Source organism: Acinonyx jubatus, chromosome A1 (genome assembly GCF_027475565.1).
Source record: "Acinonyx jubatus isolate Ajub_Pintada_27869175 chromosome A1, VMU_Ajub_asm_v1.0, whole genome shotgun sequence".
NCBI classification, from domain to species: Eukaryota; Metazoa; Chordata; class Mammalia; order Carnivora; family Felidae; genus Acinonyx; species Acinonyx jubatus.
In genome coordinates this window covers 1948976-2092014 of record NC_069380.1, presented here as the reverse complement: position 1 = coordinate 2092014, position 143039 = coordinate 1948976, and the positions used below count along the sequence as shown (strand labels likewise).

Genomic DNA, 143039 nt, shown 5'->3' with positions numbered 1-143039 from the left:
TCATAAAGGGCTAATATCTGAGCTATGTGAAGAATTCATAAGAAAAAAGATGAAAATTCTTACAGAAAAATAAAATGAAAATTTAGTGCATCTATTCAATAAATATTAATGAACATTTACTGTATTTGCGGATCTGTACAGCTGAGGCTGTTCAATAAACCAGAAAAAAAAAAATCTGACCCAGTGAAGTTTATAGTCTTTTGAAAAAAGAAACGGTGATGAACAAGTAAATATACAGGCATACCTCAGATATTACAGGTTCAGTTCCAGACCACTAAAATAAAGTGAATATCACAACAAAGCAAGTCAAATTATTTTTTGGTTTCTCAGTGTATATACAAGTCATGTTTACTGTAGTCTTAACTGTTATAGCATTATGTCTAAAAAAACAGTATACGTACCTTAATTTAATTTTTTTAATGCTTATTTGTTTTTGAGAGAGACAGAGAAAGACAGAGTGCAAGCAGGGGAAGGGCAGAGAGAGAGGGAGACACAGAGTCCGAAGCAGGCTCCAGAGTCCGAAGCAGGCTCCAGGCTCCGAGCTGTCAGCACAGAGCCCGATGTGGGGCTCGAACCCACAAACTGTGAGATCATGACCTGAGCCGAAGTCAGACACTTAACCGACTGAGCCACGCAGGCGCCCCAATTCAAGTTTTAAATTTATTTATCTAAGTAATCTCCACCCCCAGCGTGGGGCTTGAACTCACGGCCCTGAGACCAACAGACACGGATTCTTCCGACTGATCCAGCCAGGCTCCCTGTACCTTAACCTAAAATTACTGTATCGCTAAGAAGTGCTAATAATCATCGTGAGCTTTCAGCAAGTGACATTTTTTGTGTGCTGGAGGGTCCGGCCTCGATGTTGATGGCTGCTGACCGATCAGGGTGGTGGGTGTTGAGGGCTGGGGTGGCCGCGGCAATTTCTTGAAATAACACAACAGTGAAGTTTGCCGCATCGACCGACTTCCTTTCGTGAACGACTTCCCCATGCACGCGACACTGTTTGAGAGCGTTTCACCCACAGTAGAACTGCTTTCAAACTCGGAGTCCATTCTTTCAAACCCTGCCCCTTCTTTAACTACTAAGTGTGTGCAATATTCCAAATCCCATGTGGTCACTTCAACAACCTTCACAGCATCGTCAGCGGGAGTGGATTCCAGCTCGAGAAACCACGTTCTCTGCTCAGCCGTGAGAAGCAGTCCTCGCCCGTTCGCGTCCTGTCACGAGATCCCGGCAACGCCGTCCACCTTCAGGCTCCACTTCTGGTCCTGGTTCTCTCGCTGTTCCCACCACATCGGCAGCGACTGCCTCCACTAACGTCCCGAACCCCCGCCCCCCAAAGTCATCCCCGAGGGTGGGAATCAACTTCTGCCAAACGCCTGCTAACATGAATCATGTAAGTACATTAACCACTCAAGAAATAAAGAAATTTTTAGATAAACAAGCAAAACAAGGCTAACTGAGTAAACTGAGACTCTACTTGGGAGTTAGGTCAATTGTTTATCGTCTGTGCTAACAGTTCCCTCACGCCCAAGAGATGCCTGTGTGGCGGAGGAAAGAACAGTATCGGAACACACGGAAGAAGAACAGAGTTAGAAAAGATAACGTGTTGCCTACATTTGCAGGTGCCAGCTGGCCACCTCCATCGGAAGGACTCCTCGTTTCCCCTTCCCATGCACCCATAGGATCTTGAGTGACCACTCTCCAAAATTCTATTCTATTCTACTCTATTCTATTCTATTCTATTCTATTCACTCAATTTCAGGGGCACCTGGGTGACTCAGTTGGTTAAGCCTCTGACTTTGGCTCAGGTCATGATCTCACGGTTCATGGGTTCGAGTCCCTTGTCGGGCTCTGTGCTGACAGCTCAGAGCCTGGAGCCCGTTTCAGATTCTGTGTCTCCTTCTCTCTCTGCCCTCTCCCACTCGTGCTCTGTCTCTCTCTGCCTCTTAAAAATGAATAAATGCTAAAAAAATTTTTTTAATTCTATTTCCATTATTTGTTACCACATCTGTCATTGTAACTCAGTGCACAGAGTTGACTCGCACTTAACCAGTGTTATTTCTTTTCTTTCTTTCTTCCAGACAGTAGGGTGTGTGTTTTTTCCCTTGTGTCTCAAGGCCCAGCTTGTGCCTGAGTTTAACACTCAACAAGCGTTGGCTGAAACCGTATGAATGAATGAATGACAACAAATTGGCCCTGACCAATACATTTTAGAACATATGGGAAAATAAATATAAAGCTAAGGTGGTTATTTCAGGTACATCTTGAGTTAGTCTTGTACTGGGAGCAGCGTAGAAAATCCCCAAAACTTGGTCCACGTTCCAAATTTCATGTGCACAGGACCTGTCATTGCTGAGGCCATGATGTCATCAGAACCTTATAAATAGAATGGCCTCCAATGGGAATTTCCAAGAGGTTATGTTTTAGTTTTGAATTCACTACAAAAGATGTCCTAGTTTCTTGGACCGTGCTTAAAAGGGCAGGTAAAACGGACAAGCAGTAATTACAGAGGTTTGGCATCATTAGGCTGTCTTGACTCCAGTCCAGGTGGCTCCGGGTGGCCTGCCACAGAGTCAAGGCGAAGCTGAGAACGGAGGGAGGGCTCGGCCCCCAGGGAGTGGCTCTGGGTCCCGGGCACCGCTTCCCAGAGAGGAAGCTGAGCGAGTCATCCCCCTTCCCGGGGTGGGGGTCAGTCCCAGCGGGTCAGGGCTGAGTTGAGTGACACGGCAGTGACAGGCAATGCCGAGTGTGGCACTTTTCAGACCCTTAGTCTGAATAAAGCCCATGCCGAATCCCCAGACTTTCGCTCTCCAATCCAGATGATACCGACACATTTCCAGTCATTTAAATTTTGCTCCCACTCTTCATTCTGCCAACACCATTTGCGTCGACTTGAATAAGCTCGAAAAAACATACCTGCTTACGATTCCTATAGAGAGGTCATTCGAGACTGGTGGTTACGTCGGTCGTGTGAAAAGGAAAAGCCGTTCAACAATGCGTGGAGTGGAAGAAAGAAAGCGGTGGCCTTGGTTAGGAAACTCCCCGGTTTCTGAGCTAGTGTAGACAGCAGGTCCCGCCTCCATCCACACTCACCTGGACAGGAGGACACAACGGGAAGGTTTGTGTGTGGCCTTCAGCGTCCTGGCTTTCAAGGGCAGCTGCAGCACTCCCCGCTTGTGCCAATTTGGGCCCATTACCCGCCCTCTTTGAAACGCAGTTTTTCCAAGCGTGTGCTGGAATGCCCACGACTCACACCGTCACCGGGGAGACGGAAGGGAACGACATTTCGGACAAGAGCTGCCACAGACCATGTGACAGAGGTTGCCCGCCTCCTTCCCCGGGGGCTGCTGCAGGCGCCCCGGCCCGGTCCCCCCAGTCCCCGGCTCCCGCTCGCCTCCTCTAGGTGTCCAGCCGGGATCGGGCACCGCGGGAGAATCCGCTGAGGGTTTACGTGCCGGCGGAGGCCCGAGCAGGGCCCGAGGGTCCTGGGGCCTCGGGGCGGTGGTGCCGCGGCCGCTGCCCCTCGTGGGTGGCAAGGCTCCTTCGACCCGCGCTCGGGATCCGACGCACGTTTCCCCCCCGGCCTGGGGGCTCTGGCTCCCGCGCCCGGTCCCGCGACATCCAAGGGCAAGATCCAACGTGCCCTTGCCGCGCGGGGGCCCGGAACAGCTGCGTCTCGCCTCGGGCTCCGGCTGCGGTGCCTCCCCGCTTCCCCGCGGTCTCAACCGTGGCTCTTGCTGACAACGAATTTGGTGTCACGCGCGACCCACCCGGGGCCACTATCCCCGACCCCTACACCAGCGGGCAGTGGGCGTTTTCGGAAGAACGGGGTCAACCGCTTCCAACCACAGTGTGGGCTGCTGGCTGCTCTTCCATGTAACTGATCTTTTTTTTTTTTTTAATTAAAAAAAATTTTTAATGTTCATTTATTTTTGAGAGAGAGAGAGAGAGGGGGGCGCCTGGGGGGCTCAGTCGGTTGAGCCTCCGACTTCGGCTCGGGTCATGATCTCGCGGTCAGTGAATTCGAGCCCCTGGTCAGGCTCTTTGCTGACAGCTCGGAGCCTGGAGCCCGTTTCAGATTCTGTGTCTCCCTCTCTCTCTGCCCCTCCCCTGTTCATGCTCTGTCTCTCTCTGTCTCAAAAAGAAATACATGTTAAAAAAAAAAAAAAAGAAAGAAAAGAAAAAGAGAGAGAGAGAGCATGGGGGAGGGGCAGAGACAGAAGAAGACCCAGAATCCGAAGCAGGCTCCAGGCTCCGAGCCGTCAGCACAGAGCCCCACGCGGGGCTCGAACTCACGAACCGTGAGGTCACGACCGGAGCCGAAGTCAGACGCTCAACCGACTGAGCCCCCCAGGCGCCCCTCTATGTAAACCGTTCTGATTGTATCCGGACAGTGACCCGTCCCCATCCAGTGCTGCTATGCAAGTTGCTCAGGATGTGCTGAGGATTCACTTTGCAGCCCAGAGGGATGATGCATTGTTTGGTTTTAAGTACATCCCTACCTGGTGACATTTTTTCCCTTTTACTTTTGGATAAAAGGAAGTATCCTGTAGTGATTAAGAGCAGAGACTCCGAGGCCCACGGCCTGGATTTGCTCATGGTTCAGTCACCTGCCGGTGTGTGACCTTGGGGGAAGCTAGTGAGCCCCTCCCAGCCTCGTCCTCATCTGTGACAGAGGGGGAATCACAGCAGCCTTGCGAGGTTGCCCAGAGGCCTGAATGGGACCACCTGGTATTGGTGACGCATGTGCCACAGGGCCTGGCACTTAGCGAGTGTGTGTAAGTGATGTGTGTTTGCCATGAGGGTCGTGGGGGAGCTGCTTTTCGTATTTGTGTGAGAGCAGTTTTGCGAGATACAGCCTGGGGAGCTTGGTTTTGACCTTTTATTGGCTTTGACATCATGGTGCGGAACAGAAAGATCCGCTGGGGCGCTTGGGTGGCTCAGTTGCTTGAGTGTCCAACTCTTGATTTCAGCTCAGGTCACGATCTCCCGGGTCGAGGGATCGAGCTCTGCGATGGGCTCCATGCTGGCGTGGAGCCTGCTAAGACTTTCTCTCTCTTGGGGCGCCCGGGGGGCTCAGTCGGTTAAGCGTCCGACTTCAGCTCAGGTCATGACCTCACGGTCCGTGAGTTCGAGCCCGGCGTCGGGCTCTGTGCTGACGGCTCGGAGCCTGGAGCCTGCTTCGGATTCTGGGTCTCCCTCTCTCTCTCTGCCCCTCCCTGGTTCACACTGTCTCTCTCTCAAAAATAAATAACCATTAAAAAAAAGTTAAAAAAATTTTTTTTCTCTCTCTCTCCTTCTGCCACTCTCCCTGGCTGGCGCTCTCTCTCTCTCTCTCTCTCTCTCTCTCTCTCTCTCTCTCTCTGAAAACTAAAAAAAAAAAAAAAAAGATCTGGTCACTTGTACAATGTCAGTCTGCCAAGATGGCAGGGTCCGGGGGTCTCGGAAAGATTACTTGCAGACTCAGAAAACGGCACAGACAACATAAGATGCTCACAGGGGCACGAACCCAGCTTCGCGCCACTCCTGGGATCTCCGTAGCTTGTCTGCAAATGGCGCAGGGACTCCTGATGCTTCTCCGGCGAGGGGCGGTGGGGGCGGGGGGCGGTGGAGGAGGGCTCCCTGAGTCTCGTTGGGTAAAGGCGATTGGCTGGTGAGGAGCCTCGGCTGTTGGGGCGGAAGCTTCCGGAAGCGCTGAGGGGCTACAAGGCGGAAGAGCGACGCGGTCGCGGTGCGAGGGCTCTCCGGCTGCTAGTGCGAGTGCGCCTGTTTGCCCGGCCACCTGCACGGGCTGCCCGGCTGCCCCGGCGGGTCCACGACGTCTCCGCAGCCGCCTGCCACGGGCCGCGTGTCGCCGTGCACTTGGAAGAAGTCGGGAAGTTCACGGTATCGCAGTCTCTCAGGTGAGACTAGCCCGTTACAGCCATTGCTGTCGCCAAGTGCAATCTGAGATCTGGTTGGCCTCGCACACTTGGGCCTCATTACTTTTGTCGCTTTCTCTTACAAGGGCCCTTTCTTCGGGAAGCCAGTTAAAATGTATCCTCCTCATTCCCTCCCCTTCTGGGTCTGTAGCCGGTAGATCTGGGGTCTTTTGCTTGTTTACTCTTTGTAACACGTGACCAGAAGAAGTTGTGTCTAAACTGACACTTCTTTATGTTTAAATCAAATTAATAACATCACATTCCATAGTCATGTGATCTTATTAAAGCATCACATTTATTTTCTAGGTAAAACTATATCTCTAGAAATGTCCGGGGGCATCTGGGTGGCTCAGTCGGTTAAGCAACTAACTCTCGATTTGGGCTCAGGTCATGGTCTCATGGTTTGTGGCATTGAGTGGTGATGGCACGGAGCCTGCTTGGGATTCTCTCTCTCCCTCTCTCTCTGCCCTTCCCCACCCCACCCCCTCTCAAAGTACATCAGTAAACTTTAAAAGAAAAAAAATGTGCAGCATTGTATTCAGAAAGAAATTTTCAGCCTTGCTTGCATTAAAAGCATTTTGCTACACTTACGAGATTATCAACAGAGGGAAGATTTCTTATTAATTGAATAAAGTATAGCTATCAGAAACATACAAAAGCATCATACTTAATGGTGAAACAGTGCAAAATTTTCATTATAGTCAGAAACAAGATGAATATGCTTATTATAATTTCTCTATAGTACATTTTACTGGAATAGCTAATGCAATACAATAAGAAAAATAACTGATGTGTGCATATCAGAACGGAGGATCCAAATTGTAATTATTTGCCAATGATATGATGATCTACGTGGAACATTTAAGGAAGTTGATGGACAAAATACTAGTACTTCTAAGAGAGCTCGGCAAGATAAACAGCTCAAACGGAACAAAGGATTTTGCAAAAAAAAACGTGCAAAAAAAGTGTAACCACATGAAGACACTCTGCATTATTATTCTCAGGAAAAAGCAAATAAAAATGACTACACACACACATTAAAATGACTAGAACTGAAAGGACAATACCGAGTAATGGCAATGATGTAGAGCAACTGTAATTTGAATACACTGCCGGTGGGAGTGTAAAAGGGTACAACAACTTCGGAAACCAGTTTGGCAATCTCTTACCAGGTTTGTGTGTCAGAACTCTGCTGCTCAGTATGCCCCCAAGAGAAATGAAAACATTTGTCCACACAAAGACTTGTGCACAGACGTTCACAGCCCCAAATTAGAAAGACCCCAAATATTTATTCACAGGTGAGTAGGTCAACAACTTGTGGTATATTTATACAATGGAATATACTCAGCTACGTGCAACAACATGGACGAATCTCAAAAATATTTTGCAGAATGAAAAAACAGAAACAGAAAAGTACATAGCATTTGATATCATTTTTTTTGTTTTTAAATTTTAAGTTATTTATTTTGAGAGAGAGACACACACGGGGGGGGGGGGGCAGAGAGAGAGAGAATCCCAAGCAGGCTCTATGCTCAGCACGGAGCCGGACACGGGGCTCGATTCCATGACAGCGAGATCACAACCTGAGCTGGAAATCAAGAGATCGACGCTCAACCGACTGAGCCACCCAGGGGTCCCAGCATTTGATTTTATTTGTAAGAAATTCTTCTTTAAAAAGGCATTCTAATCTCTAAGGGACAGAAAACAGATCGGTGGTTGCCTGGGGTTGAGGGTAAGGAGAGGTTTCAACAAAAGATGGGGAATAAGGAACTTTTTTGGGTTCCTTATGGAACCAATGGTGGAAATGTTTCTTATTTTAATTGCGCTTAAATAGGTGCATTTTGTTGTATGTAAATTATATCGTAGAGATGTTGATTTTTTAAAGTGTCAGCCTTTTGAATTGGATTTTTACGTCCTTTGCCTCTTTTTTCTTTGCTTTTTCTTTTACTTTGTTTTTACTCTTTGCTGAAGATGAACTTCTTAAGGATGTCCATTGAATTGTAAGAGAGGTCAGATGGATCCTTATTGATCCGCCTAATTTAGGGACCTCCTCCTCCCCCTCCCACCTTGATTCTGCCCTGCTTCCTTTTCAGTGACATCTAGTCCTGAGTCTTGACTTCATCCCTTGTGTCTGGACGAGACGTTGGTGTGTGCTTGTTTTTGAGTCAACTCGGCACCCCCTTAGCAAATTTATATACTTTGGGCTTTTCTGTGTTTGGCCCAGGTGGATAGGATTCCTTGCTCTCATCTACACGGTAATCCAGCCCGCTTCCAGTTTGTTGACGCCAGCAGGCTTAGCCAGTGGTCCTGTAGGGAATCGGACGTCTGCCAGGTAGGGTGGGCTCTCTGCTTGGTGTGGGAGGAGGAGGGGAGAAGGCCAAGGAGGGTTTCACAGTATGAGAAATGCTTTAAAAATTGTGCTTGGGGCGCCTGGGCGGCTCAGTCGGTTGAACGTCCGACTTCGGCTCAGGTCATGATCTCGCGGTCTGTGAGTTCGAGCCCCGCGTCGGGCTCTGTGCAGACAGCTCAGAGCCCAGAGGCTGTTTCAGATTCTGTGTCTCCCTCTCTCTCTGCCCCTTCCCCATTGACACTCAGTCTCCCTCTCTCTCTCTCAAAAATACATAAACATTAAAAAAAATTTTTTTTAATTGTACTTGAAAGGGATTGGTTATATTCCTGTGTCAGATCCCGGTCCTTTGTGCTCATTACCGCACTTAACACGTCTGAGAGCGGGTTAAAGGTGGAGCCACATTCTGTGTCTGTTTATTCCTGCTCTTTGCACTCTACTCCACAGAATCTGAACCTCAAGCATTACTGGGCTCGCCCACACTCTGCTCTCAGAGGACTGGAGGGTAAACAGTGAGGACTGAAAATCCTGACCTCCTGGTGCCCTTAAATGCAGAGCAAGCAGGAAAACTACATTGGGGATGTCAGGGAGGGGGAGATGGGAGGAACGAGGGAGGTCAGGGAAGGGGAGATGGGAGGAACGAGGGAGGTCAGGGAGGGGGAGATGGGAGGAACGAGGGAGGTCAGGGAGGGGGAGATGGGAGGAACGAGGGAGGTCAGGGAGGGGGAGATGGGAGGACCGTTTGTTGCGGGGCTGTTAGTGACTCCTGTTTGAAGTGATCTGAGTCGTGGAGGGCAGCCAAATCGCATGGACTTACATAGAAGCCTGCACGAGTGACTGGGGCCAGAGGCTGGGAGGTCCAGTGGGTCTCTGGATTCATTACACCATAAGATTTTAGAGCAGGAGAGGACCTTAAGAGATCACATAGTCCCACCCTCCATTTTATAGATGAATCAATGCGACTTAAGGAATTTAAAAGATATCCCCAATGTCTTGCTGGTTGGTAATTGACTTGAAATGAAAATTATAGTCTCCTCACCGTGAGTGGAGTAATTTTTGCCATCAGACAAGGCTGCTGATTTGTGTGGTTTTATCCTTAGCTTCTTGATGGGTTTTAACTGACACATGTGTCCCATCTAGCCTGACTACAAGCTGACCTCCCCAACTCCTTTTTAAATAAATTGTCAAGGAAATCTGTTCCTGTAAACTGCTTGGTCTTAACCAAAGTCTACTTAACTAATAAAAGAAATTGGGAAGAAATGCCTGCAAAGCAATACCGTGAACCAAATATAGCCAGCGTCCCCAGAGAAAAGCATTTCCAGCTATTGAACTGTAACATAAAACAATACAGTCTCTGAAAGTGTAGGACTTCCATGTGCCTCCTACTCAAGAAGGGACGTGGGTGGACGACGTCCTCGTCTTCTTCCTGTCCTCTCAGAATGCTGTTCCCCCTCACCTCCGAGCTCTACCTGTTTAAGCCGGGGACATGGCAGCTGTTATTCACTTGTACTAAGAACCACTGGAATATCTTGCACATTGGCAAACCGGCCTCCATCTACTTCCACCGGCCTCGATGTGCGTGCGTCGGAGCGACACTAATTGAGGACAGTGCTATGACTGAAAGTGAAAGTCTTGAAAAACTAAGAGAAAATTACTATTTTTAATCAAAACTGCTGAAATAGTACATCTCACTGAAATTTGTTATTTTGGTTTTTTTTTTTGTTTTTTTTTTTCAGTGTATGAAGTTTATTGTCAAATTGGTTTCCATACAACACCCAGTGCTCATCCCAGCAGGTGCCCTCCTCAATGCCCATCACCCACTTTCCCCTCTCCCCCACCCCCCATCAACCCTCAGTTTGTTCTCAGTTTTTAAGAGTCTCTTATGCTTTGGCTCTCTTCCACTCTAACTTCTTTTTTTTTTTTTTTTTTTTTTTTGAAATTTGTTATTTTGAATTTCTGTGCTGTGTTTGATTGTTTAAAAACAACACAGGGGCGCCTGGGTGGCGCAGTCGGTTAAGCGTCCGACTTCAGCCAGGTCACGATCTCGCGGTCCGTGAGTTCGAGCCCCGCGTCAGGCTCTGGGCTGATGGCTCAGAGCCTGGAGCCTGCTTCGGATTCTGTGTCTCCTCCCTCTGCCCCTCCCCTGCTCATGCTGTGTCTCTCTCTGTCTTAAAAATGAATAAAAACATTAAAAATTAAAAAAAAAAATAAAAAAATAAAACAACACAAAATTTGAGGGGCACGTGGCTGGCCCAGTCGGTAGAGCTCGCAGCCCTTGCTCTCGAGGTTGTGAGTTCGAGCCTAAAGTTGTGTATAGAGATGACTTAAAAATAAAAATTTTAGGGGCACCTGGGGCTAGCCAGTTGAGCGTCTGACTTTGACTTCAGTCATGGTCTCGAGGTTTGGGAGTTCAAGCCCCACATCGGGCTCTCTGCTGTCCACGCAGAGCCTGCTTCCGATCCTCTGTCCCCCTCTCTCTCTGCTCCTCTCCCACTCACTCTCTCTCTCTCTCTTTCAAAGACAGGTAAACATTAAAAAATAACAATAACAAAATAAAATCTTTAAGAAAATACAAAATTTGAGATTTCATATAACACTGGAGAGAGAGTTTCCAATCCTAAACAACGAGTGAAGCTAACACATGTCTGAACTTCTTTCACTGAGTGCATTGTGATGGTGACTGGATTGTATTTGTCATCTATTTGAAACTCCAAGCAACCCTGGGTATGTAAATCAAGGGTGTGAAACATAGAGGAACTAATAATAGTTCATGTATGATATTAATTAGTTCACAAGGGATCAAAAATTAAAAAATTAGGTATCTGGGTTATTTTTCATCGTGGTAAAAAAAAACACATAACATTTCTCATCTTAACCATGTTTAAGGATACAGTTCAATAGTGTTAAGTATAGTCATATTGTTGTACTACAGATCTCCAGAATTTTTCATCTTTCAAAACAGAAATTCCATATTGCCTCACTCCAGCCCCCAGCAACCACTCTTCTGCTTTCTGTCTCTTATGAATCTGGCTACTCAAGGTGCCTCCTGTAAGTGGAATCAAGCAGTTTTATCTTTCTGTGACTGTTTATTTTCACTTAGCATAATGCTCTCAACATTCATCTGTGCTGTAACCTGTGACAGGATTCCCTTCTTTTTTAAGGCTGAGTAATATTCCATTGTATGTATATATCACGTTGCTTTTCACCTGTTCATCTGTCAGTGGACGCTTGGGTCCTTGGCTGTTGTAAAACATGCTGCTGTGAACATGGATTTGCAAATATATGTTCAAGATTCTGCTTTCCGTTCTTTTGGGTATAGAACTGGAAGTGGGAATACTGGATCATACGGTAATGCCATTTTTACTTTGTGGGGGAGGTCACCACACCATTTTTCATAGTGGCAGCACCACTTTACATCCCCACCAACAGTGCACAGGGTTCCCTTTTCTTGACATCCTCTCCAACGTGTTATTTCTCATCTTTGTGATAATTGCTATTCTAACAGGTGTGAGGTGATAGCTCATTGCAATTTTGATTTGCATTTCCCTGATGATTTATGAAGTTCAACATACTTTAATGTGCCTGTTGTCCATCTGGATGCTTTCTTTGGAAAAATGTCTATTTAATCCTCTCTCTAATTTTTAATCAGATTGTTAGGTGTTGGGTTGTATGAGTTTGTTACATAGTTTGGAAATTAACCCCTTATCAAATATATTATTTGCGAGATCAAATATATCTCCCATTCAATAGGTTGCCTTTTCATTTTGCTGATTATTTCCTTTGCCGTGTGGAAGATTTTTGGTTTGGTATAGTTCTGTTTTTGTTGCTTTTGCTTTTGGTGTCAGATTCAAAAAGCTGTTGCCAAGACCTGTGTCAAGGAGCTCACTGTCTATGTTTTCTTTTATAGTTTCAAGTCTTCCATTCTCTCTTTTTGTAAAATTTTTTTTTTTAACGTTTATTTATTTTTGAGACAGAGAGAGACAGAGCATGAACGGGGGAGGGGCAGAGAGAGAGGGAGACACAGAATTGGAAGCAGGCTCCAGGCTCCGAGCCATCAGCCCAGAGCCCGACACGGGGCTCGAAGTCATGGACCATGAGATCGTGACCTGAGCTGAAGTCGGACGCTTAACTGACTCAGCCACCCAGGCGCCCCTACTCTTTCCTTTCTAATTTAGGTGACTTTTATTTCCCTTTCTTGTCTAATTACTCTGGCTGGGATTTCCATTACTATGTTGAGTAAAAGTAGAGGGAGTATAGCCTTATTTTTTCCCTGATATTAGTAGAAAAGCTTTTCGCTTTTCAGCACTGAGTATGATGCTAGCCATGGGCTTGTCATATATGGCCTTGATTATGTTAAGGTACATTTCCTCTTTACTTGCTTTGAGAATTTTTAATATATAAATGCGTATATGCTCAGTTTTGTCAAATGATTTTTGTCTTTTCGTTTTGATAACGTGGTGTGTCACATTGGTTGATTTGTGAGTGTCAAACCAAACTTGCATCCCTGCAATCAATCCCACTTGATCCTGGTATACGATCCTTTTCCTGCATTATTAAATGTGGTTTGCTAATACTTTGTTGAGGATATTTGCGTCTGCGGTCATCAGGGATAACGGCCTCAAATTTTCTTTTCTTGTGGCATCCTTGTCTGGTTTTAGTATCAGGTAATGCTGGCATCATGAAATGACTTTGGGAGCGTTTCCTCCTCTTCTATTATTTGGAAGAGTTTAAGAAAGATCGGTATCAATTTTTTGAATGTCTGATAGAATTCACCAGTGAAGTCGTCTGGTCCTGGAAGTTTGTCGGTTTGTTTGTTTGTTTGTTGATTACTGACTCAATCTCCTTTCTGATAATCTGTCTATTCAGATTTTCTGTTTCTTCCTAATTCAGTCTTGGTAGGGTATATGTTTCTAGGAATTTATTCATTTTTTCTATGTTGCCCAATTTGTTGGTGTATAATTATTCATAGTAGTCTCTCATGATCCTTTGTATTTCTGTGGCATCAGTTGTAACATCTTTTTCATATCCAATTTTATTTCAGTCCTCTCTATTTCTTGGTGAATCTACTTGGTGGTTTGTCAATTTTGTTTACCTTTTTGAAGAACCTACTCTTAACTTCATTGATCTTTTCTATTACCTTTTTAGTCTCTATTTCACTTATTTCTACACTAATCTGTTATTTTCTTTTTTTCTACTAACCTTGAGCTTCATTTGCTCTTCTTTTACTGGTTCCTTGAAGTGTAAAGTTAGATTGTTTATTTGAGACTTTTCTTGTTTCTTGAAGTAGGCATTTATTGATAGGAACTTCCCTCTTAGAACTGTTTTTGCTGCATCATAAATTTTGATTATGTTATATTTCCACTATCATGTGTCTCGAGGTATTTTTTTTATTTCTCTTTTGTCCTGTAGGTTTTTCAGTACCATATTTTTAAATCTCCACATATCTGTGAATTTTCCAGTTTTCTTTATGTAGTTGTTCTCTACTTTCATATCATTGTGGTTGGAAAACAAGTTTGATATGGTTTCAATCCTCTTAAATCAATTAAGACTTGTTTTGTAACCTACCACATGATCTATCTTGGAGAATGTTCCATGTGTGCCAGAAAAGAATGTGTATTCTGTTGCCTCTTTATAGAGTGTTCTATATATATATACATATGTCTGTTAAGTCCACTTGGTCTAATGTGTTAAGGCCAATGTTTCCTTACTGATGTTCTGTCTGGATAATCTGTCCAGTGTAAGTGGAGTGTTAAAGTCCCCTCTATTATTGTATTGCTGTCAATTTCTCCCTTTAAGTCTGTTAATATTTGCTTTATATATTAGGTTATTCTATGTTGGGTGCATAAATATTTACAAATGTTGTATTCTCTTGTTGTGTTGACCACCTTAGCATTATGTAATGCTTTTCTTTGCCTTGTTGCAGTCTTTGTTTTAAAGTCAGTTTTGTCTGGGGTTACCTGGGTGGCTCAGTTGGTTACGTGTCCAACTTCGGCTCAGGTCATGATCTCACGGTTCATGAGTTTGAGCCCCACATCGGGCTCTGTGATGACAGCTCAGGGTCTAGAGCCGGCTGTGGATTCTGTCTCTCTCTCACTCTCTCTCTCTCTCTCTGCCTTTCCCCCACTTTGTGCCCTCTCTCTCTCTGTCTCTCAAAAATAAATAAACATTAAAAAAATTTTAAGTCAATTTTATCTGATATAACTACCCAGCTTTTCTTTGGTTTCCATTTGCATGGGATATTTGTCTCCATTCCTTCACTTTCAGTCTGCATGTGCATGTGTCCTTACATCTAAAGTGAGTCTTTTGTAGGGACGCCTGGGTGGCTCAGTCAGTTGGGCATCTGACTCTTGATTTTGGCTCAGGTCTCACAGTCGTGGAATCAAGCCCTGCTTGCATCAGGCTCCACACTGTTAATGCTGAGGATTCTCTCTCCCTTTCTCTCTACCCCTCCCCCTGCTTGTACTCTTTCTCTCTTTCTCTCAAAATAAATAAAAACTTTAAAAAAATAAAATGAGTCTTTTGTAAACAACGAGTCTATTTTTTTTTCCATTCAGCCACTGTATGTATTTTGACTGAAGACTTTAGTCCATTTACATATTTTTTTTTTGATAAGTATGTATTTATTGCCACTTTGTTAATTGTTTTCTGGTTGTTTTTGTAGTTTCTCTCTGTTCTTCTTTTGCTCTCTTTCTTTGTGATTTGATGACTTTCTTTAGTGATGTATTTAGATTCCTTTCTCTTTATGTTTTTGTATTTACTATATGTTTTGGACTTGTGGTTACCATGAGGCTTACATACAAGAATTTATATCTATAATAATCTATTTTAAGTTGATAACAACTTAAATTTGATCAAATTCTAAAGCTCAACATTTTTGCTCTCCTTCCCTCCCCACATTTTATGTTTTTAATGTCAGATTTACATCTTTTTATCTTGTATATCCCTTAACTCATTATTATATTCATAGTTATTTTTACTAGTTCATTTTTTGAGCTGCATGCCAGCTTAATAAGTGATTAGTACACTATCTTTACTATATATTTACCTATCCAATGAGATTTATTCTTTTCTATGTTCTCTTATTACTAACGATCATCTTTTCTTTTCAGCTTAAAGAATTCCCTTTAACATTTCTTGTAAGGCTGGTTTAATGGTGAACTCCTCTATCTTTTGCGTCTGGAAAATTATTTATCTCTCCCTCAATTCTGAATGATAACTTTGTCAGGTAGAGTAGGTTGAAGTTTTTTTTGGTTGGAAGTTTTTTCTTTCAGCGCTTAGAATATATAATGCCGCTCACAAGTGCCATCACAGTTTCTGCTGGAAAATCTGCTGAGTGTCTTTTATGGGGATTCCTTTGTATATGTAAGAATTTTTCTTCTCTCCTTGCTTTTAGGATTCTCTGTTTTTGTTTAATTGTTGACATTTTAATTATAATGTGCCTTGATGTGGGTCTCTTTAGATCCTCTTGTTTGGAATACTTTAGGCTTCCTCATTCTGGATGTCTGTTTCCTCTTCTGGGTCAGGGAAGTTTTCAGCCACTATTCAAATAAGATTTCTTCCTCCTTTCCTCTCTCTTCTTCTGGGAGCCCTATAATACAAATTTAATCGGTTTCATGTTGCTCCATAAGTCCCTTGAGCTGTCTTCACTTTTTTTTTCATCCTTTTTTCTATTTGCTGCTCCAATCAGGTGAGTTCCACTGCCTTGCCTTTGAGTTCACTGATCCTTTCTTTGCTTCATCTAGTCTGTTGTTCAACCCCTCTAGTGTACTTTTCATTTCAGTCATTGTGTTCTTCAGCTCTGTGACTTCTATTTTATAGTTTCTTATGTTTTCTGTCTGTTTTGAATTTCTCACATGTTCATCCATTTCCTTTCCCCAGTTTGGTGAGCATCTTTATGACCATGACTTTAAAGTCTTTATCAGGTAAATTACTTATCTCTGTTTAATTAAGGTTTTTCTCTAGGTTTTATCTTGTTTTTTCATTTGGCACATACTCCTCTATTTCTTCATTTGGCTTGACTCTCTGTATTGGTTTCTATGCTGTTGAGACTTCTCTCCCAGTCTTGAAGGAGTGGCCTTGTATAGGAGATATACCTTTTTGTTCAACCCTGTCCCATCTCTTGGTTGTCTCTCAAACCTTTGTGTTTGTCCAAGCAGTCTATTATATTTTTAGTAGCTCCCTATAGTTACATATGTGCCTAGACTTGTCAATATCCCAAAGGGGAGGGTCTTAGCACCTAGATTCAGGCTGATTGGAAGTCAGACCCTCAGTCATCAGCTTTTAATTGTTTGCAAATATATATACAGTCTGTAGTTACCACAATCATAAGCCCCACTGGCCACCAGAGCCAGGAGATCTAGAGGTGCCTTCTGGGTGGCAATTATAAAAATTGGGGCTCCACATGAGAGTATAACCTCTTTTGTGGAGATGCTAGCAAGCTGGAGAAAGAAGAAAAGTGGCAAGATGACATCTACAGCCTATGCTCCTTGAGAGCAGCCCTGTAGGCGATAAGACATCTGCCAAATCTAAAGCCTGCCCCTCAGGCTTTTCTGTTTCTATTTCTGTTTTTTTTTTTTTTGTTTTTATAATAGTGGCCGTCCTAATGGATGTGAAGCGATATCTTGTTGTGGTTTTGGTTTGCATTTTCCTAATGATTAGCTATGTTGAGCATCTTTTCATATGCTTTTTGGCCAGGCATGTGGTTTTAAACTATTATGGAGTGTCAAATTGTAGCTGTTTTCAGCCAATCTGTGTGTCATTTATAAGACTATATAACAAAAAAAATCCCACAAAACAATCTGAAGACGAAAGAGCTTTTGAAGGTGACTCAGAAGTTAAGCACATGTCATTTCAGTTGGGTTCAATTGACTTGGAGATCTTCATTGTGTGCCCAAAGCACACAGCCCTCCTAATTCAATGTTTAAGTAAGCTGATGAATACTAAGTAAAGACCTCTGAAAGGAGAAAGGATGTTTTATTACATATAATAAACTCCAGGTCTACATGGCCTAGATGGTTTCATGGGTGCATTCTTCCATCCATTAAAGAAGAAAAAAAGACCAACTACACACAAACTCTTCTAGGAAATAGAGCACTTTCCAACTCATATTATGAGGCTGGCATTATTCTGATACCAAAGCCAGACTTTATATATAAATACACATCTTATGTATATGTATTTATTTATACGTATGCATTTTATGCACCTGTATGTACAAAATTTTATAGGCATACTCCTTCTTCTTTTTCTTCTTCAGTCATCCATTACAAACCAAGGGAAAAAGAATGGTCTTTTAATGCATTTCACATCTTTTCTTCGTGGCTGGAGATGCCAAGGATAGAAGTATAGCATTAGTGACATAGGCTACTCCTGGGTCGACCCACATAAATTGTACCCAATGCTCAGACCCTAGTCTTTTGAACTGGTTGCCCACCGTCTGAAAAAGGAAAAAGTTCCTAAGGCAACGTAAATTAAGAGGTTGACATGCCTTAAAGGAGGCCTATTAAGGATAAAAATATACCGTTGGAGCTTCTTCTGATAAACAAAGTAAACAAAACCATGGGATAGATCCATTAGGAGGCATTTGTGAGACACGCAGACTCTGAGAATTGGTGCTTTGATGAATGAGAAGGGCAGGGAAAGATTGCAGGGTTAGTTTCCACTTGAGCAGGGTGAGTTTCCACCTGGGTATCTGAAGTCAGAGCCAGCACATCTAACGGTATTGATGGTGTGCAGTGTTTCTCGGAGTTTGAAGGGTGGGCTGCACTATCTCTAAAAGTGGGTTTTTCTTTACAGAGTGCAACAGCGATCTCATCCCTGAGTAGATAGCACTCCAGACAAGGGTGGGATTCCCAGGATGCTTTCCATCAGTGCATCGAGAGGACTGATAGGGCTGTCCACCGATGTGGAATTTCCTTGGGATCACACTATAGTTCTTGGCCTGTTTCCCTGACTCCAGCTTAGCTAATTGATGGTAGGGGAATCATTTTATTCGAATTTGCATTTACTTTTTCATACCTGATCCTTTGGCACCCAGTTAGTGCCCAATACATAGAGTGTGCATAGTTGGAGATCTTAAGAAACTTCTCAATCCCCCGAGGACTTCATCATAGGAGAGACATTCCCCTGTGGGTCCTATGAGTAGATGGGCATCTGTGGTTTTCTCCAGAGCCCCCTGAAGCCCATTCATCATTCATTACTTAGTAATGATTTGTCTCTTGAGCCTAACAGAGCAGTTTTCCACTGTGGGTCCCCATTGTGGCTCAGCACATCCACAGACACTTAGAAGGGAAACTTGGCTCATTCCAACCCTGGGGTCCCCGTCTGATTGGTTCTGGCCTGAAGGCCAGTTCTCAGCATTACGTTCTTCCCTTCTGTTTCCTGGTTTCCCCGAGCCCTCAATGAGGAGCTCATCTTCTGCGCTGTTTGGCCAAAGTCCAGGCTTTCAGCTAAGGGCCCAGGACTTTGGGAACTGAAGAGATTAGAATTATTTAAGGGTAGCATGTCAGTAAATAGCAGGGACTTCTATTTAAAATGTCTAAATAAGTTTATTAACACCTACTGTTTTTTAGTACACAGGTTAGATTTCTGTAACAAAAAGATTTAAAAAACAAAGCCCTGAATGATATAGATGTTCCTTTCTTTTTCATATAAGAGTCCAGATATAGTAGTCTAGGCTTGTGGGACAGTTTGCCATCCCACGTTTGATGAAGGTTCTGGTTGTTGATGTTTTCCTGCTAAAGAAAAGCAGAAAAAAGAGATAGAGGAAGGCTTCACCCAGTGTTTTTTAAGTGTGGGAATCCCAGGGTGAGAACCTAACACAGAGCCACGGTGAGCCACAGGCAAGTCTCAGGCTGCCCATGTAGGACCCTGCTAAAATCCGTACCCCAGGCCCCTGACCATTCCTTCCTCCCCCCTTCACACCAGGACGCTCGCTTCCCCTGTAAAACAAAATACTTGAATTGTCTCTAAAGGTGACATTTTGCTTCCTGCTTCTGTGCCGTTGTACTTGCTCTCCCGGTGGAAAACTCCTCCTCCCCTGCCAAAGCCAAGCCCTACTCATCCCTCCAGGTGGGAGGGCCCCTGAAGTAGCAAACCTACTACACCAGTGCTCCTTATATCCTGAACAGCACCCACTGCTCACACCACAGCCCTGGCAGTCATCCTGCCTCACCCCCACATCTGACCCATCACCGAGCCCTGTCAGTTCCATGTCCCAAAGAGCTCTCGAATGGCTTCTCTCCCCCTCAACTGCCAACCGCTATTGGAGCCTCCAAACTGGGATGTGTTTAAGAGTGAAAGGTGCTCCAACAGATGGCAAGAGAGGACAACAGGCATAAACTTGGTCGGTTCTAGGCAAACCCGGGTCTGGGGAATAGGATGTAGGGTTGCCCTAGTTTCTAGCCCGGTTTGGGTCTCCAGCTCTCTTGCCTGGTCTCATTGTTTCCAGGCTTGCCGCCTCCATTCCTTTCTCCACACAACAGCCCGAATGCTCTTATGTGTTTTTTTTTTAAATACATAAAGCTAGTCATGGCATTCCCTGCTTCAAATCATTTAGTGCCCCTTAGTCGTCTTAAACTCTCAATGATGTTATTGTCATCACATCCTAAGTGGTTGATTGGTTTTGACATTTTAGTTTCAATGATGGGACATTCTTGCCTTAACAATAACTCTGGTGCTGTTAATTCCCGACCTTTTTTGTGATTACTTTATATCTTAGAGTTTTCATTGGCAATTTAGCTGTAGATTTAGTTAATTAATAAAGCAGCGAACTTAAAAAAATAGATGATGGAAGTAGGTCATCTTCCAATGGCTCCCCTGTGCCTTCAGGACAAAATGCAGATCAATTAATGCAGTGTTCTAGGTTCTCTGTGACTGGCTCCTGCCTACCTCGTTAGCCATACCTTGTCTCTCTAGCCAGGCCCCCAAATATTCCATCTCCTGGCCCTGAGCCTTTGTACTATGTTTATTCTGCCTGAAGACTATCCCCATGTACCTGTACCGAGCAGATTTCTATTGCCACTTCAAGTCTCAGTGTAGACATCATTTACTGTCGGAAGCTAGATATGCCAGTATGTTACATCATATTCCCGTGTGATAATTGTCCAACTGTTTGGTGTCATCCGGGGTAGTCTGCAGGTTCTGTGAAGGGAAGGCCTGCATCAGTTTTGTTCACTGCTCTATCCCTAGCCCTTAGCCGGATGGCCCTGGTCCCTCGCGGTCTTTGGTCAAGTGTCTGTGTTTTCTGAGTCCTCCTTGTCCCTTCTCTCAGCCACCTCCACATCCCTTTCATGCTGTGCTGGGAAGGACTGCATGGTGCTGTCCTTAAGCCATCTGCTCAGGAACCTCACCCGGCCAGGCCACTGTACAACTCTGGTGCCTTGAGGGGCCTGGGAGTCCTCAGAGGGCCTTATGGCCTCCCCGAGATGTGGGATCCCCTCGGTCCTTTCCAAGGCTGCCGTCAGCTTTCATCTAGGCTGAGCCAGACTGCTTTTTGGAGACACCATCAAAGGGTGACTCCATGGCTCTTGTCTTCATCTCGGAAGTTCATCCTCTCCCCGGTGACCTTTAATCTCCTCTTAGGTAGAACTTGCTCTTACATCATCACAAAATTTTCCTGAATCCGTTGTTTATGGCATAAACTTGGCGCGTTTGGCCTTCAAACTGGCTTTTGGTAACTCAAAAAATATGCTCTCTCAAAGCTTCTGTCTCTGTCATGAGCGTCAAAAGTCTATTTTGATGACACGTTACTTTGAGTTGTGGCCCTCTCAATGGCAGTAAACATGTCTCATGATCCGGATGTAAAGATGGAAGGGAATGTGGGATAAAAAGGAACTAATGAGAATGAGTTCATAAGTTAAAATACCGCCTGGGTGGCTCAGTCAGTTCAGCATCCGACTTGGGCTCAGGTCATAATCTCACGGTTCATGCGTTTGAGCCCCACGTCAGGCTCTGTGCTGACAGTTCAGAGCTGGGAGTCTGGCTCAGATTCTGTGTCTCCCCCTCTCTCTGCCTCTCCCCCCTCAAAAATAAATAAATATTTTAAAAATTTAATGAAAAAATATTGCCTGTATACAGACACAACAAACACAGACACTTTTAACAATAACATGGGGTTGTATGCACAGGAATTCCCATTTCCAGGAATTTGTCCTACAGAAAATGCTTACAAAATAAGGCAAAAATAAATGGATAAGGATGTTTTACAGCATTTTTAAAGTAATAGTGAAAATCATAAACAAACTAAATGTCCATCAAGAGGGACTGGTTAAAAAAATGTTCCCTCGTGGGAACATAAAATGGAATTTTGTACAGTTGTTTGAAGAAATGAGATAACTTTAACTGACATGGAAAAGCGTCCATGATATGTTAAGTCAAAAGAGAAACTTGCAAGGGTGCCTGGGTGGCTCAGTCAGTTAAACATCGGACTTTGGTTCAGGTCATAATCTCGCAGTTTGTGAGTTCGAGCCCCGCATCGGGCTCTGGGGCTGACAGCTCAGAGCCTGGAGCCTGCCTCAGATTGTGTGCCTCCCTCTTCCTCCTCCTCCCCTGCTAGTGTTCTGTCTCTGTCTCTGTCTCTCTCTCTCTCTCTCTCTCTCTCAAAAATAAATAAACGTTTAAAAGTTTTAAAAAAAGAGAAACTTGCAAGCAGTAATGTCTAAACATTTGTATGTGACCAGAAGATGCCTATTAAGAGAATATACAAGGTATTATGTTAAGTGAAATAAATCAGAGAAAGGCAAATACCATTTGATTTTACTCATATGTGGAATTTAAGAAACAAAACAAGGAAAAAAAAGAGATAAACCAAAAACCAGACTCCTAAATACGGAAAACAAACTGGTGGTTGCCAGAGGGGGACGAGTGGGGCTGAATGAAACAGCACACCCATGTTGATGAGCACTGAGTAATGTATAGAATTGTGGAATCAATATGTTGTATTGCAACTAATCTAATACTGTATGTTAACCATAGTTCAGTAAAAACACAAATAAATAAATAAATACAAATGGGTTGAACTTTCACTCTATATGCGGAAGTTCGGAATATTCTAAGTATTTCAGGAATGAGTAGGGAACCTAAATTTCTCTTGATCATTTCTGTATCCAAATCCCTATATAGCTGCATGCAAGTTACCTGCGTTTTGCTACCTGTACATGTGGACACAATTTGACAGCTACTTGGAGGTGTTCTTGATCCCTGTTCTTTTACTGAACGGACTACAAGGTGATGTGTTTGGACTTTTGTAAAAAGTTGGTAGCCGTGCTGGCGGTGGTAGGAGGGGGTAGAGTGGTTTCACATTGCAGCAGAGCAAATTAAATACACTCTTAGACTCAGCCGTTAGAAACACCCAGGAAGCATCACAGAATCCTATGTTTGGGGCCTTCAAGCAGTGAAATCAGAAGTTCCGGTGGTGGAGCTCAAGCATCAGGTTTCGTTTTTTTTTCATTGACCTAGGTTATGCTAATATGCAACCAGGTTTGAGAACCACTGAATAAGTCCATTAAAGTACTCTAAGCGTGTGGTTTTTCATACGAAGAAAGTTCATCAAGAGATTTTTGGGAGCCCTGGGTGGGTCAGTTGGTTGAGCTACAGACCCTTGATCTCGCCTCAAGTCATGATCTCACGGTTCCTGGGACTGAGCCTCGTATCCGACTCAGTGCTGACAGTGCAGAGCCTGCCTAGGATTCTCTCTCTCTCTCTCTGTCCATCCCCTGCTTGCTCACTCTCTTTTAAAATAAATTAAAAAATAAACATTTTTAAAAAAGATATTTTTGTAAATAAACATAGTTTCTCCCAGAGAAACACCCCCTTGCCTACTTTCCTGGCTTTAATAAAAAGCTTTCTTTCTACCATATTTGATTGACTTATTGTTTCATATGTTTCATATGTATTTCCTTTACTAGTTTCTAAGCTTTGTGGACAAGGTTAAGATATTTGTCTTATTCGTTATGGCTTCTCTCTCTCTCTCTCTCTCTCTCTCTCTCTCTCACAAACACACACACACACTCCACAGTTTCTGAGACATGTAGGTCACCCAATAAACGTTTGTTGAATCAATAAATTTAGAGTTTCAGAAAATTTGTAACAAAAAATAATGCTTTCTCCATGTAAAATTGATGTAGAAAGAGTAAAAAAAAATAACTACTAATTTATATTAGTAGTTAATATTTTTATTAAGTAAAAGGCTTCCATTAGAGTTTAGAAATATACATTTACATTATCAGTAACTTTGAAAAAATCTATACGAGAAAGAGGAATTGAGTGCTATTAGTGGAGATGGAGGCGATGGGAACTTTACTCCCATTGGCATTATCTGAGTTTCTTTTTACAATGGGCATTCAATATCTTTACAATATTTTAATTCAGTTAAAAACTACCTTTACACTGATAAATAACCTGAGGAAAGTCATAGGATACAAATCAATGTACAGAAATCTGTTGCATGCCTATACACCAATAATGAAGCAGCAGAAAGAAAAACTAAGAAAACAATCCCATTTACCATTGCACTGAAACCAACAAAATATCTAGGATTGAACTTAACCAAGGAGGTGAAAGACCTGTACTCTGAAAATTAGAAAATACTGATGAAAGGCATTGAAGACAACACAAAGAAATGGAGATATTCCACGCTGATGGGTTGGAAGAACAAATATTGTTAAAATGTCTATACTCTTCAAAGCCATCTACACATTTAATGGAATCCCTATCAAAATGCCAACAGCATTTTTTTTTTCACAGAACTGGAACAAACAATCCTAAAATTTGTATGGAACCACAAACACACAGACCCCAAATAGCCAAAGCAATCTTGAGAAAGAAAAATGAAACTGGAGGCGTCGCAATTCCAAATTTCAAGTTACGTTATGAAGTGATAGTAATTAAAACAATACGGTACTGGCATAAAAAGAGATACATAGATCAGGGAATAGAACAGAAAACCCAGAAATAAATTCACAATTATATTGTCAATTCATCTTTGACAAAGGAGAAATAAATATAAGATGGGAACAAGACCGTCTCTTCAACAAATGGCATTGGGAAAAATGGACAACTACATGCAAAAGAATGATGCTGGAACACTGTCTTACCCTGTACACAAAAATAAACTCAAAATGGATTAAAGACTAAGTGTAAGACCTGAAACCGTAAAAATCCTAGAAGAGAGAACAGGAAATAATCTCTGACATCGGCTGTAGCAACATTTTTCTAGATGTGTCTCCTGAACAAGGAAAAGAAAAGCAAAAATAAACTCTTGGGACTACATCAAAATAAAAAGTTTCTGCACAGCAAAAGAAACAACCAATAAAACTAAAATGTAATCTATGGAATGGGAGACGGTATTTGCAAGTGACATATCTAATAAGGGTTAATATCCTAAATAGAAAAAGACCTGATACAACTCAACATCCAACAAAACAAATAATCCAATTAAAAAATGGGCAGAAGACAAGAACAGACACTTCTTCAAAGAAGACATCCAGATGGCCAACAGACACATGAAAACATTCTCAACATCATTCATCGTCAGGGAAATATAAATTAAAACCACAATGAGATGTCACCTCACACCTATAACAATGGCCAAAATCCAAAACACAAGACACAATGATTGTTGGTGAGGATGTGGAGAAAAAGGAACCCTCATGCATGCACTATTGGTGGGAATGCAGACTGTTGCAGCCACCATGGGAAACAGTATGGACCTTCCTCAAAAAATTAAAAATAGAACAACCCTACGATCCAGGAATTGCACTACTGGGGATTTACTCAAAAAATACAAAAACACTAATTCAAAGGGATACATGCACCCCGATGTTTATAGCAGCATTATCTACAATAGCCAGATTATGAAGCAGCTCAAGTGTCCATCGATAGATGAATGGATAAAGAAGATGTAGCATGTATACAATGGAATACTACTCAGCCATAAAAAAGAATGAAATCTTGCCATTTGCAATGACATAGATGGAGCTAAAGAGCATAATGCTGAGCAAACTAAGTCAAAGAAAGACAAATACCATATGATTTTACTCACATGTGGAGCTTAAGAAAAAAAAATAAATGAGCAAAGGGAAAAAGAGACAGAAACCAAGAGACTCTTAACTATAGAGAACAGACTGATTTGGGGCAGGAAGGAGCTAGGTGGGGGAATGGGTGAAATAGGTGCTGGGGATTAAAAGGTACACTTATCACGATGAAAAAAATAAAACAAAATAATTTAAATTTTTTTCATAATAAAAATTACCTTTATAAGCTGCTTTTATCATATACAACATATTGGGAACATCTTCATTCGTAACGGAAATATAGTATCCCATCCCAGGTTTGCACCAAAAATATTAACTTTCCTGCGTTTAGGTTTTCTCTAATATTTTAAAACATTAACACATTTTTTTAATATTTATTTATTTTTGAGAAAGAAGGGGTGGTCAGGGGCAGAGAGAGAGGGAGACACAGAATCCAAAGCAGGCTCCAGGCCCCGAGCTGTCAGCACAGAGCCCGATGCGGTGCTTGAACTGATGAACCATGAGATCATGACCTGAGCTGAAGTCAGATGCTTAACTGACCGAGCCACCCAGGCGCCCTTCTTTGCAAATTTCTGATGAAGAAAGTGGGTAACGTTTCTCACTGTAGCCCGATGTAATGTCACTTAGCAAGTTTCCCTGTCCCCTCTATTTCCCAGAAATCGGTAGTTAGATTGAGATGTGGGATCAGGTTTAAGTTTTAAATTTTTGGCAAGAATACTTCACAGGTGGTAGTGTGTCCTTTCACACAAAGGGTCTGCTTGTCTGTCTTTTTTTGTGTGTTTACCAGCCAGTGATGCTTCTTGCCTAGAGCCCATGCAAAGGTCACAGAGTGGTGACACTCGGACTTGTCTTCTCCATTTATTAGCTGGAATACTTTGTCAATAGAAGCCTCCGCTTGTCCCTCTCTGATTAGTCAGTACTACAGTTCATACTGGAATGGCAGAAATAAATACCTAATTCTTTCCTTTTATTTACGAGTCTTGAAAATAAACGTGTCCCTAGAATTCTCTGAAGGTGACCAATGAAGGTGTTACCATTGCCGTTTTTAGTATCCTTTTGAATTCATAGATGTAGACATTTGTAAAGTGTTTCCATCCAATGCAGTAAAAGTCCTCACAGTTGCTCAAACTGTCCTTTTTTTTTTTTTTTTTTTTTTGGTCTATGGGAGCTTTCAATGCTATCCCGGGTTTTCTGGACTGAACCCTTGAAGTCGAGCCAATTCTTCCTGCTTGGCACAGGAAGATATTCCACTCACCCTAAATCCGATTGTGTCACAGACCGAGGAAGGTGGGAGGAAACGAATAAATAAAAAATGAACAAAAGCCCTCAGCTTGACTGGAAGAAGTCCTGGGGTGGGGGGCAGGGGGGAGAGTCAGAATATCTAGGTTTCAGTCCTGGCTCTGTAGCCAGCTGGGTATTTCATTTCAGACAATCGGTGACTCTGATTCTCCGATTCTCTTTTTAATTTCTTCTCATTTGTCCTAGGAGGATAATAATAGCAGGAACCACAATAGTACTGAGAATGATAACAGTGGCGGCTTCAGCGAGTTTCTGAGACGACAGAGCATCTGTGTGAGGCCGCCTTGTCAACTGCACGCAAACAATATGCTGTCCCCGTCGCTCCTTCAGCCTCTTGCCTCCAAAAATGCGCTGCACCAGTGCAGGTGTTCACTGTCTCCCTGAATTGTCTAGCAGTCTCTCGGAAATGCTCTCTCGAGAGGGGTCTCAAGCCGCCTTTCTAAGGTACCGGTGAAAACAAGACTGGCGAGGAGGGGGCTCTGGGCCTCAGTGCCCGGAAGGGCGTGGGGAAGCGGGCACGGGCATGTGATGCTGCTGAGAGGCTCCAGCAGTAGGACTGCTCCGAGAGGTCATTAGCCAGTATGCAGCACACTTTAAAAAAGTTAGCATTCCTTCGATTCAGCAACCCTACCTCCTAGAGGGAATAATTACACAAAGGAGGTACGATGTGTCTGTGAGAATGCCTGTCAGGGCGATTTATAAAGTCTTACAAATTGGAAAGACTCTAAATATACCAGTAGTTAAGTAAATTATGACACGCCCATTAAATAAAATGGAATACGGTACCAAAACTGAAAATAATTTTGTAGGTCTGTATTGACCGACCTGAGACATATTTGTGATCTATTCCTAAATTTAAACAAATGAAGCCTGAGGAGAGGCTCAGGGGAAGCTGCTAGGGTGCCAGCAGCGTTCAATGTCTTGGCCTGGGTGGTGACGACACAGGTGGACCCGTATGTAGGGGTGTATGTATGTATGAAGGAAGGAAGAAGGAAGGAAGGAAGGAAGGAAGGAGAGAGAAGGAGAAGGAGGAAGGAAGGAAGGAAGAAGGGAGGAGGAAGAAAGAAGGAAGGAAGAAGGGAGGAGGAAGAAAGAAGGAAGGAAGAAGGGAGGAAGGAAGAAGGAAGGAAGGAAGGAAGGAAGGAAGGAAAGGAGGGAGGAAGAAGGAAGGAGGAAGGAAGGAAGGAAAGGAGGGAGGAAGGAAAGAAGGAAGGAAGGAAGAAGGAAGGAAGGAAGGAAGGAAGGAAGGAAGGAAAGAGAAGGAGAAGGAGGAAGGAAGGAAGGAAGGAAGAAGGGAGGAGGAAGAAAGAAGGAAGGAAGAAGGGAGGAAGGAAGAAGGAAGGAAGGAAGGAAGGAAAGGAGGGAGGAAGAAGGAAGGAGGAAGGAAGGAAGGAAAGGAGGGAGGAAGGAAAGAAGGAAGGAAGGAAGAAGGAAGGAAGGAAGGAAGGAAGGAGAGAGAAGGAGAAGGAGGAAGGAAGGAAGGAAGAAGGGAGGAAGGAAGGAAGAAAGAAAGAAAGGAGGAAGGAGGAAGGAAGGAAGGAAGAAGGGAGGAAGGAAGGAAGGAAAGGAGGGAGGAGGAAGGAAGGAAGGAAAGAAGGAAGGAAGGAAAGAAGGAAGGAAGGAGGAAGAAGGAAGGAAGGGAGGAAAGAAGGGAGGAAGGAAGGAAGGAGGAAGGAAGGAAGGAAGGGAGGAAGGAAGGAAAGGAGGGAGGAAAGAAGGGAGGAAGGAAGGAAGGAGGAAGGAAGGAAGGAAGGGAGGAAGGAAGGGAGGAAGGGAGGAAGGAAGGGAGGAAGGGAGGAAAGGAGGGAGGAAGGAAGGTGCACCTCTCCTTTTTGTGGGAACAGCGGCCACATGGGACGAGCCCCTCCCCAATGACCTCGGTGCAACCCTGGTTCCAGATAAGGTCACATTCTGAGGTGCTGGGGGTTAGCGTTTCATCATATCTTTTGGGGCTGGGGGGTGGGGACGCACAGCAGAAGTGTTTCCTTAAAACAAGAAAAAACAAGTTCCGAATTTTAAAGGTCAGAAATGTGTGGAAACCTGTGTGCGAGGGGAGGATACTTCCCTGGAAACACGACCTCTTGGATACGTTTTCTCTCGGGTTAATGATTTTAGACATTAGTGTGTCTAAAGCTGCCTAAGACTATTTCAGTCGCAGTATTCTGGATCATGTCAATAGAGCAGGTCTTTCTAGAAGATGCTGTTTCATTTGCTTTCATCCTCCACCACTGAAACGTTTCCGCATTAAGGGACTGGCCTCCTGCCTTCTTGCGGCAAAGGCCTCCCGACTCAGCCAAGAGGAGCCAGTCACCTCCCAGAGGGACCCTCCTCTCCCACGGTGGGGTCTAGATGTCCCCCAGTCTGGGAACCCATCTTGGCCGCCACCGTCTCCCCGCACTGCCCTGAGGAGGCGCTTCCTTTGGAAGTGGGCCTTGACCTCATTCATGCTTTTGGAGGGTCTTTTTTCCTTCCTGAAAGTTCATTTTTGTAACCTGTTGGTAAATGAAACGCAGCCTCCCTCCATGCAGAATGCGAGGAACGGTTACTTTTTTTTTTTCTTCTAATCAGAAACCCTAGAATTTTTCTGGCCATCATGCAGTGACTGACACAGCTTAGCCACTTTCACACAATTCTCTCCTGTTCTCTTCGTGTTTGTTTTGTCCTGAAGTAAGTCCTGTACTCGGCTTTCTGGGGCCCTGCGAGGCTCACAGGGGCCTTGCCCGCTCCCCTCGCCCCCCTCGCAGTGGGAGAAGAGTGGGGGTGCCTTCTCCCCTTCTCCCCAGCTGAGCTTGCCATCCACACGCCACCCACTTTTCCACACGGCCTCTGAACATCAGAGCCCCTCGCCCACCGCCTTGGATCCTGGCCCACAGGCAAGGCCCACCCGGGGGGTGGGGGGCAGGGGGTGACACAAAATAGAAAGAGGAGAAAAGCGAAAATGGGAGTCTGGCAGGCTTTCCAGAATCGGCCCACCGGGTTTGCGGGGAGCCCACGGGCAGGAGACGTGGGCCCGAGACCAGATGCTGTGGGCTCCCGCTGCCCGCAGGCTGTCCCCTCCCGACTCTCCCGGGAGCTAGTGGCGAGGTAACCATGGGGGATCTTCTGGCAAAGGCCTTTGGGCAGATGTTGCCCCCGTTTTATTCATTTATTCACTGATGTTACTGGCGGTGGCAGCAGCATGAGCCACGTTAGGTGGTTCAGCCGTTCACGTGAATTAACTCGTGTCAGGCTTACAAAAACCTTGTGAGATGAATATCACCGTTCTTCCCACTTTTTTTCTTTTTTCTTTTTCAGATGGGGAGACTCGGGGCACGTCAGGGATGCAGACAGAGGTCAGGGTCCTGGCAGCATCGCCCTGCAGCTTGACTAGCGAGCGCTTCACCGAGGGTCTCAAGAGGGCACAAAGTGGCCCGAGACCACACAAGCCAGGTTCAAATCCAGCCCTCACGCGGTGTTCCCGGGGTACCAGGAACTTACCCAGTGAGGCAGCCGGAGGGGACCCTCACCACCTGAAGGCTGTATTAGCCTGAAGGCCGGCCAGAAGCCGGACATGCTGCCCGAAAACAGTTTTCTGGGGGGTCTTTAAGAGATGCTTTCACTTTCTAGAAAATATACTTACACGTATTTTAAATATAAAAATAGAAATGTATAACACACACATACTCAGTACATGCACGTTAATGTTATCCTGAACCAACAACCGTTGTTTTTTTTTAATATTTTTTAATATTTATTTATTTTTGAGAGACAGAGAGAGACAGAGAATGAGCAGGGCACGGGGAGAGAGAGAGGGAGACACAGAATCTGAAGCAGGCTCCAGGCTCTGAGCTGTCAGCACAGAGCCGCATGCGGGGCTCGAACCCACAAACCATGAGATCATGACCTGAACTGAAGTCAGTTGCTTAACCGACTGAGCCACCCAGATGCCCCAACCGTTCTTTTATACCACCTCTTTATGCCAGATCTGCCTGGAGCCCTGTGGTGCACCCCCGGGGCTTTGATGTCGGATAAACTGGAGGGGTTCCCCACCCCTGCTTGGGTCCCTGTGACCCAGTATACACGGCCTTCATCACGGGTAAAGTGGCCTCGAGATGCAAAGTGCACCTCGTCACTGACAATGTTCAGCAACTCCTTTAAGGGGCTCTCAGCCTAGAAAAGGACCTGACAGCTAAGGCTTTCAATTTTATGGTGATTATGCAAGTCTACGGAGCATGAACGGTATCCATTTATACCCCAAATGAGAAAACATGGAAATTTTTTAAAAGCTACCAAATGTAATCTTTTCCTAAGACCTCATTGATATAATGAAGTAACTACTGGGGCGCCTGGGTGGCTCGGTCGGTGGAGCGTTCGACTTTGGCTCAGGTCATGATCTCGTGGTTCCTGAGTTTGAGCCCCGCGTCGGGCTCTCTGCTGTCAGTGCGGAGCCCGCTTTGGATCTTAAGTCGCTCTCTCTCTGCCCCAACCCCCCACTGGTGTGTGCCTTCTCTCTCTCTCTCTTTCTCTCTCTCTCTCTCTCTCTCTCAAAAATAAACATTCAGAAAAAAAAGAATAAAGTGACTACTAACTGGTCTTATCTTTCAAGACCTCTCTTTTATGATTTATCGCCTTAAACATTTCATTATTTTTTATCAACACAGCACATGTTTATTGCACACAGTTCAGGAAAAAAATCAAGATGAAAGAAGAAAATTTAAGAATTATCCATAAACATGTCAGGCAGTGATAAGTGTGAATATTTTGGTGGTGTTATTCATTCATTTTATGTGGACACACATACAAATATAAGTATAAATATAAAGAAATAACTATATGCAGATAAGGCATTGACACTGTAACATTTATTAAATAATCTCCTTTTTATAAAACTTTCATCAACGTATAACATCCTACAGAAAAGTGCACAAATCCAGTAACCTTTTTTATGCAATATATAACGAATATCTTAACATGTCGTTAAATCTTGTAGAGCATGCTTCACAACCTCAGTATTGCACTTTGTGAACCCCGGTGGTCCCCCCCTCCTGGGACTCTTGAGTTGCCTGAAGTCAAGCAACTTTCTGAAACGAATTTCAATCCTTAAGCAGGACTCTCATTTCAAGGTCCTGCACATTCTTGCAGGCCACGTATGGAAACTCGTGGGCCATGAACCACCTCTATCAGGATCCTGGGGCTATTGATAAAAATGCAGATTCTTGCCTTACTGAATAAGAATGTCAACGTTTGGGGACCAGGAATCTTCACTTAAAGTAAGCTCATCTATGGGACACCTGGGTGGCTCAGTTGGTTAAGCCTCCGACTTCGGCTCAGGTCACGATCTCGCGGTCTGTGGGTTCGAGCCCCGCGTCGGGCTCTGTGCTGACAGCTCAGAGCCCGGACCCTGCTTTGGATTCTGTGTCTCCCTCTCTCTCTGTCCCTCTCAAAAATAATTAAACATTAAAAAATAATAATAATAAAGTAAGCTCATCTAGGAAATTCTTATGAGCATTGAACTTTGAGAGCTCCTGGCCTTTCCTCATTTTAATGTGAACATCTCTTCTTGGGGAATCATTCCCTAGAATGATTGGGGAAGTAACTTCACTTGCTTTCATGTTAGTGACACCTAGATTGTAGGGTCTGCTTAGGGGAGGTTGTGTGAGGATAAGACGCCTTGGGTAGAGAAGCCAAGCTGTGTCACCTACCCACTGAGCACTGTTGGGCAAGCCACTTTCGCCTCTCAGAGCCTTAATTTTCTCATTGCAAAATGATGCTGCTGAAAATAATTATCTCACAGGGTTGCTACCAGGACCGTATGAGATAATGTCTGGGAAGCCTCTGCAAACCAAAACCTGCTCTAAAATGTTATTATTGTGATTATTACTATTATTATTGTCCACAACTCAACTTTTCCTCTTAGCCACGGGGGTCCTGGCTACTGGTTACTTCTGCACCTATAATGTCTAATATGGTAGCCACTAGCCACATGTGGCTTTTGAACATTTAAAATGTAGCTAGTCAGAATTTTAGTATAGGGGCGTCTGGATGGCTCAGTCGGTTAAGCGTCTGACTTTGGCTCAGGTCATGATCTCACAGCTCATGAGTTCAAGCCCCACGTCGGGCTCTGTGCTGACAGCTCAGAGGCTGGAGCCCCCTTCAGATTCTGTCTCTGCCTCCCTCTGTCCTTCCCCTTCTGGCGCACTCTCTCTCTCTCAAATATAAAAAAACATTAAATTTTTTTTTAAATTTTATTGTAGAGGTGCTATAAAATACCCACCAAATTTTGAAGACTCAGTAAAAAATACAGAAAGTAAATCTCATTAATAAATTTTTAATATTTATGACATGTTAAAATAATAATTTGGGTTAAGTAAAATACTTATGAAAACTAATTTCCTTTTTTTCCTTTTCCTAATGTGGCTAACTAGAAAGTATTTCATTGCATATGTGACTTGCATTATATTTTTATTGGATAGTGCTATTCTAGAAACATTTTCAACAAAATGCTTGAATTAAAATTCCCAAGTTAAAAACAAGGATGTCGGCAATAAGAAAACAAATCATGCTATTTAGAAAGGGGCCAGAGACCTTAACAGACACTTCACCAAAGAAGATAGACAAATGGCAAATAAGCATACAGAAAGATGCTCCACATCACATGCCATCAGGGAAATGCAAATTAACACGACGATGAGATACCTCGCGCCTACTGGAATGGCCAAAATCCAGAACACTGAGCACACCAGATGCTGGTGAAGCAGCAACAGGCGTTCTCGTTCACCTGCTGGTGGGAATGCCCATGGTACCGTCACTCTGGGAGGTGGCTTGGCAGTTTCTCAAAAATTAAACACACTCCTATCATAAGGTCTAGCAATTGTGCTTCTTGGTGTTTGTCCAAAGGAGTGAAAACCTGTGTCTGCAGAAAAAGCTGCACAGAGATACGTCTAGCACTTTTACTTATAATTGCCCAAACTGTGAGGCGACCAAGATATCCCCCAGCAGGTGAATGGATAAGCAAACTGTGATACAGCCAGACTCAGAACATCATTCCGCAGAAAAAACAAACGAGCTATCAGACCATCAAAACCCATGGAGGAAATGAATATTACTAAATTAAAAAAAAACCAATCTGAAAAAAAAGAAAAGAAGAGAGTAATGTGAAAAGGCTACATACTGTTATTCCAGCCATACATCATTCTGGAAAAGGCAAAACCATGGAGACAGTAAGATGATCGGGGATTGGCAGGGGTTGTTGGAAGTGGGAGGGCTGCGCAGGGCGAGCCCAGGGGATTTTTGGGGCAGAGAAACTGTTCTGTGCAAGCCCATAGAACGTACGACACCAAGGGTGAACCGCAACGTAAGCCATGGCTTTGGGTGATTATGACGTGTCCGTGTAGATTTATCCATTGTAGCAAACGTGTCCTTCCGGTGGGGGGAGTTGATAGCGGGGAAAGCTGTGCCTATGAAGGGGGAGAGGCTTCATGGGAAATCTCTGCACCTTCCTCCCAATCTTAACTGTGAACCGAAAACTGCTTTCAAAAAATAAAGCCTTTAAGGGGCACCTGGGTGGCTCAGTCGGTTAAGAACCTGACTCTCGGTTTCGGCTCAGGTCACGATTTCACGGTTCGTGGGATCGAGCCTCATGGGATTCTCTTGGGATCTCTCTCTCCCTTTCTCTCTGCCCCTCCCCCCACACGCTCTCTCTAAATAAATGAATAAATAAATAAGCTTAAAAAAACAAATAAAGCGTTTAAAGAAAAGAAAAAGAAGCCTGTATTGGCCTGAAGGAAAAATTGGCCTAGGGTCATGTTATAATCGCGTGGGGAGTTCATCCAAATTTCACACACCCAGCACGGCTGGCCACTCACGGAATGGCCAGGAGGACCCTTGTCCTAAGAGTTTCTAGAAGGTGAAGGGAGGGAAAGAGCAGCAGTCTTCCTTGAGTCACTTGAAAGAAATCATGGGTCGTGGAGTAGAAAACGTTACTAAGGCCCAGGGATGGCAGGTGCAGATCATTACAGAAGCCAGGGTCCAGCACCTGTGTCCTCACAAGGGCAGGTGTGTCCACATCTGTAATTTACTTTAAAATACTTCGGTGCAGGGGCGCCTGGGTGGCTCAGTCGGTTGGGCGGCCGACTTCGGCTCAGGTCATGATCTTGCGGTCCGTGAGTTCGAGCCCCGTGTCGGGCTCTGTGCTGACCGCTCAGAGCCTGGAGCCTGTTTCAGATTCTGTGTCTCCCTCTCTCTGACCCTCCCCTGTTCATGCTCTGTCTCAAAAATAAGTAAACGTTAAAAAAAGTTTTTTTTTTTAATAAAAAAAAAAAAATACTTCGGTGCAATCATGTGTGCTGATCAGCCCCCAATTGAATTTTAAGACTCTCCGGCCAACAGCTTTACTGTCAGCAGTAAAACGCTGCTCGGCAATAAAAGGAATTACTAATAACGTGGTTGAATCTCCAATGTAGTATGCTAAGTGAAAGCCAGACAGAAAAGGTCTCATGCTTTGTGATTCTGTTGCCATGACATTCCGGAAAAGGCGAAACTATCAGAGTGGAAAACTGATCAGCGCTTGCCAAGGGTTGGAGGTGTTTCCTACAAGGGGCTTGAACATTTTATACAGGAAAACATTTTGTATAGGAGCTTGAAGAAACATTTTATATCAGAGAAAATGTTCTGTATCTTGATCGTGGTGCCTAACTATAGATATCTGCCAAACTCATAGAACTACATACTATTAAGAGTGAATTTTACCATATGTAAATTATATTTCAATAAACTTGAGGAAGAAGGAGACCGCACAGTCCAAATTTCACCATATGTAAATGTTACTTGAAAAAAAAAATCCATGACGGGGAGCCCGGCTGCCTCACTTGGTGGAGCATGCAACTCTTGATCTCAAGGTTGTGAGTTCAAGCCCCACATTGGAGATTCCTTTGACGTTTATTTATTTTTGAGACAGAGACAGAGCATGAATGGGGGAGGGTCAGAGAGAGGGAGACACAGAATCCGAAACAGGCTCCAGGCTCCGAGCGGTCAGCACAGAGCCCGACGCAGGGCTCGAACTCACGGACCACGAGATCATGACCTGAGCCGAAGTCGGCCGCTTAACCGACTGAGCCACCCAGGCGCCCCTGGAGATTCCTTTGAAAAAACTCCATGTGCAAGTACTGGAGTCTAGTTGATGTGCATGTTCAAGAATTTAGGGATAATGTACTGATGCCTGCAACTTACTTTGAAATGGATCAGAAAATTGGACGGATGGATGGACTGGTAAGTGGATAGACGTGTGGCCACAAATATCTCGGCGTGTTCACAGTAGAACCAGGGTCTGTAGTTCTCAAAGTGACGTGCAGGAACTGGCATCATCAGCATCGCCTAGAAACTTGTTAGAAGGTGCACGTTTTTAGGCCAGACCCACCGAATCAGAAACTATGGGAGTGAGGCCCAGCCATGTGTGTTTTAACAAGTCTTCGAGGTGATTCTGCTGTATCCTCAAATGTGAGAATTATTGACATAGATAGGGATCACTGTACAATTCCTTCAGTTTTTCTGTAAGTTTAAAATCTTTCGTAATAGAAGGTTGAGACAGAGAGAGGAATGGAAGTCCAGGAGTGGTCAGTAGCATTACACGGGTGGCTTTCACAGGTGGCTACTGCCAGTCCCCCTGCACCTATGTCTCCATCAGCAGCCCAGGCCTTTCTGAGAAGCATACCGGCTATCAAAAATGGGTTTTTATTGGTAAGACAGTATCTTGTTTTTTAGAATGATAAATGCCAATAATGGGCTCCCATGGGTGACCTTAAGGCTAATCAAGTAGGTGTTGGTTAAAACAGTTTGGACTTTCTCTACCCTCGTAAGAGCAAGTTATAAGAATTCGGAGGCCTGCAGCCTGCACCCTTAAGGTCGGGCCTGGGGTCTGATGGCCTTTTAGTTGGGGGTCCAGCTTTTGCACCTCAGGAACGCTGCGTCTGCCATGTTGAGGGTTTGGGCAGAGCAACTGAAGGACCGAGAGTTGGAACTTCTTGGATCTTCCAGAACCGGTTGTGTGAACTGTCTTCTGCTCGCTTTGCTAATAAACGTCTGTCTAATAAATACCTGTTTGTATCTGATTTTGGTCGGAGATTTGCTTTCATTATAACCCAATGGTGAGATGTGGGAGGGTACGTAACCCTGACCACTTCAAAACTCTCTGTCAGCTATCATCACCCATGAAAATGAACCGAGAAGTTGCGTGGGATCAAATGAACTCCGGTCAGTTATAACACCTAGGGGAAGGATTATTTGGTATCCACGTGGTTCAGGAACATTCACATAGTCGCCTTACCTGAGGTTTAGCTGTTTACCATCAGTACTTTAAAATTTCCTTTTTAAGTATTCATTGCAGAAAAGTACACCTTCTAGACTTTCTTTGGTTCCTGGTTAGGTTCATTAACAGGAAATGTGATGTATATTGGGATGTATATTGCTATCACGGCTAACATTGAATGCTGTGTTAAGCCTTTGAAGGCTTCATATGGGGGATGCTTTCTGTAGGCGATACTAATCCAGCGTTCTTAACCTGAGGTACAGAGATCCCAAAAAGTCTGTGGATAGAGCTAAGGGGTTTGTGAACCCAGATAAGGACAAGTTACATCTTTATTTTCTCTTCTAACTGAAATTTAGCATTTCCTTCCTTTATGAATGTAGACAACATCCTCAGTAGTATGAGCAGAACCTGTGACTTTGTCTCCAGTAGAAATACTAGAATCTTCCTATCACATGGCAATTGTAGTTATTCTTGAAATACCACTTATGGTCATTACTACTTTTTAACGATGGAAGTTGTTAGATCCGATCTTAACGCATGAGTGAAGAAACACACATATGACTAAGTCATCAGACTTTTAAACTATTTGATACTTGTATTTCGGCAAAATTGGTTTCCTTTGTCATTATGTGTATTTTATTTTACACATTAGAAAATTGCTGAGAAGGGGTCCTCAGGCTTCCCCAGATGGTTAAAGAGGTTCATCCCCCACCCACCCCCCTCCCCCACCCACCTCCCCTCCCCCCTCCCCCGGCAAAAAAGAGAGAGATTCAAAAACCCTGTTTAGCCAGACTGAGAGATGGCTGTTCCACTGAGACTTATTTCTGAAACATGCAAGCATTGGAACGTCCCCCAACCCCGGGCCCTGCCAGCCAGATTCAACAATTACTCAGAATTCCAGGGAGCTGGAAGGAGGATAGCAAAGTGCAGGCTGATGGAAAACAACACTTGCCTAAGAAACCAGACCAGCAGAGGAGGCACCCGCCTCAGTTCTTTTCTGTTCCTTCCTTCCATGGTCCTCCCATCTGGGCCTGGTGATTTGCTAGTGATCCGTTGTTACGGTGACAGCCTTTGCTATTAAAAATAATAATCTTCAAATTCCTCGCTTTTGGTGTGAGCTTCGGTATTTTCAGAGGCACCAAAACAAAAGTGGATTTATTGCAAATGTATTGCACAGTTTTCAGTGAAGCTCAACCTTGGCCCACCGTACAGAAACTTGTGATGAACGGCTTCTGCTCTGCCGGCTGTAAAACTCAACTAGAAGCTGTTCCAAGCTCAGGATGAACACAGTGTTTTTAATAAAAAAAAGAGGAGGAGGGGGAGGGGGAGAGGAGGAGAGAAAGGTCCCTGTTCACTTCATTAAAGTCACTTGGAATGAAAGGTGCCTGCTGATTGACACCCTCTGGTTAGTGTTAATGGCGATGAAATTGTCCACTTAGTAAATTCTAAAAATGAATTTAGATACGGATGTGAAACCCGGTTTAGCCACTTACTGTGAGAGTTTGGACCAGTTAAAGCCTCCGAGCCTCCTTCTCCTCCCTGCGGAATGGAGTTGGTCAGAGTAGCTGACCGTAGAGTTACTCTGAGGATCCGACGAGAAACATACCGGGAGCAATTTACCTGGAGCTTGACATGGTAAGCGCCAATTCTCAACCCTGGGCCCCACGCCGGCTGCAGGGAGTGATCACGGGAGGTGGGGGAGGGGTGTCTATTGTGGTAAAATACAGATGACCTAACCTTGACCAGCTCACGACTTTTAGAGGCGCAGTTCAGCAGCATTGAGAACATTGACAATGTACCACAATCACTGCCCATCGCCGGAACTTTTTCACCTGCCCGAACAGAGACTCTGCCCCCGTGCAACAATAATGCTCACCTGAGGAGTTTCCACATAATGTCTGGGCTACACCCCAGACCCACTGAAGCAGGGCCCCTGGGGGCAAGGCCCCACAGCAGTGTCTCTAAAACTCACAGCCATGATGTTGACCATTGAACACAGAAGGTCCCACTCGAGTGGCTTTCCAGCTTCCCAACCTTCTTCGGCCACCTCAACTCCCCGAACATAGTAAGAGGGCAGAGGATGAAGAGGTCGCCAGGCTCTGGGAGCTGGACGTGGCTGCCCCCGCCCCCCCCCCCCTCCCCTGCCCAGCCGAACCCTCGGCTCCTTTGGCACACCCTTTTCGGTTTTTCCAAACAGGAGTTTATTGCTGTTGTTCTCTGATCACAGAAGCAACATCTGCTCCCGAGAGAAAAGTCAGAAAACACAGGTGATCAAAGAAGACAATTGCAGTTTCCATCTTAAAACCAATCCTGTTGTACTCCCTGATTCCTTAAGCAGTCTGAGCTCTTTCTGCCAGCTGGCTGCCATTGCCCGTATGTCCTGAGCCTACACTGGATTTTAGTAAAGAGTGTCCTGTATAACTTTTAGTCCATGTTCACGATTTCTTGGAACGATTTTTGTAGAGGCGGAAGATTTCTTCCCGGCCTCATTGATGTCACCCACTGCACCTTGCTTTCCTGACTTTCATATTTAGTTTGAGGGGGAAGCAAACTTAATTCAGCAACATCAGTGCAGTGTCCGTGGACGTACATGGTGAAAGGGACTGTTGACTTGAATCATTTTGCTGTTTAGCTGTTTTAGCGAAGATTGATTGGCTAAGATGCTTTTTATAATCAATGTACTTTATTACATAGGGCAGGTAGAAATCAGCGATGATCATGGATCCTGAAGGAGCTTTACGAACTGTAGGGACACCCCTGTTCAGGAGTGGTCCGACGTGGGGGGAAGTTGTCATCATTCAGGAAAACCGAGGCTCTGACTCCTCTTCTTGTAATGCAGGCTCAGGAAATGGAAGCAGGGCTCCTGGGCCTCAGAATACCTGCCCACACTTCCCATCAGCAGAAGAGCTATTTGAGCCAACAAACTTCAGTTTTAAAATGCAATGACCTCCTTCCATATACTAACAATGAAGCAGCAGAAAGGGAAATTAAGAAAACAATCCCATTTACAACTGCACCAAAAATACTAACGTACCTAAGAATAAACCTAACCAAGGAGGTGAAAGACCTGTCCTCTCAAAACTATAACATGCGGGTGAAAGAAATTCAAGATGACACGAACAAATGGAAAGATATTCCATGCTCACGGATCAGGAGACCAAGTATGGATCTGTATATGTTCACACCACCCAAAGCCATGTATAGATTTAGCACAATCTCTGTCAAAGTACCAACAGCATTTCACACAGAACTAGAACAAATAATACTAAAATTTGTATGGAACCACAAAAGACCCCGAACTGCAAAGCAACCTTGAAAAAGAAAAACAAAATCGGAGGTGTCACAATCCCAGATTTCAAGATACACTACAAAGCTGCGGTAATGAAAACGGTACGGTACGTCCACAGAAATAGACACATAGATCAATGGAACAGAAGAGAGAGCCAGAAATAAGCCCACAATTATATGGTCAATTAATCAGTGGCGAAAAGACACTCTCCTCAACAAACGGTGTTGGGAGAACTGGACAGCAACACGTAAGAGAAGGAAACTGGGCCACTTTCTTACACTCTACGCCAAAAGAAACTCAAAAATGGATTAAAGACCTAAACGTGAGAACTAAAACCATAAAAATCCTAGAAGAGAGCACAGGCAGTAATTTCTCTGACATCAGCTGTAGCAACATTTTTCTAGATATGTCTCCTAAGGCAAAGGAAGCAAAAGCAAAAGTAAAATATTGAGACTACATCAAAATGAAAAGCTTCTGCACAGTAAAGGAAATGACCAGAAAAACTGAAAGACAATCTACTGAATGGAAGAAGATGTTTGCAAATGACATATCCAATAAAGGGTAAGTATCCAAAATATATAAAGAACTGAGCACCAAAAAACCAAATAATCCAATTAAAAATGGACAGAAGACATGAAAATTTTCCCAAAGAGGACATCCAGATGGCTAACAGACGCATGAAAAGATGCTCAACATCCCTCATCATCAGGGAAATGCACATCTAAACCACAATTAGATATTATCTCGTACGTGTCAGAATGGCTACAGTAGAAAACACAAGAAACAACAAGTGTGGTGAGGATGTGGAGAAAAAGGAACCCTCCTGGGTTATTGGTGAGAACACAAACCGGTGCGGCCATTTTGGAAGATGATATGGAGCGTCCTCAAAAAATTAAAAATAGAATTACCATATGATCCTGTGATTCCACTACTGCATATTTACCCAAAGAAAATGAAAACACTGATTTGAAAGGGCTTATGCACGCCTATGTTTATTGTGGCATTGTCTGCAGTAGCCAACTTATGACGGCAGGCCAGGTGTCCACTGACAGACGAATGGATAAAGAAGATACACGATGGAATATTGCTCGGCTGTGAAAAAGAATGAACTCTTGCCATTTGCAACAACATGGATGGATCTAGAGGGAATTATGCTAATAATGCAGTGGGAGACAGAAGAATGCCACGTGATCTCACTCATAAGCGGGATTTAAGAAACAAAATAAACAAGAGACAAACCCCAAAGCTATAGAGAACAAAGAGATGGTGGCCAGAGGGGAGGTGGGTGGGAGGGATGAGTGAAACAAGTGAAGGGGTTAAGAGCACACTTATCATGATCACCGAGTAACGTTTGGAATTGTTGAACCACTCTACCATATTCCTGAAACTAATCTAACACTGTCTGTGAACTATACTGGAATTAAAAAAAAAAAAAAGGGGGCCCTCCTACCAATGACCTCACAGGATCCTCGCCTCAAATTCCCGTGGTACCAAACAGCTCTTCCTAATGCCACGGTCAGCCTCACTACGGGGCTGGGGGTTCCAACGAGACCGGAAGCACTGTGGGGGCCCCCACCTCACACCGGCCTTGAAGGGACTGAAGGCAGCTTAGGGACACTTGCCAGCAAAGACCACATCAGCCTCAGTTTCTTTGTCTGCAAAATGGGGTGATGTGAGAGGGCCTATGTGAAGACTGAAGGGAGATAGTGTTTGTCAAGCCCTTCGCACGGTGACGGGCTCATCGCGGGCACAGAGTAACAGGTGGCTGCTACTGTTGATATTGTCACCACCATTGTCGTCATCTACGCCACCTCCTTTGGCACGGGTGTGGCGGGTCGCCGATGCCAGTGTGGACCGATTTCTCCCCAGAAAAAGAGAGATAAGTGTGAGAACTTTCATCTCTATAATTCTATGGTGTTCGTGGACACCACTAGCCAACAGCCACTGCTAACACGACCCCCTTTAATTAGTCCAGACAAGCATGTCATTAGATAAAACATAAGCGATCTTGTTAAGGGTAAGTGACGTGGGCTGAAGCTGGAGAAACTACTGAGGTTTGTGTATTTTCAACTGTGGTCCTTAGACCTCCCTTACGAGAACCACCAAGACTTGTTTAAAAGGAACTTTCCTGAATGTGCAAGGTGAACTTGGAACATCAGGAAAGCAAAGAAGCTATTCAGAAGGACTCAGGAGGCAATGTGCATCAGCACGCACTGGTCGAAATAGAGCAGTGTGAGAATAAACATGTCGATGGGGCAAAATACATCCTGATACTTTCAAACAATACCAAAACCAAAGCGAACACTCATGGGTAACTTTCACAGAATGCTAGAGAAACAACTTACTCCTCTGGAAACCGATAAAACAAAGGGAAAAAAGTCAAACATTTATTCTCCCTCTTCTATTAGAACTGAACCTCAGGAGAACCAAATAGTTCTCAAGGACATTTCTTTTTTTTAATGTTTGTTTAGTTTTGAGAGAGAGACAGAGTGCGATCAGGGGAGGGACAGAGAGAAGGGGAGACACAAAATCTGAAGCAGGCTCCAGGCTCCAAACTGTCAGCACAGAGCCAGACGTGGGGCTCGAACTCATGAATGGCCAGATCATGACCTGAGCCAAAATTGGACGCTTAACTGACTGAGCCAGCCAGGAGCCCCTCAGGGAAGTTTCTTTTTATAAAAGAATTCCAACTGATCGATGAAGGTGGAATGATGGAATATTGCCACAGTGCAACCCCCTAATGCAGTAATGGATTAGGTACCCAGCATCAACATCTCCTAACACAATGCAAGAGAAACAACCATACTAGGTTGATACTAGGTGCCTGACTATGGGGGTATATTACATCCACCTTGCCAAAAAATCGAATCTGGATCTGATCAAGCAGCTTGGTCCCACCACCCATTCACATGATATAAAAGGGGCATCGGAACATGTTAAATGGTGCCAGGGATGCAAGCAGCCAAATCTAGACGGCAGGAGCTCTTTGGGACGTGTAGTCTGGTTTCTTCAGTGAATATACTGCGAGGGGGGAGAGAAGGAAAAAGAAAAACAGCAGGGAGCAAAACTATAGATTAAAAGGGACTGAGGCCTATTGGCCCTACTGGATTGTATAGACTTTACTGGAATCCTGGTTCGACCAGAGGGCAAAAACCATATTTTTAAAGAGAAAATTTGAAATTTGAACAATGCTTCTATTTGGTGATTTTAAGGGATTAATGTTAACTTCTTAGGTGGGAAAATCATATCATGGTTATGTTTTCTTTTAATTGAGGTATAATTCACACATAACAAAATTCACCATTTTATAGGGTATAATAATTCAGGGCCGTAGCATTTCACAAGGTCGTGCAAACATCACCACTATCGAATTCCAGAGTGCTTTCGTCAACCCAGAAAGAAACCCCATACTCATTAGGCTGTCACTCCCCCTTCCCTTCTTCCTCTTGTGTCCTGACAACCACTAATCTACTGTCTCTATGGTTGGCCTCTTATGGACATTTCATAATGTTCACGTATACAATCACATATACGGACTTTGGAGACTGGCTTATTTCACCCGTAGGCTTTGGAGGCTTATCCACATAGTAATACGTATCAGTACTCATTCATTCCTTTTTATGGTCAAGTAACATTCCATTGACTGGATGATCACATATGGTTTATCCATTCCCAAGTTGATGGACATTTGGCTTGTTTCCACTTTTTGGCTATTATGAATACTGCTGCTATGAACATTTGTGTACAAGTTTTCGTATCAACATTGCTTCCACTCCTCTAGGTAGATATCTGGGGGCGGCGGGGGGGGGGTTGCTGGGCCATGGTGACTCAAGGTTTCATGCTTCATAGAACTGTCAAACTGCTTTCCACAGTGACTGTACCGTCTTCGTTTTCACCAACAATGGACGAGGACTCCAATTTCTCCATATCCTAACCAACGCTTATATGTCTTTTCTTATTATGGTCCTCCTAGTAACTGGGAATTAATATCTCATTATGATTTTGATTTACATTTCCCTAATGACTAAGGATGTCGAGCATCTTTTCATGCGCTTCCTGGCTATTTGTATATATTTTGGGGAGACATGTCTCTTTGGATCCCTTGGTTGTGTTTTATTTGTCTCTTTATTGTTGAGTTATAAGAGTTTTTTTAATGTATTCTAGATATATTATTAGATATATAATCCTTTCAGTAGATTTTTCTTTATTAAGAGAAACTTCTTTTTTTTATGTTTATTTATTTTTGAGAGACAGCACACTAGTGGGGGAGGGACAGAGAGAGAGGGAGACAGAGAATCTGAAGAAGGTTCCATGCTGAGAGCAGAGAGCCCAATGTGGGGCTCAAACCCACGAACTGTGAGATCATGACTTGAGCTGAAGTTGGATGCTCAACTGACTGAGCCACCCAGGTGCCCCAATCCTTTTAGTAGGTATATGATTTATGAATATTTTCTTTCATTCTGTGAGTTGTCTTTTCACTTTCTTGGTACTATTCTTTGATATACAAAAGCTTTTAATTTTGATAAAGTCCAATTTATCTATTCTTTCCTTTTGCTGGTTGTGCTTTTGGTGTCGTATCTAGGAAAGGTTACCAAATCCAAGGTGATGAAGCTTTACACCTATGTTTTCTTCTTAGAGTTTTATCATTTTAACTTTTACATTTAGGTCTTTGATCCATTTTGAGTTAATTTTTGTGAACGTGTGAGGTAGGGATTTGCCTGTGGCTATCCAGTTGTCCCAGCACAATTAGTTGAAAAGACTATTTTTGTCTATTGAATTACCTGAACTCCCTTACCAAAAATCAATTGACCATAAAAGTATGGGTTTGTTTCTGGAATTTTATTTTATTTATTTTATTTTATTTTGTGTGTGTGTGTCTGATATATAATTCATGTGTATTTCCTTTCTCTGTTGTGGAAATGATCCTAGTTATTTACAGTTTATGTAAGGAAGAAGTAAGATATTTTTAATTTTTTTAATGTTTGTTTTTGAGAGAGAAAGACATGGAGTGTGAGCGGGGGAGGGGCAGAGAGAGAGGGAGACACAGAATCCAGAGTAGGCCAGGCTCTGAGCCATCAGCACAGAGCCAGACGTGGGGCTTGAACTCATGAACTGTGAGATCATGACCTGAGCCGAGGTCAGACACTTAACCACCCAGGTGCCCCTATTTTATTTTATTTTATTTTATTTTATTTTATTTTATTAAGGGACTAGTAATGATTTTTTAAATTATTTTTATTATTATTATTTTTTAATGTTTATTTTTGAGAAAGAGAGAGAGAGAGAGAGAGATGGAGTGTGAGTGGGGGAGGGGCAGAGAGAGAGAGACACACAGAATTCGAAGCAGGTTCCAGGCTCCAAGCTCCAAGCTGTCAGCACAGAGCCCGATGCAGGGTTTAAACTCACAAACTGCGAAATCATGACCTGAGCCGAAGTCACATGTTCAACCAACTGAGCCACTCAGGTGCACCTGTTTCTGGAATTTTAAATCAGTTCTATTGATTCACATGGCTATGTTTATGTCAGTATCATACTTCCTTGATTACTGTAGCTTTGTGGTAGGTTTTGAAATTGGGAAGTGTTGAGTCCTCCAACTTTTTTTTTTCTTTTCAAGATTTTTTTCAAAGTTTATTTTTGAGAGAGAGAGAGAGAGCAGGAGAGGGGCAGAGAGAGAGAAAATCCCAAGGAGGCTTCATGCTGTCGGCACAGAACCCCACACAGGGCATGATCCCACGAACCGGGAGATCATAATCTGAGCCAAAATCAAGAGTCGGATGCTTACCCGACTGAGCCATCCAGGCACCCCCAAGATTTTTTATTTAGGTAGGACCCACACTCAGTGCAGAGCCCAATGCAGGGCTTGAATGCATGACCCTGAGATCAAGACTTAAACCGAGGTTGGACACTTAACCAACTGAGCCACCCAGGCACCCCCAAGAGATTGTTTTATCTATTCTAGTCCATTGAAATTTAGGGTTAGCTTGTCCATATCCGTGAAAAAGACATTTGGAATTTTGATCAGTATTATATTAAATCTGTAGTCAGTTTTAACAGTATGAAATTGTCCAATCCATGAACACGGACATATTTCCATTTATTTAGGTCTTCTTTCATTTCTTTCACCAATATTTTGTAGTTTTCAGTATAAAAGGCTTGTGCTTCTTGGTTAAATTTATTCCTAAATATTTTCTTCTTTTTGATTTCTATCATAGATTTTTTAAATTTCATTCTCAGATTGTTCATTGCTAGTGTACAGAAATAAAATTGATTTTTTTATATTTCTCTTGTACCCTTTTACTTTGCTGAACTAATTTATTAGGTCTAATAGTTTTATTCATATGTATTTTTGGGTGTATATATATATGTATAAATATATATATTTATTCATGATCATGTCATCTGTACATGGAGATAATTTTATTTCTCCTTTCTAATTCAGATGCCTTTTACGGTTTTTCTAAAAAGTGTCCTTATCTTTTAAAGGTATTGAAAAATTTACAGAAAAATGATGTCTGAGATTTGCTTCAGAATAATATGGGGGAGGATACAAGAAGATAAACAAGATATGCCATGTGTTGAAGCTGAGTGATGGGTACATGGGGGCTCATTATACTAATCCCTTTATTGTTGTAAATACTTAAAAATTTTCGGTTTTAAAAACCAAAATGAACATGCCTAGAGTTGTCACTTTGGACTGACTTTTGGACTCAGAATCTCTGGGGTAAGCGAGTAAGAAGTCCACTTTTTTAACAAATTCCCCAGGCTATCCCTATAGACAATATTGGTTGAGGGTTTCCAGCCTAGTCTGTGAATTACAAATGAACCTGACCCCAGAAACCCTCCAGGTTTCCGCCACCTTGGTGCTTTGCCAAACTCAGGTCTGTGTTCGAGAAGCTATGATGAAGGATGCGCCTTGACTTTCACGAAAACCTGTGATTTTGCAGGTCGTTTATACGTTGACTTGGTGAATATTTTGGTTGCTTCCCACTCAGGCCACTTCCTCAAAAAGAAGGTCTGTGAGGCCAAGCATACATGATCGAACCCAAGTTTTTACATTAATATTCCACTTGTTTATACATTTTCGTCTTATCACTACCAAGTGCCAGAAGTTTAAGAATAAACGGTCTTCAAACCAAGTGTCAGTTAACTGTGTAGAGTCACACAAGCCAATTTTTACATGAGAATAATTTAGCAGTTCAGTAGAAGTAGATAGTCTTATTTTTTTAATAAAATAAGAAAATATATTTAATTCTGCCTTCTAGATTTTGAAGGTGAAATGATAGCTCTCTGAGCCTAATTCCTGGGCACCGTTTAAAAACGGGGGCGCCGGGGTGGCTCAGTCGGTTAAGCATCTGACTCTGATTTCGGCTCCAGTCACGATCTCACAGATCGTGAGTTCAAGCCCCACATCAGGCTCTGTGCTGGTGGTGTGGAGCCTGCTTGAGATTCTCTCTCTCCCTCTTTCTCTCTGCCCTTCCCTCACTCGTTCTCTCTCAAAATAAATAAACTTAAAAATAATTATGTTTCCCAGCCCACAGACCCGTGTTTAGACCACACAATTTGCCCCCCGCCCCCAGAGCTGTCCCTTCTCTACTTCATTGCTGCACTCGTCTGAACTTTGGATTCCAACTGAGCCCTGGATTTCGGCTTGACACCCTGGGAGCACTCTAGCCCTTGCTTTGTTAGTATATTACGTTGAACTTCTTACTGTTCTGTTGCTCCATGAAAAACATGCCAGTCATTATTCCTCTTGTCTGTGGGGCTCCCTCCATCCGTCTTTCCTGTTCCTTCTCTTCGCGGTTCCTGGCACAAAAGTGCTCAATGGATGCTATTGGCTGACATCCAGTCCTATCTAACCTTACTGAGTAGCATACCTCCAGAAACTCAGCACTACACTATTATGGTGTCCTGGGCATTTGAAAGAATATTGGAACGTTCACTGCCCTGATTTGTGGCTCGCATTCAGCAGCGGAGCAATGAAGGCAGCCGTAACTATGAAATTCATTTGCAGCTGAGCAGACGAGTACTTGCTTTTTGCACAAATGAAACCCCAGTCTTGCCAGCTGTGCTTGTTTCGTGGAACTTGCGTGTAATGACTGCATCACCAACTAACGCCCAGCACCGCCGGGGAATTTTCAGGGCTGAGCCCCTCGTGTACTGACGTTTGTCCTCTGTCAGCCCATTTGGTGTTTGTGATAATGCCCACTAGATAGGAGAACGATTTCCTGCAAGTGAGAGAGCAAATTCCTCCGAGCATTCCTCATGGTGTCAGGAATTGCTTCTCTCAAGGAAGGAATTGAAATCATTTGACCATCTCTCTGTACCCATAGTCTCAATTTCCTGACATTCAGAGAGTTTTTCAGTGACACATTCTGTTGGGCGTGTGAACTGACCCAACAGGGTGTTGCCTCACAGAACAGGCAGTGGGGAGCAGCCTGTCTGACCTCTTGTTTCCAGCTGAGATGGGGGCCATTGTGTGTGTGTGTGTGTGTGTGTGTGTGTGCATGCTTATTAAAGGGTCGGGGTTGATTTTGATCAATTCAGGTAATTTTGTGATGAACGTAAAAACAAACCTTCAAAAAAGGTGAAATGGTGACGTAAGACTTTGGGATATCAACAAGTTTAAAGTCATCTTCTTTATGTTTCCAGTCTAACCTGTAAATCTTGCTTCTTCTCTCTGAATAGCAGCACTAAAGGAAAACTAGGGTTATCCACGCATCAGAACCCCGAGTTTCAGAGATCCACCCTAACACATTGCTCTACTCTTGCCAAATAAAATACTTGTCAGGCCTTAAAATGGCTTAGAATTAATTCCACAGCTGGCATTTATGATGTTCGACTTGTGGCATTCCTTCCTAAGGTTAGGGAAATTCCATTCAAAGTCCCCAAATTCTTTTAGTTTTTTTTTTTTCAGCATGTACAGCATGTAGAGTTTAATATGGCTAAATAGTTTTATATAAAAAAAAATTTAGTATCTACAGGATGTTGATCACAACTGTGCCTTACTTAAAAATCATAAATGCCTTTTTTAGATGTTCTGTTCACGATTCCTAAGAAAGCACAGCTATGGGCTATAATTGGTAGCATATGGTGCTATTACCTTCTGTAGAAATGCATTTCCCTCCCTAAATTTGATGTTAATAATTTGATTCATTAGGCTGAAGACTCACAGAAAGATTATTGACTTTATCCTCCCTTCCAGGATGTTCTTTTTACTCTTTTGAAATTTGGTAAGCTCTCGCTCTTCAAAAACTTTCCTTGAATCGAAAATTTACTTCTTCGACAACCACCTTGCATCTGCCGGGGGCTCCGCATACGTTGTGTCGTTTGGTCTTCCGATACCGTGAGACAGAAATGAATCCCTGCTTTATAAATAAGAAAACCAAGGCTCTGAAGAGTTTTGAAGAAATTGGTCAAGATCTCACAAATAACCAGATATGTTGGCTCCACAGACAACACACTCCGCTGCCTCCTAGAGCAGAGGTTATACGTGTGCAATCCAGGTTCGGGAAAGACTCCGTGGAGGAGGATGGGGAGCTCTTTTAAATCAGGGTGATGGAAGCTTTCAAAGCAACGGGTAGAGAAAAGCACTAAGGATCAGAACCATTTGGAAAACAGACACACGACACAATTACCCGAAATCGTTCTACAATATTCATGCCTCACCTCTTCTGTGCCAGCCGTGTTCTAGGTGCTAAGGACCAACAAAGACCGACACAATCCCCATCGTGGCTCAGTTGACAGTGGCAGGGTAAGGTCTCTCCTTCCTCCCCGCCTCTATTCATTCATAGCTTTCTCTTCCCGGAATCTCAAAAGCACATCCAGGGGGCAAGACTCAGAGAGAAGTCTGGGGGCAGGTTCTGGCTGGTGGAGCATCTCAGAGCTGCACTCGGGCATCGGTTCCCCAGAGTCTGTCTGGGTCCAGCCTGGGTCCCATCGCAGACCGGAGGGGAGATGCTAACAGGCCGGCAGAGGTGCAGGGGGGGCTGTTGGGAAACAACCCACTTACATCCGAACCACATCCTGGTCTTGTGGCCTCGGTCTTCACTTCCAGTCTTCTCATACACCTGCACCTGCCTGCCGTGCTCCTCTTACACAGGCAGGAACCAGCCTGGAGGAGAGCTCTTGACGGGCGAGGAGGGCTCCACACGTGCCAGGGTGCAGGGGGTGGGGAGGGGGAGAGGCCAAGGGAACAAAGGAGCTCCGAGGCTGGGTGCCCAGGGCCTGCAGGAGAGACAAAAGGTGGGGCACACGCGGTGTGGCTTAGACCCCGAGGTGGACAGGGGGCTGTGGGATTTAATGGATGCGAGGCCCCACCTTTCTCCCCACGGGCCCCACTGGACTCGGCGCATCAGCCTTGTAAGTGGGAGCCATGAACTAGTAAATCGGCCTGCATTTGGTTTCCAGATGTGTGTTGTTTCACCAGCATCGTCTTCACAAAAATTGACTGCGAACGTTTAGGCGAGGCACGCCACCCTCCCCCACCCCCCCATAAGGCCCCGGTGTTCGTTCTTTCTTATGGGGGTCCAAGCACAGGGTCATTTTACTCACCTTGTTGGTTTGCGGAGGCGTTTGCCTATCCCGGACTCTGTGGCGATCTCTGGGGGAGGTACCAGGAAAGCAGGAGTCGTTGATCCCCCTCCCTGTCAACCCCCGTGTAACCCAATGCCAAGTTGTGTCAGTCTTGCCTCCTCAACAGCCCCATCAGCCAACCAATTTTTCATGCCCACTGCTGCGGCTCTAGGGTGAGGGTTGGCAACCTTTTCCTGAAATAAGCCAGAGAGCAAATATTTAGGCTTTACAAGCCATATGGTGTCCATCATAACTACTCAAGTCTAGCGTAGGGCAAAAGCAGCTACAGGTGGCACATGATTGCATGAGTGTGGTCGCGTCCCAATAAAGCTTTATTCGTGGACACTGACATATGGATTCATGAAATATTCATGAATCATGAAATATTATTCTTTTTCTGGCTTTCCCCCTATTTAAAAATATAAACACCACTTAGCTCAGGGGCCACATAAAAACAGGCAGTGGCTTAACAGACACATGAAAAGATGCTCACCGTCACTCCTCATCAGGGAAATACAAATCAAAGCCACACTGAGATATCACCTCACACCGGTCAGAGCGGCTAAAATGGACAAGTCAGGAAACGACAGATGCTGGCGAGGAGGTGGAGAAACGGGAACCTTCTTGCACTGTTGGTGGGAATGCAAACTGGTGCAGCTGCTCTGGAAAACAGTGTGGAGGTTCCTCAAAAAATTACAAATAGATTTACCCTATGACCCAGCAATAGCACTGCTGGGAATTGACCCAAGGGATACAGGAGTGCTATGCATAGGGGCACTTGTTCCCCAATGTTTATAGCAACACTTTCACCAATAGCCAAATTATGGAGAGAGCCTAAATGTCCATCAACTGGTGAATGGATAAAGAAGACGTGGTTTACATATACAATGGAATACTACTTGGCAATGAAAAAGAATGAAGCCTGGCCATTTGCAGCAACGTGGATGGAACGGGAGGGTATTATGCAAAGTGAAATAAGTCAGAGGACAGATATCATATGTTTTCACTCATATGTGGATCTTGAGAAACTTAACAGAAGGCCATGGGGGAGGGGAAGGGGAAAAAAAAGTTACAAACAGAGAGGGAGGGAGGCCGACCACAAGAGACTCTTGAATACAGAGAACAAACTAAGGGTGGATGGGGGGTGGGGGAGAGGGGAAAGTGGGTGATGGGCATTGAGGAGGGCACTTGTTGGGACGAGCACTGGGGTTGTATGGAAGCCAATTGGGCAATAAATTATACACATAAAAAAAACCCAAAACAAACAGGCAGTGCCTTAGATTTGGCCCATGGACCATGGTTTGCCGGCTTTGTTATGGGTTGAGTTGTGTCCCTCCAAATTTCAAACATTGGAGTCCTAACCCCCAGTACCTCCACTGTGTGACCTTATTCAGAGATAGAGTCTTTGTAGTGGTTAAGATACGGAGAAAATCAGCGAAATGTTAATTCGTTCTTTGAAAAGATCGATAAAATTGATAAACCTCTGCCAGACGGATCAAGACAAAAGAAAGAACACAAAGCTACCAGTATCAGGAATTAAAACGTGGACATCAAAACTACAGTTGTGTTTTACGTTTATTTATTTTGGGGTGAGAGAGAGAGGGAGAGAGAATGAGTGGGGGAGGGGCAGAGAGCGAGGGAGACAGGGAATTCGAAGCAGGCTCTACACTCAGTGCAGGGCCCAACATGGAGCACAATCCCATGACTGTGAGATCATGACCTGATTTGAAGTGAGGTGATCAGGTTGGACCTTAACCCAGTATGATTATATGTCCTTATAAAGAGGGGGAATTTGAACACAGCTGCATACAGAGGAAGACCGTGTGAAGACACAGGGAGAAAATGAGCACCGACAAGCTAAGGAATGCCTCAAGATTCCAGAAGCTCCTGGAGAGGCCTGGAACACCTCACGGCCCTCACTAGGAACCGACTCCATTGACCTGTCGATCTCAGATTTCTACCCTTCCTGACCAACCATGACAATACATTCTTGCCGTTTATTAAGCCCCCTGGTTTGTGGTAGGTGGTACTTTGTTAGGCAGCCTCAGCAAAGCCCTGCAGCCCTGCTCTGAGGAAGCACCATCATCTCTCACCTCTGCGAGCCCGGTGATGGCTTAAGCTCCTTCCCGACGGGCCCCGCCATCTGCTCTCCACACGGTGGCCAGAGTGATCATTTTACAATCATGTCAGTCCTCAGCTCAGATCTCCTCAGTGACTGCCCATTGCTTTGGGGTAGATACAGTCCCACATCCTTACACTTCCCAGGAGTCTGGCCCTGCCTGCCCTCCAAACCTTTCCTCTCAACTTCCCCCTCATACTCCTGCCACAGGCCCGTCCCAGGGCTGTGGTGTGGCCTCTTCCTCCATAACAATTAAAACGGTATTTATGACTGTGTATAAAGGCAAATATAATCTAGGCTAGATCTATTATTACATTCACGTTTTTTCCCCGATTTTAAAAGAAGTTAAAATTAAAACTTTTTTCTGGGCCTGATGAGGAGGTTGCCCTGGCAGTGCCCTCTGCCTAGTGGTGAGGGGGACAGAAGAGGGGTTTAGGTCACCCACATCTCCTTCAGCCCCTCCAAGAAACTTGGGTGGCCCCGAAATCACTCCTATCAGCATCACCAAGAGGCGGTTGGTTTGGTGAAAACAATGAGGGTCCTTGCAGCAACAGCAGACTGGCTACAATCTTCACAAGGCATTTGTTAGCACAGTACCCACCCCCCCTTCCTCTGCCCCTGCCCTCTGCCTGGTTACCTCCCACTCACCCTTCAGCTCTCTGATGTCATTCCTTCAGGAAGGGCAGCCCTGACTGCCACCCGTGCCCAGTAGGTAAGAGGAATTAGATTATATGACACTTAATACTGTTTTGACCATGCATTTGTTTTGATGATGATTGATTTATGCCCCCCTCCTCCTCCTCGGCTGTAACTTCTATGATGATGGGGTCCTGTCTGAGTTTGCTCACCATTATGATCTCCATGCCCAACGCTGGGCCTGGAACTCAATATACATGTGATAAATGAATGAATGACAAAGTATTTCTAATCCCTGAGATTCCACTTGAAGAGATTCGGCCCTGAATCTTAAAGGCTTTTCACCCCCTGAGTTCCCTTTAAAAGACAAATACTCAGTGGTTATCAGTTGCAGAGGAAATGCAGCATGAGAAGGGGCTCAGACATGGCTTCCTAAGGTGACCACACCTGGGACTAGCACTGTCCTGGGGACGTGGTGACATAGCGTTGGTTACCTTCCATGAGGACCTCAAAGGATCTCCCCTCTTTTGACTTCCTTTTAGGTCCCACTCATAAAAAGGACTTGGGCTCGGGCACCTATGTGATCCTATAGTATTTCTATTGCACTTTGTAATTAAAACTTAGTCTGGAGGAGAAAATTGAGAAATCTATCAAGAACAATTTTACAGTAACAGGGTGGACCCATGGTCCAATAGCCCTGTCTGTCGCAGCAGCACCAATGCTCTTTATTTTCCGCCTGGGAGCTCAGCCTTTCCTCCCCACCTGCTCTGCCTTCGGAGGGCTCTTTCTCTGAGTTTCTGGTCCAGTTGGACTTCTGGCTTCTCCCTCTGTTTTCCCGTCACTTCTTTCCTTCCCAGCCAGATTTTATCTACAATTTCTCTAGATTTCTGTAGCTAGCTACGTTCAGTATTTGCATAGTTGCACGCTCGCTAGAGAGATCTTCAACTCATATATAGTATACTATCTGCTAAATAAGGGCATACTGGGAGGGTATCGTGGAAGCTTAAAATCCAGCAAGAGCCTGGTAAAAACAAAATCTATCATTCTGACCTCTCAGTGTAAAAATCTGTTAGTTCAGCTCTGAGTTGTGATTTTTAGTGGTTTCAGCTGTTCAGATAATATTTGCCTTTCCTCTTGACTTCTTAGCTTTCTAGTTCTGGGATCTGTGAAATTCATGTATCCATTGTCAAGGGAGCAATCGTCTCTAATATCTGAATCTTGCTTTATGCTTTCGCAGTGATTCTTTGACCATTGTAGCTTCATATCTTGGGATCTTTAGTAGTGTGTAAATGTTCTATCCATCTTGCTATTTTCATCGTGGCATTTGTTCAGTATAGATGGGTATGAACATGTCACTTGATCTGGGGGAACTTTTTTTTTTAACACAGTTTTCTCTTTCTAAGTTTAAATATAATTTATATTCACCATTGTACTGTTTCCTCCCTCATAATTCCACCCTGGAAAAGAAACATTAAAATGCAGACTTAGTTCTTCATAAGGAAGCCAAGTCCTGTTTGGTGTGAATGTAACTGATTATAATCAGCAATATTAAGAAACATAATACCTCGGCGGGGGGGGGGGTGCCTGACTGGCTTAGTCAGTAGAGCACGCGATTCTTGATCTCAGGGTCATGAGTTCCAGCCCCAGTTGGGTGTGGAGCCCACTTAAAAAAAAAAAAAGAAAGAAAGAAAAGAAAAAAAAAGAAACAGAATACTTTGGCTGTCAGCAACCATTTACAGGTAAACATGTCTCTTTATCCATTCTTATTTATTATTAACTCCCTAAAGTTCCAAGGTCTGCTTCTGAGGAAAGGCATGAAATAGAACTAATCGCAATTAATTATGTGATGGGAGTAATATTTTCTGTGAACTAAATATCCAAATGGTTTTGGGGCCACTGATGATAGTAAAGGAAAGGCCTTTGATTTCCGAGTTAGGATAATAATATTTAACGTAAGGGAAAAGAGAAGAGAAAGGGTACACTTACTATGGTTATTTGTCTTCTGCCACCTTTATAGGGTTTCCATTTGTTTAGTGATTACGTAAAAACAAAGCAAAAGAAAGTGAACGCAATGGTTGAGCAGCTCCTATGAACTGGGCAAGTGGCTACACACTGTGGCAGCTCCTTATACATGCCTAAACCCACCCACCCCGAGGAGCTAGAAGTCTAACAGGAGAATTAGGACCCGTCTGCAAATACCCAGGACGCCAGACCATTTCTCACCAAGAGAGAAGTCCCACACAGTGCTGCTGGGAGATGAAAAGAAAGGAAAGTGGTCACTTCTCGCTTCAATGGTCAAGGATAGCTTCTCGGAGACACTGAATCAGAAACTGTGTCTAATGAAGGAGAAACCCCACGAAGGAGACTGTGGCACTTTCCTATTGCTGCCACCACGAATTGCACAAACTTAGTGGCTTAAAGCAACACAAATGTCTTGTGTGGTTCTGGAGGCCGGCACGGATCTCGATGGCAAACACCAAGGCATTATCAGGGCTGAGTTCTTTCCTGGGGACTAGGTGGGGGAGTCTGTTTCCCATCCACTTGGGTTGTTAGTGGAATTCAGTTCTTTCCAGTTGTGGGACTGAGGTTCCTGTTTTCTTGCTGGCTGTAAATCAAAGGCTTTGCAAAGCTTCTAGAGGCCACTGCATTCCTTGGATTGTGGCCCTTCCTCTGTCTCCAAAGCCAGCTGCAGGTCAAATCCTTCCCATCTGCCTTCTTCCACTTCTTAGGACCCTTTTAATTACCCTGGGCCCCACCTGAATAATACAAAATAATCTCCTCATCTCAATATCTGTAACTTTAATCACATCTGCGCTGTCCCTTCCACCATGTGGGGTGACACATTCTCGGGCTCCAGGCATTACGGTGTGGCCATCTTGGGGGGGGGCATTCCGCTACCTCCCATATGGGGGTCGGATTTCAACCAGGAGAGAAACTGGGGAGAAGACAGCGAAGCTTGGCGAGACTTGGCAAAACACAATGTGGAGCCAGATTCCAAGCAGGAGGTCTAGGGCACACCTACATGCACACACAGAGTCCAAGAGTGCAAGAGAAGCCTGGAAGCACCTTTTTCCACTTCATCGCGGAGGGCGTCGATTATCAGAGAGTCTAGGCCTTGTTCGGTAGGCAGCGGGGAGCCCCTAGAGGTTTCTGAGTAGGCTGTACGCTAGGAAAACTAATGTGGCTTCGGGCTGCGAAGAATGGGTGGGAGACAGAAGAAACTGAAAGTGGGGGGGCCCATGTAGGCCCAGGTGCTGGCCTACAAAGGAGAGGGAATGGACACGCTGGGGTCTCCTAGCCCATCCTGCCCCTGTGCTGCGGGCCTTCTCTTCTGACCCGCCAGGTGGGAAGGTAATAACCCTGTGCTTCCTCAAGTCACTAATTGTGTGCTAACCTATTACAGCAGCAGACTTCGCCCGTTGGAAACGAGCCCTGCCCCCGCCCCAACGTTCCTTGTCCCCCAACCACTTTCACTTCCTCACCTTTCCAACTGCACGTCCCAGAATCTGCTTTGGTCTTTGCTGCCTCACTCGACGGGAAGTCCTCCCATCTAACATCTTCCCTTATCAGCCTCCCAGCAGAGCTCTCTGCTAAGCTTCCAATGACTGCTGGGTCTTTAAGGCCAATGGACATTTTTCACTTCTCATTTTACCTCCCTTCTGAGTAGCTTATATCTTTGTTGATCCCTCCTTCCCTGAAACACTCTTCCCTTTGTTTCTGTGAAACCACGTTTACTTCAGGCCCTCTGGCAGCTTGTCTATTTCCCGTACAGGCTGACCCTGCTCTACATCACCGTGAAATGTTGCATTTCCTCAACGGTCAAGTCTCCTTCCCCTCTCCCTCTACACGGTCCCCGGGGGCAAATTCTTGTACACTTTGAGCTTTAGGGGCCACCCGCAGTACGAGCAAGAAACTCACCAGTTTGGACCTCCTGATCAGATTTCTCCTGAGTTACAAAGCCTTCATAACACCTCCATTCACTTCACTCCACCTCAAAGGATAGCTCCAACACCAAAGCCCTGATCTCAGTCCATTGGTTGGACACTATGGCCCCCCAGTTTTGGAAGTTAGAAACCTAGGAGCCACTCCCTTCTCAGCTCATCCTGTCGACCTTTCTCCACTTCATCTACTCTTTTCCATGTCCATTGCTACCGTCTTAGCCCAAGCTGTATCACTTGTCACCTCAACTAGTTTTGCCTCCTTTCTCTCAGCTCCCACTCATCCTTTCACTTAGCAGCCAGAATGATCTTTTGGAAACTCATCAGATCATGTCATTCCATCAGGTCATTATGACCTTTTCATGACTCCCCATTGTTCTGAGTATAAAAACTAAATTCCTTAAAACGACCTGCAAGACCCGATGTAGCCTGACCTCTGCCCACCTCTCTGTCTTCACCCCCACCCCCTACTTCTGCATTCCAATAACAATGGCCTCTTTTTAATGTTCGAAGTGGTGTGTGCCGATCTTTCCCCCACAGGGCCTTTGCATGGGCAGTTGTCTCTCTTGGAATGCTTTCCATCTTGTTAATTTCTTTGCATCTTTTACATCTCAGCTAAAGTGCTTCTTGATTTCTTAGACCAGGTCACATCCCCTCTTTTATAAAATCTCACGGATACTTGTGTCTTTTTATAGTACAAACCAGAATCCACAATTTCCATTTGTTTATAGCGTGGACCTGATTGTTATCTACCTCTCCGGCTAGACTTGCAAGCTCCGTGATAATGCCCATTTTCAGCATTTTGTCCCAGGTGCCTAGTACATCTGGGCACCGAGTGTTGAACCCAACCCCAACGTTGAACAAATTAGGTACTTGTTGGAGAGGGTGACAAGCCTAGCATATTGTAAATGCTCAATAAATATTTGAATGAATATACGTGTTCCATTTGAGACCATTTTGACTTTGAAAGGTTGTCAAGACACATACGTGGAAATGTCCAGCATTGCTTGGAAGTGTGGAAACGAGTATGTGGGACTTTCAAATGCAAACTGTAACTTCTGTTACCCATGAACACCCCCAAAATTCCTCTTTAGGCAAAACACCAGAGAGAAATGGTAGGCAAACTCAAGATCTCCTCTTTTCTTTAAGGTTACCTTTTGGTGTAGACATAAACCTTGCTCTGTTCTTTCATTGTGTGAACTCTGGGCACCGTGATAATTTCCACCAGAGCGTTATCCTCTCTTCCCCTCCCCTCAGTTTAACTTTCTCTCACCTCCCGTGATATCACACCAATATTCTTTCAGCTCCTCTCTCCCACCCAGGTATTAATTTGACAGAGCGATGCCATCTGGTCTTCTCCACTTCTCTGTTTACTTCATGGCCCTATTTCTCTAACATTCTCCCTACTCTCTTCATTCTGTCCATTCTCCGCATGCCTGGAATACCAGACTTTCCCATGACTTTGCTGCCGCCCTTCTCCCCCTTCCAAGTATCTTTACCTCAAACTTTAATTCTTTCTCTCACCTCTTCCTGAAGGGTATTAGCTCTGGGACATTTTTCAAGTTTCGACCCCAAGCCAAGAAACTCTTTTTGTCCTGGGGTTACCAGCTATCGAATACAATCTGCATGAGTGCTTCCAGACTTCTACAGATTTCCCTTTGCTCTTTGAAATTTGGCCGCCTCTCTGTCACTGGCCTCCTTCCACTTCTGCATGTGAAATTGCCTTATCATCTCATCGTGGTTTTTACTATCAAAACCCATTTATCAAGCATCTGAAGATAACACACTCAATTGTTGTTTTGTTTTGTTTTTTCAGATCTGATTAATGAAACAAAATGCATGGTCTTAAAAGCAACTGTTCAATAACAACCAAGATGACATTTAGTAGTTAATTTTAAAGTTAAAAATAGACCATGAAAATGTGTCTTTTACAATTACCCAATTAAATAGTTATTGTCAATGTAGATTGGCTCAGATGTTTCCCTTTGAGAATGTTAATTTCGTTACCGAAATTGATTTTGTGGAGATCAGAGTTTTGAGCCTCACACTTTTAGTTCTTCCTAAAGCAAATTTTGCCAAGGTTCACTGCAAAAGGTTAAATTAAAAACTTGAATGGAAGGTTTTAGAACATATCGGAGCATATAGACCTTGTCGGTGGGATTTGTATTTCAGTTACAGACACAACAACGTACTGCTCATGTCTGCAGAGAAAACAGAAATCACAGCCAACTCTACACGTAACGAGAAATAATAAATAGCTGGTGTTGCTGTCATAGCTCACTCAGCATGAAAAGTAAGCTAACGGGGGATGTGGTAAGAAAAGAAAATTTGCTTTAGCAACTCGTCTCTTAATAATGTGAAGTGTCAACATAAGAATTCTCTAAATGCAGAATGTGATTTTTATCTTGACAGTGTTTCTTTGAGGTCTTCTGGGAACAAATCTTCTTAAAGTCTTGAGCAATCCTGACTTATGCAATCGCATACTTCATTGCTCATCTGAGCAGCAGAGTGGCTGCTATGCGGAGAATGAAGCTGTGCTCGGTGGTGTTGGAGGGCTGGAAAGGCAGGTCTGTGGACACTGGCCAGGGGGCCACCCTGGGAGCCTTGCTGGGACCCTGGGCCTTCCCCTAAAGTTGCCCTAGAGAGTTTCATCAAGTTTTCCAGGAGGTCCTGTTTTCGAAAATGGTGAAAGCAATTAGAAATAAGCTAAAATCAGAGAAGATGATTTTAATATTCGAAAACACACATAAGAATGCAAAATGAAAACTTAATACTGGGGATTTTCCCCTCTGGTATCAGAACTGTTTTCATTATTGTGAAACATAAAAGCTTATACACTAAAAAAGTGGTGAAGATGGTAAGTTAGATGTATTTTACCAAAATTATTATTTTTTTTTTAATTTGGAAGAAACCAGAGCACTCGGGTGGCTCAGTTGGTTGAGTGTGTCTGTTGATTTCGGCTCAGGTCACAATCCCAGGGTCGTGGGTTTGACTCCCACATCGGGCTCTGCACTGAGCATGGAGGCTGCTTGAGATTCTCTCTCTCTCTCTCTCTCTCTCTCTCTTTCTCCCTCTGCCCCTCCCCCCATACTATCTCTCTTTTTTAATTAAAAAAAATAAAAAATTTAAAAAGAAAATAAAATTTAAAAGAAACCTGGTGGTAGAACCCATTAAGTAGGTTTGTATTAAATAAAGGCTTTTACAAAATAAGATATGAAACATTACTGGTCATTCATCTACTGCCTAGCAATCTATTACTCTCTTAAAAGCAGTAATAATCTACTTGTACCGAAGTCTGACTTTCTACAATATAAACCCTTTGGGAAATGTCCAGAAACTGAAGAAGCAAATGGCCTTTTAGCAGTTGAAACAGCCATCAGAAAGCCCTCGTTCCTCCCTGCAGAGGAAGACTTCTAGGAATAAGTTCCATCAGCTGTTTCTGTACGTACAGGTTTGGTAAGCTAAGTAATCTTCCTTACCTAATAGCAGATTAAAAGCAAAAAAATGAGTAAGGTATGGTACATTACTAGAGACTGGGGTTGCGACAGCAGAGTTAAAATACGAGCTGCTCACCCAACAGAAGCAAAACAATTAACTGCAAAAAAAAAAAAAAAAAAAAAAAATCCCTCAAAACAACCCAAACAAACAAGGAGAGGAGAGGAGGAATGGGACTTGTTTAATGCATAAGAGCTTCAGTTTGGGACGATGACGTTCCGGAGATGGGTGGTGGTGATAGTTGTACGACGTGGAGATAACGCCACTGAACAATACACTTAAAATTGGTTAAAATGATGACTTTTATATTACGGATATTTTATCATAATTACAAAAAAGGTTAAAAAAAAAAGTTCATCATTGAAACAGAGGCTCCAACTAACAGAGCTGAAATGGTTAATCCTTTCTTTGGAAGTTGCTACAAGTTTGTAGAATGGAACAATCCAACCAACTTGGAACCAGAGATCTCCTTGGCTGACCCAAAGTCCTTGGTTGGGAGGAAAAGGTGGTACTTACACGTTGATATTTGAGATATTAAAGTGCATTCAAGAGCACCTGGGTGACTCAGTTGGTTAAGCGTCCGACTTCGGGTCAGGTCATGATCTCACAGTTTGTGGGTTCGAGCCCCGCGCTGGGCTCTGTGCTGACAGCTCGGAGCCTGGAGCCTGCTTCGGATTCTGGGTCTCCCTCTCTCTCTGCTCCTCCTCCACTCACACTGTCTCTCTCTCTCTCTCTCCTTCAAAAATAAACATTAAAAAACTAAAAAAAAATAATTCCGTAAAGTGCATTGAATACATTCAAATTGATAGTTAAGACGTTCCTTGTATGTAGTCTCAGGGGAAGAATATGGTTCCTGTTCCTGTGGAATTTATAAACTACTCAAGGAAACAAAATACCTGGGTATAAAACAAATTAAATCAGTGTGCCTCATCTTCCAGTTTTGTAGGCCTTTTAGGACCGGATGCTGCTTTCCAGGCACTAAGGCATAAAGAGGCTGAGCCATAATCATTCAGGTTTCTTGCACTCAAAGCCTGAGGAAGGGGTGGGGGACAGGTAGGTAGTCTGATGGCATCCTCCTCGGGTGCCTCAGTGAGAACCTCTAAAACATCCTGGCCTCACAACCACGGGGGCCCTGCCTGGGAGTGGACTGCCCCTTGTGCTCGCAGCGGCTGCTTCTCTCCGCTCTGGCTGCTGCTGGAGACATGCCTTTGAGTTCTTGTTCCTCCCTCTAGAACGCCCGCTCCTCCTCCCTCAGATGAAGCATAAGGGAGTTATTTGATTTCAGCTTCCTTCTTTATAAGTACACTATAATCAAGACTTCCTGAGACCCGTGTTTTTAAGCTTTGGAGCCAGATCTACCAAGGTCTGAATCCCAGCTCTTAGATCTTGGGTGAGTCACTGGGACTCTGTGTTTTAGGATCCTCTTCCAGAAAATGGGGTTCATAACATAGTTGTCTAGAGGATCAAATGAGATAATACACAAATTTAGGGCAACAGCTGGTATAGAGTAAGGACGCACACATACATCTATATACATGGGATGTTAATTATTTACACATTGAAACATTGCCACTGCGGTAGGCCTCGTGCTCAGCTGGACTTGTGTTCTCTCCTCCTCTTCTCAGCTCGATGAATTGTGTGGATGTACTTACTTAGTTGATTATTTAATTAAACATAATTTTTGTTAACTATTCTATTTAGAAGTATTAAGAACTATCAGACAGAAACCACCTAAAACGGTGAAATAGGTGACCGAGATTAAAGAGTACACTTATCATGTTGAGCACTGAGTGATGTATAGAATTGTGGAAACACTACACTGTATACCTGAAACTAATGTAACTCTGTGTGTTAACTACACTGGAATTTAAAAACTTACAAAAAATTTAAAAAAAATGGGGAACTGGGGTGGCTCAGTTGGTTAGGTGTCCAACTTTGGCTCAGGTCATGATCTCATGGTTCACAGGTTCGAGCCCCGCGGCAGACTCTGTGCTGACAGCTCAGAGCCTGGAGCCTGCTTCCGATTCTGTGTCTCCCTCTCTCTCTGTCCCTCCTTCACTCATGAGCAAGCGCAAGCATGCGCGCACTCTCTCTCTAAAATAAAAACTTAAAAAAAATTTTGTTAATTAAAAAAAATTTTTAAATAAAGGAAAATCAAGTACATAAAAAATAATAAAATAAATGAAACAAAAATCACCCAGAATCACTAAATCCAGAAATTACAACTTTTAACATTGCTGCATATTTTTCTGGACTTAAAAAGAAAAAAAATACGTATGTACGTATGTTTAAGTTTTTTTGTGTTACATGTTATATAATAGATATTCTTGTATATAGCTTTTGAAAATAAATATATACACTTATATTATTTTACAAAATTGGATAGTGTACTCTATTATGTCACTACAAGGCTGTCAGCTCCAGCAGGGGATAAATCATGTGGTTTTGCTCTCCATGGTATCCCCAGTGCCTGCTTTTAGCCCATGACTCATAGCAGTACTCAAAAAATAAAAAAACAAAAAACCCAAAGGAATGAATGACTCCATATCAATAAACACATACCCAGAAAAACAATAAATATGACCATTAATCACAATATCCTCCTGCATAGGTGTGTCAGTTTCCCTAAGCAAGCTTCCATTTAGAAACTTACTTGTTTCCACTTTGCTTCCCATATATATTTGAAAATTTTCAGAAGATTTTTTTCAAAGAAAGGCACAAAGGATAACACAGCACGCATGATTGAACCTACTTGCCCGGAATCAACAAATTTTAAGGTTTTGACAGTTCTGCATCGCTTTTTTAAATACAAGAAGTAACACACTGGAGGTAAAGTTCAAGTCCTCATTCTTCCCTCCTCAGTCTGGTTTCCCTCCTTCCACGTAGGCAACAGCTGTCCTGAATTGGGTGCATCTTCTTGCAGTCTCCATGTCTATACTCATAAAAGTACAGGATTAGTCTAGGTTCTGTGGTATTTATTTATGAATAAGGTATCATAGTATATATATAGTTCTGCAACTTACTTTTTTCCACTCTCCAATTGAATTCTCTCATTCATCCTTTGAAAAGTATACAGCTAGTTCATTCACTTAGCTCTATTGTCCTGTGAATATCTACCTTTTATTTTCCCACTATTCCCTATTGCTGGATATTTTACGTTCTTCTGGATTTTTCACTATTGCAAACAATGCTGTAACTAATTACAAAATTTTGTAAGGGTTTTTATACATAATTTTAAGGCCCACTAAATTCCTTTTATTTACAATATTTCTTTGACCAAAAAAACATTTTTTTTCCAATTATGTTGACATCTTTGAAGACAGCAAGGGCGGGACCTTAAAACACACGCAAAGAAGAATGTCAACCAGCCCAGCCCGCTGGGGGCCAGGGAGGAAAAAGTAAGGTCGCTGTGGGAGTGAGGAGGTACACAGGTGAGGGCAAGAGGGATGTAATTACGGATTATCCGCGGGGGACTTAACCGCGCAAGATGCCTGGATAGAGTGCGGGATAAGACTGAAAAATAAAATTGAATTCTAAGTTGCACAAGAATGGTTTCATTACCAGAGCTCAAAGCGGACAGAAAACAGGCGGGCTGTGTGGGAAGGTCCCCTGGAAGAGCTAAGGCAGAGGCAGGGCTGGAAGCCTAGGTGGCAGGGAGAGAGGCGAGAGCACAGCATGACAGACCGGGGACTGGTAAGGTCGTGAAAAACGTCCGGACACGATGACCTTCGTTACCGTTTCTTTTCAAATTAAAATTTAAAAACTTCACAAGAGTTTGTTAATGAAAAAGGAAACTGGAGTTGCTTTTACAACGATACTAGTCCCTACCATCACCTGCCGCAGTCTGTGCGTGGCAGGAAGCACGAGCTCACATCTCCGCACAATCCCCGCACAATCCCTGCATATGCCCTGTATCGCATCCAGAGCTCACAAATGGAAAGACAGTCGAGGGGCTGGATTGCAAAAGTCACTTGCTGGTCTACGAGACCATCCACATAGTCTTGAAACACGCGCATCGTGAGACACTTCCCGCAGACAAAATAGCCACGGCAGTGGGGCTGGACTGAATTCACACTGATCACATTTGGATACACATCCGGACGTCCTTCTTTACTACTTGATGCCACGGACAAACGGCCGTCTGTCCTCTTCTGCCCTTACTCTCAGCAGCTGGCGTCTGTTTGGTAACTCGGTGGCTCCTTCAGGCCTGTTAACTTACTTTCTCCACCAAGGCGGGTCTGAGATGCCTAACGGCGGCTTTAAGGACGGAGTTACCAACTTTCATACCAGCGCAGTCGAAGGGGCAGTACTGGAGCCGGGGGCGGGTGACAGAGTGGCAGAAAGGTCCGCGAGCGCCGGCGGGGAGGCCGCGGGCAGGTGGCGGCGGGCTGGGGCGGCCGCGACCGGGAGGCAGGAAGCGGCGGCGGGGCGGAGCGGGGCGGGCCGGCCGCCGAGCAGCCAGGGCCGCAGGCGCCCCGCCCGGGCTGGTATGCGGCCGAGAGTGACGCGGGAGGCGGGGTCACGTGACGCCCGTGGAATGCCAACAATGTAGCGAATGTCCCACTTGGGTCTGCGCGCTGGAACCTCGGCGTGAGCGCCCCGGGAAGATGGAGCAGCCGCCGCCCGCGTCGCCGCCGCCCGGGGCTCCCCCGTCCCCGCGGGGCCAACAGCAGCTCCAGCCACCGGCGCCCGGTCCCCCGGCGCGCGAGGCCCCGGAGCCGCGGGCGAGGACGCCCCGGAGGGTGTAGACCGCGCCCCAGGAGGTGAAGGGGCAGGGGCGGGGGGCGTGCGGCCAGGGGCCGCGGCGGGGCGGCTGGAAGTTTCCGCGGGCCGGCGGGGCCCTGGGGCTCCCCGCGCCCGCCCTCGGGCCGCCGCGGGCCGCGGCTCCGGGAGGGGCGCCCGACTCGGCGGGGCGGCCGGGCCGAGGGGCGGGGAGCGGGGCGGCCGAGGAAGTTTGTCCCGAGCGAAGCCCTGCGCCCTGCCCCCCCCACCCCCCCACTCCCCCGCCACGGCCCCCGCCCGGCCCGGGCCCGGAGCCGCCTCCGCTGGCGGCGCGTCGTCGCGGGCCGTCCGGCGTCCGCGGGGCCGGGCAAGTTGGGAGCGAGCGCCCGGCCGGCGGGGCTGCGCCGCTTTGTTGTGCGCCGGGCGGCGGCGGCGGCGGCGGCGGCGGCGGCCGGGCTCCCGGCGGGGCAGGGGCGGCCCCGGGGGGAGCTGGGCTTTTACCCCCAGGCCGGGCCGGGCGCGGCCGCGCGGCCCGACAGCGCCGGGATCCCGCGTCCACCGCGCCGCCGTCTACGGGGGCCGCGCCGTCGTCCCTGCACAGGCCTCGGCGTCGTGGCCTCGCGGGCCGTGCGCCCGTCCCCCCACCCTCCTCCCAGCGGGCCGCGCCGCCCGCACGGCCCCCGGCGACGCCCGGCCGGCGCGCGCCCCGACCTCTCCGAGTGTGCCTCCGGGTCCTCGCGGGTCGCAGCCCGAGCTTCAGGGGCGCCTTCTCGGCCGCGAGAGCGGCGGCCGTTGCATAACACGCCTTTCCTGCGCCCTAGTTTAGTCGACTTTCTGGAGCTCGTCTTTTCTGATGCAACCTCACGTGCAGTTGGCTCCCCTGCCGGACCCCGGAGGTGCGGATTCTGAGTTAAGGCGAGTTTTGCCAGTCGCTTCTGCGCAAGCCTGCCTTCGGAACTTCTGGAAGAGCATCTCCCTCGGGGTGAAGTCTGGCGCGCGGGGTTGGGCGGGAGTGTCAGCCTGGAGCAAACCTGTAGCTTGTTGATTCCGGGTCCCCAGTGGTCCAGGAGGAGGAGGGGAAGGCCGGTCCCCGAAGGAGGTGAAACTCACCTGACGGCGCGGGGGGGCCCCGGTGTTCGAGGGCTGCTGGCCACCTGATCTGAGCCCTTCGAATTAGAAGGTTTTTTTTTTCTTCTTGCAAGCGTAACGGTGAAAGTACCCTTTATTTGTAGCTTTGTGATGACAAAATGTTAAACAAGAACTTTTACATTTTCGCACCGTGTAGGATATAAGTGAGCATGCTCTCAATATAGTAGTAATCTAGACTTTAAAAAAATCGTTTAATAGTGCTGTTAAGCAGAGACTATGAGTTTGCAGATAAAAATTCAGGGGCCAAAGAACGCGTTTCCCAGAGTATTCGGCAAATACGTTACATTTTTACAGGAATGTTTACCCACATTTTACTAAGAAACTTAAATATACTGAAATTTGACATGAAAGTCACAAAACGTGTGTTGTCTTTGTACAAGTGTTCGGTTTAAATTTAAAGTTTAGTAGATGAGGGGCCTTCCTTTAACAATGGCTTATTGTTAGGAAATTTGTAGAACTACATCTTGGTCCATATATTTAGTTGAATCTCGGGGTAAATCCCTCCACGATGGACCACCGATTTTGAGGGCTAAATCAAGAGACTAAGAGGCTTTGTATCTTTTAATTTTTTGTTTAGCGGCTGTTGTAGTAAGGTAGTAACAACAATCTTACAAAATAAGAATGCAGAGACTGTTTAAGAAAGTCTGTTTTAAATTATAATTAACAAGACACTACGTTATTCAGCGTCTCATAAAATTTGGACTCGTTATCCAGGTATATAGAACACTGTTTCATGAATACACCAGCATTCCTTTGAAATTAAAATTGCCGAACATTTAATAAGTCTCCAAATGTCAAGCCGTTTAAGATAGTATCTGCAGAAGACATCACGCAAAATTATTAAGGTCAATTACTAGAATCATGAAATTTTAGAATTGGAAAAGATTCTACTAGTCTCTGCATCTAGTTGGAAATGGTTTTGACCAGAGTGTATATTGGAACTCTACATGTTTCTTTCCTTAGCAAATCACAGGGTTGATGGGAGGGACTTTCCTTTGGTGGGAGGGGAGTGTTTCTACAGTACTATGACTTGTTATTTTAAATGCTGTGTTGTAAATAGCCAGCCCTAGGCTCCTAGATCCCACTATTCTGGTGGGGGGGCGGTGGGGGGGGGAAGGTGTTGAAGCTGATAAATTCTCCACAAACACTGGGTAGGATTTGGAAAGCTTGGGGGAGGGGGGGCATTCTGCTTTGTATTGGAAAAACCAGACCAACACAGTTTTCGAAAAGCCGTTTTTATATTTTATTTCATGGTGATGATGTAAAACTTCTCAACAGTATTCCTTCCTGACCTCTAAAAAATGGCTTGAAGAAATACAGAAGGTAACTCAGCGCATTTAATTTGTCTTGACTGTAAATCTGTTTAAGGAGCAAGATATCCCGATCGGCAGAATGAAGGGGTCGGGCTTGATAATCCCTAAAGTGACTGACTTCCAGCTGAAAAAAGTCTCTGAATCTCCTTCTCTTTTAAAAAAGCCTATTGCTCAGTAATTAATTCCTCTGGACAGATCTGGGCCTCTGTGGCACAAGTCCAGGGGTCACCGCTCCTATTGGATGTCGGGTGGATGATGCTCTAGGAAGCAGGCCATTATTACACACGGCGCCTTTGAACGGCTCCTGGTATTTGACCGTAGCCCTGCTCGGACCACCAGTTTCATTAAGTGTTAGCTATTCTCTCTGGATTGTTTTTTTTAAAGCGACTGTTACTCGATTTATCGTTTCACTTGGAAGTATTATTCAAACGGGTTAATAGTGGAAATAAAGATAATGTTGGTGATACTAAAATTAGGACAGAAATTTGACATTGCTGAATGTTGGCCGGTCACCACATGAAAACAAAACCTTATGTTGCTTACCATCTAGACCATGGCCACCTAATGGTGACAAGCAGTTTTTTAAGCTAATTAAATACTTCTCGCTCATGTGCTAACGTTTGACATTCAGAGGAATTTCTCTGGAGGACAAGTGAAACATCTCGTATTTTGTAGCAGTGGTGTAAGTTTATGGACAGCTAGTTATTGTTATATTTTGGCATAGTGTAGATTCTGTAGCCTCTAAGTTAGCAAGGATGGCAAAGATCTTACGGATGTAAGCTGGCTTTTGACTGGGGTGGGCCTTGGTTGGAGTATTGGCCTCCCTGCCTCCAGGCAGTTTTCCTGATGAGGAATGCTAAGGACCAGCGTGTTCCATTACTAATTAACCTCATCCTACCTCTGGAGTCTCACTCCTGTGTTTTCATTAAATGTACCCAGACGGTACCTGCCCCCTCCCCGACACTGTCTGCCTGTTCATCTTTCTCTTGTATGTTTGAGCCTTTTCACAGGAAGTTCCAGGCTCTAAGAATAGCTTCACACTTCCTTCATCAAATCATAGCCCTTTAGCCTTTCCAGTTTTGCTGAAATGATCCTTTCTGTAACAGATTTTTCCCAAACAGGCACATGTACTCGGATTCTTTGCACAGTCACAGTGTTACCTCTGTCCATAGCAGGGGCTCTCAAGTGGGATGGGTGTCCTGACTCCCTAGCTGGCGTATGTCTGAAATTTGGAGGGGGAGGAAGCAGGGCCTTCCCAAAGATTGAAAACCCTTGCTCGGGTATGGAGTTGAAGATAAGGAGACCCATCCTGTACAGCTGCTTGCTTGCTGTTAGGAATGCTGCAAATAACGGATAATAAATTTATCTACAACCTGGTCACTTGAGTAATCTTGAGTACAGACTTCTGTGGTTCCATTTTTTTTTTTATGCCGTTGTTCATAATACATACATACGTATCGTACAGATATCGGGTGCAGAACTATAGAGAATGTGACGGTTTGTTTTTCTTCTAGATAGTAAGCTTATTTAGAGGTGAGACCTTGTTCCATCTGGGTGAGACCTCATAATATCCAGCAAAGTTTTTGGCACACCTATGGCACTTCTCAGCCCACTACAGCCTTGTGATGGCACTGTTTTGGGGGGGAGTTTTCCTGGATCCCCGGGGGAATGTAATCATTGATTTCCTCCAAGACCCTCGTTATGAGGGGTATGGCCCCCGTTGTGTGGTTTCCTGGCCTGGACACAATGGAGAGGCCCATCAGCGTGGTGGTTTGTGATTCTGACGTTCAGCATCTGGCCGGAGGCCTGGCCCGGCCGCCTGATGTAGTTTCAGCTTTGCTAGTTCATTATGGGAAGGATATGATTTCAATTTTAAGTGGAATTTTAGTCCCAAGAAATACCATTTTTTAAAAAATGCCAATGTTTACCATTAGTGTGGGTCCTGAGAGACGTGGGTCTGGTGGATTCTGTGGTTGGTGCTTGATAGGCGTTAAGCAACCAGTGTGGGTCTACGAAGCACTAAGAAATCAGAGTAAAGGTTCGTGAACACCTTTAGCACTTTCCAGGATCGGGATTGGAGTTGATGGCGCCAAATTAATAGACGCTTCAGATAATCGCTCGTAACAGTTTTCTATGAGCCACCTGTACTGAAGTAGTTGTCTCAGCTCCAGGTTCGAAAATGAGGAGTTTTTGTTTTGTGGGTTGTGCTGTGGTTTTAAAATTCTGGAGTCTTATAGTTTCTTTTAAAGCATGTTCACATCGATTGATGATACCAAACAAATTTCTAAAACCAGACCTACCTTGCCTGGTACCCTCATTTCTTAAAACCCGTGTCCACGAGGCCGTAGGGTTGCCGTGTTTAGGAAATTCTTGATGAAAGAACTTATTAAAATGATATGGCGGTGTGTCAGAGGAACTAATTTCCAGCTGCAGTCTTAGTTTAGTGAGTATTCCCACGAAAAATTCTTTCCTAAGTTCATAATTTGGCCATGAAATCGATTGTCTTCAAACTAAAACCTAAAATACAAGGTCTCAGGCTGCGAAAATACTTTCGTTCTTTATGAGACTGAAGGAAAGTTTCCTGCTTTCCAGATTGTTCAGGCAGGAACACAGCTTACCCAGAGGTGCTATTTTACATATTGGCCTGCGGAGACAGGACGGTGCCCGTGGTGGTCGCAGGGCCAGCGCTTGCTGTAAGACGACGGTGGAAGATGGAAAGAACATGAGAAGAGTGGGTGCTGCCCTCCTTCCCTGCCACGCGGAGGGGCTCTCCTGGGTGGTGGGTTTATGGGGTGTCACCGAGTCATTCTTTCCACTTCTCTGTAGTTTGAAAATTTTCATAATAAGCTGTTGAGGGGCAAACAAGAAGAAAAGAAACCAAGACCTCTGATCAGATTCTGTTTAAGGGTTCATCCACTTGGTATTTTTCGGCTCAGGAATAAATACGGATGGCAACACGGAAATGCTGGCCTCACCTGTGCTGGTTGGCTTTATAACTGGGATGTTTGTGGGCAACTCGAGTGCCTAAAGCTGCCAAGTGTCTTAGGAGCATGGCTCTGCAGAAGCTGTCCCCTGTCACGTGTTTCAGCGTCCTGGTGGCAGGGGTGACAGTGGGGGTGATGGTGGGGGTGACGGTCAGCATCCTGGCGGTGGCGGTGGGGGTGGGGGGGGGTGGTGCCCTCGCATGGGCGTGTGTACCATCGGCAGATTAGACTTCACTCCGGGAGGGGACTTTGCCCTCCTGTCAGCGCCCCATCCTGAGGTCCAGTCTCTGCATGTGTAGCTGTGTTTAGAAAGGGAACCATTCTCCAAACGCGAGTTAGCTAAACATGAATAGTTAGATGGTTTTTCCCCATTTTTTATGAAAGTGAATTGTACATAGTACGTGTCATTTGAGCCACTCACGAGTGTATAATTCAGCTGCATGAGGTACATTCACGTTGTTCTTGGAGTCGTCACCCCCGTCTGCCCTCCAGGCTTTTTCATCATCCATACAAACACTCTCCGCACTAGACGGTAGTTCCCCATTGCCCTGGGCCCTGGTCATCTCCATTTCCGCTTTGTCTCTCTCAGGTTGCCTGTTCTAGATGCCTCATGTAAGCAGAATGATGCAGTGTGTGTCCTCCTGTGTCTGGCTTATTTCACTTAGCATGATGTTCTCACGGTCCAGCCATATAGTGGCCTGTGTCACAGCTGCGTTCCTGTTCTTGGCTGACTGACGGACTGTAGTTGTGCGACTTTGATCATAGTTATGTGTGAGCTTCACTCAGGGATGTTTCGTTTGGGCCGCGTCTTAAGTCCCAGGGCAGAGCTCTGCTGTTTCCTGGGGGCCTCCTCCCGTGTGCACCGCCTTGTGCCAGCCGTGTTCCTGCACTGCCTGTACCCCACCGCAGGTGCTCCTGTCCCCCGGAGCCTCCCCGGGAGGTGACTCCAGAGGAGTCCCACACTATACGCTGTGATGGCACTGTGGGAAGGCTGGGAGTGGACAGCAGGGTCTCTGAGATTGGGTGGGCAGGAAGGTCCTTCTGCGGAGGGGAGTTTTAAGCTGAGAATTCTGGGAGGCATAAGTGAATCGGGCCGGGAATGGTATTTGTTCCTAGCAGAGACAACGGTCTTGCCAGGTTCCAGAAGGAAGGAAGAATTTGTTGCTTTTAAGTTGCCCAGAGTCCTACAGATTGAACCGGATTCTGGCTGTTCGGGAAGCAGTCGGCTTCTCGAAACTCATGTACTGCTCAGAACTGAACATCCTGGGCCCGGCTGAAGGCACGTGTTTTAAACATGAAGTCAAATGACTTAAGTTTTTCTCTCTCTGTGCTTTTCTTTTTTTTTTTTTTTAATTTTTTTAACATTTATTTATTTTTGAGACAGAGAGAGACAGAGCATGAACGGGGAGGGGCAGAGAGAGAAGGAGACACAGAATCGGAAGCAGGCTCCAGGCTCTGAGCCATCAGCCCAGAGCCTGACGCGGGGCTCGAACTCACGGACCGTGAGATCGTGACCTGAGCTGAAGTCGGACGCTCAACCGACTGAGCCACCCAGGCGCCCCCTTTTTTTTTTTCTTTAACAAGGAAGATACTTTAACTTTTGAAGCACGGTTATCGAATATTTAAAGAGGAGGCACATGGAGTGAGCATGAAATACCCGTGTTTCTACATTCAGTTTGGTGCCTTTTCCACTGAGCCCGTCTGCAGTTTGCCCTGGTGTGGTCTCTTGACTTGATTAAAGCCGTTTTTACTGATTCTGAGTCCTGAACTTATTAGTAACTCTAATAATTGGCCAGGGTGTTGTGCGTTACAGAGGAGAGTGATGTCACAGGCGGCTTCACCTGTGATCTCCCGAGCAGCCCTGTCAAGGAGACAGAGGGAGGCTTGTTGCCCAGCCGGAAACCAAAGCTCCAAGAGGGGAAGTGTTGGCCCAGCTCACGGAGCCAAGTGCCAGAGCTGGGGGCGGGAGCCCGGCTTCTCACCTCCAGCTGCTGTTTCCTTTGCACCGAACGGCAGTCTTCTGAATCAGCCTCCCCCAGACGTGTCCTCACTTCCCGGTAACTGCCCTCCTCCGTCCCCACCAAGGCTGCTTTCTGGACGGTGCTCCCTGTGCCGACGGTTGTCGTGGCTCAGAGGACGGTACTGCCATCAGCTCTGGTTTCCAGACCAAAAACCTGGCCGCCTCTTCCAGAGCAGTCCTCTGGTGAACGTCACCAACCCTGACAGGTTCTGGTTCTTAGCTGCTGTTGAACCCACCCACTTCTCTCCGTTCTCCAGCTGCTATTCCGTTTCAGATCCCCATAATTCTTTGGGAGGACTTTTATTGTCACATTAGGTAAGTAACCAATGCTCCCCTCTGTCTCCCATCTTAGACTCTGAGCGCCTTAAAGTCAGAGGCTTGCCATTATTTTCTGCTTCCCTAAGACCTAGTAACAGGACCGCCTTGTGTGAGTGTTCACGTTGTGCACGGTTCAAGGGCCTTGCACGTAAAAGGGCATGCCTCACGTCGTGTAAGTGCTCACTTCCGTGAGGGCGTGTGCAGCCTGTGTGCAGACTCTGGGCCGCTCGCAGATTACCTGAGCAGCAGCGGGGAGTTACCTGCCCGGATAAAGTCGCGTGACACGCACGCTACGCACATATTCTGGACAGTACGTACGATCACATCTCTCCTCTGTCGCCTGCCTTGAAGAACCACCCTCCTTGTGGTTCAGACTTTACCTGCCCCCCTCACCCGGGGTGTGTGATAGATCGTGACATGTGGCCTCAGTATGTTTAAGAGCGAGCCAGGCCACTGTCCCCAGAGCTCTGGAAAGCTCCCCAGGGCAGGAGTTGCTCGCGTTGTATGACAATACAGTCGCAAAGAACTTACTTGACGAAGGGGCATCTTTTTATAGCCCCGCAAAGCTACCGCATGAACCACCAAGGCTCTGCCCGCAACTGCGCAAAGTACTTGGTAGGGCAGTGGGAGCGGTGTCGTAGAGCGGGCCGCGGACTCAGCACTCAGATCTGGGGCCGGGGCCATGGGGGCTCAGCAGCCTTAAGGCAGCAGCACAGTTTGCCGCAGCTCCAGACCGGGACCGACCCACGTGTCCTGTGGTGGCAGAGTGGATGGCCAGGATGCTCACACAATGGAACACGACACGGCAGTGAAAAAGCGGCCCTCTTGCTGCATACCGGGTGTGTGAATAGCCAAACGGTGTTGGCCCAGATAAGCTGGACAAAGAGTACGGAGCGTGGAATGCCACGGACATGAAGTTCAAAAACTGGCCAGGCTGATCCTTGGTGCTGGAAGTTGTGACCGCGGTTCCCCTTGAAGCGTGGGTCTGTGGGAGGCTGGGGGCTTCTGGAGTTGTCATGACAACACTCCTTGATCTGGATGCTACGCATCAGGGTGTGTTCTCTGTGAACGGTCGTCGATCTTAGGAGTTGTTTAGCTTAAGAAGTGATGTCAAACTTTACCCCCGCCCCAAACAAAGCCTTACTTCTTCCCCAGCTTTCAGCAGCTTTCGGTTTTTTTTCCTAAGTTTTATCATTTTGGGAGAGAGTGGGGGAGGGGCAGAGAGAATCTCAAGCAGGCTCTACGGTATCAGCACGGAGCCTGACGTGGGGCTCCGTCCCACAAACCACGAGGTCATGACCTGAAGCCAGGAGCCGGATGCTTCACTGACTGAGCCACCCGGGAGCCCCAGCTTCCCATTTTGAAAGTAAATTCCAGAGGTGGCTCTTAAGCCTCAGGACCAGCCAGGGCCTCCCTCACCTGCGTCTGGCTCCCCTTCCCTCTGCCGGTGTGGCTGGGCAGAGAGGGCGCCTTGGTTTGGCTTTCTCACGGCTCCTTTTTCCTCAGTCTGGACCATCTCTTGTGGCCCTTGCCCTTCTTGGCTGAGTGCAAAACACCTTGTACCTCCTCCTCACTCTGCTAATAGCGCCTGAAGGTAAAATGAGGCTTATTACAGACCGCTGCTCCCTAAGACGTGCCAGGTGGGAGGGATACGAGCTCTCCATTCACTCACCTAACTGCTCTCTTTCGTGGACAGTCACGAGCTACGGAAATGTCCCACCTGCTGGTGGCTCTGTTGATGTCTTCAAGCCCTGACACCTGGCCAAGGTGTAGCTAGCTCCGAGCCCTCTTCTCCTCCCTCCCTGGGGTTGCTGCCTCTCACCCAGGCTTTCTTCGTCTACCTGGTGTGTGTGGTTGTCCCTTCCAGTTAGATTCCAGACTCAGTTCTTTAAAAGGGCACTTCTGGCCATGTCCCTCCCGAGCTCAACCACAGACAACAGTTTGCCACCATCTGCAAGGAGTGCAGACAGCGTGTCCATGCAGGTCCTTCAGATGGAGCCCTGTGCACCTCCAGGGTCTCAAGCCTCCATCACCCTCCAGGAAAAGCCTCCACCCAGACGTGAATGTGAGGGCGGGGCCTGCACACTTCCTGTCCCTCTGCTCCTTTGCAAATGCTGTTCCCTCTGGCTGGAGTTCCATTCCTCCCTACACTCAGACCCAGTTGTCTCTGCTTCAGAGCTTTTTCTGGCTTTCTCCTTTATTCACCCATTTCTTACATGGTTTCTTTTTTTTCTCCTTTGGGCATCTCTTGTCCTTTGAAGCTGTTTATTTGGCCCCCTCACCCTCACCTTGCCGAGGCGGAGTTAGTTTTGTTCTTGTTTGTCCCAGCAGTGCCTGAGAGTTAGTAGGCTTTGGATGAATGTTTGCCAGGTGGGCAAGTGGGCGGATGGCACAGAGATGAGTCGGTGGCAGAGGAAGCTTGAGTACATTTCGACTGTGAAGAAACCCTCCCTGATTATGTGTTGTGAGAAGATAGTATGATTTACGTCTTCTGTATTTTAGTTTTCAAAGAAAGGGTAAGAAGACCCTAGAGATGGGAAACAAAGTGATCTGTGTAAATTCCCACAGGAAAAGAGCTAAGTCTCCTGCCTGTCCTCAGACACATCGAATCACTCAGGACCCTCCATACGTGCTTGGCAGCTCCCTGAGAACCTCTCTATTTTTGCTGGAACGGGAACCCCTGGTTTTAGAAAGTTAGGTATTTCAAAACAGATGCTTAGACCACGAAGTCACTGAAAATGAGTGTGGTTACAGTATGCCCCATTTTACACCAATTAAGCAGAGCTCTGGGTTTCTGGCTCCCTGCCAACACTCTGGTCCAGGCCCTGGGGAAATCTCAGCAGTTCTTGGATCTAATTGTTCACTGTCTGCAGAGGCTTACGACAGTCGTGTCAGGGACTGCTGTGTTAAACGTTGTGGATCGGAATATGAATTCCATGTTGGAAAATGTGTTGAGTCTGGTTCTTACTTCGTAAATAGACTCTTCCCTCAGTTTCATTGAGGAAGTGATAGAACTTTTCAGACCTTCCACCTTCCCACCTGTAAGAAAAGAATAGTAATTTTGATGTCATTTCTTCAGGTTTACGGCCATGTGTGGTTATGAGGTAGATCTACGTAAGTAAATTCACATAGAACCCTCAGAGCCCAGCACATAGTAGAGCCCGGATAAATATTGGCCATCAGTGTTTCTTCGACGTGAAAGTGTCTGTGAGGCAGACTTCCATTTTACAGTTCTAAAATTCCTCGCTGAAACAAAAAGTTCACATCCCGCTGCTCCTTTCCCTTTAAAGGGTGCTCAGTTTTTCTTTGCTGATTAAAATGCAAAATGCTTATCCTTTACAGTTTGCTCCCCGAGTCCTATGGGCTAAAAGGAGTGGAAGGAGTGAGGGCAAAACAGGAAGGAAAGGGAGCGGGCCCGCCGGAACTTGGGGCGTGAGCCCAGCGGCCGCGCAGGCCTTCTCTTTTGCCACCGTGGGCACCCGCGCTCGGGTCGCGAGAGCTGACGACATAAGCGACGTAAGGCGTACTCGAGTGGCAGACGGCGCGGTTCCCCCAAGACTGGCTGTGCCGCCAGTGCTACGGCGCCAGACGCATGCGCGCTCTTTCTCGCAGCTGCCCACCGCCCTCTTGCCAGGCTTCGTGCTGTGCCTCGCACGCACGGGGAGTTAGAGGACTCGCTCAAGGTCACCCAGCCGGCAAGTGGCTTGAGCTAGATCCTGCTTCCGGGGGAGCTGGCTGCCAAGGGCAGCATCTTGTTTTCCGAATGCAACAACAACGGAGAATTCAGTCAATTAGGCCTGGGGTAGGTCTCGCTGACTACCGGCAATGGCTTTGGGGTCTCTGGCTCTGCGCGTGGGGGCCGTTTCTGTGCTCAAGTGTGCTAGGCGATCCACACGGATCACCTTTACTGGTACAGCCGCTTGTCGGTACGGTCGCAGTGCGCTCTGAGAACGGAATCACCCACGTGATTTTACCAGTCCCCGTCCGCGTAAGGATCAGTGTCTCCAAGAAACATATTTTTATTTTGGTATTTAGGTCAAAATGCTGATAAGAAGGTGACCATTTTATAAAAAAACCCAGGGAGTTGTTACTTTCAAAGTCTCATAACACATTGTGTTAGAACTTCTTTCACTTGCGATATAGGACACTTTTAATGTGACACGTTTGTGGCGTCTTTCAGGAAGTCTGGGAGGGCTTTAGACGGCAAACTTTGCAAAGACATGGAAGGACCACAGGTGCAGGTCGGGGGAAGGGTTAGTAAAGCCACAGAGATAAGAGACAAAGGTGTGTGCTACGAACTGAGTGGTTATTAGGAACAAGCCAGAAATCCAAGACCTCACGTGGAAGGTTTAACCCTAAACACTCAAGCTGCAAGTTTCAAAGTGAAATTGTATTATAATGAAGTATTTCGAGTGAACGATCCGTTAATACTACTTACTGTTCTTACTCTGAGGTGAATATTTGTAAGTAATATGAGCTTGTGGAGATTTACTTTATTACAGATTACATGTTACAGGAAACATCTTGGGACAGCCCTAGATGTCATGGGCGCCAACTAGAGCTGAACACTTTTTATCATTTCTGAGAGGTGATGTGTTCTTTCTTAATCCTTTCAAGTGGAATATTTTCAAGATCATTGCCCGTTTCTGAAAAGTATTGTCAACAGTATGTGAAGACCATCAATGAGTATGTTCTTTCCATTTGCTTTTTCAGATACTGATGATCTTCGGAATGAAGTCTCTGGAAAATTTTAGGTTCTCCATAGGAACTGCAAATATTGAAGGAAAGAAAATTTTCAAAAGGAAATTGTTTTGAAAGTATGTTTACAACTAACTGATACTGTTGACAGTTTTTCTTTTTTCTTTTTTTTTTTTTTTTCATAATAAAACACTTTAAGAAGATTGTATTTATGGTAAAAGGAAACTGGACTAACAATGAGGCCAAAGACTTTTCCTGCCACGACTTATTCTGGAAACAGCCGCCAGCGACTGCAGGAGATCCGAGAGGGCTTAAAGCAGCCGTCCAAGTCTTCCGCTCAGGGCCTGCCGGTGGGACCAAACAGTGACGCTCCCCTGGCCGCCAAAGTCCTGGGGGGCAAGGATGCTGCCCGGCAGCAGCAGACGAGAGCCACCCCGAAGTTCGGACCTTACCAGAAAGCCCTGAGAGAAATCAGATACTCCCTGTTGCCTTTCGCTAATGAATCGGGCACTTCCGCAGCTGCAGAAGTAAACCGGCAGATGCTGCAGGAATTGGTGAACGCGGGATGCGACCAGGTGGGTGCACCCGAGGCTCCCGTGGGGGCAGTTACAGTAAGCCAGCCGTCGGAGCACAGTGGAGGCAGCCAAAGGTCCTGCGGCTGCCCCTCCAAGGCCCCGACTTAGCTACTAAGAAAAGTGTTTCCAGGTCGAAATCCGAGGCCCTTCCGGTGTGCCGTTGTATTGTTTTCCACCTTCTCTCCAGAAGGGTCTCTTGGCTGCTTTTCCTTTTCACGCAGGATCCAGACACTTGTGAACTCTACTGCAGTGGTACCATGTGCATTCTCTGTTCTGTCCGTGTAAAGGGGTGAAGGGCTTTCACACTTGCCCTTTCTTTGGGGTTTATTTGGGCTTATTCGGAACGGTCATGGGGAAGACACTGGCTTCCCTTGTTTTTGGTCTGTGCATTTTTTTACTTAGTGAAGGGGAAGGTTGATTAACATGAATTGGCTCTTCTTAGACTCTGTTTTCTCCTGCTGTGTATACTGGTAGAGGAGATGTGGCTATGTTAGGGAAGTGAGCAGGCTTGAGAGGTCATCAGACTGGTGGCAACACGTGTGGTCTGACTGTTCGGTTGCTTAAGAATAAGAGACACCTTAATAAGGAAGGAGGTGGTGCCAATAACATAGAAGCACACAACTGACAGCTATGCATTTATGATCCTGTCGTGATTGGTATAGCTACGTAAAACCCAGGTTGAGGGCAGGACCATGTAAAATGGAACTAGTGTCCGGCCAGGTAAAAATGTCTTTAGTAAAATGGAACTGGTAAAAAGGTAATTGCCTTCTAAAGGGACGTCTGAAGGCTAATGCTTTGTTACCATCTGTCATCTTAAAAGTCACAGTTGCATGAAAATGGAAATAAGCTAGGCATTTTTGCTGCCTTGGAAAATTAGTAAGATTTCATGCTCAAAGCATATCAAGATGGCTTGAGCACTTTTAGTTTCTTAGAAATAACCTAATTACCTACTCCTGGCCTCACAGTCACAGGAAAAGGCTAACAATGCCCTCTTATTTCCAAAAGCAATCTCAGCCTTCTGGTTGCAGGTGATTACCATAGAACTGAGCTAGAGAATTTACATTTTTCAGATGATATGTTTGTGAAACTAATCGTGCTATTTTGCAGGGCACTTCCTTGACACTTTGGGATATACTGGGATTAACTTGTGTAAAGCAAGCATTGTTGAGTTGAAAGTTGCTTTTATAAAGCACAGGATCATGAATAATGTGGTGCCGAGTGTTTTAGCAGTGGAAGCTGACAGCAGAGGCATGACCTTTCTCATTGTGAAAATATGAAGTTAAACACGCTGCCAAGTGCTATCCCCTGACAAACAGAACTTGATGGTTTTGAAAGTAGGAAGGAGCAGTCCTGGGGAAATACCAGTAAGATCGCAGAGACTTCTGAAACCCAACAGCAAAGCCTAAAATCTTCTGTAAATCGCTTGCAAACAAAAGAGGTAATCAGAGCAGGGTGTTCTTTGCAGTTGTGTTTCAGCTGTGGTAAAAAGAAACAAGTGAAGCAAATAATCCAAAATACAGGTGGGATCTCATTATGGCAGAATCCATTAGTGATAATTACAGTGCAAGAAATAATGGAGCCGGTGCTGTATCCAAGACAGTAAAATACAAATACAGTAAAATTAAGGATCGTGACACCAGTGAAGTTCCCATCAACATTTAATTTATGTTAATTGCTGGCAGAAAGGACTCCATTTGCCGTATTTAATGCTCCTGAAATAATTCAATCACTTTAGTGTGTAGTGTTACTTTGTAAAGTAAAACAGTTCTGCCTTCACCCTCACAGTCCACTTTGGACCGTTTTTTGGTCTGTATACAGGATGCATTTTGCTTTTAGAGAATTCCGGTCAGAAAGTCCTGACGGGAACCCAAGTAGCATGCGTGGAAAGGATCAACAGTAGCTCTAGAGTTCGGTCTCCCATAGCTCAGATGATCAGATCCAGTGTAATAGGCACAGAGACTTCTAGTGTTGCAGCTTTCCTTTTTCCTTTGTCTCCTACTATATTGCCTTTTAATGTAGGTTCAGTTATGTTCTCTTGTATTTTGAGTTTAAGTGTCATTTTTAGTCCTAATATTAATCACAATGGCAGTAAACTCCAGGTTTTCCCGAGGTCTTACGCACTTTTATATGCACCGTTTTATCCATCGTATGTGCATGCGCACACATTTTTCCCCATTTTACTTGACCTGAGACTAACTGGAAATATTTGCCCGAATGTTTATAAGGGAGTGTTTTCTTTTAGGCTTTTCGTAATAAAACAAAATTTACATAAGAGAAGTACATGATTCCTAAGTGTACAGCTGGGTGAATTTCACCCAGTGAATTACACCTGTGTAACTAGCATGTACTGGGTATATATTTAAAAAAATTATTTTTTAAATTTAAGTTATCTCTGCACCCAATGTGGGGCTCAAACTCACGATCCCAAGAGCAAGAGTCGCATGCCAGCCAGGCGCTCCTGGGTATGTTTTTAATTGAAATATCTTTAAATAGAAATTTCTAGAAAAAGACTAAGTATTTTCTGTGTAATGATATAGTGTATATGTCAAATGATAGTGTCTAAAATATTTCACACATACATGACTAAAGGCTTATGAAAATTTCTATACAAAAAAAGGCCAATAGATTAATATTCCTTATGCAAGGAGCTGTTCTGTTTCTCCTTTTCTTTTTTTTTTTTTAGAGAGAGAACACGAGCAGGGGAGGGGGGAGCAAGAGAGAATCTCAAGCAGGCTTCACGCTCAGCACAGAATCCGACGAGGAACTTGATCTCAGGACCCTGGGATTATGGCCTGAGCTGAAATTAAGAGTGGATGCTCAACTGACTAAGCCACCCTGGCGCCCCTGTTCTTTATAGAGTTAAGGGGTGCCGGGGTGGCTCAGTTCGTTAAGCATCGGCCTCTTGATTCTAGCTCAGGTGATGATACCAGGGTCTTGGGACTGAGCCTCTCTCCCTCTCCCTCTGCCCCTCCCCTGCTTGCACACAAATGCTCTCTTTCTCTCTCTAGAAACAAATCAATTTAGATTTAAGGAATTGTAAAGATAAGTTTTTTGGTTATGAGTGTCATGTTTTGTATCATTGGATACTTTTAATATTGGCATTGGTAATTAAATTTAGCATTTACTTTATCTTATAAAATTTAGTTTCAGTTTTTCTTGTACTCTTAATGGTTTCAAGTGATGATATGTATTTTTTTAACATGAAATTTATTGTCAAATTGGTTTCCATACAACACCCAGTGCTCATCCCAACAGGTGCCCTCCTCAATGCCTGTCACCCACTTTCCCCTCTCCCCCACCCCCCATCAACCCTCAGTTCTTAGTTTTTAAGAGTCTCTTATGTTTTGGCTCCCTCCCTCTCTAACCCTTTTTTCTTCCTCCTTCCCCTCCCCCATGGTCTTCTGTTAAGTTTCTCAGGATCCACATAAGAGTGAAAACATATGGTATCTGTCTTTCTCTGTATGAGTTATTTCACTTAGCATCACACTCTCCAGTTCCATCCACGTTGCTACAAAAGGCCATATTTCATTCTTTCTCATTGCTGCGTAGTATTCCATTGTGTATATAAACCACAATTTCTTTATCCATTCATCAGTTGATGGACATTGAGGCTCTTTCCATGATTTGGCTATTGTTGAGAGTGCTGCTATAAACATGGGGGCACGGGTGCCCCTATGCATCAGCACTCCTGTGTCCCTTGGGTAAATTCCTAGCAGTGCTATTGCTGGGTTGTAGAGTAGATCTATTTTTAATTTTTTGAGGAACCTCCACACTGTTTTCCAGAGTGGCTGCACCAGTTTGCATTCCCACCAGCAGTGCAAGAGGGTTCCCATTTCTCCACATCCTCTCCAGCATCTATAGTCTCCTGATTTGTTCATTTTGGCCACTCTGACTGGCGTGAGGTGGTATCTGAGTGTGGTTTTGATTTGTATTTCCCTGATGAGGAGCGACATTGAGCATCTTCTCATGTGCCTGTTGGCCATCTGGATGGCTTCTTTAGAGAAGTGTCTATTCATGTTTTCTGCCCCTTTCTTAACTGGATTATTTGTTTTTCGGGTGTGGAGTTCGGTGAGCTCTTTATAGATTTTGGATACTAGCCCTTTGTCTGATATGTCATTTGCAAATATCTTTTCCCATCCCATTGGTTGCCTTTTAGTTTTGTTGATTGTTTCCTTTGCGGTGCAGAAGCTTTTTATCTTCATGAGGTCCCAGTAGTTCATTTTTGTCAAGTGATGATATTACCAGGTTTTTCCCTCTTTCTCTCCCTGACAGATTTTAATTAATTATTTATTTTTTAATGTTTATTTATTTTGAGAGGGGGGAGGGACCGAGAGAGAGGGAAAGAGAGGGTCCCAAGCAGGCTCTGTGCTGTCAGCACAGAGGCCGACACAGGGCTTGTTCCCACAACTGTGGGATCGCGACCTGAGCCAAAATCAAGAGTCGGACACTTAACTGTGTGAGCCATCCAGGTGTCCCTCCTGACAAATTTTTAAAAACCACTAATCTGATGTTGCAGTGATGTGAATACGTGTGACACGTCTGCTTCTCAGAAGCATGTGATTTGTGTGCTCTTACTGAATTGCGGCGGGTCAGCAGGTGGAAGCGTCTGACGGGGCAGGCTCGCCACACTCCAGGCTTCTCGGGGCGCACGGATGGACAGATGGCATGGGGGCCTCGCGGTGGCAAGGTTCCTGTTCAGTAGTAGCCTGCGCTCCGTAGAACAGCTAACATGGTATCACCTTGTGTCCTCCAGAGGAAGACTTCGATGAGAACTTTCTCTCAGAAGCGAGTACCAGGAGACATTTTTTGCTTCTCTGGAGCATTTAGCACGTGCACTTTCTCCGGGGACTGCCCCATATCCTGGCCTTCAAGCACCTCCCTTGTCGATCCCCTGTGGGGGTTGCCAAGTCTGGCAGCTTCCAAGACTCTTTTAGGGCCCTGGCTTTTTATTGCTATATTCTTCTAGGCCTGAATTTCTGTGTTAGCATCAATTTCCTAATCCTGACTTAATCCAGTTTTTCCTCACTTTATTGTGAATGTTTAAGTGACTTAAAGCTTTATTGGAATGAAGGTACGAAGAAATGTAAACAAACACATTGATTGATTACACCAAATGTGGCCTAAGAAAAAAGCCCACGGTCAGGCTGTATATTCAGAGGCAGGTTTCCTGAGAATAATGATCACAGCACCAAATAAATCTGAGGTGATCTGGTTAATAGGAAAAGGGGGGGGGGGAGTGAATTTCTTTGCATTCTCAAGCCAAAAAGTGTAGAAAAATCAGGTTTCTCAACCCATTCCACAAGTTCTTCTGGGACCCTGGTCCTTTTGCCACAAGAGTGGCGCTGCACAGGGGCGAGGCCTGGGGGGCCTTGGGGCCTCAGGGACAAAGGGCAGACACTGGTGTGGACCCCTACCTCCTGGCCAAGTACTGCTCCAAGCACTTGCACAGCTAACCTTGCTGAAACTACACAGCAAACATTCGAGATGCATTCCCATGGACCCCAGTACTGCCCAGGAAACTGTGGTACGTGATTGGAGGTCTCTCTTTTGCCCCCCTCCCCTCCGCCCCCAGCTCCTACTGACCTTGTTATCTTCGGTAAGGGTTGTTAGACGTGCTTATGACACACACTGGAGAGGACAGACTTCAGTGTTCCCTTAGTGTGGTCATGCAGAGCTCTGGCTTTAACTTGCAGTGTGCGTGTTGCTGGCCATTTTCTGTGTTGGCTCCTGTGCGCCCGGTCCTGGTGGGCGTTTCTGCTCCGTGACTTGGCCCTTTCCTTTCCCTTGTGTCCTCTTGCTCTCTGGGGCTGGCGGCACTTGCTCAGCCCTTCCTGTCCCCAGGACCCCTCGCCCACCGGCCACAGGCCCCATCCGATCCTCTCCAGGGACGCCCCGCCCACTGTACGCACCGGCCCCGGATCCCTGGCCCCCGGATCCCTGGCCTGGCCGCCGCCGCCCGCACCTTCTGCTTCGCGTGTGCCGGGGGCTTTTCCAGCTTTTCTGTTGGCTGCTGACATCGGCTTCCACCTTCCCCTGCCTGGATCCGGGCAGCTGGCGGTACGGTTCAGTTCAGAGCCCTCCTGCAGCGGCTTGAGTCTTCCTCCTGGGCTCCAGCTGGTCCTACTCAGACCTCCATAGTTACGCGGGGGCTCGATGCCTAGCGTTGTGCGGCCAGGTGGTCACGCTGTCGTTGCACTTGGCCTCTGGGGGCCGCGTCCGCCGGGCGTCCAGGTGCCCAGGGCCGTGCGCGCGGGGCGAGTTTGCGCACGCGCCGTGGGTGCAGCCGGGCCGCTTTGCAGAGACGGTTCCCCCTGGGCCGGCCGCACAGAGCCCTCGCCGACTCGGGACTCGTCGGGGCTGGAAGAGGACAGACACCACCCGGCCTCGTAGCGTGTTTCGCTCGGACGGGAGGCGTCCTCCGGAAAGCGCCAGACGTTGACCTAGAGAAGTGTTAACCCCGAAGTGCTGTTCTTTATCCTGGTGACAAGCCCGGCCTCGAGATCATTTCTCTGTAATGCAGGGGTTTTGCTAATGAAAAAAGGAGTTTAGATAACATGCACATTTCCTCCTTGTCCCTTCCTCTGGGAAGGGAACCACTTTTCAGGGTTACCAACACCCACCCGGTACTGCCCAGAAATGTCAATAAGAGGAGAAGGAAAAAAGAAACACTTAAGTTTAGGAATGCCAGTAATGTGACAGGAAATTGTATTACAATGGTTTTTGGGTGTAGCAGTTCCTTGCTTTCCCCCTCTTTTTTTTTTTTTTTTTTTTTTGCCTTTGCCTCTCAAATTAAATGTGGCCTTGCGAAAGATAAACTGTATATTTTATTAAAGTCGGCTATTTAAAATTCATTTGACAAGACGCAAGCACATCATACCCTTGTTTTATACTCTCCCCCCCAACACACCACACAGGCCTCCCCCTAGTTTTGAAAGTAGTATGTGTTCGTTGTGGAAGCTTGAAAACTACAGAAGAGTGTAAGAAGAAAAGAAAAATTGCTTGTAGTTCTGTCAGCTCAGATATGATCACTCTGAACATTTTGGTATAAAAGTGACCAAGTTTTTTTCCGACTAAAGGAGTTTAAGGAAAGGAGGGACATGCCAGGTCGGAAAAACAGTATTTGCAGGATGATCCCACTTCTTCCTTTACAAAAAGCATACGTGTATAATCTGTCTCTTCTCACCCTCCTTACCCATCGTCGCGGCCAGTCAGTTCCCTGCCAGACTGTGCCCTGCGTGTTCACACTCCCCCTCCCCGTCCCCCCACCTGCCAAGCCTCCGCCTTTGCCTGATGGCACTGCCTACGGTACCTCCCGGCCCCTCCTCATCTGTTCCCTGCACAGAACCCTCCCCGTAGTCATTCTGAAAAGGAAAAGATCCTGTCATTTCCTTCTCGAAACCTTTCCACTGCACTTGGGATGAATTCCTGACCCGCAGGCAGGGCCGTGTCCCAGCCTCCGGTCACACCCCGTGTCCTGCAGTTGGTGCTGTGGCCCCGCGGGCTTCACTGCCTTCCCTCCCACTTCCCAGCACTGGCCCTGTCTGGCCTGAGAACTGCCTACTCCTTTTGAAGCCTTGTCTTGCTGTCACAGATTCAGAAAAGTAATTTCTGACCCCCCTAGTCTAAACCAGATCCCTCTGTTTTATTCTCTGTCATTCCAGCAATTTCCCTTCATAGCGTTTATCACAATTTGTTCCTGAGTGTTTCGTTGCGTATGTTGTGTAATATCCATTTGTCTCTTCAGAGTTAAGCCCCGTTAGGCAGTGGTTTTGTTCTGGTCTTCATTCTCCTGGACCTAAGACTGCACACTCTCAAAAACATCTGCTGTTTGAACGGAGGGACGGATGATTCGTTATAAACGTTCCCATTTTCCACACCTGTATTGTATTCCACTGTCCAAATGGAAGTTTTATAGCTCATTGTAAATAAATGGTGTGCACGGGTAACCGAAGCACGTTAAACGTTTTGGAAGCTGACCCGAGCAAAGACGACTCCGGTTGGCGGCCGCAACTCGGAAGTGGCTACGAGTGCTCCACCGACGGGCGCTCAGGGAGAGACTTTCGTGGGGGAAGACGCAGAAGCAGAGCAAGAGGAGTATTTGCGTGGCCACACTTCAGCGGTCACCTTGTTCGGGAAAGCCCGGCCGGCTCTGGATGGTCAGTTGTCCTCAGGTTCCGATTCCCTCTCCTGGCGGCCTCACAGGCACGGGTTTGCTTTGCTCGCATCGATGGAGGCACAGGAGCCGCCTCGGTGTGATGGCTCCTCGTTCAGTTAACGCTGTGATGAACAGCCTTTTGCATAAACCTCCATAGACATCCCTGATTGACTCAGAAAACATTCTAGAAACGGAAGGATTCGGACAAGCGAGTACTCGGACAACTGGCAAATTCCGACGGTTTCTATTTCGCCAAGTTTCTTTTAAACATTTTTTAAACTGTCTCTCTGTTTCCAACCCTGCCAACAATGAGTTCTGCGACTCCTACAAAATGACACCTCTGTCAGGTTGGTGGTTTGTTCTGCATTCTTAACAGTGGCGGTAGGCGTGTGGTAATAGACAGTGGTGACAGTTTTGCAGACGTAAGTAGCGGAAAACTGCCATATTTTGAGAGGAGGCCCTTATTTAAGTGTCTGAGGTCGGATTTATCGCCCTCTTTTTTTTTTTTTTTTTTTTTTACCATTTACTTATTTTGGGGGGAGACAGAGACAGAGTGTGAGTGGGGGAGGGGCAGAGAGAGAGGGAGACACAGAATCCGAAGCAGGCTCCGGGCTCTGAGCCATCAGCAGAGAGCCCGACACGGGGCTCGAACCCACGAAGTGCGGGATCATGACCTGGGCCGAAGTCGGATGCTCAACCGACTGAGCCCCCCGGTGCCCTGGTCCATCTTCCTCTTAAAACAGGATGCAGAGTCTAGTACATCAAGACCAAAATACATCTCTTGAGGAACATCATGTCTCTCCTCCCGGTGCGTGGCCCACCTGCTAGCCGACTTGGGAACTTGTCGTCCTGGAGAGTAGTTGGCTGACAGGTCGGCGAGGCCTGCCCTCTGGGGAGAAGGACAGGCCATAACAAGCCCAGGGCAGCAACATCTGGACGTTCAGCTTGGTGTGTGCCCCACAGTGTGTTGTGTGCCGAGCGGAGCTCTCTGGCTGGGTTTTAGAAACGACGGGCTACGAGTTTGCGCAGGTGTTGGGTTATTTGCCGTTACAAATATGGCTGTGGCCATTAGATGGCTCACGCCACCCTAGTAGGTGATCAGTGAGCATTTTAATATGTTCTGTCGCATAGCGCTTTCCCCCGGCAAGTGCCGGAGATACGGCAAGTGCTACAGAGGGTGTGGAATAATTCTACGGTCCTCCTTTTCCCTGCGCCCAGTGGGTTTCCAATTTGGGAACGTTGGAAAAGTACTGCTGCCCAAGACCCAGCATTAAAGATTGGATTCATTTGGTGAGGAGTGGGCCTTGGATATGAGCCCTTCCTGAGGGGCCCGGATGGTGACGAAGGCGCAGCCACTGCCTGCAACCTCAGCTCTGCGTTGAACTCGGTAGAGTGGGTCCTAGGAAGTGGCTCTGACATCCGAATCTGATGTTTGCGTGCAGTCCGTTCAGGGCTCCCTAAACTGTCCCTGTCATTGCCAACCCGTTGTGAGATAACTCAACAAGGAAATTGAGGGGTTTTTTTTCCGTCCTTTAACTTTTCATGCAGTTATTATAAATTTCAAACTTAACGACAAAAAAGCCACATTCATTATCATAGTCACTACCCAGCTGCTCCTTGTTTTGGTGTTAACATTCATTTACCACCAGGGTTTCGTAGTTCTCAAGTTTAACGCAGAATACGTTCATCATGCAAGTTTTATGGAAGTTCTACTCATCTTGGATCTTTAGAATTTTCTTTAGTAAGTATATTGGGAAGGGAGATGTTTTTCATAATTGTTTTTCAGATTTGTGATTTTGTATAATTGACTCATCTTTCCGCGCAACAATTTGAATTTTTGTAAGTGTACTTGATGTCTTTCCTGGAGATATGGGAAACCGTAGGAAGTTTCTCTTCCCTTGATGCCATTCTTTATGCCCTCCCCCTTACCCCGAGCATCTAGCATAGCTGTGGCTAAATGGTGAAGGCTCAGCAGAGATCTCCAGCTATTAGAGTTGGACAGACTGGATTTCAGTTCAGACGGAGCTTGCTCGGAGTATGATTTGGGAATCGAATTGAGCTGCTGGTGACAGATCCCTAGCTACAGAGCTTAATAGCCATAGGGGACATGATGAAGGCTGGAGGTTGGTCGGACACGGCCAGCTTGGTGGTTCTGCAGTGTCCTCAAGGACCCAAGCTCCTCCCCTCTTTGGGTTCTGTTCTCCACAATTCAAGCCTCCCAGCTCCGGTGCACCAGCTGGCACCTCTCCAGTCAGCGATGCTTGCAGGAGGCAGGAGCACAGCAGCAAAGATGCCCAACTGGCGCTGGCTCTTCCTTGAGGCGCGTTCCTCCACGCCTCACCTGCCAGAACCTAGTCACTTGGCCACAAGAGGTTAAAGCAGCCTTGGAAATGGGTACTTAGCTGGGCACATGGCTGCCCCTGATAGAACCGGGCTTCTCTTAGTAAGGAGGAATGGATCTCGGTAAGTCAGGCGATGGGTTTGGTCAGGAGACCAGAACATAACCACGTGTCCCGCTGGCCGTCACCACAGGCTAACAACTTACTTGTCTGAGCCCACGGTTCTTCATCTCTACGCTTTGGGTAACCATCAGTCCCGGGGTAGGAGTTGTGCTGCAGACCAGAAAGAACGTAAAGTGCCCGGCCCGTGGTGGGCACACAAGGGAAGGTGGCTGAACCACAGTGCTGTGTGTCATCGGTCTGGGAAGTGTGTGAGGTGGCTGGAGAGCAGGGTTTCAGGGAGCTTCACGGGGACGGCGTCGCCCTCTCGCCAGCCTTAGTGGGAATCACACAGAGGAGGTTTGCTCTGACCTGTGCAAGGCGTGTGCTCTTGTGGCTTTGGTATCTATCCGGTCAGTCACGACATTAGAAGAATTACCTTGGGCAGAAATAAAGGTTGCTTCAAAACAAATGATTAACGGTACCGACATTTCTCCGGCCAACAAGTAAACATTCAATGTAAGTTTAAAGTAATTTCGTTGGGTTTATGAAAGCTTTTACTGCGCAGAGCGCCGTTGTAAAGCTAGTGGCGTTTGGCATCTAGAAGGCCCAGGTGGGGCCCCATGAGTGGGGTGCACTGGAGCGGATCGGCTTCTGTGGCAGCCGTCAGCCTCCAGGGCCTTAGAGGAGGCTTCTGGAAAGTGCGTGTGCCCCTGTCACCTCCTCCTTCTCCCTGGACGCCACGTGGTTCATTCGACTGCTGCTCTGGGGTCCTCACTGTTCCTCCAGTGTTTTTGGCTGGAAGTGTTCACGTAAGAGGCCCCCTCCTGTGTCTGGCGATCTGTTCCGAAGTCCTGTGTGCTTGGTTCCAGTCTGCCATATTTGGTCTCCACCTTTTGGGCCAAGGTTCCTGAGATCTCCAGTAGAAAGAGGACTCAAGTCAGCAGAGATGCAGCCTGCCCTTCCTTCAGGATTTCACTGGTAGTTTCAGAACTCTTCCTCCTACAACATGAAACGTGTGCTCTGTCTCTCCTTTTTCCTCTCGCTTTCTCTCAAGAAGGTCTGGGAGGGTTCATCAAAAAAAGTTGAGACCTCTGTCGTTGACTTCTCTTTGACTATAATCTCTACTTCAGTCACCAATGAATACTTTCCCCAGTTCCTATTTTTTTCTCCTGTGTAGCTTTCACATCCTTGTCTTTTCAGTGCTAACACCCTGCTCTCCATCTAGATTCTTCTAATAGTCTCTTTGACCCAGTATCTCTTTCCTAAAAGGTGACAGTCAGCCACTCCCTTGGTATCCACTCCCGTCTTCTTCCTGCCGTCTGATCTCCACTTAACTTACCAGACTCCGTTATCTCTCTCGTTCCCGTACAGCCCGCCTGCTCCAGCTGTGTTTGCCTCTTTACACAAGAGGCAACTACCACCAAGCTGTGCGGCTCTCTCCCACACTGGCTTCACTCGCTGGCTTTGCACTCCCCGCCAGCCCAGCCGTGTCTACCCACTTCCGCCCCACTTCTGCCATGATTCATCGTTGTGGCCTTTTTCAGCACAAGCGGGGCTCTCCCTTTTCTGAATTCCTGTTTCTCTCAGCACCATCCAGGGAACCGTGGTCTACACGGTCGTAGGGACTATCTAGCCCACAGGACTCTTTACACAGTTGAATTAATGGAGACCCAGAAAGATGATGTCAGTTTAAGGCTATACAGCAGGTAAGGGGCAGACCCAAAGCTAGAAGTCTCTCAGTTTTACCCATGAAACTTGAAAGAGAAAGAGAGAAATAACTGTCACCCTGCCATTTATAAGAGGAAGACATTTTCCTATAGTAGAGTTGACCCATCAACCCACTGTCCAGGGATAATCACTGTTATTTGGCCATATTTTATTTATTTATTTATTTATTTATTTATTTACGTTTATTTATTTTTGAGACAGAGACAGGACATGAGCAGGGGAGGGGCAGAGAGAGACACACACAGAATCTGAAACAGGCTCCAGGCTCTGAGCTGTTAGCACAGAGCCCGACACGGGGCTTTCAGTTCACAGACAGATCATGACCTGAACCGAAGTCAGATGCTTAACTGACTAAGCCACCCAGGCGCCCCTACCATATTATATTTCCTTTGTTGTTTTGGTTAACTCTTTATTTTGGAAAAAATTTAAAAGTACATTAATATTTTTCTCTGGACAACTTTTTAGAAAGTATGTTACTTAATTGAAGTATAGTATCTAGGATATTTAAAAAACATATAGTATCTAGGATATTTAAAAAACATAGCATCATTTCATTTATCACTCATATATGTTTTTATTATTTTTAAAAAATGTTTATTTATTTATTTTGAGATAGAAGAGAGAGCACGGGTGAGTGGGGAAGGGGCAGAGAGAGAGGGACAGGGAGAATCCCAAGCAGGCTGTGCACTCAGTGTGGGGCTCAATCTCACGACCATGAGATCATGACCTGAGCTGAAATCAAGAATCAGACACTCAACCGACTGAGCCACCAGGTACCCCTATCACTCATGTATACTTAAATGTATCTCTAAAAGACAGAAAAAGATACAAAACACAACAGAATAAAAAACATAATCACAATACTGTTAACACATTCAACAAAATAAACATGTAGATTTAATTTTAACATAATTTTTATGACTACGTGGTTAGTATTTTAGAACTACTTTTTTTTTTTAAGATGAAATTTATTGTCAGATTGGTTTCCAGACAACACCCAGTGCTCATGCCAGCAGGTGCCCTCCTCAGTGCCCATCACCCACTAGAACTACTTGTCAATGAAAATAGTATATTTGAGCAACTACTATGTGAATATCGCTTAATCCTCTCATCAAGCCCATGCGGAAGGTTCTGTCACTGTCAACGTTTAAAGAGGAGAGAACTAGTTCACAGGTTACCGTGCACACGGCAGATAACTCGTCTACTAAGTAGTGACACTAAGAAATCCAGATCTGGCTGTTCTTGTTTTGTGTCCTGAATTCTTTTCCCTCCACATTTATTTACAAAGCATTTCTTCATATCAATGAAAACATTAGTCTAAAACGTTTATATGCCGTCGTGGTAGACTGCCATCCGCCAGAATTTCACAGTTCCCCTGTTTTTGGGCAATGAGATTATTTCAAGGTTTTCGTTATTATCAACAAAAATCCAACATTAGATTTTTAAAAGTGAAATCACTCCAGGAGTCTTGTTCTATAATTGTTTCATGCAAGTTAGTTTTGCCCAGAGGTTGAGTAACATTCAGTAGGAGTAAAAGGCAGAATCAGAAGTGAACCCAAATAACGTCTGCAGTCCTTTGAGCACATATTTATTGAGCACCTATAAGGTGTCATGCACTGTGCTAAGCACTGAGGATTCAGAGAGGTCTGAGGCCTGAGATCCTTCCTCTCAATGCCTGGTTGCTTCTGGCTGGACTCTCTCATTTACCAGAGCGCTGAAGTAAAAAGAAAATCTGTCCACTGAGAATTCTATATGTAGCAGAACTGTCCTTCAGAAATGAAAGTGAAGACGTTTCTTTGGGGCGCCTGGGTGGCTCAGTCGGTTAAGCGTCTGGCTTCGGCTCAGGTCAGGATCTCACGGCACGGTTCGTGAGTTCGAGCCCCGCGTCAGGCTCTGTGCTGACAGCTAGGAGCCTGGAGCCTGCTTTAGATTCTGTGTCTCCCTCTCTCTCTCTGCCCCGCCCCTACTTGTGCACTCTCTCCCTCTCTCAAAACATTACCATTAAAAATTAAAAAAAAAATAAAAAAAGAAAGTGAAGACGTTTCCAGAGAAACAAAAATCTGAGAAAATTTGTAACCATTTGCACTAAAAGAAATACAGGATATACAGGGAGGAGTGAAGAGCACTTGGAATACTAAATATCAACAAGTATGAAAGACTAATTTATTCCTTTCTTTCTCTTAATTTCTTTAAAAGACATCAGTATTTAAAGCAAAAACTATACTGTATCAGTGGGTTTATCATACATATAGTTATAACATAGTACATATGGACAAGGGATTGAGTGGAATTGTATTATTTTTTTTAGCTTTTTTTTTAATGTTTATTTATTTTTGAGACAGAGGGAGCCAGAGTTCCAGTGGGGGAGGGACAGAGAGAGGGAGACACAGAATCTGAAGCAGGCTCCAGGCTCTGAGCTGTCAGCACAGAGCCCGACGTGGGGCTCGAACTCACGGACCGCGAGATCGTGACCTGAGCCGAAGTCGGCCGCTTAACGGACTGAGCCACACAGGCATTCCTGTAATTGTATTATTTATTGCAAGGTTTCTGTGTTTCATCTGACATAATTACAAATTAACATTTAAGTAGATTGTGATAAATTAAAAATGCACATTGCAGTTTGTAGATTGCTCTAAGAGCAATTCAAAGAGCTAAAGCTAGAGAGCCAATTAGGGAATAAAATGGAATACTAAGAAAATTTTGATTACCATGAAAGGAGGCAGGGAGGGAGGAACAAAGGAACAAGCCACAGATGAGATAAATAGGAATGACAGGCTTACATAAAGCCATGTTAATAATTACATTTGCTCAAAGGGGTTAAGCACTCCGATCAAAAGTTAGAGGTTGTCCTACTGTATTAAAAAGCAACTATATCCTGTCTGTAAGACACACTTCTCTCTCTTTCTTTCTTTCTTTCTTTCTTTCTTTTGTCCTTTCTTCCTTTCTTCCTTTCTTCCTTCCTTTCTTCCTTTCTTCCTTCCTTTCTTCCTTTCTTCCTTCCATTCTTCCTTTCTTCCTTCCTTCCTTTCTTTTTTTCTTTTTTCTTTCTTTCTTTCTTTCTTTCTTTCTTTCTTTCTTTCTTTCTTTCTTTCTTCTTTCTTTCTTTTTCTTTCTTTCTCTTTCTTTCTTCTTTCTTTCTCTCTTTCTCCCTTCCTTCCTTCCTTCCTTCCTTCCTTCCTTCCTTCCTTCCTTTCTTTCTTTCTTTCTTTCTTTCTTTCTTTCTTTCTTTCCACATGTTTATTCTGAGAACAATAGAGTGCACATGTGAGCAGGCGAGAGGCAGAGAGAATCCGGGCAGGTGCTGTGCTGTCAGTGCAGAGCCTGACGCAGTGAACAAAGATTGTGACCAGTGCTAAAATCAAGAGTCAGACACTTAACTGACTGACCCCCGGTGCCCCCAGACACACTTCTTAAATACAAGGACACAATTAGACCTCAAACAAAAGTCTGGGGAAAGATAAGACATGAAAACAGTAAACATAAGATAGATGTAGTGGCAACATTAATATCAGAGTAAGTGCCCTTCAAGATGAGTGCTACTTGAGACAAAGAGGACCGCTTTATAATAAAAGGGCCCGTATATCGGGAAGATGCAGTAACGAGAGTGCATTTGAACACGAAGCTTCAGACCACGTGAAGTGAAGTAGACAGAGCAAGAGCAAAGGAAAAATCAGCCAAGCCCCAGTCCTATGTGGGGCCCCAGCCCGCCTCTCAACAGGTGGTGGGGCAGGGAGACAAGAGTATCAGTAAGCGTGGAGGAGACCGGAACATCGTCAACCACTTGAACTTCATGATTGACATTTGTAAACATCACAGTAAATGCAGAATCAGTGTTCTTTTCTAGTGCGTGTAGAATGTTCACAGGTGGACCGCTTGTTGAGAAAGAAGTCTCAGTAACTTCTCAAAGATTGAAATCTTAACAGTATGTTCTCTGACCACAATGAAATTAGATTAGAAAAAAGTTAAAATCTTTAAAAGCCCTGAATATCTGGATGTTAAACAGCTCCTATCTAAACAAGTCATGACTTAGAAAAGAAATCACAAAGGGGGGTGCCTGGGTCGCTCAGTCGGTTGAGCATCCGACTTCGGCTCAGGTTGTGATCTCACAGTTTGTGGATTCGAGCCCCGCATCAGGCTCTGTGCTGACAGCTTGCTCAGAGCCTGCAGCCTGCTTCAGATTCTGTGTCTCCTCTCTCTCTGCCCTTTCCCCGCTCATGCTCTGTCTCTTTCTCTCTCTGAAAAATAAATAAATGTTAAAAAAAATTAAAAAAAAAAGAAAAGAAATCACAAAGGAAATTGTAAAGTACTTGTTCTGAATAACTATATATCAAAATTTGTGAGATTTTGCTAAAGCAGTATTTAGAGGGAAATTCACAGTTTTAAGTGTATATTTTAGAAAAGAAGCCTAAAATCAATTATCTAACCTTCTCCCTTGGGAAGATAGAAAAAAAGAACAGTAAATTAAACCCAAGGTAAGTCAAAGAAAAGAAACAATAAAGAAAACAAACTATAAGAACAAATAAGTTGGTTAAATGTCCGACTTCGGCTCAGGTCATGATCTTACAGTTTGTGAGTTCGAGCCCCGCGTCGGGCTCTGTGCTGACAGCTCAGAGCCTGGAGCCTGCTTCGGATTCTGTGTCTCCCTCTCTCTCTGCCCTTCCCCCACTCACACTGTGTCTCTCTCTGTCTCTCAAAAATAAATAAATGAAAAAAATTTTTTTTAATTAAAGAAAAAAGAACAGCTGAGAAAATCAGTGGAGCCAAAAGCTGGTTCTTTGAATAGATCAATAAGATTGATACATTTCTAGCCAAGCTTATCCAAAAAAGTAAATAAGAAAAAAACACAGAGGAAGCAAATGACCAATTTCAGGAATGAATGAAGGGATATTACCAAGGGGCCTAAAGACACTAAAAAGATTGTAAGGGAATATGTAAACAATAAATTCGTGATCTAATAAATGTGACTTAGATGAGATGGATGGACACATTTGTTGGAAAACAAAAACTACCAAATTAAAACCAGAAGAAATAGAAAAATCCGATAACCTCATACCTGTTCAATTCATATCAAAGTCCTTCCTACAAAGGGGTGCCTGGGTGGCTGTTAAGTGTCCAACTTCGGCTCAGGTCGTGATCTCACGGACCTCACGGTTCGTGAGTTCGAGCCCTGTGTCATGCTCTCATGTCAGCACAGAGTCTGCTTTGGATCCTCTTCCTCCCTTTCTTGCCCCTCCCCACTGGTTCTCTCTCTCTCTCTCTCTCTCTCTCAAAATAAATAAATTTTAAAAGTAAGATCCTTCCTACAAAGAAAACTACAGGCTCAGATGCTTCACTGGTGCATTCTCTTAAACAGTTAAGGAAGAAGTAATTGTAACGTGAGCCAAACTTTCTCACAAAAGACAGGAGTAGGGAGTGGTTCCTGACTAATCTTATGAGACCAATATTGCTCTGATATCAAGACTTGACAAAACCACTGAGGACAACTATAGACCAATATTCCAGTATCTTTTATAAATACTATATAAAGGCAAACATCCTAACCAAAGTATTAGCAAATGCCATTCAGTAAAAATATATCAGGACTGAATGGAATTTATCCCAGACATGCAGGATTGTTTTAACATTAGAAAATTGATGTAATTCACCATGTCAACAAAGTGAAGAGCAAAGCCATCTCCATAGATGCAGAAAAAGCATTTCACAAACTCCAATAGCCATCCATAACGAGACTGGGGATAAAAGATAACTTCCTCAAATTCCCAAGGGGCACTTGTGTAAAATCTATAGCAAACATCACATTTAATGGTGAAATTCTGAGTATATTGCCTCCAAGATCAGTAATAAAGTATGGATGTCCACTTCCGTCTTCTATGGAGGTCCTGGCCAGTGCCTAAAGAGCAGTAAAAGAGAAAAGTACATATGGGTGCCTGGGGGGCTCAGTCAGGTAAGCGTCCGACTTCAGCTCAGGTCATGGTCTCGTGGTTTGTGAGTTCAAGCCCCATATCAGGCTCCATGCTGACAGCACGGAGCCTCCTTGGTATTCTCTCTCTCTCCCTCTTTCTCTATTTCTCCCATGTTCTCTCTCAAGAAAAAGGAAACTTAAAAAAAGAAATAAAAGTACACAGATTGGAAAATAAGTAAAACTGTCTTTATTTATATTTGACATGGTCCTTTTGTAGGAAATCCTAAGGAATCTATTACCAGAACTAATAATTTCCTACAAAATAATTTAGCATGGTCACAGGAGAAAAGGTCAATATGTCAAAGTCAGTAGTTTTCTAGCAACACTGGGAAATTGAAATTTAAAATGTGATTTCATTTACAATAGCATTTAGAAATATGAACTACTTAGGGATAAATTTAACAAAATGTGTACAAGACCTGTAAAAAATATAAAACAGCACTGAGTGAGTTAAAAAAAATCTAAATAAATGGAGTGATATACCATGTTCATGGATTGGAAGATTTAACATTGTTAATATGCAGTTCTCCTCAAACTTACCTGTACATTCAGCACAATTCCAATAAAGCCACAGCAGGCTTTTTTTTTTTTAATTGAAATTGACAGGCTGATTCTAAATTCATATGTATTACAAAGGACCTAGAATAGCAAAAGCTATATTAAAAAGAACATAGGTAGAATACTTAAACTATGTAGTTTCAAGACTCATACTAGTTAGAACTTTAGATTATAATAGATTCTAGAGCTATACAATAATCGAGACAGTGTGGTATTGTCATAAGGATAGATAACACAAATGAGTGAAACAGAATTCAGAGTCCAAAAGTGGGCTCACACTTATATAGTGAACTCATTTTCAACAAGGTTACCAAGGAAATTCAGTGGGAAAGGAAAGAAATTTTTTGTGTGTTCAGCGAATGGTCCTGGGATAGACGGATAATCTAATGGACAAAAATGAACGCTTAACTCTTACACCATTCACAAGAATTAAGTCAAAATGGATTATAGACCTAAATACAAACTACAAAAACTGTTAGAAGAGAACATAGGAGAAAATCTTTGCAATCTTGCAAAAGGTAAAGATTTCTCAATCTAATATAAAAAGCATGGACCACCAAAGAAAAATTGATAAATGTGACTCTTCTGAAATTAAAAACCTTTGTTTTTCAGAAGACATCATTTAGAACAATAAAAAGTCAATCCATGGGATAAGAAAAAATATTCCAAGTTCATATATTGGATGACAGACTTATTTTGGGAATATTATATAAAGAATTCTTAGAATTTTTTTAAGTTTATTCATTTATTTTGAGAGAGAAAGCATGAGCGGGGGAGGGGCAGACAAAGGGAGAGAGAGAGAGTCCCAAGCAGGCTCCGAGCTACCAAAACAGAGCCCAACACAGGACTCGATCCCACAAACCTCAAGATCATGACCCAAGCCGAAATAAAGAGTCTGATGGTCAACCAACTGAGCCACACAGGCATCCCCAAAATTCTTACAACTTAATAATAAAATGACAAGCCTTCAAAAACGGGCAAAGATTTGAGTAGACACTTCACGAAAGAATATACAAGAATGGCTACTAAGAACATGAAAAATACTCAACATTATTAGACATCAGAGAAGTGCAAATGAAAAGCACAATGAGATACAACTACATATTTGTTAGGATAAAATTTTATTTTTTAATTTTTTTCATGTTTATTCATTTTTGAGAGAGAGAAACAGAGCACGAGCAGGGAAGGGGCAGAGAAAAGGAGGGAGACACAAGAATCCGAAGCAGGCTCCAGGCTCTGAGCCATCAGCACAGAGCCCGATGCAGGGCTTGAACCCACAAACCACAAGATCGTGACTGGAGCTGAAGTCAGACGCTTTACCGACTGAGCCACCCAGGCGCCCCCAAGGATAAAATTTTGAAGTCTGACAACACCAAGTGTTGGTGAGGATGTATAGCAACTAGAATTTCCTTAAATTTACGGTGGAAATGTAAAAACATTTCTTAAATATATACCAACCGTACATCTCAGTCATTCCTCTCAATTATTTCTCAAAGAGAAATGAAAACCTGTGTCTGCAAAAAGACTTGTGCATAAATGTTCATAGCAGGTTTATTTGTAGTAGCCAAAAACAATAAACAGCTCAAATGTCCATCAACAGGCGAATGGATAAATAAATACTGGCATGTCTGTACAGTGGCATACTATTCACCAATTAAAAGAAGCCTGTGGGGACCACTTACGTACACAGCACTGTGGGCAAATTTCAAAATCAAGCTGCATGAAAGATGCTAAACACGAAGTAGGATTATATAGGATTTTCTTTTCATAGTTTTTTTTTCATTGAAACACCTTCAATAATTTTTCAATCTGTATGTTTACAAAGCTCTTGCAGGAAAGGAAGCCCTAACATATTTCTGTTTGGCAAATGAAGAATACGAAATTAGGAGAGGTAAACAAATTTAGCCACATAAGCTCCGAACCATAGTTGTGTAGTTGAGACTTGAACCTAGTTCATACTGAAACTAGAGTCTGGGCTTTTTTTTTTTTTTTTTTTTTTTTTTTTTTTTTACTATAACACACTGCCCGGTGCAGTTTAGTGAGGATTTGGTCCTAAAACCACGTGTTGGGTTTTTTTTTTTCTTTTTCTAATTGTAACTTGTTTTATTTTTTAAAATTTACATCCAAATTAGCATATCGTGCAACAATGATTTCAGGAGTAGATTCCTTAGTGCCCCTTACCCATTTAGCCCATCCCCCCCTCCCACACCCCCTCCGGTAACCCTCTGTTTGCTGTCCATATTTATGAGTCTCTTACATTTTGTCCCCCTCCCTGTTTTTATATTATTTTTGTTTCCCTTCCCTTGTGTTCATCTGTTTTGTCTCTTAAAGTCCTCATATGAGTGAAATCATATGGTATTTGTCTTTCTCTGACTAATTTCGCTTAGCATAATACCCTCCAGTTCCATCCACGTAGTCACAAATGGCAAGATTTCATTCTTTCTCATTGCCGAGTAGTACTCCATTGTATGTATATACCACATCTTCTTTATCCATTCATCCATCGATGGACGTTGAAGCTCTTTCCATACTTTGGCTATTGCTGATTGTGCTGCTATAAACATGGGGGTGCCTGTGTCCCTTCGAAACAGCACACCTGTGTCCCTTGGATAAATGCCTAGTAGTGCAATTGCTGGGTCGTAGGGTAGTTCTATTTTTAGTTTTTTGAGGAACCTCCATACTATTTTCCAGAGAGGCTGCACCAGCTTGCATTCCCATCTTTTCATAATATTTTAGAGAAAGAAACTAATTTGTAGTGACAGAAAGTAGATTAGTGGTTAATTAGGGTGGGGGTGGAAGGAGGGAGTACCACAAAGGAGCACTCAGAAAATGTCAGGAATGATGAAAATACTCTGTGTCTTGTGACCATGGTTTTACAGTTGTATATATCTGCCACACTTACTGAGTTGTCCAGTTAAAATGAATGCAGTTTGTTCCTTCTCCCCTTCCTACAGCCTAGAAGAGGGTGGGGCAGCAGATGTAAGTTCCAGAGACCGTTTTGGATCTCGGGGGCACTGCTGGTTTTGGCCAGTACTTTCAGAGGTGGCTTCAGGATGATCAGGCCAATTCTTGGGGAGTGGGGTGGTGACAGGGAGAGATGGAGAAGCTCTTCCAAAATGTCAAGCAAAATTAAGGACAAAAGCAAGCTGTACTTTACAAAGCTTAAGGACAGGGGCACCTGGGTGGCTCAGTCAGTTAAACACCCAGCTATCGGGGCGCCTGAGTGGCTCAGTCGGTTGAGCGTCCGACTTCAGCTCAGGTCACGATCTCGCGGTCCGTGAGTTCGAGCCCCGCGTCGGGCTCTGGGCTGATGGCTCAGAGCCTGGCGCCTGCTTCCGATTCTGCATCTCCCTCTCTCTCTGCCCCTCCCCCGTTCATGCTCTGTCTCTCTCTGTCTCAAAAATGAATAAACGTTAAAACACCCAGCTATCGATTTCCGCTCAAGTCATGATCTCACGGTGGTGAAATCGAGCCCCTACATCAGGCTTCACACTGGGTGTGAAGCCTGTTTAAGATTCTCTCTCCTTCTCCCTCTGTCCCTCCCCCACTCACATGTGCAAGCTCTGTCAAAAATAAAAATAAAAAAATAAGAAGCTTAAGGATAAAGCCCTAATCCAATCCTTGCCGGAGTCAAGACTGATGGAAAAGCCCACCCCAGAGCTACAGGGCCACATGGCCATCAGGGGCATGTCTCCACAGCTCAACACCCCTCTAGCCTGGAGCATTATGTGAGGCATCATGGCAAGAATTTCAGTCCATCCTCCTCACCGTCCTGCCACCTATGAGCCAGCTGACCATCATACATTTAGTACTATTCTAGATGCTGGCATGAACAATGTCAAGGCCCAAACCTAATTTTGAGTCCAGAGCTCACAAAAGCCAAGCAGAAGAATTTCATGGTATGCTACCTCATGTGTCATGAATTAGAGGGAAACACCTAAATAACCATACGTGGAGGAAGACTCTGAAAGGTAGTTATTGAACAAGATCGTTCCACTCATCTGGGTCCCTGTCCTCTCCAGAAAGCCTCCCATAGGTGTTCCTGCCAATATGTCCATGCCTCAACCCCCACCCCCACAGCCACCAACAAGAAACTCTTCTCTGCCAGTGTATGTAAGTTATACTTCATTAGAGATACAGGGAGTAACATGTATTATCAATATTAACAATATTGATAATAGTTGATAAGAATCTGTTAAATAAATAAGAACTTGTGAACAAAGCAGAACCAAATCGTGACTTGGGGAGAGTAGTCTGCTGGGTTCTGCGTAACTGTTGAGTGGCCTAGTGGACACGGCTGGTGCTCTTGGGCCACACTGCCTGGGCGGGACCTGAGCCACTCACGGCTGCGGAGCCCCGGGGGTGTGCCCTATCTGAGTTGAGATACTGAGTCAATATATACCCGATTTGCAAGACTTCATGAGAGAAAGAGGATGTGAAATCTCTCTGTGTTTTTAATATTGGTTACGTGCTGAAAGATGTATTGCATGAAAGAACACACATTAGCATTAATTCCACTTGTAGTTCGGCTTTTCTTAAATGCGGCTACAAGAAAAATGGAATTTACCACGTGACAGTGCGGTGCTAGTCAGTGGTAACAGCGAGGTGGGGCATCCTTCGGTCACGCCGTGGTCGGGGCCAGCTCCCTAGGGCGCTCTTGCTTTGGACATTCTCCGCTCGGACCGCTTGCTTATAAGTGTCCTCGCTAAAAGTTCAACCATCTTAGAAGGGGCAGCTTTTATAATTTTATTGTCATTTCATCACTTCTAAAACGGTAATCTCTATTAATTGCAGAAAACTTCAGACACCGTAGGTGAATAAGACAAAAGCCATTGAAAACTTTACTTCTGACAAGCAACCACTGGTCAAAGTAAATTTTTTACCATTAATACGTTGATTTATCCCTTCAGTCTTTTTGTATGTATGCATTTTATAGAAAAACAGAGAAACTGGAATCGCATTGTTTCGCGGTCTCGGTTTATCATTTCATGAGCTGCTGCTTCTCTCCGTATTCCGCTTCCTTTTCTTCTTGGGTTTAAATCTGTTTGTGTTTTTTTGTTTTGTTTTTTGAAACTGACGTTTTCACGGTTAAAGATGTAACTTTTCTCCGTGAAAATCTATACATTTGCCGTGGGGGCCCCTCCCTCACAAGGTGCCAGGCTGCCTGCTTGCCCTCTTCCCAGGCCCCCTGACTGCTTTCTTTCCGCCAGCAGCACAAAATGTGTCGTCCGCTGGACCTCCTTCCAGTCCTTTTGGAACTTTAAGATCTTGTTTCATTGTTGACCCTCAGCTTCAGAAGCCCGAGGGACCAGACGTTCTCAGGAACGGCGGTTCGCTACCTGATGTGGGTTGGTTATGCCTCGCAGCCGGTTCTGGGTGGTTCTGGGTGACGTGCTCACACCCCACAGTCAAAGTCCGGTCAGTGCGCTTGGCAGCTCGGGTTCCAGTCTGTGGAAAGCAGAGGTCACAGAGCGGAAGCCTAGGGATCTCCGTCTTCAGCAGTGGCGTTTTTCTTCTACTCCCACACACTGTCTTACAGTTAAAAAAACAAAAACAAATCGGTTTCCAACTTTCAGAAACCAGGATGCTCCACATTAAAATTTGGAATTTTGGCTTCCCTTGAAAAGGAGAAGCCCCGGACCTGTCTGTCTTGTACAGAAGCTGGTGCCAGGGCTTCTGGGTGACCTGTGAGCCCTCTGTTCAGTGTTGAGCTCTGGGTCAGTGTTGACACGGCCGAAGCGTGGTCTAACGGCATCGAGACACGAAGCCCCAGAACGGCCGCTCGCCGGACAGCAGCGGAGGCGGCTTCGAGGCGGCACTGGCCACCGACGGCCACCTGCAGTCCTGCGTCAGGCCCCCTCGCTGGGGTCGGGCCAAGCCCTCTTCCCTCTGGCGGCTCCCTACTCCCCTGCCAGTGGCTCGAGGCTCAAAACCGGCCGCTCCGCTGCCTCCTGTGTTTGCTAAAGAGGGGAGATCAGATGCGGGGGGGTGGGGGGGGGGAGGGGGGGGCCGTTGGCACGGCATGCAGAGTAAGAAGGGGAAAGTTCATGGCTTATCATGTTTTTAAGTTTTTTTTTTAATTATTACTTATTTTTTAGAGAGAGAGAGACAGAGCATGAGTGGGGGAGGGGCAGAGGGAGAGACGGAAACACAGGATGTGAAGCAGGCTCCAGGCTCCGAGCCGTCAGCCCAGAGCCCGACGCGGGGCTCGAACCCACAGACCGCGAGATCATGACCCGAGCCGAAGTCGGACACTTACTGAGCCACTCAGGTGCCCCATGACTTTAATTTATATATGATCAAGATGATAGATGCGTCTCAGAAAAAGTGATTATTTCTTTTAAAGCCAGGATATTATGGCCCCTCCCGCCTCCCTGAAGAGTAGCTGGAAGATCCCTTCGTGAAAATAATGAAGACCTTTTACTCTCTATCGCGGTGAATAATTCTGTTTATATCAAGTTCAGTTTCCCAAAAACCGGCGAATGAAACTCCCATTTTCATATCTAAATTGGTTGATTGTTTAATACCTTTAATACCTCTCATCTCTGACCCCCGCTTGCTCAAATATTCAATTTCTCGGACTCGGGTGGCAAGCCCAGGATTCCTGGAAGCACCTGGGATAAAAAGCTCAGTTTTGACTTTGGCAGAACTCACTTTGCCTCTCGGGAAGGGGGCAGCGGTTTGGGCTGGGGCACAGGGGAGCAAGGGCCACGCAGCACCTGCTTTCCGACAGTGCAGTCTGAAGGCGGGGTGTCAGGGAGCTTAGCTCCAGCGCCAGTGGGAGAGAAGAGGTAGAGGGTGTGTTGGGGGAAGTGTAGAACCTCAGGGCAAATGCTGGAAGCAACAGTTCTCAGCCCTGAGCAGTTAGACTCACGGGGAGCTCTGGGAACATGTGCGAACACTCTCTCTCTCTCTCTCTCTCTCTCTCTCTCTCTCACACACACACAGACACACACACACACACAGGCTCGCACACCCAGCCCCAGAGGTTCCGATTTCATCCGTCTTGCATGGGTTCCGGGCCTTGGTATTTTTAAAAAGTCCTCAGCAAGCATGGGCCCCCACGGGGCTAGTCTTCTCGGCGGTCCTCTGTTTCCCGCCGGGCTCACCACCCTTTGCTCTAATCGCTTTAGTGTCACAAATGAAGTCCGCCCTTCTGATGTGGGGACGGCAGTGTGGAAAGGCAGTCCAGGGGCGCATTTTGGCTATCTCAGTGTGTGGAGCTGAGAAGGCTGGGAGGAAGGACCTTTCACCTTCCGCTTGGTACCCCAGCTGGTTTCTGGGGTGCTGTGCAAGGCTCCCTGGAGCCCTGTCGGAGGCTGGTGGACGGGTGTGTGCGGGGTGTGGGACCAGAGCAGGCCGTGCCCCGCCAGCTTGCTTTCCGGGCCCAGCGTCAGGGGCCCTGGGACCTGGTTTTGCTTTTCCGGGTCAGTGCCTTATCGCGTGCTGCTGGTAAGTTCCTTCCGCATCATTGCAGACCCCGCAGGTCACAAGAAGCTCCAGATAGGGTCGTCTGTTCCCAATCAGGAAGGAACTCCCTTCCCTGTTTCTCAAATAAATCCTCACTCTCACTGACCTCTTAAGTCCTTGTACGTGCCTGAGGGAGCGTCCTAGGGTCCACAGACCTTTCTGCCCTGTGAGTTTGCAGATCTGCTGACCGACTAGCTGATGGTCCTCCGCGGGAGTAAAATTGATCCTGGAGAATCGAGCCAGCCCAGCCGACGCCTTCCCACTTCTACGTGGCAGCTCGAACGTGAGAAGACAGGAGAGGACTGTGGCACCGACACTGAAGGGAGGGCATTTTCAAAAGTCTCACATCACTGGCATGACGAAATGACTGCTCCTTTTGGTGGAAGGGTTGCTGAGGGCACCCAAGCGTTTTCGGTCAAGTGTCTTTCAAACTGCAGAGCGAGATCCTCGGATGGATCAGACAAGCATTTTGTGGTCTGTGAATCACAACGCAGAGAAGCACATCACATGTAGATAAGGGCACCTTGTCGTGAAATTGTGAGTCCCGGTGTAAACAAAATGGCAACCATATGCACTTCTGCATAGAGTGCGGACGGACAGTGACGCGGGGACGGGCTCCGTGTTTTACTTCATCACCCAGCTGCTGTTCAAGTGCTGGGCACTCTGCTGAGGGCTTCCCTGATGGTTTGTCCCCTCCCGTGACTACTCCACTGCTTCACTTTCCTTAGAAACCTGAGAAAGAAGCCCTTCCAACGAAGACGAATTTGTTTCCGGTTTTGCTATATTCCACGGGGCGTGTTTCTTTCTCCGGAGTAATTTGGTGTCCCACTTAGGCTTCTCTCTGAGAACAGACACGTGGCCAAGGGCTGGGCACGTATTGTCCTTTGTCCTGGGGTCCCTCATGTCAGGGAGGTGGATTGGACAGGAAGCAAGGGGGCAGTCATGGGCCCCGCTGTGGTAGACAGTTACTTTAGGTTTTCTTTTTTTCTTTTTTTAACTGTTTTTTTGATGTTTTATTCATTTTTGAGAGAGAGGAGAACAGCGTACGAGCAGGAGAGGGCAGAGAGAGAGGGAGACACAGAATCCGAAGCGGGCTCCAGGCTCCGAGCTGTCAGCACAGAACCTGATGCGGGGCTCCAACCCACAAGCTGTGAGATCATGACCTGAGCCAAAGTCAGACGCTTAACCGACTGAGCCACCCAGGCACCCCTACTTTAGGTTTTCTGTGGGGTTTTAGGAGCAGGAGGTTTTCGGCTCATTTCTCAACTGTGAAGTGAACAAACCAGTCATTTGCTATTGGTGTGGAGAAACACTTGTTTTTACTCAAGGTCACAAGAGAGGCTGTGCTTAATGTCCTAGTATTTATGGCAGAGTGCTGATATTTCCTGGTTGTAGGACAAGGGTGAAATAAGAAGAAAGATCGTTTTTTTCCTGGCTACTTTTTTTTTTCTCCACGTTTTTTTTTTAATTTATTTTTGGGACAGAGAGAGACAGAGCACGAACGGGGGAGGGTCAGAGAGAGAGGGAGACACAGAATGTGAAGCAGGCTCCAGGCTCCGAGCTGTCAGCCCAGAGCCCGACGCGGGGCTCGAACTCCCGGACCGCGAGATCGCGACCTGGCTGAAGTCGGACGCTTAACCGACTGCGCCACCCAGGCGCCCCCATTTAAATTTTTTAATGTTTATTTCTGAGAGACAGAGAGAGACAGAGCGTGAGTGGGGGAGGGGCAGAGAGAGAGGGAGACACAGAATCGGAAACAGGCTCCAGGCTCCGAGCTGTCAGCCCAGAGCCCGACGCGGGGCTCGAACTCCCGGACCGCGAGATCGCGACCCGAGCCGAAGTTGGCCGCTTAACCGACTGCGCCACCCAGGCGCCCCTTCCTGGCTACTTTTAAAGGAATGAACTGGTATAAAAAGGGAAACTGCTGATCCTAGAAAATTGATTTTTTTTCTAAAGATTTTATTTTTAAGTAATCTCTCCACCCGACATGGGGCCTGAACTCACAACCCTGAGATCAAGAGTCACGTGCTCAACCTCTGGATCCAGCCAGGTGCCCCCAAAATTAATTCTTGACAATCCCCGGAATTCTGTTTATAGCACCCACCTTGGAAAATTTTTAAAGTTGGGGCGTCAGCGAAGCCAAAGATATTTTGCTTGTTGTCCTCTTCCAGAAGTTTATAAGTTTTATTTGGGTTTCAGGTGAGTTACTGTGCATCATGTGGATTACTGTGCAGGTCTGCTAGGTGTCTTTAATTATGTGTGGATGATTCCTTCACCACGTCTCAGAAGTTGTGCAGAGGAGAGGGTACCTTGTCTGCTCTCTGCCAGAGTCCTGGTCCTTGCTGTGTGTGAAACACAGACCTTTATCCAGGGCAGGGTCCTAAGGGTTACAACCACCAGCACAAAGTGAAACGCACCAAACACAAGCACCCTCCCGTGGTCAGTCCTCTGGCTGGCTGTCCCTTCATCTCTACAGCCGACCTGGACTTTTTCCTACCAGCATCTGACGTTTGAACTCTGACATGAAAGAATAAAGAAAGTGCTAAAACCACGCTTGCTGAAGTTCGCTGTAGGTCATTTCACGGTAACCTAGATGTTACTGGACCAAGAGTGTTAGACAGTTTTAGCCAGAACACCAGGTGTTTGAGCCTAAAAATAAATTCCTAGTGTCGCTGATTCAGCATGTATTAGGGAGGGCCTGCTGTGTGCCAGGCACGGTGTTAGGCCCCCAAGGGTACCGTAGTGAACATACCAGACCTGATGGCCCCTCTTCAGGCTTACAGCCAGCCACCCAACAGATACATTTTCAGTACCTTTCTCAAAACTAAACTGTCACCGGGGCGCCTGGGTGGCTCTGTCGGTAGAGCGTCCGACTTCGGCCCAGGTCATGATCTCACAGTCTGTGAGTTCGAGCCCCGCATCGGGCTCTGTGCTGATGGCTCAGAACCTGGAGCCTGCTTCGGATTCTGGGTCTCCCTCTGTCTCTGCCCCTTCCCTGCTCATGCTCTGTCTCTCTCTCTCTCTCTGTCAAAAATAAATAAAAACATAAAGAAAAAAGAAATTAAAAAAAACTAAACTGTCACCAAACAGATGAGATCTTAGAAGAGCTCAGATTGCCCAGCTGGGTAAAGACCGTTATGTGTTGTTTGTGAATTTCTGAGAAAGGAGTGTTCATGTGGTTGAGTCTCTAAAGTTAAACCAGTCCACACACATTTTTTAGAGTATCGTTTTCATCCCTTCCCTGGCCCCGTGATGTTTGTTTGTGTTGCTCAGCTTGGATAGCGGCAGAGCTGGCTCCAGAAACGGACCGTCCCAGTTCAGCGAGGCCAGCAGGACGCACATTAGCGGACGGGCTGCTGGTGTGCGTCTTTCTGACGCCGTGACCGCGACCGAGGCGGGCATCGCTGGCGAGGGTGCTGCCTCCACAGCGCCCTGAAAGAGCTACCGTGAAACCCTCCCTGCGTGGAATTTTGTAACACACATCAAACATAAGCCTTTCATCCGAAAAGACTTGCTTCGTGGCCGTTCCTTAGCAAAGGTTACGCTGTATTCACACTCGCGTCTCGAGCTAAGCCAAACCATACGGCAGTGCAAACGGGCTTTTTTGGTTTGTCGAAGCGGACTGCGTGACTGCTTTCTTTGGCTGCTGTGTCTGAGTCCTGGAACTTGTTTCAGATAGATCATTTGACCTGAGAGGATAGCCGCTTGAATTGCCAATTGTCCTCTGCGGTTTGCTCCCATCTGAGAGCACGAGTGAGAAGGAAGGCCACTGGGCTCGCGAGCGCCACACACGGCCCATCCGTGTCCCCGTCCCCGTCCCCGTCCAGGGAGCGTCCAGGGATGCTCCCCAGCATCACAGACTTCGTATTGTCCTGTTCTGGTTTTTTAGAATAATTCTCTTCTTATCCGTTTGCTCCCCTTAAAGCGTTTAGCCTTTTAAATCCGCTCCCTTATTTCATTTTTAAATGAGCTACACAAACTTCATGGAGGACAAGGACAAGGACGTTTCAGAGAGTAAGAGCAAAGAGCATTCCAACATAAACGTGAAAGGCGAACCATTAAAATGGAACTCTGCTGCGGCCTTGAAACAAGGTCAAGACTTTGTATCACAGACTTCCGAGTGCAGCTTTTCAAACAACCCCACCTTTACCTTGCCTGCCTGTTTTAGATCTTGTCTACGGAGAATTCGACTCTTTCCATGCGTTTTGCAATTAGCACACGCTGGGTTTTGCTTTTCCGAGGTATGATAGTCCTGGCTCAGGCTCGTTGCTCGCACCCTGAGGATGGGCCTATGACTTGGGCATGAAGCGAGGACAATGGGCCAGGTCCCACCGGGACCAACCTCATGCTTCCATAACTCTACTGAGTAGTTACCAGTAACCCCTAAAAGCAGCCCCCACTGCACCTAAGTGCTGCAGCTAGTTGACGTAACTGGCCTGAGTGAGCAAGCAACGAGAATCGTTAGGTGTAGGAACGTTCCCCACCCCCAGAATGGAAGTCCCATGAGCAGAGGGACTTTGGTCTGCTCTGTCACTGCTGCAGCCCCAGAACCCAGAGCAGGGCCCCTTACGCGTTGGTGCTTTAGTAACTGTTCTGAACAAACGAAACGTTAACAGCTGAAATCACGAAGTCGTTGGCTTGAACAAAACCCCTGTACCTCAACTAGTTGCTCTGTAACAGAAACAACACCAGCTTCTTAACACCAGCCCGTCCGTGATCAGGCAGAGAGCCGTGTTGTCTCTGTCACTTTAGGTGAATTACTGATCTGTTCTAGTCTCGGTTTTTCCATCTCGGAACCGTGGTGGGTAATTCTCATTTCACAGGGTAGTTGTGGGGTAGATGATTTAGGTAAAGGGTCCTGTACGGCACATGGCCCTGTGCCAACGTCATCCTCTCAAGCTGCCCATTTCCTTCAAAAATCTACCAAACCGCTTATAGTTGTGGGCTGTGGCCGGTGGCATAAATGGCATTTCCTAAGAATTCACTCTGAGGGTCGGAGCACTGTTAGGTAGAAAACAGGAATAGAAAATTTCCTCGTGGGAGGGCTGAAGCTTCCGGCAAAAATTAATAAGTGCAGTGTCCTATCATTTTTGGAACTCTTAGCTCTGTCCTAGCCTGCCGGTGGTATTTTGCCCCCAGATTGTCCAGTCGAGACAGAAGCACAACAGATCTTGAAATTCCTGGACCGGGGCAGAGCCTCCCAGCAGTAGCGTGTACTGAGAACTGTTTCATCATCCATCACATGGGGGTCACTTGCCGTTCAAAACCGCTGTTTTCTCAGAGAAAATGTTAATGCGCCTAAGAAGTTGTACATTTTCTGATTTTTTTTAATCCGCTTTCTGCCACTTGTGGGTCCAGTGACCAGTTTAAGAACACGATCCTCCCTGAAACGAGAAGCATTACTTCCAGCCACGTCGTTTGCAGCAAAGGGTCAGCGTGCCTTCGCATTTGGTGAAGGTCTGAGACCCATGGCGGGCGGAGACAATGTGTCGATTCTTTCAATCAGAAGTTGGCACACATTCGCCGCGTCAACAAGTCCGTGTCAGCCTTTGATAGGCTGAGTGAGGGGGAGCAGACGCTTCAGGATAGTGGCCAAAGGAGAAGTGAGAGGAAGCAGGAAGGGTCACGGGTCCCCCAGGGGGTGTTTGGCGCACGTTTATGGAGAGTCATGCTGTTGCCACCGTGAGGCGGCTACCGTGAACGTGTGGGATAAGCTGTGATTTCGTAAGGTCTCACGAGAACAGGGTCCTGTCGCATGTACTGTTTGATTTGTGTTGACTTCCTGTTGGAAGACTTTCCCGAGGGTCTGGTGATCGGGGGCTGTTCATATTTGGGAGTGACGCACTGAGATGCTGAGTGGAGGGACTGTGGGGTGGGGTCTGTTGATGGGCTCTTCGCTGTAGGGAGATCAGGCAGAGAGCCAGTCCCTCAACTGTCTGTTTCTGGAGGCTCGTCTCAGGGACACTTGGGTTTTTCCAGGGGAGCCCCTCAAGTCTGTGAGGTGCAGGGGGGATGGGCAGTGGCTCTGGGAGTTCTGTCCACAGGACAGGAGAGGGTCGCCGACGGGCCATTGTCGATTCAGCATGTCTGGCCCGGTCTCTGCTTCCTTCTGGTGCTTCCTGTCTGCCCCTGGCTGCGCTACGGTCTCCGATGCCAGTGCTTCTGGTGCAGTGCCTCCTGCCCAGGGTGGGGACCTGAGGACACAGGTGCCCTGCATATGGACCTCTGGCAGAGCACCTGTTTTCCGCTGCACACCTCACCCTCCCCTGCGCTGTGGGCTCACGTCACGCGCTTGGGCATCTGTGGGGTCTGTAGCTCTTCTGCATTTAGTTCTGTGTTCTACCAGCTACTGAGATCCCTTCTTCACCGTGATTGTCGTGTAAGAGCTATGATGGAAAATGAAACATAAACCAAGAGTAACCAGACTTGTGGCTAATGCACCAAGTATGAGCTGAAGTTGTATATGTATCTTTGTTACCATTTTTTGTTTGTTTCTAATATTTATTTATTTTACGGAAAAGGTGGGGGGGGGCAAGGGACAGAGAGAGAGGGAAAGAGAGGATCCCAAGCAGGCTCCGAGCTGTCAGCACAGAGTCAGACGCAGGGCTTGATCTCAGCAACCCTGAGATCATGACCTGAACCAAAATCAAGAGTCAGACACTTAATCAACTGAGCCATTCTGGAGTCCCTGTTGGTTTATTTTTACTTGGCAGTATAGTAGAAACGTTTTCCCATGTCATGAAATTTTATTCCCTCACACTATTTTTTTTTTTTTAAATGGTGTTGTAGTTCACTACATGAATGATAGACATTAGTTTATTTTGGGACACTCAGTCCATTTGTAATTTTTTACTCCATAGGCAACACCCAGATAGATATACTTCTAATTAACTATTTCATTCCTAGACATTATTTGCTGGGCCAGTTGTCCACAGACAATTTGAATTTGAACCAATTTGCAAGAGGGATTTCAGATAGTTGCCTGAGAGGAGAAGGTGAGAAGATGGGAGCAGGTGCAAAGGAAGAATGGGTTATTTGAAAAGCTCTCAAGGACACTGAGTCAGATGTGAAATGGTGCTTTTTCCTGCCTTCCAAGAACTTGCAAGGTGGTGGGGAAACCACGGGATGAAGGGCTGTGCTTTTGCACATGTGTTCATTCACTCGGTACTTAACCAAACAGTGAGCAGTCCCTGTTTGCTAAGCACAGTGGAATACAAACATGAATATGACTCAGTTTTTGGCCCTCAATGCTTACAGGATAAGGAGGCAGGACTGTGAAGAAAGACCGTGGGACAAAGAGAAACTGGGTGTTGGTTTTATTGTTCAGTATATTTGGTGATGATTGATGATGATGATGTAATCTTTCAAACATTTGTAAAAGGAGAATAAGAGAACATTTCCCCCCATTTGTCTCAGAGCCTCTTTTCTTTTAGTTTTTGTTTTAATTCCAGTTAGTTAACATACGTGTAATCCTAGTTTCAGGTGTGCAATCTAGTGCTTCCCAGTCCCATGCCTCACGCAGCGCTCATCACAGCAGGAGCACTCCCTAGTCCCCTCGCCTGGTTCCCCGTTCACCGCCCCCCCCACCTCCCCTCTGGCAACCCTCAGATTGTTCTCTGTAGTTAAGAGTCTGTTTCATGGTTTGCCTCTCTCTGTGTTTCCCTTTGCTTCTTTGTTTTGTTTCTTAAATTCCACACAGGAGTGAAATCACATGGTATTTGTCTTTCTCTGACTTGTTTCGCTTAGCACCATATTGTTGTAAATGGCAAGATTTCATCCTTTTCTACGGCTGAACGATACTCCATTGTGTGTGTGTGTGTGTGTGTGTGTGTGTGTGTGTGTGTGTGTGTGTGTATCTATCCATGATAGATCACCTCTTCTTTATCCATTCATCTATCGACGGACACTTGGGCTGCTTCCAAAATTTGGCTATTATAAATAATGCTGCTGTAAACATTGGGGTGCCTGTATTCTTTTGATTAGTGTTTCTGTATTCTTTGGGTAAATACCCAGTAGTGGACTTACTGGGTCATGGCGTAGGGTAGTTCTATTTTTATTTTTTGAGGAACCTCCATGCTGTTTCCCACAGTGGCTACACCAGTTTGCATTCCCACCAGCAGTGCAGGGGGGCTCCTTTTTCCTCAGTATCCTCTCCAAGACTTGCTCCTTGTGTTGTGGGTTTTAGCTCTTCAGACAGGTGTGAGGTAACATGTTGCTGTGGTTTGGATGTGCATTTCCCCATGGTAAGTGATATCGAGCATCTCTCCATGTGTCTGTGGACCATCTGTATACCTCCTTCGGAGAAATGTGCGTTCGGTGTCTTCTGCCCATTTTTTAATTCGATTATTTGTTTGTTGGGTGTGGAGTTGCAGAAGTTTTTTTCCGTATTTTGGACACTGCTGCCTTTTAGGTTTACTGATTGTTTCCTTCTCTGTGCAGAAGCTTTTTTATTTTGATGTAGTCCCAATAGTTTATTTTTGCTTTTGTTTCCCTTGCCCCAGGAGACATCTCTAGAAAAATGTTGCTACGGTTGATGTCGGAGACATTACTGCCTGAGCTCTCTTCTGGGATTTTGATGGTTTCCTGTCTCACATTTAGGTCTTTCATCCATTTTGAGTTTATATTTGGGTGTGGTCTAAGAAAGTGGCCCCATTTCATTCTTTTGCGTGTTGCTGTCCAGTTTTCCCAGTACCATTTGCTAAAAAGACTGTCTTTTTCCCATTAGATATGCTTTATTATATATTATTCATCTTATAATTGTGGATTTATTCCTGAGTTTCCTATTCTGTTACACTGTGTCTGTTCTACGTGTCTATTCTTGTACCGGTACCATACTGTTTTGGTTTCTACAGCTTTGTAATAGAACTGAAGTCTGGAATTGCAATACTGTTTCAGAGACTGTTAAAGGAACTCTGTATTACATATGTAGTCAAGCTTCTCTGGCTTCTCCAACCTTGATCTCTCCCCTCCCTCCCTAGCAAGTACTGTCCTGAATCAATCTTCTCATTCCCTCGCATACTATAACCAATCTACGCTATTGTTTTACAAATTCAAAAAAACTCTATACGATACGATTTTGCAACTTGCTTTTTTTTATTCAGCTTGTTTTTGAGATTTTTCCTTGTTGATAGAAGAGGCTGTAATTCATTTTAATTGCTCAGTATTGGACCGTGTAATTATATCCCCCCTTACCTATCCATTACTCTGTTGACGGACATTCAGATTGATTCTAGTTTTCTTTTACCAGCAGAAGTGCAGTGAGCATTCTTCTGTATGTCTCCTTATGAACATGGAAATTTCTCTGAAGGATGTTAGGATGTTAGGGTCACAGGATTGGAGCATCTTTAACTCTCCTAGGTATTGTCAAAGTATTCACCTACATAGTTACACCAATTCGCACTTCTTTCCTCAGTTTATCAGGGCAGGTCTCTATCCTTGCCAATGCCTGGTGACATCAGACATTTTGTAAGTACCACGCGCTAACCCATTGTACCACTGGAGCTCCCAGACATTTTAAATATATGTCAATCTGAGGGGTGTGAAATAGCCCCTTGTTTAAAAAAAAAATGCAGTTTCTGTGATTACTAAGGACATCGGACTTTTTGTTGACTGCTTGGGTTTTGAACCACCGATGGCATGAACTTGAGACATGATTACTCATTCCGAGCCTCAGTCTCCTGGCTTTCATAAAACGTGAGTGCCGACATTTTGGAGTCATTCTGAGGGTTGGAGACCACGTGCACAGTTCCTGGCTCTGTTTCTGTCTCAGTCTTGAGTCATTCTTTCAACAACACCCAGAAGGCTGCCCCCACATTGAGGAGGACACCCCCCCCGCCAAGGGCTGTGGTCTGGAGCCAAAGGAGCCGGTAACCGAGGCCCTGTGGGAGCTGAGAGGACCCTCCTGAGAGCCCAGCAGGAGGCCCAGCAGAGCCCCGGCCGCCGGGCAGAGCATGTGGACAGCCAGTCGGGTCTGGGGTGTCGGCTGACCCCCTCTCTCCCTGCGTACCATTAGAGTCCGTTCGCACAGTGGCCGCAGCGACCCTTTTAAAGCAGAAAGCAGGTCTTGTGCTCTCGGGTGGCTTCTGGTCTCACTCGGTGAAAGCCAGGTCCTCATCGTGGCCTGTGTGCGCGGAGATCCTGCCCGGTGGTTTGTCAGCGCTGAAATGCCGAAATGAGCCTGGGGGACCAGGTCCCACACGTCGGAACCGCGACGTGGAGGGGTGGGGGGAGGGGAGGGTGCCGCTGGCAGCTGGGGTGAGATCAGTTGCATCGGTTGGTTTCACATAAACGCACTGCTTCCTGTGAGCAGCGTCCCAGTAACTCGGGGCCTGAGTCTCAGCACCCTGACCCCTGCTCTGTTCCAGCCACCCCGAGCCTGCTTTTTCCTCAACAGTCTTTTGCCTGCCTCAAGGCCTTTTAGTCACTGTGCCCCCTTCCTGCAGAAACCTTTGGGCTCCCTCCCTCCCTTCCTTCAGATCTCTGTCCACATGTTCCCATAATAGAGAGGTCTGGGAACATCCTTTACTTATTTTTGGGATAGAGACAGAGTGTGAGCAGGGGAGGGGCAGAGAGAGAGGGAGACACAGGATCTGAAACGGGCTCCAGGCTCCGAGCTGTCAGCCCAGAGCCCGACGCGGGGCTCGAGCCCGCGGATTGCGAGATCATGACCCGAGCCGAAGTCGGACGCTTCACTGACCGAGCCGTCCGGGCACCCTGAGCATCCTTTATAAAATGGCAACCCAATACCTCTGACCTGACCTCACACACTCCCCATCAGCCCCACTACCCTTGACCTGACATCACCTTCTCCCCATAAGCCTCATTTGACTTTTTCCACTTAGCGCTTGTCACCGTCGCAACACCTACACATTCGGTCGTCACTTTGTGATTTTCCTCAGTTTTGTTCACCTCTGTCTCCCTAGGGCCTACGATGATGCCTGGCATGGGGTGGGCTCTCAGTAGGTGCGTTTCTCGAAATGACTCAGTAGTGGGCTCTCGTTCAATGTTCCCACAGTCCAGTAGGGGCAGACGGCGTACGAACCAGTAGGTGCAACTCAGGGGCATCAGTTCGACGGTGGCGCGTACAGGGCATTCTGATACGAGGAGACAGAAGTCAGTTCTCCCGGGTGCTGGCTGCAGGATGGGGGGACGGGCGTCGGGGAGTGCCCATGCTGGGATAAGGGCTTGAGCCCAGGCTGCAGAAGTATGTAGGCAGCTGTGAAGCTGGAGCTGGGAGCGGGCTGACACTCCCGCATTGGGAGCCGTGTGAGCAAGGGTCCCAGGACATGAAGCCACAGGGCAGATGTCTGTGGTGCATTTCAGAGTGGCAAGCCACTGAGAGTACAGCCCACGTGGTGGATCGTAGCTCGGGGGGAGGGGACAGAGGCCAAAGAGGGCAGGAGTGTGTAGGCGGGCCCTGCGGGGAGGAGATTCCAGCCAGAGTGAGAAAGGCCAGGGGGAGAGGAGCACCTGAGTTCAGGCATTACCGGTGGGGTGTATGCGTATATGTATCAGAGGGTGGGGTTGATGCATTTTTAAAAAATTTTTTTAACGTTTATTTATTATTGAGAGACAGAGAGAGACAGACCGTGAGCAGGGGAGGGGCAGAGAGAGACAGAGAGGGAAACAGAATCTGAAGCAGGCTCCAGGCTCTGAGCTGTCGGCACAGAGCCCGACACGGGGCTCAAACCCACGAACCGCGAGATCAGGACCTGAGCCGAAGTCGGACGCTTAACCGACTGAGCCACCCAGGTGCCCCTGGGGTTGATGCATTTTTATTGAGACTTTATTTTCTAAATACAAAAACAATACAAAGTCATTACAGATTTGCAAAGTGTAGGAAAAGTATGAAGGATATAAAATTCACACCTGATCCTACCACACAGAGATATGATGCAGTGTTAACATCTCAGATTGTTTCCTTCACTATGTATTTAATTATGTATTCTCACTAATAAGGATAATTTTTCTCCAATTACAAAGTTTTGTTTTATTTTTATTTTAGAGAGAGAGAGCGAGGAGGGGAGAGGGGCAGAGGGAGAAGGAGAGAAAGAGGGAGAGGATCTTAAGCAGGCTCCACACTCAGCATGGAGCCCAGTGTGGGGCTCAGCCCTATGACCTTGGGGTCATGACCTGGGCCGACATCAAGAGTCGGACCCTCTATGGACCGAGCCACCCAGGCGCCCCATAACTTAGTTCCAGTTACGAAGTTTTGTGAGACGATTAGGCCGGCAGGATTGAAGGCGCTGAGGGGTGATGGGGACAGTTACTGGCATTGAGAATACTGGAACTGGACCTGCGTGTTCTTGGGTCCTTTTGTAATTTTAAAGGAAGGCCCCTTTTTAGGTTTTGGGTATTTAAAGATTCTACATATATGTGAGGTCATGTAGTGTTTGTCATTATCTGGCTTATTTTTTTATGGCCGAATAAGATTCTGTGTGTGTGTGTGTGTGTGTGTGTGTGTGTGTGTAGATGTGCACACATTTTCTTTATCCATTCATCCATCAGTGGATACTTATGTTGTAAATAATGCTGCAACAAACATGGGGATGGAAATATCTTCTCGAACTAGTGTTTGTATTTCCTTTGGATAAATGCCCTGAAGTGGAATCCCAGGCCATATGGTAGTCCTATTTTTAATGTTTTGAGGAACCTCCATGCTGTTTTCCTCAGTGGCTGCACCAGTTTGCATTCCCAGCAACAGTGCACAAGGGTTCCCTTTTCTCCACATTCTCGCCGAACAGATATGTATTTTGTTAACATAAAATTTGTAACGCTATTTGGCAATGCATGTCCTGGGATTTCACTGTCAGCAGCATAGAATCCAGAAAAATTATAACTGGTAGTCACAGCCAGATTTGAAACAAAATGAGTGGATTTTAAAACATTGTTGGAAAATGAAAATTGTTACGGAGCTTCTGAGCCCTTGAAGATGTGAATTAAAAGTTAACTCTCCGAGGGGCGCCTGGGTGGCTTGGACGGTTAAGCGTCCGACTTCGGCTCAGGTCATGATCTCACGGTCTGTGAGTTCAAGCCCCGCATCGGGCTCTGTGCTGACAGCTCAGAGCCTGGAGCCTGTTTCAGATTCTGTGTCTCCCTCTCTCTCTGCCCCTCCCCTGTTCATGCTCTGTTTCTCTCTGTCTCAAAAATAAATAAACGTTAAAAAAAATTAAAAAAAAAATAATAAAAAATAAAAGTTAACTCTCCGATATGTATCCATTTCAAAGTTATACTGTAACTTTTTGTGAAAAATACATAAAAAGTAGGGAATTTTAGTTTTCACTACCAGGTTTCATAACAAAAATATTTATACATTTTAGTAAATTATAGTGTATTTAATATCTTACTCTGTATCCTTCAAGGGTACTTTGTAAAAGTAGCAGATTACTGTCTTCTTTCTTAAATGAACCTTAGCTTCCTAGACCTTCCCATTTACTTGGTAATATTAAAAAAAAATAGGAACCACACGAAAGAGAGCTGTGGGTACACGGCATGAGACACCCCTGCCCTTGATGCTTGTGGGCCGACCATCCCCAACAACGTGCGACAGAGGCATTGAGGGCCCGGAACACACAAAAACAAAAACAGCTACTGACTCAAAAAGCAGAGGAAACAAGCTTCAGGTTCTGTGACAGAGGCATGCGCCAGCGAAGTAGGCCCATGTGCTGCCTTCAGGTAAGTGGGTCGTGCAGAGACAGACCAGGGGAGAAGTTCACAGGCAGCATTTGTCCGCAAGTGAAGAGAAGCCAGGCTTCCCACGTATTCCGTGGACTTAATTTCAAGAGCCAGGACTGGCTTGGAGCCCAGGAGGAGAAATCTGTTCTTCCAGAATCACGTTTAAGCTGTTTGTGCTTCAGCTTCGGTGACTCCGGCTCATCTGTCGGCCGGCTTGATGTCCATTGCTGGCACAGGCTGGTCCTTCATCACAGCACGTAAACTTTGGTGGCAGACAGTCCTTCATAGAATTGAACCGGCCACCCACTTATCCTCTTCAAGTGTGTATACAGTGGCATTAGAGACCCGGGATGGGTAGTGCTGTCTTCAGCAGAAATGTGCACATCTCGGGCAACAGTTTTCTTTTGCTCACTGATGACAGATTTCCATGCCTCACTCACTGGTCTCTCATCATTCTTGCTCTGATTTTTCTTCCTAAAGCTTCACGGGTTGAGGTAGAGATTGAATCTTTTCCTTTTTGGAGACCTTTTCCTCTCAAGGTAGAGTTCCCACCAAGAGTGTGAATCAAAACTCCAAATTACCGGGGTGCCTGGGTGGCTCAGTGGGTTAAGCGTCCGACTTGCGCTCAGGTCATAATCTTATAGCTCGTGGGTCCGTGTCCCACATCGGGCTCTGTGCTCACAGCTCAGAGCCCGGAGCCTGCTTCTCGGGTCCTGTGTCTCCCTCTCTCTCTCTCTGCCCCTCCCCTACTCACGTTCTGTCTCTCTTAAAAATAAATAAACATTTAAGAAATTTTTTTTTTTTTAATCTCTAAATTACCTTCCTTCATCCTTCTCCTTACCACTGAGCAAGGCTCCTCCAGGCCGCAGAACATACGTGGCAGGTGGCCTTTCGTCTTAACTTGCCTTTAGTATCTTACCTCCGTCCCTGTCAGACCATGGTGGAGGTTCAGAGTTAAGTCTGTGGGTGAACTGCACGCACGGCAAGCCCTTCCCACTGCACCTTCGTCCTGATGTCTGAGCCACAGGAAGAGAAGGCCACGGGAGAGCCTGCGGTCTGTGCGGCCCTGGCCAGCCTGAGCCCTGTGCAGCCGCGGGGGTCAGGAAGGCCGGCTTTGGGTCTCGCGGCCTCTGCCCAGCCCTCCGCCCTGTCTCTGCACATCACCTTGTCCTGTCTACCGCACCGCTGGTTGATCTGTCGAAGTCCACCTGCACCCAGCCCCACCCTCCGCCTGGCAGCCTTCAGCTCGTCGTTTGAACATGTGCGGCTCCACTTCGGTCTTCTTTTGTGTTGGGAAAACGTGGACCTCTGCCTGCCTGTGACATCAGGCCCTCTGGCTAATGGTGCCCAGAGCTGTGCCTACAGTTCTGCCTTGTGTGGGGCTCCCGGCTTCGTTGCTTCCACTGCACCGTTCCTGGGCCGTCGGCGAAAGACGTCTTGCTTCCCCAGGCACGAGGAACACTGGGGTCTGTGCTCTGGAAGGGGCCGGAGCCAGTTCTGCCTCATGAGGCCCTTGGGTGATCTCTCTTGGGCCTTGGCTCTTACTCCTTGGATCAGGATGCTGCTGGATTGTTCCGTGGCGCTGCTGGGGCCAAAGGGCTTCCTGCCAGAGCTCAGGGGTGCCCACAGGTCAGGGGCTGGGGCTGGGAAGCCCAGTGCAGTACTCATTTCCTAAGCCCGGGCGGCGGGCCGTGTGCACACACAAGTTCATGCCTATGCCCACATATGGTCGGGACCCAGGAAGCTCTCCCATAGCAGACACTGACACAGTCGCCCGGGGGCCCCTGGCTGACTCAGTCGGCACAGCAGGCAATTCTTGATCTCGGGGTCGTGGGTTTGAGCCCTTCCTGGGTTAGAGATTACTTAAAAAAAAAAAAAAAAAATTCATTGGCCCATTCTTTCCTGAAGCACTTTAATTCTCTTTAATGTTTATTTATCTATTGAGAGAGAGCACAAGCACAAGCGGCTGAGGGGAAGAGAAGGAGTGAGAACCCCAAGCGGAGTCCGAGCTGTCAGGGCAGAGCCCCGCGAGGGGCTCGGCCCCGGGACTGTGGTGACCTGAGCCAGAATCAAGGGTCGGACACTCAACAGACTGAGCCACGCAGGCTCCCCTCCCGAACACACTTTGTGTGTTACATCTATTTTCCTCTTACTTCCATTAGCAAAAAAAATTGTATATTTTTTCTCAAAAAGGGATTGGACCTAAATTCTCATAAGTCACACCCAGGAATTTAGTACCCTTGAGAGAACAGGAACATTTAAAGGTATAATAATAATTTTGTGGTCAAATAGTAACCCAAGCAAATATTTATTTGAGGGCCTACAAAGTTACAAGACTATGTGAAAAGGCAGTACTTACTGCTGAGTATGCAGCCCAGTTACGATAACCAAAGGCGAAACAAGTATTTTATTATTGGGGCCATTACAGAAAACTAGACCGACTAAGGTGATATACTAAAATAAAGATGTTTACAGAAGTTCTCAAACTTCACTAAGCATACCAGCAATCAGTATTGAGATCATCTCCTCTTCTGATGAAGTTTTGTTTCTTGGCATTTTGTTATGTCCCCGTTAATAGTAATAATCTTATATTTCTGCAAAGTTAAACTGTTTAAAAGTTTAGCAGACCAAACCACTCAAAGTTTAAGGTGAATAGGTGAACATACTTTCTCAGATTATACGCTGCAGAAGAAGTAGCCTCGGACCCAGTTTTTTACTGTCGTGTAACAAACCATCCCGAACAGTAATAATGTGTTACTTATGATGACCGTCTGGCTTGGCTGGCCTCTGCTGGACAGTTCCTCTGCTCCGCGTGGCTTCTCCCGGGGTTCAGTGCAGCTCATTCCGCTGGGGGCTCAGCTCAGGCTGGAGCATCCGAAACGGCGCCACCCACACGCCAGGGCTGCAGCAGGACAGCTGGAGCCACCGAGGCTGGATGGGGCTCTCTCCAGCTCCACAGGGAGCCATAGAGTCCAGACGGAAGTGGCCCGGCCTCTTAAAGGCCAGGCGGGGCTCGGGACTGGCATGGTTATCTTATCGGTGGTGGTTCATTCACTGGATCAAATCCCAGGCCGCCGCGACCGGAGGGGAGGGCGAGGGACTCGCCTTCCTCTGGGGGCTGCAGCCCGCATGTCCAGACGTCAGGCGGTTGTCGGTGCTTATTTCTGGACACAGTCACCGTGTGTGCATGTGGGTTTAAAAACCAAAGGGAGTTTTGCTATGTGACGTTTCCATGGAGTGTGTTACACCTCTGTCCACCTATCTCCAAAGTGGCAAAACTAAACATCTTTAGCATTTTAGCAAATATCCCTCAAAACCGAGGGATTCCCTTGTGAAATCTTGCTCTTTCACTGGACTCAACTGGGATCTGAAGAATTTGGTCATCTGCCCACAATGATGTAGCTACACACTACAGGCAGGTTTACTTTAATGGAACATGGCATAGGCGTAAATAAATACTCTTATTGTGATCTGTCTTTAACAAAAACGTTTCAACATAAAACAAAATTAAGTCAAAACTTTTTTTTCTCATTTTTTTTTTTAATGTTCATTTTTAAGACAGAGAGAGCATGAGCAGGGGAGGGGCAGAGACAGAGGGAGACACAGAATCCGAAGCAGGCTCCAGGCTCCGAGCTGTCGGCACAGAGCCCGACGTGGGGCTCGAACCCTCCAACCAGGAGATCATGACCTGAGCCGAAGTCGGACGCTTAACCGGCTGAACCGCCCAGGCGCCCCTAACTTTTGATACTTATTAACAAGCATTCACCTCAAAGGAGAATTACAGTTTCTATTTCACTGGCCCATTTATCTTTATAATCACTTGTTTTATCTTGGTTATCAAATGCTACTTATCAAATGCTAGTGTATTCGTGCTCCTTTCATCGTTGGCTGGGTTGCAGCTTTTTCATGTTTGTTTAATTTTAGGCTGAATTTATTCTTCGTTCCCTACCTCCGAGTTTCTTTTCCCTCTAACGTGCTGAGCAGTTACCCTCCCCAGAGGCACTTGCTGTGTAGACAAGGTGTAGGTGCCATGGCTCCGTCCAGCAGACCTTTAAGAGGCCACCACCAGGGGCTGATGTTTCTGTGAGTCACACGGATGTGCGGTGGTAATCGATTTTCTTCTCTTGTACACACATCACCTTCCTAATCTAAAGGTTGCTTCCGTTCGTTCCGCGCCTGACTTTCCAGCCGTCGTTGGAGCGCACGCGCACAGAAGCTCTCCTAAGCCTGCAGAGAGCGTGCTTCCTTCTGTGGGAAGTACATACCGTGCAAAGAATGGTGGGAGGTGGGAGGCCGGTCCGCGGGGCTGGCTGGTGATTCACATCCATCCCGCCCCAGGCCTGTGTTTCTGATTAAGGCTTGACAGACTGGCGGCCGGATGCGCTGAAACACTGTGTTCCGCTTTGTTTCCAGAAGAACTCTTGGAAGCATCTCGTTCGGGGAATGAGAGGCAACAGCAGACCCTGCTGCAGTGTGTGGGCCTCCTGGGCTGCCTCTGGCGCTCCCAGGAGCGGCTGTCGCTTCCCTGCTCACCCAGGCACCTTCCCTCCCCCGCGGGCATGCTTCTTCCAAGGCTGCCTACCCTGCTAGCATTTCTGGATCTTCCTCCCGCTGTTCTCTCAGGAAATCGAGTCTGCTGGATCCCATCCCTTTTTAAGGTGGAGAAGAGGAGTACCGCCCAGTCTCAAAGCTGGCTGTGCTGTCTTCTTCCTTGGAAGCTGAGCAAGTGCCCATTGGACTTGGGGAGAGAGCGGGTGTTGGAGTCCCAGGACAGCAGTGCTCGGGTGGCCAGAGATGGGGCCTCCAGTGAGCGACGGCCAGACCCTCTCTCCCTCCGTTTTAACTTTGAACTTAAATTGATAGTGGGTATGGGAAGGACTGAGACACAGGCCCACATAGACCCAGCGAGGCCCGAGTTCTACATTTCTAGTTTTTCAGCCAAAATTCATAGCTGGAATGTTAAAATGTTGGGGATATGGCTTTGCTAATGTTTGAAAAATGCTTCCTTACCAGGAAGGAGGTGGGGGAAAGATCTCCGTAGGAAATTCCTTCCTTCATACATAATAACTTTTCACTGAATTTCAATTACTCTCAGTCTTGTGTCGATGCCCATAAAATAATCGAGCTATATAGAGTGTGTGAACCCAACTTTCGTCTTCCTATGAGTTATGAGTCAGAAATTGCAGGAGCATGACTAGGTTTGCAACAGCTCTTCACCAGAGGACCTGTGAGTGTGAGTGGTGGAGAAAATGCACCCATTTGAGGGTGACCAGGTCAGGAGAGCAAAGGCAGGTGGGGCACATACCTGGCCAGACCACAGCCCCTTCCCCGGACCGAGAGACCATGCGTCTGGGGCCGAGGGACAGCAAAGCTGGTTGCCAGGGAGCCGGTCCCTGGGCAAGGCTGCTGGGGAGGAGGCTCAGAGGGAGGGGCAGGATCTGGACCAGGTGGCGGGGATGTCAGGTGGTAATGCACCTGCAGTGGAGGCCTTGGCCGATCCCAGCGGACGCCGTGGGACGGTCCCAGCGTGGAGCCGCCCCAGATCCTGCTGGGGCAGTGGGAGAGCGGTGTGGCCACGTGCCCCCAACCTCACCCACTTGGCCACTTGTTAAACTGCCTCACCACAGCCCGTTGCACAGCAGACAAGATGTGGGAGATTCCCGCTTTCCAGAATTTGTTGTGGCCGGAAGCCATTTTCAGTTCTCAGCAGTTTGTTGATAAAATGTAAGAGGAGAAACCTCTTGGGAGAGATGCCTAAGGTGGAATGCTCTCGCCTTCAGAGCACCGAGCGTCCTCCACCCTGGTGTGGGTAAAGCAGACAAACAGAGCTTCTAGACTGGGTGTGGGACGCGGAGGTTGGGGGGAGGCCTGGAAGGGGCAGGTCGAGTCCGCACAGGTTGGGTCTGCAGCAGGTGGCAGGGAGCAGTCGCCGTAAAGCTCGTGGGGACCCTGGAGGCATCTTGTGTCGCAGCTAGCGCACCTCGTACGATGGCTCCCATCCCAGCACGCGCGGCCGTCTCGAAGAGAAAACTTCGTCCCTGCTGGCGAAGCGTGCCTTTCGTGTGAGACGTTCAGCCCTAACTGAAGCCTTCTGGAGTGTTTTCGGAGAATTCAGGTGTACGTAAGATCTTCTTGGTGCACGGTGATGGGTGACATAAAGGCATCAAAGTCTTGTCGACGGACGTACCGCTCTGTGTGCGAGTGTTAATAATCAGTGAGTGGCAAGCGGTTCAGAGACACACAGTGGGACAGCTTTAAGATTTTGTGAACTTCTGTAGCAGAGGCTCCTGGAGAAGGGCCCAGGTATGCAAATTGGGTCATAGAGTAAAACTAGGGAGACAGGTTGATTATGACATTCCCAGCCTGCGTTTGGGGGTAGCCCTCGTTGGCGTGGGCGCTTTACCTGTCTTCCCACACAGCGGGAGGCAGCCCGCCCAGGGAACCCACGGCCTCTCCTGTCTGTCTCCCAGCTGGCGGCTCCTTCCTCCTCGACTGATGTCAGGTCACAGTCCCACTCGGCCGTTCCATCACTTAGCCGTGTCCTCCTAGTGTCAGGCACAGGACCAGATGCCTGACTGTCCTTCCCTTTAAACTGGGGCCACGTGCTCGCTTCAGGGCAGGGCCGCCCAACCTCGGTCTCATCTGTGCACCCACAGAACGTAGTTACTTTTGAGGGGCAGCCCGAGGTGAAGTGGAAGAGATCGGAAGTGTCCGTCGAGACTTGGTGAAAAGAACGCGTTCCCTTCCTCTTTAGAATTATGGGAAGAAGAACAAAGCGTAAAGCCTTGCGCTTTATGCCTTTATATCTGTCCCGGGGCGGATCGGTAATAGGAGCACGAGGGACGGAGGAGCACGTGGGGTGGGGCGCAGGGGTGGCGTGGGGACAGGAAAGAGGAAGACACAGTTCAGAGGCCCCTGGGACATGCGTGTGTGCTGCGGGAGGAGGGGCCAAGGAGGGCCCGTGTGCGCCAGCCCGTGCAGGATGCTTGGAGGTGCAGGCACCTGGCGCGCAATGTGCTGATGTTTCAGCGCACACCGCCCAGAGAAGTGCCCAAGCGCTGGGGCAGGATTTGGGCATTCTTGGAGGCACTTTGGTCTGCTGTTGGTGGAATGCAAACTGCTGCAGCCACCCTGGAAGACAGTGTGGAGGCTCCTCAGAAAGTTAAAGAGCGAACTGCCCTGTGACCCAGCGGTTGCATGACTTGGTACATATCCAAAGGATACAAAAATCTAGGCTTGAAGAGGGTGCATGCACCCCAAGGTTTATAGCAGCACTTCCCACAATAGCCAAATTAGGGAAAGAGCCCAGGTGCCCATGAACTGATGAATGGATAAAGCAAATGTGGTTTATATACACACGGGAGTACTACTGAGCCATCAAAAAAATAAAATCTTGCCATTTGCAGCAACGTATATGGAGCTAGCGTGTATTATGCTAAGCGAAATAAGTCAGGCAGAGGAAGAAAAATACTGTATGATTTCACCCGTGTGGAATTTAAGAAATACAACAGATGAAAAGAGGGGAAGAGAAGGAAAAACAAAATAAAAGCAGAGAGGGAAGCAAACCATAAGAGACTCTTAGCTCGAGAGAAAAAAACAGGGTTATGGCGGGGGGGGGGGGTCTAGACGGCTGACGGGCATTAAGGAGGGCACTTGTGGGGAAGGGCACTGGGTGTTGTGTGTAAGTGATGAGTCGCTGGATTCTACTCCCGAAACCAAAAAAGGAAACAGAAAAAGAAATGCTGTACGTAATGGCCCCTTGGCTCCACTATGCCCGCTGACCTGTGCCAGGAGGGGCACCCGAGCTGTAGGGCAGAGGCCCAGGCCTTCTCCCACCAGGCAGCCCCAGGGCCACTGCCCGTGGCGACGTTCCAAGCTGCCGGCCTGATGTCTGAGAACCGGAGTCCCCTGGAGCGGGCGAGAGGTCACCAGAGCGAGCGCGCAGGCAGCAGGTGGTGCCGGTGGCTGCGTTTAGGGCTCTCTGACTGGCGTCTGCGGGGGTCTGTTCGCAGTCCGCGGCTGACGGTGAGGCTGGAGGAGAGACAGCGCGCGTGTTCCCGGTGGGCTCGGAAATGACCCTGGATCTCCCGCAGCCGTGGGACCTAGCGATACGTGCACGCACGTGGCGTCTCCGAGAGTTGCTGTCGAGGCACCACTGACCTGCTAGGTGAGCACGGGGAGCAGACGTCGAGGACGGGACACAGCCGAGCTGGATTATTCGGTGGTTCTTGACAAGCAAGCCGTCTCATCGTGTCGCTTGGGCTTTACGAGCTGAAGCACTGCTGTGACCACAGTCGTCGTTCGTGGTCTCCCGTTGATCTTGCTCGGTTAAGTTCCTGGATTCAGAGCTCAGTAAACATGTAAACGTGGGAGTGGCGAGTGCCCGGGCAACGGGCAGAGGTGGAGAAGCTGTTCATTTGGACTCGATCGGCGGGCAGGCACCGAGGTGGTGCGCGTGTCCGGGGTCCCCCCGAAGGGCGCGGGGGCGCGGTCGGTGCTGACCGAAGGGCTGCGGTTGGGGTTGGCTCCCCCAGTTTTTAAATGGGTGCCAAGAGCTCCAGGGTCACCCTGAGAAGATGCGGCCCTATACCGTGTCTCTCTCCAAGCCGCCGAGAGCTCTCTGCAGCCATGACCTCATCGCATAACATAGCCGTGAGGTGGGGGGGGGGGGGGTGCAGCGTTGCCTCCCATCTGCAGGTGGGCACCACCGTGCTCACCCCTGCACGTCTCTCTCCACAGCCCCGCCGCACGTCAGGCACTCGCTCTGCCGGTCCGAGCTCTGCTTCTGAACCGGGAGCTCTGTCCTTACTGCCGTGGCCCCGTCTGCCTCGCCATGTCTCTTTGGGCCCCTCGGCCCCGGATGCGGCCCCCTCACACGCACCCACACGTCCCACTGCCCGTCCTGCTCTCCGGCGCGGCCTCGCTGGGCCCCCCCGTCTCGGCCCCTCCCCTCCCCCCGCTGTCTTGCCGAGTCTCCTGGCATCACCAAGAACGTAGGCACAGGTTACAGCCAACGTGTTTTGTCCTGCCACGCGCTGGGGATATGGCCAGGAACGGGAAACTTGATTTTGCTGTTACGCAAGCACTCACGTCGTCCCGGCTGATGCGTTGAGCGGGTGGCTACAGCCACGAGTGACGTGGAATCCAGGCCCCAGCGGGTTCTCCCGGCCCTAGAGGAGGAGGCAGACATTCGGACAGACAGATGGGGCCGGTAAAGGTCACGGGTGTGTGGTGCCTCGTTCCCGGGGCCGGCAGGAGCACAGATCCGAGTCAGCCTGGACAATGCTTGGCTCGGAGGGCAGGGAGACTGGTGCATTCTCGGTGTCGGGGACAAGTGCTGTTTCTCCAGAGTGGCCCTTGGCCAGCACAGCCGCTCTCTGCCCAGAACAGCCCCAAGCTGCCTTCTCACTGTCCTGGGGTCTTCCTGCACCCTCAGCCCTTTTCTCTCCTGTCTGAGCCACGGGGTCCCCTCGGCCATGCTCTCCCGCCCCTGAGACCCCCTCTGTGTGTTCCGCCCTTGTCTCCAGGAGGCGTTCTCTCTCCTGTCCCGTCCATCCTGTTTGCCCACAGCCCTGCTGAGCCGACTCACAGGTGCGTGTTCCCTCCTGTCTCCCGTGCACTCTGGCCTGTCTTACACCTCCAGTTCTGCCCCAAACCGATCTCGTGGCTCCGTGTCCCTGCCTTCCAAGAGGGCCAAAACCCGGGGACAGTCAGGCCCAGCCTGTGGCTCCCTCTCTGCTGTCTCTCATGTCCCTGCTTGCCCCTCAGCCTGTTCTCCACGCAACCCCCCCCCCCCCCCCGCACCCCCGCCCCAGGCCTCTGCTGCTTTGACGGTTCCACCTGCCAAGAATACCTTTCCTCTGCTGTGCCTTCCATCTGCCCAATTTCGGGCCGACCTTGGGGAGCCAGGTGTATTGCCGTCTGTTCCACAAACAGTCAGTCCCTGGTGCCCTCGCTCTGAGCCGGAAGAATCCGTCTCCTCTGACCCTCTTTCCTATTCCCTGACCCTTGTCTGCTGTGTCTCCCATGGTGGGTCCAGCTTGTCTCCTGTTCATCTCGCAGGCAGTTTTCGGAGGCCGTGTCCTGTGCTGGGCACTGCTCCAAGGGCTCTTTCGGGGTCTGTCTCTCTTTCTCCCACTAGACCAGGAGCCCAGCCGCAAGTTCCCAACTACCAGAGTGAGCACTGGGCACTGCGAACAGTAGGCCTTCAGCCAGCTCTTCATAAATGACTCTGGCAACCCTCCCCTCCCTGGGGGCGGGTCACTCCCTCTCCCAGTTAGCCTGCGGGTGGGCTGGACCTGCAGCCAGGGTCCCTGACTTCAACTAGTTTTCACGTTAAACTGTTCTAGTCATAGGTTACTCACAGAGCAGAACTTAAGAGTCCAACTGGAAGTTTTCTAAGGAGAAGCAGAACTTAGATTCTTTCTGGTCCACCATCAGAACACCTGTTTGTTCGTCACATACTCTCTATAGCCTGTGGTTCAGTGTGTGTTAAGCGTTTGTCGTGGGCACCTGAGGGCATCTCATGCAGACATTTCACGGTGCAGGCCCCCAGCAGGCACAGAGAGGTGAACATTGCAGCATCGGAAGTCCCCGAGGGGCTTTGTGGGAAGATGTCATGCGTTTGTACCTCCCAGTGAAGCATCTGTGTGCTCCCCCCCCCCCCCCCCCAGGAGATGGCCGGCAGGGCTCTGAAGCAGACTGGCAGCCGGAGCATCGAAGCTGCCCTGGAGTACATCAGCAAGATGGGCTACCTGGACCCCAGGAATGAGCAGATTGTGCGAGTCATTAAGCAGACCTCCCCAGGTGAGCTCAGACCCGCAGCCCTGGGGGAGGAAGATTTGCCCTCAAAAAGCACAAATCCGTTTGTAGGAAGGGAGGTTCAGTGTGGCCCTGGTCAGCAGATTATCTCTTGGCACGTTGCCCTGCTCTGCACTCAGGGCCTAGAAGGGGAGGCAGCAGGGGCAGATCCTGGGACTTCCCTGGGTGCTCCCTCTCCCTGTGTGAAGTAACCTGGGGTACTTCCTGCGGCCGGTGGCTGCGGACAGGTTTTGTGTTACAGAGATTGGAAAACTCAGTGGATATTAAAGTTAGGCAACGCGCAGAGTGAGATCTAAAGTGGGCTTTTTACTTTCTCTTGGGCCTGTGAGGGAGTCTGTTTATTGAAAGGAAGGTTTACTTCACGGATTTTTAAAACCCGCCTTTTCTCACACCGGAGCCTCAGAGCAGGCTGGCAGGCGCCTCCCTGGGCTGGATGCCTCGGGCAGTGGCGCTGGGACAGCCCCCTTAGTGTCCCCCGGGAAGGGCCAGAGGCACCAGCACCAAATGCTCTACCTCACTGGCTGTCAGTGAATGTTCCTCTTAGAGGATGGACAGATGGGAGAATTTTTGGTAGCTGAGGTCCTGAGTGTGATAAGGGACTCACGACATTCAGCCAAAGGAGCTTTCCCACTTCGTCTGTCGAGTGAGAAGTTGTGTCTTCGTTGTTAAACTTTTGTTTTCTCGTTGATAGGAGGCTCGTATTAAACTGCTGCCTGCTGGCAGTCCATTTCCAGATTCTTGGAGTCCCAGGGTCTGTGTTGCCGCAGAGCCCCAAAGGGAAACTGCAGACCCACATCTGTAACGATTCCCTCCTACGTGTGCCTTTGACACATGTTCTTAGCCCAGGAAGACAGGTTGTGGGCTCTGCCGGGTCCCCCCGCGAGGGGCTCTGACCCACAAGGCAGCCCGGGTTTGCCAGAGCAGAGTTCAGCCTGCGTCGGGCGGCCTCGAGCGGTGGAAGAGCCTGCGCAGCGGCGTCCGCCCCCAAGGACGCGGCCAGCGCCGGGAGCCAGCCCGCGAGAGCCGTTCCCCTCTAACGCCGTGTCCGCGTTCTCTCCGCTGCAGGGAAGGGCATCGCGCCGGCCCCCGGGCCGCGGAGGCCGAGCTTCGAAGGAACAGGCGACCCCTTCCCGCCCTACCATCAGATGAGCGGGGCAGCCTACGAGGGCAGCGGTCCGCTGGAGGAGGTGCCCCGGCAGTACATGGACTTTCTTTTCTCCGGAAGCGCTCGCAGCGTGCCCGGCGGCCATCAGCACCAGCCCAAAGGCTACGCGGCCAACCTGGAGTCCGCGGGGATGAGCTTCCCGGTGGCCGCGCCGGCGGGCCAAGCCCTCCCGCTGCAAGGCCCCCCCTACAGGCCGCACCTGCTGGTGCCGGGGGAGCCGCTGGGCTACGGCCTGCAGCGCAGCCCCTCCTTCCAAAACAAGGAGGCGGGAGCGTACGCGAGCCCGGCCGCCAAGGGCCCCGCGGTGCAGGTGCAGGTGCAGGTGCCCCCGGGCGCCGGCCACGCGTTTCCGGCCGCGGGAGCGGCGGCCGGTCTGTACCTGCCCCACCCGCACCACAAGCAGGCCCACCAGGTGCACGTGATGGGCTCCCGGGGCCAGGTGTTCGCCAGCGACAGCCCCCCGCAGAGTCTGATGGCGCCCTCCAGGAACAGCCTCAACGTGGACCTGTACGACCTGAGCGGCGCCCCCGTCCAGCAGTGGCAGGCCTCCACCCTGTCCCGCCGCGACTCTCTGCAGAAGCCGGGCCTGGAGGCACCCCCCCGCCAGCACGTGGCCTTCCTGCCCGAAGGCCCGGTCCCCAGCAGGACCAACTCCTTCAACAGCCACCAGCCGCCCGTGGCCGTGCCCATGCGGGCGGGCGTGCCCGGCAAGACGGAGCCCTCCGTGCCCTCCCCCAACACCATCACGGCCGTGACGGCCGCCCACATCCTGCACCCGGTCAAGAGCGTGAGGGTGATGCGGCCCGAGCCGCAGACGGCCGTGGGGCCCTCACACCCGGCCTGGGTGCCCGCGCCCGCGCCTGCGCCCGCGCCCGCGGCCGGGGTGGAGAGTCTGGACTCGAAGGACGAGCACTCCCTGCCGCTGGGGGGCGCCGGTGCGTACCCGCTGGACGTGGAGTACGGCGGCCCGGACCTGAGGTGCCCGCCCCCGCCGTACCCCAAGCACCTGCTGCTGCACAGCAAGTCCGAGCAGTACGACGTGGACGGCCTATGCGCCGGCGTGGAGCAGAGCCTCCGGGGGGGCCCGGCCGCCGAGCCCACCGACCGGAGCGACAAGAGCCACAAAGGCGCCAAAGGGGAGAGGCCGGGGAAGGATAAAAAGCAGATCCAGACCTCTCCTGTCCCCGTCCGGAAAGCCAGCAGGGACGAGGAGAAGAGGGAGTCGCGCATCAAGAGCTACTCACCATATGCGTTCAAGTTCTTCATGGAGCAGCACGTGGAGAATGTCATAAAAACCTACCAGCAGAAGGTCAACCGGAGGCTGCAGCTGGAGCAGGAAATGGCGAAAGTAAGCTCTCCTCGTGTTCCCGCCGCCGGGCCCGGCTCTTCTCTACATTGGCGGTGGCGCTCGCAGCGGAACCTCTGTTTTGCTTCTGCTTTGCCCCGGTTATTACGAACGGTTCGCATCCCCGGGCGATGGTGTGGTTATGGGGCCAACGACTTGCAGGGATGGCCGATGGTGCAGGCTCCCTCACGGGTACCCCCCGGCTCTGTAGGGGGGCCGTGAGCACTGCGCCTGACGCAGCCGGTGGGCACGTGACCACGGCGATATTTTTATTTTTCTTTCATTTCATTTTATTTTACTTATTTGTTTTACTTTTACTCATTTTATTTTATTTTTTGAGAGAGAAAGTGGGAGAGCGTGCGTACACATGCAAGCAGGGGAGGGGCAGAGGGGGAGAGAGAGAATCCGAAGCAGGCCCCGTGCTCCGTGCACAGCCTAAAGCGGGGCTCAATCCCACAACTTTGGGATTATGACCCGAGCCGAAATCAAAAGTCACACTCAACCGGCTGAGCCACCCAGGCGCCCCAGCAAATAGTATTTTAAATATACCTTAGTTGACACTAAACTGCTAGAGAAGGTAATTAATGAAATGATTTAAATTAAAATCTTACAGTAAATTTAAATCACACGAAGCCAGCGATTTCAAGTTCTAAAAATCAGATCTGTGCTCTTACTTTCTGCTGCCCCATTTTCATTGACTTTTCTTTGTTCCCGTTTTCCCTGAGCTGTTAAAATATTAGATTGCGCGGAGAGTCCCGGGAATGTTGTGGTCTCCTTTTCCACCGGCGTTTGTTTATAGAGGTTTACTGAGAGCCTCAAGTCACCGGTTTTGTCCTGCCTTTAGAGTCCAGATTTGTGTGTACATAAGTAGATGAAGAGCAAACCCAGTTGTTGTCTTGCTTGTAGTATACTGGACCCATATGTGTTCTTGGTTCCGTAAGTTGAGTCAGGGCCCTCGCGGTTCTCAGCTGTCTCCCGCCCTGGCTGTTTCCTCCCGTGGGGTCCTCTGACGTGACTTCCTTGTTCCCCTTCTCCACAGGCTGGACTCTGTGAAGCTGAACAGGCGCAGATGAGGAAGATCCTCTACCAGAAGGAATCTAACTACAACAGGCTGAAGAGGGCCAAAATGGATAAGTCCATGTTTGTGAAAATCAAAACCCTGGGGATCGGTGCCTTTGGAGAAGTGTGCCTTGCTTGTAAGGTGGACACGCACGCCCTCTACGCCATGAAGACCCTCAGGAAGAAGGACGTCCTGAACCGGAATCAGGTGGCCCACGTCAAGGCCGAGAGGGACATCCTGGCTGAGGCAGACAATGAGTGGGTGGTCAAGCTCTACTATTCCTTCCAAGACAAGGACAGCCTGTACTTTGTGATGGACTACATCCCGGGGGGGGACATGATGAGCCTGCTGATCCGGATGGAGGTCTTCCCCGAGCACCTGGCCCGGTTCTACATCGCAGAGTTGACCCTGGCCATTGAGAGCGTCCACAAGATGGGCTTCATCCACCGAGACATCAAGCCAGACAACATTCTGATAGATCTCGATGGTCACATCAAACTGACGGATTTTGGCCTCTGCACTGGGTTCAGGTGGACTCACAATTCCAAATACTACCAGAAAGGTATTGTCCCAGATACGCCGCACCCACCTTCTACATCTAGATAGGACCAAACTCAGGCCGCTGTTTCGCATCCTGGTGGCTCCTGGTCATTTTGAAATTATGTGTTTAATATAACTTAGCGTGACATCCTTTTCTCCCTAAAGCAGTAGCGTGGTACGTGTAAAAGAAGTTTTTTGAAGTTAACGGATTTAAGTTTTACTGTAGCATTTTTAGGACAGTAGTCTATGGGGTGTCATGGGAACGTGGTCAGGAACCATCACTCTGCCCTTATAAAATGAGCCTTAAAAGTCTCACCACCTCGCAAAGAGTCCTAATAGCGAACGTGAATGTATCTATAGGCGTCAGGTGATGACACTTCACCATCCATGGTGAAGGTTGGGTGTAACTCCATCTGCTGTAGGTCTGCTGGCCATTATCTTATTTATGGCTCAGTTTCTGGAAATAGTGGTCTTAATGCGATGGCTCAGGCTTCTGTTACTTTTTTTTAACCTTATTTTTTTTTTTCAGTAACCTCTACACCCAATGTGGAGATCGAACTCACAATCCCAAGATCAAGAGTTGCACGCTGTATGGACCGAGCCAGCCAAGAGCCCTTCTATTTTTTAACTCAAAACTAATCCTATACGTTTAATTCGTTCCCATTTTCTGGTATTTCAGTCACTTTTGTTTATCTTTTTTAAATCCTCTCATGCTTTTCCGTGGTTCTCTTGAAACATGTCCTGTCCAACAGGTAGTAGACTTCTGAGACTGGCCTGAGTGTTACGCATGATGTCCCCAAGTTACATGAGCCTTTCTTCCACAGCATCACACTGCTACCCCGCGTAGCACCCAGCTCGTCATCGCTTCCTCTGTCATTTTTTTTTTTTTAAGTTTACGTATTTGTTTTTGAAAGAGAGAGGGAGAGAAAGACAATCCCAAGCAGGCTTTGTGCTGTCAACGCAGACCCCGACACGGGGCTCGAACCCACGAACCGTGAGATCACGACCTGAGCTGAAACCAAGAGTCAGATGCTTAGCCAGCTGAGCCACTCAGGCGCCCCTCGTGTGTTCTGTTGTAGTGTTTGTGTTTCCTCACGGCTCCTCACGGCTCGAGTCTCAGACCCAGGAATCACAGGCCACCCCTGCAGAGCAGTTGGGGAGGATTCTTTCTCTTAACATGCCGGGAGCTGAACTGAATTACTTTCCCCTTTGAAGTTGTGGATTTGCTGCGTTGTTGAATAGTGCAAATTCACCTGGGTTTTTATTCTCTTCTTTGACTGCCGCCGATTCCGGGGTGAAAGGGAGCCACATCAGACAGGACAGCATGGAGCCCAGCGACCTCTGGGATGACGTGTCTAACTGTCGATGTGGAGACCGGCTGAAGACGCTGGAGCAGAGAGCCCGGAAGCAGCACCAGAGGTGTCTGGCCCACTCCCTGGTTGGGACCCCAAATTACATCGCACCCGAAGTGCTGCTGCGAAAAGGTACGCGCTTCCGGCCACAGCCATGACCTCTAAGAGTCTCTAGCTCCAGCTTTCTGAGACTCCGAATAGTCTCGTTGTATGTTTATCCTCACGGAAGCCTGAGAGGGAAACGATTTCCTTAACAAGCAGGCCTCCAGCGCACCACACGTCGGTTCTGTAGCTGCTCTTGCTTCCAGCGTGAAAGACGACGTCCGCCATTAGGCCTACCTCGCTAGCCCCTCCTTGGGCCGGGAAGGGATAGAGTGGGTGTAGAGTGGGTGTGGGCTTTCCATCTAGACCCCAAGAGAAATCTCTTCGCACCTGGTTTTTAAGAACCAACCGTGAGGTCACCCGGAAACTTCTCGGTCTGCCTGAGCCATGCTCTCGCTCTGACTCTTCCTTGCCCAGGCTCCCAGCTGCTCCTACCAAATTCCACTGGTGATCCGGTATGCCAAAACACAAATAGTGTTTCCCTCCACTTCTCTCTGCTAGTCCAGGATCGCTGGAGGGTGACATTTGGGGACGGTGGTGCGCATAAAAGTACAAGTGTTCAGTAAGATCGGCCCCCGTGTGGTTGCTGTGTTCTACCAACGACGACATTTGGTTGAGTACAAGAGGAACCTTTCTGTGATCAGTTGCGTGGCTCACGGCAACAGTGTGATACGTCCAGAGATCGGTGACCTGTCTTTTCACACGTGTGGTTTCAGGTCTATGGAGTCTGTTCGGACCCGAGTTTTCTCTGTCAGCCGTGGAAATCCAAGGCAAATCACTTAACCACTCACTCAGAGCCACAGGCATCACAAGAACTACCTTGAGAGGTGGTTGTGATTATCAGCCTCACCGCCCAGTAACAGCCTCATTCTCTCCTTCCTCTGGCGGTGTCTCCCCCATCCCCTTCCCACTGTCTCCAGCACCCCAACACGTGCAGGAGTCCGGGAACTAGGGGGCAGACTTCCCCTTCTCCCCCATCCCCACCCCCCTGCCTCCAGTGCCAGGCTGGGGTGGAAGGCATGGGACGGAGGGAGAACAGAGTTGGCAAATGCTGCTGGCACGTCCCAAGGCCCTGTTCAGGTTAGCGGGGATGAGGTGACACCAAGACTGGAGCATAGCTGGGACTGGGATGCAGAGCTTTGAAGGAAAAATGAGAGAAGATCAAAGAAAAATGAGCCTGTCCTCCTGCCTCGGTGAGGCTGGTCCTGTCCAAGCCGCAGGGTGCCCCGGCCTCAGCTGCCGCGTCTCGGGAGCTCCGTGACCAAGGGCCTGGCTCAGGTAGCGCCTCATGCCGGGTCTCAGGGGACAGTTGTTTCCTTTGCCAAAGGGCACTCTCTCTCTTCCTCTTCTCGTCCCGCACCTCCTTCCAAAACTGACTTCGCCAGCGTCCCCGGGAAGCCCTCGCGACTGGCCGCAGCTGACCATTCACCAGTGTAGCCCTGTTTTTCAGTCCGTACTATTTTCATTTGTGTCTTTGTGTCCTTTAAGAACCTAAAATCCCGGTTGTGATGTTACTAACAATAATAATAATCTTTTAAGATGAAGAAGTCTTATTACAAAAGCATCCCGTGTGTATCACAGACGAATGAGAGAAAATAAGAGAAAATCTGTCAGGTCCCTGGCAGGTGTCCCATCCAGCCTTCTGATCTGAGCCACAAAACATGTATGCTGCGTGAACACGCTTTCCCCCTTCCCAGTAAATTAGTATTGGAGAATTTCCCAAAATTCTTCTCTAAGAGTCATCCACGCCCGTGTTGGAATTGAGTGAGCCCTTGTCTTTCAGGGTACACGCAGCTCTGTGACTGGTGGAGTGTTGGCGTGATTCTCTTCGAGATGCTGGTGGGACAGCCACCCTTCTTGGCCCCGACTCCCACGGAGACCCAGCTGAAGGTAGGAACTAAGCAGCCCCGTGGAGGAGGCATGCACCTGCTTGCTGCAAACACGCGTGGTTTTCTGATGAAGCCCCAAATGTCTGGTCAACGTTGGACCTTTCATTCTGAGTAGCATAGGAGTGTCAGTTGCATGCTGTCAAAGTGTTACTATTATTAGCTCTATAAAATTTTCGTTTAATCAAGTGAAGCCGCACCGTTAGACCCGTGTACCTCCATTTTCTGTCGCCACCTGTGCCTACCGGGCAAAAGACACTGAAACCTTTAGGAACTGGATTTAAAGAAATCAGTTGTTTGTTTGGATGTTTTATCAACAGTAATCTGTCCGCAGATTATCAACTATGCGGTCAGGCTTGCAGTACGTATTTCTAATACTAATTTGAAATAATTAAGTTCTCTGTCCATCATTTAATACTAAATAGTTTTAGAATGATAGCTATTTAGGAGCACCTGGGCGGCTCAGTCAGGCGTCCGACTTCGGCCTGGGTCATGATCTCACGGTTCATGAGTTCAAGCCCCACATTAGGCTCTGTGCTCTCAGGGCGGAGCCTGCTTTGGATCCTGTGTCCCCCTTTCTCTCTCTGCCCCTTCCCTGCTCGCCCGCTCATGCTCTCTCCAAAGTAAATAAACATTTAAAAGGAGTGATAGCCATTTGTCCTCTGATATAAATGATTTGATTACTTAAGAAGGATTGAATTGAGAATCTGATGGAATCTTTGGAACCTCTTTTTTTTTTTTTTTTTTTGAGAAAAGAGCATGTGTGTGTGAGCAGGGGAGGGGGAGAGAGAGACAGAGAGAGAGAGAGAAACAGAGAGACAGAGAGAGAGAGAGAGGATGAATCTTAAACAGACTCCACACCCAGCACACAGCCCAGTGCGGGGCTCCCTCTTGAGACCTTGAGATCATGACCTGAGCCAAAATCAAGAGTCGGACACTTAACCGACTGAGCCGCCCAGGCGCCCCTGGTACTTCTTTGAACTTACCCACCAGCGTGCATGTTTACTAACAATTCTGTGAAGTATTCATGTGTCCCAGAGTCTGTGTTAGACCCTAAATTAATGATCCCTTATTTAGAAAAACCCTAAATGAAGGCTTAGTTTCCACTCTGGTAACAATAAAATTGGAACTTGACATTATCTGCATCCTAATTGAATTGCCAAACCAGCCACTAATTTACTAATTTGCCTGCATGATGATAACCCAATATTTTTATTGTGATAAAATTTACCACTTTAACCAGTTTTAATTTTACAGTCCAGTGGCATTAAGTGCACTCACAGTGTTGTGCAACTCTAAACGCTACCTATTTCCAGATACTTTGATCCTCCCAAACAGAAACTGTACCCAGGAAACAGCAGCTCCCCATTCCTGCCTCCTCCGGACCCCGTAACCCCTCTTCTGGTCTCTGGGAAGTTGCCTGTTCGAGGCACCTCATTTCACGACTGGCTTCTCTCCCTGAGCATCACGTCTTCAGAGTTCATCCACGTTGTAGCATGTGTCACAACTTCCTTTCTTGCTGAGGCTGAGGAATATTCCATTGTGTGTGTAAACCACATTTATTTACCCGTCATCTGGTGGTGCACACTTGGGTTGTTTCTACCTTTTGGCTAACGCGAAGAACGTATTCAAGAATCTGCGTCCCTGCTCTCATTTTGCAGCTTTATACCCAGAAGTGCGATGGCCAGATCATAGGGTCATTCTGTGTTTAACGTTTTGAGGAACCACCACACTGTTCGGTACACTGGCTGCCTGATTGTACACGTCCGTCACCAGTGCACAGGGTTCCAGTCTCTTCCGTCTTCATCGACTTACTTTAAGTTGTCATCCTGTGGGTGTGAGGTGGTATCTTATTGTGGTTCTGGTTTATATTTCCCTGATGATTAGCAACTGAGCCTTTCTTCGTGTGCTTATTGGACATCTGTACATCTTCTTTGGAGAATGTCTATTTAAGTCTTTTGCCCTTTTTAAATCAGGTGGTTTTTGTTGTTGAATTGTAGGAGTTCTTTATATATTCTGGGCATTAATCCCTGATCAGATAAACACTTTGCAAATATATTCTCCCATTCTGGGAGTTACCTTTCCACTCTGTTCATGGTGTCCTTTGGTGCATAAAAGTTTTAAATTTTGCCGAAGTCCGTTTTAGGTACTTTTTTGTTGCCTGTGCTTTTGGTGTCTTCCAAGAGATCATTGCCATATCTAATGTCATGAGTATTTTCCCATTTTCTTCTATGACTTTTACAGTTTTAGCTCTACTAGAACATCTACTCAAGTTCAGACCAGCCCTCCCACCCGTACACTCAGCTACCTCCATGCCTCACCCAGTGCCCCATCACCCCAGCCCGAAGCCCATTAGTTTGGCCTTGCTTTATCCCGATTCTGAGTATAAATGATAAAGAAGGCCCTTCAGTTTCCTCTTCATGGTAGCCACGTTTCGTAACCAGTCTATTTGCTGAACATGTCAATGGCTAGTCTGTGCAGTTGACTGTGAACATGAGGCGAAGGCCATAGGACCAGCACCTTTATTCTCCTTCTCTGCAGGGTTGCCTTGTTTGTTTGTTTGTTTGTTTAACTGACACTCCGGCTGAACATGTCTCAGCCGGAAGTTCTGAATGAGAACCGTGATGATTCTCCTAGAGGGTTAAACTCTTGGTTCTTATGGAAATCACAAAATTCTCGCGCTGACATGTATTCCTGATCCAAGAAAATCAGTGTCTTTTGGTCTGTATTTGGCTCCATGCCCCTCTGCCTCAGCCTGTGAGCCCCCTCCTCGGCGGCACTGGCCTTTGACAGCTGCTCAGGGTGGCGCCAGTACTCCTATTCTAATCGTTCTCCCATCACGAAGGTCAAAGTATTTAAAAGCCACCTCGTCACGTAGTCTCACAATGGCCTCACGTTGGCTGTGAAAAGCGCACAGAGAGGAAAACTTTGGTTCTGTCGTCTCTGCAGGTGATAAACTGGGAGAACACGCTCCACATTCCAGCCCAGGTCAAGCTGAGCGCCGAAGCCCGGGACCTTATCACCAAACTGTGCTGTGCTGCTGACCAGCGCCTGGGGAGGAACGGGGCCGACGATCTGAAGGCCCACCCCTTCTTCGGGGCCATCGACTTCTCCAGTGACATCCGGAAGCAGCCGGCCCCCTATGTGCCCAAGATCAGCCACCCCATGGACACCTCCAACTTTGACCCCGTAGACGAAGAGAGCCCTTGGAACGACGCTAGTGAAGACAGCACTAAGGCCTGGGACACGCTCACCTCTCCCAACAACAAACACCCTGAGCACGCGTTTTATGAATTCACTTTCCGGAGGTTCTTTGACGACAACGGCTACCCCTTTAGGTGCCCAAAGCCTTCGGGAGCAGACGCTTCACAGGCCGAGGACTCTGACGTGGAAAATTCTGATATGGGGGATCAGACCGAAGGGTGCCAGCCAGTGTATGTGTAGACTCAGCTTCGCCGACGCTCTGCCTCCGCGGGGGCCCGGGGTGCCCGCGGCCGGTCTCCCCGCAGGCCCGGTAGACAGCTGAGCTCAGCCGTGTTCAAGGTGGGTTGAGTCTGGCAGTGGAAGTTCTGGTCTTCGCCAAAACCCCCAAAAGAAACAAGAAAGCTTTTTACGCGAGGACTCAAGCCTAACAGGTTCCGAATGATGGGGGTGGGGGGCGGGTGTCGACATTGCTTTGAATTGGCTTTCGAGGACGTTCACTGCATTAAAACAATATTTTTAAAACTTAGTACAGTTTAGAAAGAGCACTTATTTTGTTTATAGCCATTTTCCTACTAAATTATAGGGATTAACTTTGACAAATCATGCTGCTGTTATTTTCTACATTTGTATTTTATCCATAGCACTTATTCACATTTAGGAAGAGACATAAAAACTGAAGAACATGTGATAAGAAATCTCTGTGCAATAATGTGTAAAAAAAAAAAAAGATAACACTGTTCTGATATTACTGATGCCATTTTATTCACACAGTGGTTTTTGTTTTATATTTTTTCCCACATTTCAAAATTGTGATATAATGTTAAAAGCTGCTTTTTTTTTTTTTTTTTTTTTGCTTTTTGCATATTATAGTATAATAGAAAGTGTGAGCAAGGTGATCACGTGGGTGTGATTTCAGATGTCTGGTATGTAGAGAGTACTGCATGAGCAGGGTTTTTCTATTATAAAATTACCATATCTTGCCATTCACAGCAGGTTCTGTGAATATGTTTTTACTGAGTATCTTTAAATGAGATGTTCTAGACAGTGTGCTGATAACGTATCGTGTGGGTGACTTCTTCGCTGTGATTGTAACCCTTACTGTTTTGTTAAAGAAACGCAGATGTGTAACTGAGAAGCGATCTTTGTGTGTGTGTCTTGGGGGGCAAACTTCAACACTTGTCATATACTAAACTCGTCCACGTCAAAAGGGATTAATTTAGCCATGCCAAAAATTTTAAGTTCGTCCTGGGACTGTGTCCGTTTCGCTCGTCCGGACACTCTCACCGGCATCGTGGACACGTGGAACCCAGTGGCGGCGACCTACTGCCACTGAGAGGTTTCGTGACGTCGTTCCTCCTGTGATCTTGGACAGCCGAGGTATGGCTACCAGGATGGAATTTAGTTCTTCCACATTTGTGTGTGTGTGTGTGTGTGTGTGCGTGTGCTTTGAAGTATCAAACTTAACTGGGTTTTAGCAGTACATTTTTCTAATCTTTGTAAAACAGCAAGGATTATTCAAAGTGACATTGGAATAAAAAAAAAAAATGAAGCCATACATATTTTCTTAGAAGTGTAGATGTATATATAACTACATAGATAAACACACCAAATATTCCTTTTTTCAAATTAGTATGATTCCTATTTAAAGTGATTTATATCTGAGTTAAAAGTTCAATTCTTTTTTGCTTTTTAAAAACCTGACGCATCGTATTTTTCATTATATTATTCCACATATTTTTCCTCGAAGTTTTTAGCATAACGTATCCATTATTTAGTGTATATCTAGGCAACAACACTTACAAGTTTATCAGTGTCTAAACTAAACAAACAAACAAAACTGTACTGGTTTACATTGTATGAATGGCAAATTCTGAAGTCTGCTGTGCTTGTACTGTGACTCAGTATTTTCGCTATTTTGTAGTAAAGCCCGTTATTTACCGCGCTGACATACTTTCATGTGGTAGGTTCTTTCTCAGGAACTCAATTTAACTATTATTTATTGATATATCATTGCCTTTGAAAAGCTTCTACTGGCACAATTTATTATTAAAAGTTTGAATCCAAATCCCTTGGTGTCACGTCGTGCTGAATGTGTAACTTCCCGCTTTAATCTGTGACTTGCTTCCCAGTGACCCGTGTGCGGCTAGGGTTGCCAGCTGCTGGAGGCACTGTCACGAGAGGGGAGGGACAGGCGCCGCCCAGACCGGGGGGATGGCGGGGGGGGGGGGAGTTGGCTCAGGAAGGAAGGGTCTGAGGTGTGGCAAAAATGGGCTTTCAGTTTATACACAAGAAGTCAAAGCCCAGCGGATCGAGTGAGATATTGAATGTGTCTGGCGGGTGATGAAATCAATCATGATACGAGCCGATCCCCCTGCATGAAGTGCTCAAATGGAGAGGGAACGGTGTAGTGCCCTGACCTTAGGTTTAAAATGGTTGGTGGAGGGGCGTCTGGGGGGCTCAGTCGGTTGAGCCTCCGACTTCGGCTCAGGTCATGATCTCGCGGTCTGTGGGTTCGAGCCCAGTGTCGGGCTCTGGGCTGACAGCTCGGGGCCTGGGGCCTGCTTCTGATTCTGTGTCTCCTCCTCCCTCTGCCCCTCCCCTGCTCATGCTCTGTCTCCCTCTGTCTCTCAATAATAAATAAACGATAAAAAATAATAATAAACATTTAAAAAACTAAAATAAAATGGTTGGTGGAATTTCAGAAAAGATAATAGTTTCTTTTCTTTGGGTTAATCTTTTGAGTAGGTACAATCACATGATTTAAAAATCAAAACATGTAGGAGCACCGGGGTGGCTCAGTCGGTGGAGCGTCTGACTTCGGCTCAGGTCATGATCTCATGGTTTGTGAGTTCGAGCCCTGCGT

General features: G+C 46.8%; 2 protein-coding genes across 4 annotated transcripts; both read left to right on the top strand.

Moving 5' to 3' along the window:
• The first annotated feature begins 1387 nt into the window (after positions 1-1387).
• Positions 1388-27528, top strand: LOC128311689 (uncharacterized). The gene is made up of 5 exons (XM_053202633.1): positions 1388-1396; positions 3407-3833; positions 5665-5906; positions 8149-8256; positions 26790-27528. Exons 1-5 carry the CDS (start codon positions 1388-1390, stop codon positions 26985-26987), a joined length of 984 nt encoding a protein of 327 aa, XP_053058608.1. The 3' UTR covers positions 26988-27528.
• A 37916-nt stretch (positions 27529-65444) lies between these two features.
• LATS2 (large tumor suppressor kinase 2) lies at positions 65445-142241 on the top strand. Of its 3 annotated transcripts, none has more exons than XM_027064518.2 (8): positions 65445-65697; positions 78154-78713; positions 129375-129507; positions 130588-132035; positions 133072-133654; positions 134934-135116; positions 136870-136976; positions 139922-142241. In XM_027064518.2, exons 2-8 carry the CDS (start codon positions 78375-78377, stop codon positions 140414-140416), a joined length of 3288 nt encoding a protein of 1095 aa, XP_026920319.1. In that variant the 5' UTR covers positions 65445-65697; positions 78154-78374; the 3' UTR covers positions 140417-142241. The 3 variants fall into 3 exon arrangements, with proteins under 3 accessions (XP_026920319.1, XP_026920320.1, XP_053062026.1); XM_027064519.2 differs by lacking the exon at positions 65445-65697 and adding an exon at positions 126714-126868 and having other exon boundaries at positions 78584-78713; XM_053206051.1 differs by lacking the exons at positions 65445-65697; positions 78154-78713 and adding an exon at positions 78720-81175.
• Positions 142242-143039: the final 798 nt, after the last annotated feature.

What these genes read in the sequence shown, in the direction of transcription:
- LOC128311689 (XM_053202633.1), top strand. An exon ending in ACGGTATCGCAGTCTCTCAG is followed by an intron (nt 5,907 to 8,148) that starts GTGAGACTAGCC and finishes TGTTTGGCCCAG; the next exon opens with GTGGATAGGATTCCTTGCTC. An exon ending in GGGAATCGGACGTCTGCCAG is followed by an intron (nt 8,257 to 26,789) that starts GTAGGGTGGGCT and finishes CATTTGTCCTAG; the next exon opens with GAGGATAATAATAGCAGGAA.
- LATS2 (XM_027064518.2), top strand. Translation starts at nt 78,375, where the DNA reads ATGAGGCCAAAGACTTTTCCTGCCACGACTTATTCTGGAAACAGCCGC. An exon ending in CATTAAGCAGACCTCCCCAG is followed by an intron (nt 129,508 to 130,587) that starts GTGAGCTCAGAC and finishes TCTCCGCTGCAG; the next exon opens with GGAAGGGCATCGCGCCGGCC. An exon ending in CCACGGAGACCCAGCTGAAG is followed by an intron (nt 136,977 to 139,921) that starts GTAGGAACTAAG and finishes TCGTCTCTGCAG; the next exon opens with GTGATAAACTGGGAGAACAC.